At 40.0% G+C, this 141,981-nt stretch overlaps 8 protein-coding genes across 18 annotated transcripts; 3 read left to right on the top strand and 5 right to left on the bottom strand.

The window, feature by feature from the left end:
- Positions 1 to 1,149: 1,149 nt before the first annotated feature.
- LOC121180992 lies at positions 1,150 to 3,087 on the top strand. Its single transcript, XM_041036725.1, has 3 exons — positions 1,150 to 1,231; positions 1,784 to 1,849; positions 1,944 to 3,087. Exons 1-3 carry the CDS (start codon positions 1,174 to 1,176, stop codon positions 2,444 to 2,446), a joined length of 627 nt encoding a protein of 208 aa, XP_040892659.1. The 5' UTR covers positions 1,150 to 1,173; the 3' UTR covers positions 2,447 to 3,087.
- A 1,717-nt stretch (positions 3,088 to 4,804) lies between these two features.
- Positions 4,805 to 13,393, bottom strand: g3bp2a (G3BP stress granule assembly factor 2a). 3 transcript variants are annotated; one of them, XM_041035812.1, is made up of 13 exons: positions 13,221 to 13,393; positions 11,274 to 11,392; positions 11,114 to 11,195; positions 10,229 to 10,402; positions 9,867 to 9,957; positions 9,642 to 9,747; positions 9,335 to 9,515; positions 8,880 to 8,981; positions 7,940 to 8,042; positions 7,781 to 7,840; positions 7,505 to 7,636; positions 7,287 to 7,414; positions 4,805 to 6,731 (listed from the first exon to the last, which is right to left on the bottom strand). In XM_041035812.1, exons 2-13 carry the CDS (start codon positions 11,366 to 11,368, stop codon positions 6,450 to 6,452), a joined length of 1,536 nt encoding a protein of 511 aa, XP_040891746.1. In that variant the 5' UTR covers positions 11,369 to 11,392; positions 13,221 to 13,393; the 3' UTR covers positions 4,805 to 6,449. The 3 variants fall into 3 exon arrangements, with proteins under 3 accessions (XP_040891746.1, XP_040891749.1, XP_040891748.1); XM_041035815.1 differs by having other exon boundaries at positions 7,296 to 7,414; XM_041035814.1 differs by having other exon boundaries at positions 9,642 to 9,741.
- Positions 13,394 to 15,079: 1,686 nt separating this feature from the next.
- On the top strand, positions 15,080 to 22,797 carry pkd2 (polycystic kidney disease 2). 2 transcript variants are annotated; one of them, XM_041036941.1, is made up of 15 exons: positions 15,080 to 16,034; positions 16,518 to 16,631; positions 17,612 to 17,745; positions 18,159 to 18,409; positions 18,616 to 18,840; positions 18,951 to 19,179; positions 19,276 to 19,446; positions 19,557 to 19,738; positions 19,841 to 19,961; positions 20,060 to 20,158; positions 20,293 to 20,414; positions 20,545 to 20,662; positions 20,810 to 20,970; positions 21,432 to 21,579; positions 21,810 to 22,797. In XM_041036941.1, exons 1-15 carry the CDS (start codon positions 15,611 to 15,613, stop codon positions 22,017 to 22,019), a joined length of 2,709 nt encoding a protein of 902 aa, XP_040892875.1. In that variant the 5' UTR covers positions 15,080 to 15,610; the 3' UTR covers positions 22,020 to 22,797. The 2 variants fall into 2 exon arrangements, with proteins under 2 accessions (XP_040892875.1, XP_040892874.1); XM_041036940.1 differs by having other exon boundaries at positions 20,807 to 20,970.
- Positions 22,798 to 24,361: 1,564 nt separating this feature from the next.
- abcg2d (ATP-binding cassette, sub-family G (WHITE), member 2d) lies at positions 24,362 to 36,422 on the bottom strand. Its single transcript, XM_041035627.1, has 16 exons — positions 35,923 to 36,422; positions 33,848 to 34,079; positions 32,634 to 32,693; positions 32,421 to 32,535; positions 31,717 to 31,869; positions 31,409 to 31,566; positions 30,944 to 31,095; positions 30,603 to 30,704; positions 29,806 to 30,056; positions 28,063 to 28,145; positions 26,577 to 26,666; positions 26,213 to 26,334; positions 25,908 to 26,062; positions 25,663 to 25,752; positions 24,776 to 24,888; positions 24,362 to 24,569 (listed from the first exon to the last, which is right to left on the bottom strand). Exons 2-16 carry the CDS (start codon positions 34,057 to 34,059, stop codon positions 24,422 to 24,424), a joined length of 2,004 nt encoding a protein of 667 aa, XP_040891561.1. The 5' UTR covers positions 34,060 to 34,079; positions 35,923 to 36,422; the 3' UTR covers positions 24,362 to 24,421.
- Positions 36,423 to 36,569: 147 nt separating this feature from the next.
- ppm1kb (protein phosphatase, Mg2+/Mn2+ dependent 1Kb) lies at positions 36,570 to 45,526 on the bottom strand. Of its 3 annotated transcripts, none has more exons than XM_041035629.1 (7): positions 45,391 to 45,526; positions 43,765 to 44,265; positions 43,521 to 43,621; positions 40,989 to 41,154; positions 39,845 to 39,989; positions 39,382 to 39,516; positions 36,570 to 39,136 (listed from the first exon to the last, which is right to left on the bottom strand). In XM_041035629.1, the coding sequence occupies exons 2-7, from the start codon at positions 44,232 to 44,234 to the stop codon at positions 39,005 to 39,007; spliced, it is 1,149 nt and encodes a 382-aa protein (XP_040891563.1). In that variant the 5' UTR covers positions 44,235 to 44,265; positions 45,391 to 45,526; the 3' UTR covers positions 36,570 to 39,004. The 3 variants fall into 3 exon arrangements, with proteins under 3 accessions (XP_040891563.1, XP_040891565.1, XP_040891562.1); XM_041035631.1 differs by having other exon boundaries at positions 43,765 to 44,253; XM_041035628.1 differs by having other exon boundaries at positions 43,765 to 44,253; positions 45,454 to 45,520.
- Positions 45,527 to 46,827: 1,301 nt separating this feature from the next.
- Positions 46,828 to 69,573, top strand: herc3 (HECT and RLD domain containing E3 ubiquitin protein ligase 3). 3 transcript variants are annotated; one of them, XM_041036168.1, is made up of 25 exons: positions 46,828 to 46,881; positions 48,431 to 48,781; positions 49,643 to 49,802; positions 50,184 to 50,260; positions 51,301 to 51,522; positions 51,825 to 51,916; positions 52,329 to 52,459; positions 52,869 to 53,020; positions 53,723 to 53,796; positions 54,381 to 54,505; positions 54,705 to 54,764; positions 56,724 to 56,835; positions 57,644 to 57,833; positions 58,202 to 58,365; positions 58,554 to 58,667; positions 58,961 to 58,984; positions 59,079 to 59,177; positions 59,359 to 59,529; positions 59,625 to 59,768; positions 60,333 to 60,499; positions 61,767 to 61,833; positions 62,232 to 62,314; positions 63,971 to 64,154; positions 65,439 to 65,541; positions 67,487 to 69,573. In XM_041036168.1, exons 2-25 carry the CDS (start codon positions 48,559 to 48,561, stop codon positions 67,693 to 67,695), a joined length of 3,147 nt encoding a protein of 1,048 aa, XP_040892102.1. In that variant the 5' UTR covers positions 46,828 to 46,881; positions 48,431 to 48,558; the 3' UTR covers positions 67,696 to 69,573. The 3 variants fall into 3 exon arrangements, with proteins under 3 accessions (XP_040892102.1, XP_040892104.1, XP_040892103.1); XM_041036169.1 differs by lacking the exon at positions 46,828 to 46,881 and adding an exon at positions 47,176 to 47,210; XM_041036170.1 differs by lacking the exons at positions 63,971 to 64,154; positions 65,439 to 65,541; positions 67,487 to 69,573 and adding an exon at positions 63,580 to 63,958.
- An 851-nt stretch (positions 69,574 to 70,424) lies between these two features.
- On the bottom strand, positions 70,425 to 121,259 carry fam13a (family with sequence similarity 13 member A). 4 transcript variants are annotated; one of them, XM_041036164.1, is made up of 26 exons: positions 121,078 to 121,259; positions 116,679 to 116,874; positions 114,602 to 114,811; positions 110,497 to 110,674; positions 108,022 to 108,169; positions 105,957 to 106,022; positions 105,064 to 105,150; positions 101,165 to 101,412; positions 94,937 to 94,978; positions 89,921 to 89,962; positions 89,548 to 89,742; positions 88,191 to 88,398; positions 85,594 to 85,652; positions 85,186 to 85,228; positions 80,650 to 80,809; positions 78,222 to 78,287; positions 76,282 to 76,498; positions 76,058 to 76,199; positions 75,632 to 75,713; positions 75,343 to 75,548; positions 75,029 to 75,112; positions 74,468 to 74,563; positions 73,261 to 73,344; positions 72,163 to 72,359; positions 71,881 to 71,982; positions 70,425 to 71,758 (listed from the first exon to the last, which is right to left on the bottom strand). In XM_041036164.1, the coding sequence occupies exons 1-26, from the start codon at positions 121,102 to 121,104 to the stop codon at positions 71,635 to 71,637; spliced, it is 3,309 nt and encodes a 1,102-aa protein (XP_040892098.1). In that variant the 5' UTR covers positions 121,105 to 121,259; the 3' UTR covers positions 70,425 to 71,634. The 4 variants fall into 4 exon arrangements, with proteins under 4 accessions (XP_040892098.1, XP_040892101.1, XP_040892099.1 ...); XM_041036167.1 differs by lacking the exon at positions 78,222 to 78,287 and having other exon boundaries at positions 121,078 to 121,254; XM_041036165.1 differs by lacking the exon at positions 73,261 to 73,344 and having other exon boundaries at positions 121,078 to 121,252.
- A 903-nt stretch (positions 121,260 to 122,162) lies between these two features.
- zgc:154142 (uncharacterized protein LOC555481 homolog) lies at positions 122,163 to 141,072 on the bottom strand. The gene is made up of 25 exons (XM_041037371.1): positions 140,922 to 141,072; positions 138,364 to 138,494; positions 137,263 to 137,356; positions 136,605 to 136,745; positions 136,260 to 136,357; positions 134,710 to 134,836; positions 133,718 to 133,940; positions 132,805 to 133,016; positions 131,466 to 131,606; positions 130,240 to 130,485; positions 129,843 to 130,028; positions 128,466 to 128,575; positions 128,127 to 128,227; positions 127,279 to 127,556; positions 126,822 to 126,985; positions 126,531 to 126,714; positions 126,207 to 126,425; positions 125,360 to 125,503; positions 125,003 to 125,227; positions 124,667 to 124,849; positions 124,146 to 124,258; positions 123,941 to 124,035; positions 123,521 to 123,810; positions 122,904 to 123,064; positions 122,163 to 122,360 (listed from the first exon to the last, which is right to left on the bottom strand). The coding sequence occupies exons 1-25, from the start codon at positions 141,070 to 141,072 to the stop codon at positions 122,163 to 122,165; spliced, it is 4,215 nt and encodes a 1,404-aa protein (XP_040893305.1).
- Positions 141,073 to 141,981: the final 909 nt, after the last annotated feature.

Below are 141,981 nucleotides of genomic sequence, written 5' to 3'. Positions count from 1 at the left end.
TTTATGGTTCTATGAAATGATGACTGGTTGATTTCTGGGCTTCTATGCAAGATTTAGTGAAGCTGCCATTTGTAGCCTGTTGTGTGCAATGTACAGCATGAACTTGAAGGTGACCAGGTAACAAAGTGCACAGAAAGTGAAAGTAACAAGGAATCAGCGAGGGTCCCACACCTTATTTTTGCCCCAGGGCCCTTTACCGGGTCATTTCAGGCATGCTGTTTGGTCCGGAACAATTTACTGTAAAAAGTACAATATTTCCAAACGCAGAGTAGTAGAAGTATGAGAGACAGAATACAAACACTTGACTCAAGAACAAGAACGTCAAAACAGTACAAGTACTCGACTAAATGTATTTTAGTTACTTCCCACCTATGTAATACAGTACAGAAATAGAAAAACAATCAACAGAAGACAATAAGGAACTATTTCAGGTAAAGAAATCAGGTATTATATAAACCCACAGTCTCTAAAAGCACATTTGAATTTTTCATATTTTACTTATTAGTTTGGCTGTTCAGTTACATTTTCTGCAAGTTAAGCATTTCTTTTAAGGAAATTACTCTGGAGACCAATAACTAACAATTCTACCCTCACAATACAACTAACTAAGCTTTACAATAACTGCTGCAGAACTGTGTCTCTTATAAAATGAAATATTACCTTTTATTTACAAACATGAAGGTGAAAAAAAAGGATTTGACTGTAAAGTTTAAACTTCCTTAAGTTTACTAAAGCCCTCAAATTCCCTTTAACCCCATAAAGTACAGAGGACATGACCTTCAATCGCACTGACCCCCATCTGCCATGTGACTGCTCTCATGTCTGGGTTCACCATAGTCCCTCACTGTGCTCTTTATTATGTAGCCTGTACCCCTTCTTTTATCTGAACCAGTGCTGTACTTTATCTGCGCAAACCTTAGGAACAGTGTTTCTAAACCCCTGAAGAAAAATAGCACAAGCTGATGCATGTTCACTTAGTAATTAAAGTAATAAAGATTCTGTTGATAAAGTGATGTTGGAAATCGATGAAGCAATCCAGTGTGATCAAATAAATAATTATATACAGCAATTTCAATATGCTGATAAAGCACCTGAGTCATAACACGAAACAAACACCACCCCTTGTTTCAAAAAGCTTCACAGAGGATCTTGGGGAAACATCGCTTTTCAGCAATGGAGCCGATAGCAGCAGGACTGATTTTTCTTCTGTGCCAACAGATTCACAACACAGGTGAGGGAGTCATGTAGTTGTTCTGGGATTTGGTGGAGGGTTTAGAATAATCTAGGGGGAGTTTAAACTCTACATCATTGGATATTTTGATTCCGGTACTATTTAGACTAAATGTTTAGTTTTAAATTAAAAAATAAAGAAATAGAGAACTCCTTATTTCCCACCAGAATTTTATTCCCGAAGAAGGTGTGTGGAGAAGGATATAAATCAACATTTCAACCTTCCTACTGAAAATCTACAGAAAGCATAACTATGGCATTTACTGAATTAATGTCTTAAAAAGTCTAAATAAAGGGACATGCTTGTGGCGTGATGGTCTAAGATGTATGTGATCTGGCCAGGAACTCTTTGTTGCAGGTTCCGTTGCTCACACTCCATATTTCCAGTCTCTCTCTATTGTGAACTGTCAAATAAAGGCAAAATGCCAAAAATAATAACGATAATTAAACATTTACTATTGTAAAATCCTGGCTACAACCCTGCATTTAGCAAATATGAAATAAAAAGCCTGTTAAGTTACTTGACATAATAATAGTTGTTCTTCTCTTCTAGGAGCTCTTCCTGTTGGGGATAACCTTGCCAGCTATCCACAAGAAGCTTCAGGAAATGGCAAAGAAGGTATGACAAGAACTAGTTTCTCTGTCCCCCGGTTTATGATCCTCATAAGGCTGGTGAATGACGAAAATTCTTACGTTATTGTTTATATTCATAGAACCTTTTGAGGAAGAAGCTGTTGCTGCCAAGACAAGAAATGAAAACTCTCTGTGTCAGATTATTCCTGTCACAGATGATCCTTTGACGGAAATCACCACCACTCTGCCTCCAATCTCTGTCAGTAAACCAGCACAGGGAACACATCAGAAACCCCCCCCTCCTCTTCCACCTAATGTGTACTACCTCCCTGTTATACCCTATAACGTTCTCCCGCCTAATCCAGCCAGTGGAGGGTCTTATGTGTATGGACAAGGTGCTGATGGTGCCAGGCTCTCACAAGGAAGGGGTCAGGGTCTTCCACACTCACCTGTTGCAGCATCTGGCATTCTCCCAGTTCCTCAGTGGGTCTTAGATCTTCAGAGAGAAAAACAACCACCAGCGAGCCAGTTTCTTCAAAGCAGCATCAATCCAAAGGGAGATCGAAGACGTCCCCTCCTGGCTCAAAACCTTGATGTTACATCAAGTGAGACGTCGTCTGAAGAGGACAGTGACAGTGACTGAAGAGAGGCTGGAGGTGACTCAATCCTGTAAACATCCACTGGGGCAGATTATAAATGCGTAACTGTGTTTTAAACATTCACACAAATGCTTTCATTTGATAACGGTACATCTGATGTGTTCAATAAATTAAAAGTAAATACTTTTTAAGAGAATTGCAATTGCAATTCAATACCTTTCTTACGGTCACACCAGTCAAGGAACAATGACTGAAGTTATTTATATCACATTTTGTCATTACTTCACAGGAGTATCTAACAATTCATAATCCACTGATATGGCCTCGACATGGACAGATTGACTGATGCGTCAGAAATGGATGGATGGATTAACCAATTAAAAAATATTTAATTGAAGCTTTTAAGCACTTGCTAAAATTGACACCTGTCTAGTATGTGTGTAGGAGCTTTCTAGCTACTATGGTGAGGAACAGAAAGTGTTTGCCAAATGAAACTCCACTGTCATGTCTCCTGACAGCCCACAGCCACATACAAAAAATATTCACACACAACGTTAACGTCTACAAGAAAGAAAAGAAGTTTCAGACTTGTTAATACCTTCTAAAGCCTTTGTTTTTGTCGCAGGAACTGAATTAAATGCTTTTTTAAGACTTTCCAGGACCCGCAGATGTGCTCCGTTTCAACTTGAGGGTGTTTTTATAACTTCGTTATGAAAACATAAAGATGTAAGTCTTGCAAAATAAATATAAGGCTATAACCAAAACTTGTCTCGTCAAGTGCAAAATATTTGGGACAAAAACCAATGAGTTTGCTCTGCTTGCCGCTCAACATGCATCAACAGCTTTAGTGGTCAAATGTTGAGACTTCTGCAGTGAGACAGAAACCACAGTGGGGAGTATCTCGTTTACTCCATAAGCCCGGGGCAGATCTGATAATCTACCCGTGTTGTCTGTTTTTCAAAAGCTTGTCGACATGCATCTACAGTTATTTACAAGATGGAGTCACCTGTAAACAGGACAAACATATTAGTGGTGCTGATATCAGTAGTTTATTGTATGTTAAGTCCAACACATTCAAAATGGAAAGAAAAAAGAAAAAAAAACTAAAACAAAACAAAAAGATTCTCCACCTGCAACAGTTTTGTACTAGCAACAAGTAAAGGGTAAACACCGTAAAATTAAGATGGCAGCCAACTGTTTACCACACCTGCTAAAGCCAAGAAGGTACTTCTATTTCCATTCAAAAAAAGGACTGGAATGATTCACATTGAGGATCCACTGTACTGCATTTTCAACCACAGGAAAATAAATGTACAGCCACCCCACTTCTTTTTTTTTGAGGATCCTTTGAAGTTTGGAAAGGGGTGGATCGTTGAAAAATTCAGTGGAAAAAGAAGAACTATCCAATCGTAAATTCAATATGCTCAAACATTTTTACCACCGCCACGATGTAAAAGCACAACATTGGTCTGAAAGCATGATGGCTCTTCTTCACCACTCTCTTCATTGACCACTGCTGTAGAAATTATGATTGCAGCCAGGTGCCCATGTTAAGCAATTACCTGAAACATTTAGGGGATAGAAGCACCCATGAGAACTATCTGTTAAAAACACTCATAGGGCTGTAATTTTAACTCCGACACTGCGTCAGAGGCTGATGGTAACAAATTAAGAGTCTCTCTATTGAAAACTATTCTCACATCTGAAAGTATTTAATCACAACTACGAGGGAGAGCAGCCGAAAAATTAAATATGCCATGTCTGTACATCCACTCTTATTTTAACTGCGTGAGAGAGCAAACATTTTTTCATGCCGTTTCTTTTTCGTTGCAAGATGAGAAATTTGGAGAGAGAGGCTGTGTTCGAACTGACAGATTGTCCCAAAAATGTTGGAAATAGTGCAATACCACCAGACAAGGAAGACCTCATTAGTATATTTGTCCAGAAAATGCTACATCAAAATTTCACTTCCCATTTCAGTGCAAGATATCAACAAAAAGAAAAGATAACATCTCGTGTCATGTTTTCCTTTCCAGCTGAAACCAAAGGTCTTCCCTCCCTAAAGAGTGGTAAAAACAAAAACACGCTAGTGGACAAGAATGAGCCAGCTAGTAAGGCATTCAGATTAGACTTGCCTTGAATGGAAAAACAAATGAATAAAATAAGCACAATGAATAATCAGCATATGAAAGTACAAATGCATAAATGGCTAAAAAAGTGAGCACAATTATTTGCTTGTCTGTAGGCTGAAGCTGCGGCCAGCCCACCTACACAGGTCATTACAAAATTGTTGCTGAGAAAAGAACAGTCTGACAACTTGTGAGTCCAGGAATTAACCCGAGTGCTGCCATGAGTTGCAAAAACTATGGTCAGACTAAAAGAAAGGATCAACAGTGTGTGAATCACATTGTGAGACATTTACTCTTTCCAGAATGCAATCCTTAGTCCACTTAAATCATGGTTGTGTGGACCTATGACTTGTTAAACCAAGGACCAAGCATTTCACTGTCACCATCTTTTTAATGTACCCTTTTGTTTTGGGTGGGGGGGGTGGTAGGTGGGGTGGGGGGGGTGTAGTTCTTCAGACGCACCTCTTAACCATTTAACATCAAACAGAACTTGAGGCACCTATTGTCTCTACAAAACCCAGAACAGACACAATACAAAACAAATGTACAAAACTCACAGCAGATCATCTTAGGTAGTAAAACAGTATGGAAAAATGAAATATGCACCTGAAAAAAATCTTAAATCCTGTGAATACTGCAAGATTTTTTTTAAATCTGCTCCCAGTAGACAATAGTTCAAAATGAGCAGCTCCGCATTTTAGGAGGCAGTAAGCCCCGAACCGCTTTACGCTTTAGTAAGACTGGAAAAGGTGAAATAGAAGGCACCATCATGCTTTTATCAAGTCGAGAGAGAAATGAAAAAAAAAATATACACAAAAAACAAAACATACAGTAAACTATGATCTTTGCTTACATTACATTTACATTTATTCTGTTACTCCGCACTTAAGACAGGAAGGGAGGGAAGACGGACGGTGGTGTTGTCCGTCCCAGTTTCGCGGTCTAGCTGGCAGGGGAAAACATGAAGAAAAACAAACCTGGAATCCAAAGAAAAACAGAGCGAGCCGCCATCATTACCACCACTCCTATTGTCCAACTTTGTTTCTTGTTTATCCTTTGTCCCCCCACTCATTTGGTGAAAGTCCAGGATTTGGGTTTTTTTTTTTATTTATTTATTTATAAACGAGGAAAAATATAATGCAGATTTGCTTGTCATCTTGTCCATCCAGCAGTAATTGAAGCGTAGTTTTGGGTCAAAAGTGTGAAAAGTACATTGGTCACAGCAGACGGGCTGTGAGCGAGGCCTGCCCCGGTATGTCGTATCGCTTTGAGACAAAAGAGGTCTCTCCAGCTGCGTTCCGAGCATGGATGTCAATGTAACACGACAAAAGTACCCATTAGTGCATATTGATGAGTGCATTATGCAATTTTGAAGCAGTGGTCTCTCAAAAGGAAAAAAGTAAAAGGCAAGCTTTTCCCCTGGAACTGCACAAATTTTGCATCTGACTCTTTTCCAACAGTAACGGGCAGAAAACTACCATATAAAATGTGCAATACAGGGATTTCGTGAAGCAGCGCCCCAGTTAAGTCAAGGCATATAATCTCTTTTCCAAATGATGGGCTGTATTATCGTAGTTAAAAGTCTCATCAGTCCCTCCTAATGTGGCAGATTACTCCTGGTTGGTTTGCCTTTTTTCACGAATTTACAAATTAAAGTTTGTGAATTCTTGAGATACCCGAAAAGGATGCTCAGCTCACAACTAATAAGCAAAATTTTCTGTTTGCGTATTCTGTTTTGTCTATTTCACAAACAAATGGTTGACAGGCTGTGTCACATTCCAAAGCAAAGAGGGAACAAAAATAAAAAATAAACAAAAAACAAATATATACGTTTATACATGAAGATTTCTTTTCGTTAACGAGAACGGTTGAAGATGAAGAACACAGTACTACTTCCACACAGCAGGTGGTGCTCTCCTCAGCGGCGCTGGGTTGTGAAGCGACCCTCTCCCTGCCCGCCAGAGCCTCTTCCAGAGCCCATGCCAGGTTTGGGGGCCATGCCGCCTCGAGGTGGGGGTCCCCTCCCATCACGCTCACGCATCATTCCACTTCCCACGATGCCTCGTGAACCTCCGGGGCCCCGGTCGTTGCGCCTCATGTCCCGGCGTTCATCTCCACCACCACGGGTCTCTCGCTCACGCACCGCCCTGGTCTTCTTCTCCTCGACATTAAGTCGCACCTCGCCTCGAAACATGATGGGCTGCAAGGAGAAAAGCACGGTCACTACAGGAGAAACAAACGACAAAATATTTCCCTGCCTATTTCACAACCCATATCATTCACTGGTTTGCGCACACAGGTTTGTTCATCTGCCCCGGACGCTTCATAGCCATCACTCTGTGTCCAACTGGTCTGACCTGACCATCTCCGTCTCCCTGCCAGTGAAACATGCATCAGTTTGTTAATTCAGCTGGACCTCCTAGACTGTATTTCATTGTTTTGCAGGTTCCTGAAGCAACATGTCCATGTTACTTTTAGGTTTTGTAAAAAGTAAAATTAATGATGGTCTGAACACAGATTTAAGTACCTTGTTAAAAAGCTTGATTTGTTACGCACATGCCAACAGGAACACTACACTATGTATAAACAAGACTATGTATATATAAAAAGCAATAACTTTAGGCATCTTACATCCCACGGCGGCTAATTTAACTGAGCAGGGAAGTGAAGTTCAATGTCAAATTAACTGTATAAATGTGTGTCACCAAACCACCACCAAATGAATGAAAATGGGTAATGAAGTGTCAATACATGCCCCTTCTACCTTGGCCCCCAGGATTCTTTGCACAGGATCAGAGTCGTCAAAGACCACAAATCCAAAGTTGGGCAGCTTCCCACCAACGCCCTTGGTGTTAATCCGCAGCTCCACCACATTTCCATATGCTGCAACAAGAAAAGAAGATGTTTCATTCACCCTCAAAACACAGCAAGAAATGGAAAATGTGTTGACAAAGTGATTTTGGGGAAACGTACTCATGAAGAACTCTTTGAGCTCGCTCTCATCAATGTCATGTGGGAGGTTGCCAACAAAGAGCTGGTGGCTGTCTGGGTACCGGACAATTCGCCTGCTGTCCATGTCACCGGGTTCAGCGTCTCCCCTCCCACCTGCAGGTCAGAACAACAGGCAGAAAAACACGTCAGATCAGCTGACATGCATGATCTGTATTAAAAACCAAGAAAGTAAAATTCTTGGCATCAAGAAAGTTCTGACTGTCCTGTAATGTAATGTCCTTAAACGTTTATATTTACCTTTGTTAACAAAACTCAGGTGGGGTTTCCCTGTTTGCGACTCCGAAGATGCAACACCATCTAATGGTGACAGAGGCATGCAAACAGTAAGAATGACCAAATAAACAGCATCAAAAAAACAGATAAAGCCTAAATTTGTGGAAATAGTGTTGTCATTACCAGGTCTTGGACCCCGTGGAGTGAAAGCCGGTCTGTCGCGTGTGCGCTGGTCTCTGGGCCGAAGAGGTGCTGTCTGTGTCTCCGGCTTGGCTTCAACTCTGGGCTGTGTATGGGAAGATCAGATAAAGTCAGCACATCTGAGTAAAGTGTCTGTGCTAGTGTCTAACGCTCTGTACAGTGCTCATTTCCTTGGGCAGTTAAAACTGATAAAAACTTCTTTTGCCCCCTTGACTTACTTTGGTCTTTGTGGGAGCAACTTTATTTTGTTACCAAAAGCATCCAACTTCAGCTGTTTTCAGAGCAAATATGTTTCAAACAGTGAACAACATAACATGTAAAAACAGAACTTTTTACATGTAAAGAGAACATTATTTTTCCCCTGAACATGATTCAAACAAATCACAGCTAAAGGACGATGGCCTCTGCTTTGTATGGGGCCAACAGTCTGCTAATGCCCTGCCTCATCATTCTTGGGCTTCAGCGGCTCCCCATCCCCCCAAAAAGCCAGTCGCAAATGACTGCTGAACAATCACTCCGCTCATGAAACACACAATGAAAGGAAATATATGTTCTTGAAGAGATACAGCCTTTTTGAACACCAAACCGCCTTTTCAGAAAACCCATCTGTTACACGTGTAGATTTTATTTCCCTCATTTAAGGTTTTTGCAATATCAGAAAACAGCAAACAATAATTCTCCACACCTCAGCATATTAGAAGAACCATTGCACAGAGGTGGTCATCACTCACTTTTCATTGTTACTGATGCTGCTGCTAACCAGCATCTCATCTTTAATGCATGTATGAAAGAAACAGCTGAAAATGTGGCAGGCTCTTGCACAGTGACCCATTAGTAACGGCAGAACTGACAGTTCCTTTGTTCATTTTATTAGTGAATTTCAACTTCTTCACAAATTTTGTGTCCAGTGGTAGTTGGTTACCTGAGAGCTTGGCGCTTTAACAACATGGGGTGAGAGTCCAGAGGAGGTGACTGTGCCGGTAGGAGGCAGGTTTTTACTGGTCACCAGGGCCCAGGAGAAAGTCTGTGAGAGATGCAGTTATGCATCATTAAGACTGTAACAGTATCCTATTGACCACTATTCTAAAATATTAGCAGGTGTACCATTAGGGGAGTGCATCACAAAATGATGACAATCTAAAAAACTCCAGACCTCCTTTGTAAATTTTGTGTTTAATTGTCTTTTATTCAAGATTAGATAATTAAAAATCTTTTTATATGTAATATAGTCGGGTATCAAGACATAAATTTAAGGGTGGACATAATGGCTGTTCAGTCTAGAGAGACAGAGATTCAGTGAACTCAAACTACTATCACTTCTAATAATCTTACTCAGGTAAAAGAGATGTAAACCAGATAGAAACACATCTGTCTTACCTTGGGAGGCTCCTGGGTGTTTGGTGGGGACTCCACAGGAACTGGTGAAGGTGCTTTTTCCTCCATCTCTTCCAGAACCTTCTCATCTACTTCAGGTTTTATCTCCTCTACTTTGGGCTCTTGTTCAGGCTCTGGCTCTGGTTCTGGAGCTGGCTCCTCCATGGGCTCCTCCACTCCATTACTGCAGAGCACAAATCAGCATATTGTCACAATTTTCAGAGGCAAGACCCATCATGTTAGATTTACAAAACAGAAAGGCAAAAACATTTTAATATATTATCAAGTTTATGATAAACTTTTCACATACGTGACAGGGTGGGGTTCGTAATAGGTGGTGCTGTTGGGGCTTTCCTGAAGTGGCTCAGGGGAAGGCTGCCTCTCCTCTGGCTCCTCTTCAACTTCCTCCTCTGATTCTAAGCAAGAGAAAGTAGATAAACAAATTGACTTGACAAACTTATCTGCATGAACACACAAACAAAAAACTCAACAAAAAAAAACAAAATCTGTATCTTGGATTTTTTCAATATCATACCCTCATCAAGCTCAGCTTCTGAGTCTCCAAATACCTCGTCCTCATAACGGAAGATGTCATTGTGGACATAGAACTTGTTTGCCACCGAACCCTGGGAAGAAAAAAACATTTTTAGTACTCAAGTGTGTCCATTTAAAAAAATATCACAAGGTATCAATATAATCAATTTGGACAACTTTGAAATTTATTTTTTGCCACACTGGTACACTTAAAATTCTTCAATTCTTCGAAGTAATTTCATCATATCACCAACAACTCCCAATAAAACATTCTAAATAAATGGTCTGACTAAAATGGTAATCATTTGTTACCTAACTCCAGGTCAGTGCCTGTTAATGGTACAGAAAGGGAGAAGTACTCACCTCTGGAGCAAGCACAAAAGTTTGCATAAACTTCCTCATGGGCTGACCATTGTTGGACAGTTCTCCAAGCACTTGCACCACCACTCCATCACTCAGTGTGGCGTGGGCATCCACATGTCTGATCTTTGTGTGGCATTCACTAAACTGCAGGGACATGACCTTCTTGTGGATTTCCTAAAAGTGCAGAGACAAGTGCATAGCCAAATAAATAAATAGGAGGGACAGATTAGTCAAAACCTATAAACATCATCTTCTAATTTAAAATGGTATTTCCTGTTGTTTGGAGCCAAGTCTGTTTTTCTTGCAATTTGGTATCAATAGAGTATGACCACTATGGTTCAGTTCTCTGTTAATTGGATCGTTTGAGGGTGGAAAAAAAACAGCTTGAACTATTGTCTTGAAAAGCACACTTGTACTTTTCTTTCCTTGTTAGAATTAATATTGTAAATTGATCTCTTTGTTTTAGAATCAACCTGATCCCCTAAGATTTATTAACGAGGTTGAATCGCATAGCTGGCAGTAAGCAAACATTCGAGGTCAGCCAGTGTGCTCAGTTTCACATTCATGATTCAGTTCAACCTTAAAAAAAAACGAATGAATATTAAAACATTTTCTTATATGTGACAATTTTGGTCAAAAACCAATCAAGAGAAGTAATTTAATATGGAAATAGGCCAAAGAAAAAAAGAGCAGACGTTTTATATGATGTCACTGTGTCAAAATTGTTCCTCAAACACTGAGTTCTCCCTTAAATGCTGCCAATGATTTTTTTTCCATGCTGTATTCAGTTGTGTTAATCTAATATTTGTCTGGATGATCTAGCAGCAGGCACATACAACACTGTGTTTTGCAAGTGAATCTTCACTATTGGCTCATAGGACCTACCGCTTGCCCATACACTGCTTCCGCCAACTTCCCACTTGGGTCAAGTCCTCCATGAACATAGGAAGAGTTCCTCCCATAAAACCTAAAAGTATAACAATATGACAGTTATTGAACAACACTTAAATATTTGGTGTCTAAAACATCACATTTTGGAAATTACCTGTGCAGGAAATCTGGTGCCTTGTTTAAGAGTGTGTAATACTGCCTCACAAACTCCCGCCCTACAAGCAGGGGACTTGGCTTCTCCATCACCATTTCTTTGGTAAACAATATTAAGTGCTGAAATAGAAAACAAACAATTTAGTTATAATACTATCTAGAAATACAAGTTAATACATATGTATACATACACACCCAGCTGGCAGTTTATCAGGTACCAGTGAGTACAATTAAGAAGTCTGAAACTACAACAAACCCTGCCTTCATTAAGGTTTTACGTTTAGTTTCAATTATTGATTTAGGAGAGATGTTGATTAGCTTTATATTCATCTTGGTGGCGGTGCTTTGTGGTGCTGGTGAATTGCACTGCATTGTACTGAAAGGCAGTTTATTTGCCTGTAGTAATGCAATACAATTCAACTCAACAGAACCACAAGTCACAGCCTCCAAATGATCATACAGTAAAAGAAAACTGCTCTAAAACAACAAAAACTTAAAATTTTAGCTTTCATAAAAATTGTGTTTGTCGAGGGGTTGTTGTACTTGTTGTAAATTAAGCTTAGAGTCAGTCAGACCACTACATGAATTGATTGAGGTCAGGCTATTTTAAGGAAGCCCATTTTAATACTCATGAACGTTTACTGTGCTTCATGTAAAAATGACACATAATAAATGTGTCATTAAGTATAACAGGTGAGCTGAGTTAACAGAACAACGTTTCACTTTCTTTGTCTCATAAGGCCCATGGTTCATCTGACCCACATCAGTCCTATGGCAGAGGCAAGACAGCTGACTGTTTAGCTCGCTGGCTAACACACTAGCTCCCATCCAACTGCGCCATCACGTCCATCCAATGAGACAAAGAGAGAACCCGGTTACAGATAAAATTAAAAAAAGGGAAGCGACTGAGGCAGGCATTGAAATTAGTTATCGTGGAAAAGGAACTTTACCACAATTAAACCCCTACTCATAAAACTATACATCACATGGAACTGATACATTTGAGCATGGGTTTGTAGATAACTGGCCTACTTTACGGGGCCTTTCATGTCGATGCTAACAACAATTAGCAACCTCTCACATTTGTCGCATGTCCATTAGCGACGTGACCTGACAGATCCAAACCTGTTCTACAGATTTCAGTAATACGGTGAGCCTACACTGTCAGCCAGGTCAACGTAATACATGCTATAAAAACAAACGAAAGAACATTAATACTAATATGCCGGCCTCTTCACTCTTCGCACATTGCTAGGTCGCTCGCTAACATTAGCTGTAGCTAACTTGTGGCGTCGTCGTTTTTCCTTCTGCCGGTGGTCAATTTTACACTGCGTGGGAGCGATATAATTACAAATAAACACTTTGACGTTGTCGGTCAACAGCGAAAATGGACAAACGGACTAAATATTAGTTTACGTCAAAACAAACAACTTGCAAGCTGGTTACAAGCGGGGGAAATCATCAAGTCAACCTGACGTTAAGCCCTGTGATAGCCATTGTAGCGCACCAATAAACTATGTCCATTTTATGCTAAAGAGGCTCCACATTTGACAACATCAACTCCTTTTTGTAATCAGTTGTATGATTACCGTTAAAAACCTAAGACAACGTTTGGCTCACTCAAACTTTAAAATAAAACCACCCACAACTTACACGGACTGTCGAACCATTATCAATGAAACAAGTTCAATGCTATGCTAGCTCCAAGAAAACAAAGGAAGGCATATTTCAGGCATGTTTTTTTTTTCCTCAAACATTTTAACTACATAGCTAATATGGGGTATCTGTACAGTAGAGACACACATAGCTGGCAACTCTTGACAAGTTGCTGGTTGTCTATCGAGCAGTCACAGTATTAAATAGACAATGCAGCTAACATTAGCTGGTATGGTTAGCTTAGTTGTCAGTCGTCTCATAGCTGACTTAGCTTGGAGGATGGCTAACTTACCTTATGAAAGACCTATCTATGTAGACAGAATTATCTGAAATAAATAATTACGAGTAACCGACTGTAAACTGTGCTGAAATACAGAGTATCCCAGGTGAAGTGTTGTAATATTTCCCCCGTTCCACTCCCTGACAGTTTATGATCTCTGCTGTGCCAGAGATTGAAGATTTAAAGTGATAGGGTCAATTTATTGTTTTACCCCTGCAGTCTGGGGCAGGGAACCCCCATCACAACGACTCAGCCAATGGACTGTTTACACTGGGCAACATAACCCCGCCCCCAAGACTTCTTACTACACTGTAAAATGTAACATCTTAAAAATATGAGCGACGGCTGTCTTAAACAAAAAACACCTAACATCAGAGCTAGCATAAAAGCACTGATTTAAGTACCAACCATGATTTTACATCTCTGAAGTAAATCAAAACGAATTTCCATCATCGTTTTCTTAAAACTATAAAAAAGAAGAGTAACCGGGGTTTCAGTTCTTAAACAATGCATCCTGGGAACCCTGCTAATATTCTAGTGAGTGAATTTCCCATGGGGATGAATAAAGTCTATCTATCTACCTATCTATCAGAGGCTATAGGCCCTCACTCACTTTCATTATGAGGTCAGTGAATGTCAGTTATCTGGCAAATTGACTTGTAAACTATGCATTAAACGCTGTGTCAAAGAAAATTGTGTTTTGATTTTTAAAAAATGTAAAAACTGGGATGCATAATTCCAGTTCTAGTTGTCTTTGCTACTACATTGCTACAAGTGTACTGGCTCCTACAAATGTGGATGCTGAGCGCCACCAAGTGGTCAAGTCGGTTTTGTGTCTTTCACTTTGAGTAAAGCAGAGAACTCAGTTTGGTCACAGAAAAAGTATTTTAATATCTAATTGAATAAAAAGTTTTAAATTTGAGAACCATAACAGAAAAGTAACAAAATCATAGTCAGAGAGTTAAGTTGAGACCACAAAGAAAAACAAAATGACAACAAAGTCACAAAATTACCAAAAAGAGACCAAAAATGACCATAAAGAGATGCAAAATGAACAGAGTCGCAAAAAGACCAAAAGGTGATCCAAAACAACTGCAAAGAGCCCAAAAATTACCGTAAAGAGACGCAAAATAACCTCAGAGATGCAAAACAACTAAGAGACCAAAGCTTACCGCAGAGACAAAAAATGGCCTTAAAAAGCTGCAAAACGAACAGAAGGAGGTGAAAATGACCAGAGAGATGCAAAACAAGCACAGAAATGCAAAACGACAACAAAGAGAAAATCAATTAACACAAAGAGATACAAAAAGACTACTAAGTTAACAAAAATTACCTTAACGAGACACAAAACAACCTCAAGGAGACACAAAACGTCCCTTTCACTTTGTGGGTCCTATACAGGAAGGGTGGGGGGCCTTTTACCTGTCCATGTCTAAAACACTTTGAATAGCCTTGTTGGTAGCCTTGGTACTCCTCTCAGCTAGGCGCCTTGTTGCCCTAGCAACCGCTGACCCAAACATTTAGAGATTGTGTAACCCACTTCTGTATTAATCTAGATAGTTTAAAAAACATTTTTAAGTAAATGCAAAAACTAAAGGCCTATTGGTCGTCATAATGGGTTAAAAAGCTCTTAATGAAAGGGTTTATAGAAAACTTTTTAACTGAGTTCTGATTTTTTTTTTCGAATCAGCAAAAACAGTCCAATTTTTACAAGCTGCAAATTCAAAGCGTTTATTTATGAAGACGTTTGAAATGCTAAGCACATTTCTGTGAAGAAAAAATGCTTTCCACTGTGGTGTTTTCCATCTTTTACTGCGACGCCATGACTTCTAATGTAATCTGAGTCGGTCCCGAACAAATGAGGGTGAGAGTTTTTTCGGGGAACAGTTCAGGAACAAGATGGCTGTCCTGGGACAAGAAAACTATCTTTCGTCTTTTTAACGCGGTCGTTATCTCCAAGTAAGCAGTTGAACGTCGAACAACCTTAAACGCTTTAAAGGCATCGTTTTAGAGTAACGGAACTGTTTTTTTTAGACGCAAGTGAAGCTCGCTTGAAATTTTCTCAAGGAAAGTTTTTTTAACGGTTTGGTGGGGGTGAAAATTAAAGATTAACGTTGGCTGTAAAGAGCATGATATAGTGTTAATGAAATATCTCTATTGGGACTTTTACATACAGCGTAACATTTTTTTTTACTTAGGTTGTTTAGTTAGTTTTTTGACTAACTTTCCCAACTTGTCTGTTTTTGGTTTATATGCGTTCATTAGTTGAGTATCTCCGCAGCGAAAATGCTTGAAATGCTTCAGCCGTTATAAACAGTTACCAGATATTTTTGGAAAACATCTAACTTTTCCAGATGCCTCACACCAGATAAAAAAAAAAGAAAGCGAGAGATATCTGGACAATGAGTTCATCCCGAGTCAGACCTCAGCAGCTACCGCTGAGCCAGGCTGGCAGGTTGCCGCACAGACTCGACTCCAGCGAGGGGATAGAGATGGAGAACATCCAGCATCAAGACCTGGGTCTCGGAGGAGTCATAGGCACCCCGTCCCCTCCGTCGAGACAAGCATGGAGCCGGGATAACCCGGGATTTGAGCCCGAGGATGAGATTATGGAAGCCGATTGGCCTCCAGCGAGCCCCGGGAGGCGATCGGTGTCCACGGCCTCTAGCAGCAGCTGCAGCAGCGGCCTGGGCAGCTACACCGGTGGGGGCAGCAGCACCCACATCCCCCGAGGAGGACTCTACCCGACCCCGACCGTGGATGCTCAGCAGCAGGAAAGGCATGAGCATCCCAGCTGTATGAAACAGATACTCCAAAAAATCAGAAGTTAGTCACTCTCTTTATGTTTTGCAAATGCACTTTTATTGTCACGTTCAAGTCCTCCGAAAACAAGTTAATTTAATCTCTACAATCGCGATAGTATCCACATAAAATGAATTTAAGAGTTGCCAATCTGTAAAGTTTATCAACAAAGTCCTTTACTGCACAGTAAGCCTTTATCTAAAAAAAAAAAAAAATGAAGTGACAGTTCAAGTTAAATCAAATGACATTCAAGTTACAACAAAACAAAACAAAACAAAACAAAACAAAAAAACTAACTAAAACTCTCTAATAAATTGTTAATTGCAATGTCAATGTTGTCTTTGGTCTAATATTTACATATTTGGGAATCTCTAGTGTTGCCAGTGCACTTCTGCTCTTTATAGATCCAAAGCAGAACATATTTTACTCAAGAATTTGTGTAATTGAATCTCCCTGTATAAATGGTACATATACTAAAGTCCTCATGAATTGTTGTTTCCTTTGCAGTTTTGTGGGGCACAGAGCTGATGGAGGACAGTGACAGCAGTCGAGAAAGATACCTCAGGAACGTACTGAGGGAGATGCTTACATATATTGCCTTCCTTATCACTATTTGCATCTGTAAGTAAACACTCAAAAATTAAGCAAGATGACATGACTGTTGTGCACACAGTTTGGAAATTACTCATCTGTTTTAAGTATAGTTGTCAGCTTCACTGTTGTGGAATCAAATTCCCGTGCATTTTTTAAATCAAATTTGATATGTTTGCAACAATAATTCACATAGACTGTGAGTGCTATACTCAATTAAGGCCTGTGGTATTAACCTTCCTTAGATAGAGAGTGGTTAGACTGTCCATAGGACCATGTCCACAATACCTATGTCGTGTTTGGTGAAATATGCATAAAGAAATTGCTTGTGTCTGGGAAGTCAGTCCTGGATTGAAGTGTCAATAGATCCAAGTGACTCATAGAAAGATCTTTAAAATGTGGCAACAAATATGCTTGGGCACCTCTCCTGTTAAAGTCATTTTCCAGACTCTCAGGGCATTCTTAACAGTTTTGGCATCTGAACACCACATCTCCTATACTTGTCAAGGGGCTTAAATTCCAACAACAGCACATGTTTGAGGACCACATTTTCAATTGGTAAAAAGAATTGAAATGTTTGTGATGAAAAAAAAACTTACAGTAAAGTTTCTCTACTTTTTTTCTCCGATGCAATGCCAAACTGTGGTTTAGGGTGGGTCAGGAAATGATTTCCGGGCAGACTGGATTAAGGCATATTCTGCCAGGCAGAGCTTGACTAGTAAAAGCAGTTTCAAGAGCTACTCCCTGATGAATACTGTATGCAACACGAAATAATAAACTATAGTCTGGACTAAATTACATCCAATCTTATTTTGAGTGAGTGTGTGTCAAGTAGTAGCAAGGTCATGCTGGATGTAAACAACACATTTATGTACACACAAAACATTCACTTAGTGTTAAATCTCCTGTTTTAATCTGCATCTTGTGGTTGTTGTAACTGGTGCTAATGGGAATATTACATCCTATGTACTGTTACTAATGGTTATGTTATACTGTGATTTGTTCTGCAGTAACCTATGGAATGGTGAGTGCCAATATGTACTACTATACCAAAGTCATGTCTCAGCTTTTCCTGGACACACCGCTGTCTGCTGGGGACCCGTCTACTTTTAGGCACCTTTCAACAATGGAGGATTTCTGGAAGGTAAAATGAAACACTCACCAAACACACCAAAGTCCAAATACATAGCAAGCTCCACAGCCATCGCACAAACTGAAGATATATCAATACAGACAGCCATTAGCAAATCAAAATAGTAGAAATATTAATATTGAGAATAATCATAAATTGCAGTATCTATAACTCCAAAACACATTAGGAAAATTAGCATTTTGTATTAAATGAATAATCAACAAAAACTGTGATTTATTAGAAGCTAATCTATTCACAATAGACATTTGTTGCTTCATTAGAAATTAACCTAATTTGAAGAAAAGATTCAAAAGATCCAGACATTTTGGAGGAATCTCTTTCTCAGTGGTTAACAAAGACTAATTTAAAGTAAAAATAAACCCGGCCTCTTCTGTGCCAAAATCCTGACTGTCCTAAACTTGTAGTTCACAGAGGGGCCTTTCCTCAATGGCATGTACTGGGAAGTGTGGTACAACAACAAGAGTCTGCCAGAGAATCAAAGTCTCATCTACTATGAGAACCTCCTCCTCGGGGTGCCACGGCTCCGACAGGTCAAAGTCCGCAATGAATCCTGCTCCATCCACGAAGATCTGAGAGATGAAGTTCAGGACTGCTACAACATGTACACCCCAACCAATGAGGACACGACCCCCTTTGGCCCCAAGAATGGAACTGCGTAAGTCCATGCATTTAATTTGATAGTATTAGATTTAGAAAAAAGTACAAATTGATAAATGACTAGTGCAAACACAACACATTGTCTTACTTCTCAGTACAGTACAGTATTGGTTAAAAAGAAGACTAGAGCTTTATATGTATTGTTATATGTATTACACTAACAAATGTGTGCATCCTAATTTCTTTCCTCTTGGTGTCTGTCAGGTGGGTCTATACAACAGAGAATAAGATGAATGGCAGCAGTTATTGGGGTCAGGTATCTAAATATGGAGGTGGGGGATACTACCAAGATCTGTCTCGTACGAAAGAGGAGTCATCAGTCCAACTGCAGTTTCTCAAAGACCACCTATGGCTGGACAGAGGCACCCGAGCGGTCTTTATGGACTTCTCTGTCTACAATGGAAACATCAACCTCTTCTGTATTGCTAGGTGAGAATCGTCAGTCAGAACTTTGATTTATCTCCACATTATAACAGTGGCAGCTTGTAACTACCATGTTATGAATACTGATAGTTGAAATAATTTGATGTATGTGTCAGGTTGTTGGCAGAGTTCCCTGCTACTGGTGGGGTGGTAACCTCCTGGCAGTTCCAAACAGTGCGTCTGATGCGATATGTGTCCAGCTGGGACTACTTTGTGGGTGTGTGTGAGGTGGCATTCTGCCTTTTCACTCTGTACTACGTGGTGGAGGAGGTGCTAGAGATCCGCATCCACCGCCTGCATTACTTCAAGAGCCTGTGGAACTGTCTGGATGTTCTTATTCTGGTGGTTCGTATCAAGGTTATATACAGGATTATTAAAGTAATGCAATAGTCATTTTAATAGTCATTCACTGACTTTTTGCTCTTTCTGCCCTTTTTTCAGTTGAGCGTTGTTGCTATCATCATGAACATAACCAGAACAGCCATGGTGGGCAGTCTTCTCAAAGGCCTGTTGGAGAACCACACTGCTCACCCCAGCTTTGAGCCACTGGCCAACCTGCAGGTCCAGTTCAATAACGTGGCAGCAGTCATCGTCTTTTTTTCCTGGGTCAAGGTATGTCGCTTTCCCCTTCGGTTTATCATCACTCCAAAACTACCATTGTGTAATCATAAGAACCATAAGAACAACTGTAGACTGACTTAACATTTTGCACTTCCTCTCAGCTTTTTAAGTTCATAAACTTCAATAAGACCATGAGTCAGCTGTCCAGCACTATGTCGCGCTGTGCCAAGGACCTTGTGGGTTTTGCCATCATGTTCTTCATCATCTTCTTGGCGTATGCTCAGCTAGCCTACTTAGTGTTTGGAACCCAAGTCAACGATTTCAGCACTTTCCAAGCCAGCATGTAAGAACATTCAGCAGAGCATAGCCCACAAATGTATAAATTCTTCTGACAGTTGATGTTTCTAATGTTTCAAAATGTCCAAATGTTTTGCTGTTTCTGCAGTTTTACCCAGTTTCGTATCATTCTGGGAGACTTTGAGTTCACTGAGATCGAGGAGGCAAACCCAGTGCTTGGACCTATCTACTTCACCACCTTTGTCTTCTTTATTTTCTTCATTCTCATGGTGAGCAGGGGTCACCTTTTGTGTTGAAGTAATAAGTTTGCTTGTGTTATTAACATGGACTCCTGACTAATACGAGGGTTAATTTTCTTTCCATTTAGAATATGTTCCTGGCCATCATCAATGACACATACTCTGAGGTGAAGGCGGACATGTCCCAGCAGAGGTCTGAGATGGAGATGACCGACCTCATTAAGAAGGTATGGAACCACACCTCCATTAACCCTAATCCTTGTCTGTGCTGCCTAACACATGAAGTGCCAAGATCATGCCAGCTGACTTGTTTAATGAAATGCAATAATTTTTAGTGTTCCTCTAACCCTCTCTCTCTTAGGGTTGTAACAAAGCTTTGATGAAGTTGAGACTGAAGAAGACAGCAGTAGACGACATCTCTGACAGTTTGCGTCAGGCTGGGGGCAAACTGAACTTTGATGAACTCCGTCAGGATCTTAAAGGGTGACCAAAACATCAAATCCTGCTAAAAGCTATTAAATATCATGATATCTATGTAATGCTTGGTTTACTTTAATTTGTTGTTGTTTGATGCCACCTGTCCTGAGTGTGTTTTGATTCTTTCTTTGCTCAGAAAGGGACACACAGATGCAGAGATTCAGGCCATCTTTGCCAAGTATGATCACGATGGTGATCAGGAGCTGACAGAGCATGAACACCAGCAAATGAGAGACGACCTGGAGAAAGAGAGAGTGAGTGATGATGCCAACAGTTTGTCCCTTTGGTTTTGGCGATTGAATAAATATCAGAAACGCATATAAACACAGCACATCCTCTGGTTGAGTACACAGCCACAGTACCTGCAGATGCTCAGTGTGTTTCTGCTCGTATGCTAGGAGGACTTGGATCTGGAACGCAATTCGCTGACTAGACCCAGCAGCGGGCGGAGCTTCCCTCGTACCCAGGACGACTCGGAGGAGGACGATGACGAGGACAGCGGCCACAGCTCTCGTCGCCGTGGCAGCAGCTCGGGTGGTGTCTCCTATGAGGAGTTTCAAGTGTAGGGATCTTAAGTTTTTATTATGCTGTAAATTAAGTGCAGGTCAATTAGTGAATGAAAGTTGAACGACTAACTAGTACCTTCCTTTAGACTGACATGCACGGAGCAGGAAAATTTACATTTGAGCAATACAAACACGTTGGTACTTTCTGGTGGTCAAACTATGTAAGGGTAATATCATTTCTAAATTATATCAAACAACAGGTGCAGTTTCTTGTTGCTTATCAGCCAACGTATACATCCAGACCTATAAATCTGTAAGGTGTGAAAATCATCAGATAATATTGGCAGACATTGATTAATCAGTCAATATTTGAAGTTTCCCCTCAGTCAAAAACTTCGCTGCCCCTTTTTTCAGTTTTGAGGTTTTAAAAACAGTAATATGAACCATCATGACTGTAGTAGTATGATACATTTGGCATGTAATATAATAAGGGAACTGATGGCTTTCTGTTTCTAAGGCTGGTGAGACGTGTGGACCGGATGGAGCACTCTATTGGCAGCATAGTGTCCAAGATAGATGCTGTGATCGTGAAGCTGGAGGCCATGGAGAGAGCTAAACTTAAAAGGAGAGATGTGCTGGGCAGGCTGCTTGACGGAGTCATGGAGGTGAGACGCAGTGGATACACAATCAGTGCATGTTGCCCTACAGCCTAGCGTCTCACCGCACCATTGGCCCTATAATACACACCAAACACACCAAAAAAGAGCATCTTAAATCACTCATACAATTAAAATTAACAAACCATATACCTACAGTAAAAGGTTCACCACTGTGGCCATTGTGAGATGTGTGTATGTAAACATTGTGTATAACTTAAATTGTTTCTGACTGTCAGGATGAGCGTATGGGACGGGACACAGACGCCCACAGGGAGCAGATGGAGAGGCTGGTGAGAGAGGAACTTGAGCGGTGGGAGTCTGATGATATGGTCTCACAGGTCAGCCACCCACAGCCAGCCACTCCTCTCGGCCCCCGCCCTCGTCCATCTTCTTCCCTGTCCACCGATGGACTCGACACAAGCACAAATGGGAGCGGCCATGTGTGATGTCTTGGCCCGCTGAAGAATATTCCACTCTGGCAAGAACTCTCTATTGGAAATTTCCCTTCAGCGGTACAAGTAACTTTGTATGTGGGACAATTTTTGCTAAACAAAATAATTACTGAAGCTGTTTAAATTCCTTGACATATTACAGAGGAGGTGACAAAGTCAAACTTACCTCACCTCAGATACTTCAATGCACTGAAAGTGAGTGAAGTTCTCCTAAGAGACATCTAAAAGTACTCTTAAATCAGTCTAAAGCTACTATCAAGTATAACTTAAACAGAATGATGAAAGGAAACATAAAATGTCTGAAAGAAGTTGAAGAATAATGAAGGATTTACAGAACAGTATTATACACAGTATTGTATAATAATACAGCAGCTGCAAACATACTCAGTTACACTCAGAATGCACAGCTTATAATTTTAGTATTACAAGAGAAATATGCTCACCTGCTTTTGATCACCAATTTTCGCATTTCATCAAATACCAAAAAGGCATTTCTTTGAATGTTAATTTTGCTGATTATTTTTTCATCATTTTAACATACAGTAGGTACAAGTGTGGCACATTCTGTCATATTTACTCATTCTTCTGTACGTCAATTAAGTAGCTTCTTATCATTTTATGATAAATATTGTAACTTGAAACAAACTTCAATTTGGAGTGCATCTAGTGTTCATGGGAAACCCATGCATATATAATTTTTTTCCCTGTGCCTTTTTTTTACAATATATTTCTTTTTTAATCTGTTAAGCCAAATAAAGTGTTATTATTAAATTAAAAAGTTTGTTTTATGTTTTGTTCCATGAAGTTCCACTTCATATGTTTTTTTTTTTATTGTTTTGTTACGTTTGATTGGTTTGCCTCATTGAGAACAAAGTCCATCTAAAGTAGCAGTTTACTGAAAGTATTTCCTTCTGTTTATTTTGATGATATATAATTATAGATAGATGAAAAGCCTACTGAAATAATAAATGTTTAAAACAAACGTTAACATTTTTTTTATCGTAGGCATAAATTCACATTAGTGGACAATTAAAGTATTCAGTCATTCAGTCTTTATTTCATGGGTCTGTAATTTCCTAATTATTTTCTAGAAAAATTCCTAAAAAGAATTATGTAATCTGAAAATGCAGAGACTACAGACACAATTGTGTTGTGTTCATTACTGCATTGAGCTGTACTGAGTTTAAAATTTGCTGCTGAGCTACCTTTAAATCCAAGTAAATATTTATTCATCATTTATGTATTATTGTAAACATTATTCTTCATAGCCTATATGTTGACTGGTACACTTACCAGTTTAGCAATTAATCTTGTGATGCTACCAAATTACATGGATCTTGGAAAGTCCTTGGAAATTATTAGGGAATTTCAGACCAATAAAATAAACAATTTTTAGGTTACTGTAGGTCAATACCAAAACAATGTATTTAAAAAAAAAACACACAAGAAGACCAAGGTTACATGAAATGTCTATGGTTGTATCAGAATATACAAATGATACAGAAATGTATGAATAGACGTTTGCTTGGAACAATAGAAAAAGTTAACACATCTAGCTGATATAATTCTACAGGTATCTACAATTACAAATAATAACTTTTAAGGTGAAATAAAAGAAAGATTCTGTTCAGAATAATTTGGAAACTGTGCAAAAGCAGTATAAATCGACACGAGTGAGCTACACAAGTATTGAAACAGTCTGCATAGTCTGATTTTTTAAAATGACACGAGAATATTCATAAATAACCACAGAACACTGAAACACTATGAACCTTTCTGTCATTGTTGTATCCTCAGAACCTCTTCATTATATTGTTAATGTGATGTTGATGTTAAGACAATCCTCTGCTCATCTTTTTAATTAGGAAAATTAGGTGAACCTAAATAGCTGGAATGCAGCCTACATTTTCAACAGGTGAAACTTTCCAAAAGGTACAAGAGGAAGTCCGATTATCACAACCCGCCAAAAAGCATTTTTTTACCTGCCAAATTAAAAAGTAGTCGGGTGGAAAACCAGCCAATCTGGCAGAACTGGTGACTTTCCAGTGTCATGTTATCACCATGAGTTGAAGCGCTTGGCAGATGTTTAAACTGTCATTCAAGCATGTGACTCCCTTCAAAACCACAGTTGTTTTTTTTTTTTGGTGTGTATTTCCATTTCTGTTTGTGTATCAGTTAAACAAACAAGATACAACATTTTAATTACTGGCAGATCCATCCAGAGGTTCCAGTCATTGTGCTAAGCAATGACTGAAGCTAATCCTAGCTCCACAGTAATACACAGACATGAGAGATGAGAGTGGCATCTCATCTAACTCTATGCAAAAAGCATCCAAGCGTTTGACATAATTGTGAACACCTACAGGCCCGGGTCCTCAAAAACAAAAATGAAACTTTTAAGTGAACTTCTTGATGTAGCGGAGTTTCAGGTAGGCGATGATGAGAAATATGATCGACATAACAGTCAGAGCCACGTGGTTCTCCCACAGTCCCCAGGTGGTGTACTCTATTCCCAGGTAGTCCAGATACTGCTCTCCTGTGCATCTGAAATAAGGCAGGTCTCACTTGCAAATTACATATTATTATTTAAGATGAATTTTTGTAGTTCATAACGGTTTGTAAAGTCAGCTGGAATCATGCTTTTGATTGTAAAAATATCAACTTTTAACATGAGGCATGGTGGTAGATGCCTCAGGTGGTATAAACCAGTAACACGCAACCAGAGATGATACAGTATGAGGTCTACTCACGTCAGGCCAGCTGCACTCACACTGCAGTTGGTCATTATAGCTGACATGCTGATGTTTCGGATCACAGCCTCCTCACAGAATTTCAGGCCCACAAATTCATTGATCTTCAAGGCCTGGACAGAGACATTACAGTCAGTGAATGCTGAGCAGAACAAGGTAAAGACTGTATGCTGATCCATCAGTGGTGTTCAGTGAAGGAAGGAGACAGAAAATGACCTCAGAGAAGTAAAACCATCAAAAAGGGATGCAAAACAACAACAAAGAAACCAAAATGACCATGAAGAGATGCAAAACAAGCTCAGAGACGCAAAACGTCCACAAAACACAAAACAACTGCAAAGTGACAAATGAATGCAAAGATACACAACAACAAAATATGTTGCTGTTGGTCCAGGGATTTTATAAAGGATGGGTGGGGGGGCCTTTACCTGTCTGCGCTCAGGGACTCATTTTTCTCATAATCTGTCCATGTATTTGGGTTGTGTTTATTTTAACAGCTACAATAAAAGGTCTTCATCAGGTATACTTAGACCATGAAGAAAGAAGTGAACACAGTAACATGACTGATTGATCAGCTGGGTCTATTGGCCAATATAAGCTTATTGCAGATACATGGGTATCAGCATGCATGTGGGCCAATAAGTAACAAGGAGTACAGAAAGCACATAGATATGTCAATTATTGTAAATATTTTGGACAAATGATGTGTATTTGCAGATATAATTGCTGGTACGCCTCTGTTTATTCAGGTGACATGGTAGCTGCCTTAAATAAATCTTTTTGGTAACAGTGAGGATGCACCTTCCTCTGGAACTATAAATATATTATTCCCACTTTGAATTTTTCTGAAATTCTTCCTGTCACGCTGTCCTTAAATTTTGACTTACTGCGAGGCCATAGCGAGGAATACTGAAGTACTTCAGCCAAGCCAGCCAATCCATGATGCTGGGTAGGTTCACCAGGAGACCTGAGAAAATCTATATACACAATATAAACAATATCTTCAGCGAAGAGTTGGAACAGGCTGATAGATACAGAAGGTAAAAAAATTGATATTTAAAGGTTTCATTGTACTTGAAACCTTTTTATGTACATCCCTTTGTTTTCTACTGTACATTGTTATGTCTCTCACCATCATGAAGACAAAGGTAATGGTCATGAAGATGCTGGCGAGAGCCACGACGCTCTGGTCAGCTGAGATGGCCATGGTCATGGCTGTGGCTGTGTAGGCCACCAGAGTCACCGTCAGCGTGAAGACGAAAAAGGCTGCTACTGTGGATTTGAGCCCTGACAGAAGCGCATGCACACACACACGATTATTAGAGACTAAATACAGAGCGGATACTTGCATTTAAATTCAGTATTTGATCTAGTACTTAAAGATTTAAACTTTAAGTATCCCACAAATCAATGAATTTATAGATCTGTCAGTCTTACCGATCATAAAATAGACAATACAGCTGAAGATAACAGAAGTGATGGTGCGTAGAGTGATGTCGGACAGGATCTTAGAGATGAAGTAGACAGACACTCTATAGTATCCACTGATGTACTCATGCCTGTTGAGAGAGAATACAAACAGAAATCAAATACCGCCTCTGCAGGGCTCAGACCTGATCCATGTTGAATTGTGCACACATCGTAGTTTGAAAAGTTGTCTACAACTTCATGTCTTCATAGATATTTTGTATGCTCTCTAATTGCATATGATCTCCTCTTTTGTCTCTCGACAAAGAGATTTTTAACTCCATGAGCCTTTACCTGATTGAATTGTAAATGAAGTGAATGATGAATTACATACACAAAAAGCTTCCTCTCAATGATGAAGAGCTCAGCTGCTGACACAGTGCTGAAACACTGGTTGGTAGTGATGAAGAAGAGAGCACCCATCCTGTAAGAAACCACAAAAGAAAATCTGAGCATTAAGTCTCTCACACAACATAATTTTATATTTTATTGCAAAATTTTTATTTCATAAGCCCCACACACAGTACAGTTGGTCCAGTAACAAATATTGGCTCCAGGTGTTTATAAAGAAAGAGAGGACACGCATCTATAAAGCTAAAACAAAGCCAACACTCTGCAGGAATACAGAGCAAATCACAATAAATGGGAACAAAAAAGTGCTTTTACTAATTTGATTTGAGGGTCATAGGGTGTTGTATGCTGTGAAGATTGTAAAGCCAATTACACATCTCAATGTGTATCTTAGATTACACAGTAAGAACTAGCTAAAAGGGCTTTAATATAATGTTTACACCCTTTTCCCCAAATTTCAGTTTAGTTTCATGTACAGTATCCTACAGGTAGCCAGTATTTATTTAAAGCAACTTGTACTTATCATCTTACTTTTCTTATCATCTGACAAATAGGTGATCCTGCAGGGAGAGGTAGCAGGAATAAAGTAACTGTACAGATTATGGTACTAAATGTGGTGTGGTCCATGTTTAACTACATAGACTTCAAAGTTAACTGACTCCATTGTGGCCCTAATGAAAAGGGGCGGGGGGGGTGAATAACCTGGAGACTTTTAAGCTACATACATTGCTGTCTGCCATACTGCCTATGCATTGACCATGAATTTAATGACATTAGGTCCTTATATTCCAATGAACCATGCACACAAAGAAAAGAGAGAGACCACTGAGATTTCTGATGTGCCTCACTGGGTTTGTGAGTACCAGGTTGTGCCCAATAAAATATGGTAAGAGGATTAGCTATGCAAGAATTACTCTACTTTTCACACTTCTTCATCAAAATCAGTCACTGACTTGAAAACCCGAACATTTATCGGGAAACATGTTGCATTAATCAGTGTGCCCACATAATATTCTATGACAGAAATTACGTAAATTAAAATATGTATTTATAGTATAAAACTATTATGTTTTTGTGGTTCATCTTTCTGGCCATCCCTGACCACACAGAAAAAACAGTTTTGACTAAAATTGTTTTTAAACATTGAAGGTCTTTACCCAAGAGGAAAAAGGGAAGTCTTCATGATTAATATTATAATAAGTTTAGTTCCTCTAATGCATCTTTTATAAACCTTCGTCAGGCTTTTGAAACCTGTTGTTGTTGCTACCTGACAGACAAATCGTAGGCTGTGTCTGGAAATGACTGCAAAAGCCTCACAAAATTGTAATTTACTCAGAAATGCAGTTTTATTGTTAATAATTATGTAACATATCATGGATACAATATTAGGATGGGTCCCCAGCTGGCAGCTGACAAAAATTCTAAGGTTTTTAGGACATTTGCAGCATGTATTTCAGCAATTGTCTCACCTGTTCTGGATGCCACTCTGATCATCTTTGACTCCGAAGAAAATGGCTCCTACGATGAGGGCAAGGAAAATGTTGACTCCCAGCTGCACAGACAAAAACACAAGACATTTAGACAAAAGAAGCAATGATGAAAATCGACACAGTCCTGTTTGTAACATTAGCATGCATTAGCCTGCGCACGGTCAAAACCCAAACAGTGATAAGAACAAATGTATCTCAAACATATCTGTGTCACAATAAAGTTGTTCTTAATACTGATCTTAAGTGTTGCTGGTGTTTTGACACTCTATGTCTGCTTTCTCTGTTCCACTGCAAGAAGGTGAAGTTGTGTCAGAAACCCCCATTTTAGTTACGCCTATTTGCTTGTTAATGCCGGACATTCAACTCTGAGACTATTTGGAAGAAAAAAAGTCAAGTGGTGGTGAGTGTGAAGGAATAAACGGAGCCATCAGTGCAGTAATTTAGCTATACAGTTCTGCTGAATGTGAACTGTTATGAATTCTTTTTGAAGAATGAAATAAAACTTAAAAAAGCAATATCCTCACTGACAGAGAAGCCAATGTTTTTGGGATCAGGGGTCAAGTGGACACCCTTCTCCTCCTCCAGACGGACCTATCCGAGACAACAACCAGACCTGCTGGTGGGGGAAGATGACAGAAAAGAGTGAGGAAAGTGAAAGCGACACAAGTTTTAATCCTAACAATTTACAGATTATGACAGGACTAAGCGGTTCCCAGGGTGAAGGGATAAGCTAATAAGGTTGAGCCTTTTTCACCTCATTCCCCTCAACCCCTCATGTGAAAGCGGGGCAGTGAATGGATAGGTCATGACGCAATCATGTGATGAGTCCCCGGAGCAGGGCCAAGGGGTTTAGGCCAGATATGATATCAGTTCAGATCCTGGCCCAAAGAGGCAAGACTTGGGTCACAACAGTCACCAAAGCCGATTATGGCGCCCACGCCACCTAGAGCCCCTCTTGTAGGATTATTTTGACTTATTTAGGGCCAATTAGCTGTTAATAATTCTTAAAGTGAGGAGACTTCTGACGGCATTTTGCCGCCATGGTGTGACTAATGAGAGCATTAAGTCCTCACCCCTCCAAACTGCTGTCTATGCATCCTGTTCATGATGATAACAGCACTGACACTGGTTTTCTTTTCACTCTTTGGAGTGTTTGAGCAAATTAAAGGTGATAGCGGTTCAAAATCATGTGGATCTACTCCAAGGAAAGGCAGCTGAAATTTGTGCATTGGTAATGATCCTGGCTTAAGGTTTTTTTTAATTAAGCATATTGACCCAATTGATCAAAGAATGGTGAAAACCAAACTTAGTCAAGACCCTGAGCAGAAAAGGCCTCTCAAGACCATCAAAAGCCTTCTCAGCCTTTAAAAGTAACAGCCTAGCTTAGCTGGTGGGTGGATTTTTTTTTTTCAAACTTTGGCAAAGCCAGCCCGCCTGTTTCCCCCTATTTCTATTCTTTATGCTAATCTAACATAACCTGGTGCTTGTTTCAACTACATATTTACTGTACACATGTGAGAGTGGTTTTGGTCTTCTCATCTATTTCTAGAATACGCTCCTGCTTTCTTATCCAGCACATGTGCTATTTTCATCCTAATACACTTGACTTGGACTTGACCCAGAAGACTTAAAAAGAGCTCTGTACTCTGAAGCCACAAAAGGTGAAAAATGCAAGGTGGAACTGAGTCGTAGGGACTGTAACAAAAACTTGTGAATCTTTACCTGAGCAACAGACGTTTGTGGATTTAACATGAGGTTCTGGAAGGTTCTTTTTAGTACCCAACGTAGCTGGTGGAAGAAGGAGCTGTTGTAGGTGATGGTGTGGGATTTCGGATTTGAGATACACTCCTTATCCTGGGCAATGCGGTTCAGCTCAGCTCGGGTGTCGCTGGAGTAGCTGCAGTTCCTGTACTCCTCTACCAGGCGTTCCTCAATGCTCTGTTTGGAGATGCTAAGCTCCTCAAAGTCCAAATCTGGCCACACACACACACACACACACACACACACACACACACACACACACACACACACACACACACACACACACACACACACACACACACACACACACACACACACACACACACACACACACACACACACACAAAGACAATGATTTAAATAATGGAAATATTCGATATTACAAAAGATGCCAATGACCACAGAAAGCAATAGACTGAAGACTTTCAGGTGTGAACCTAAAATAAATGCCAAGAAATGTTATTTTGGCTCAAAGTTTTTTTTGTGGTGCAGAAAGCTGTTTCTTAATTTTCAATTCTTTTGCATGACCTGGTTTGATCAGTGCTTTGAATATAATACTCTACCCAGCCAATGATCCAAAACCCCAAAATATTCAGCCTGAAATGACATTAAACTGAAAAAAGATCTTGACTAATTAACCAATCGTTTCTTAGCACTAGCTTGCATAAGATAATATCCCTTGGAAACAAATACACCATATTATGAAGTTAGAATACATTATGAAATCTTTATCATAGTAATCATGGCTTGGTTTGTACCTTCAGAGCCGTGCACTTTGGTCATGGTTGAGGCAGTGAAGTCTCCATTAATAACATCCAGGAAGAAGTCAGCTGGGTTGTTGTGGGGCTCACAGGTATAGCCTGAAACACACATCACAAAGATCCCTGTTTAATATGAATACATGCCCAGTGTTATATGGATACTGACAATGTTTTTTTGTTTTTTTTTTATCTGCTCTACCCATATACCCGTATAAGAATATAGCAGTTGCACCATCATCTACACTCATTTCCTACTGAAATTCAAAATTTTAAATGAGGATGAGCATAAAGATAAATGAGTGTCTTGTAGTAATAATAAGTTTCATCAGAGTAGTCACCGATGTTGGCAAAATAGTCCAAAGCATTTGGAGCTGGTCCGTGGTACACCATTTTACCACTAACCAGCAAGGTAAGAGTGTCAAACAGTCTGTAGATGGAGTAGCGAGGTTGGTGGATGGACATAATTATGGTTCTTCCGTGACTGGCCATTCTGAAAACAGATATATTAAAAATCATACATAAACATATAACAAGTAAATATGACTAAGCAGGACATTCTGCGTTTCCATTAGTAGTTTAAAATCTGTTGAATCTAATATTTTCTGAGGAGAGACAACTTTCAACTGCAGCAATCATGAAATGTAATGAGAACTGCAAATGTAAAAGGCAAAAACAAGTGAATTGTGGTTGCTGGTTTATAAGTAGCTTTGAGGCATGGACATAGCTGAACCTCTCAATATAACCTGTCTTGCAATCAGAGAAACAACAAAGAATTGACAGACTTCTCGTCAGTTTTTCATTACCTTTTCAGCAACAGCAAGACAGAGTTGGCAGTGCTGGCATCCAGTCCTGTGGTTGGTTCATCTAGGAAGAGAACTGAAGGATCAATAATCAGCTCCATTCCGATGTTTGTCCTCTTCCTCTCTCCTCCTGATATTCCCCGGGTCATCTGTGTGCCCACCTGTGGAAAACACAAGAGCAACACAACAGGGATCAATCAGTCTGTCCTGACTGTCCTGACTTTCACCTGACGTCTTGAAGCTTGACTCAGACCACAGGGTAAGAGGTTGGATGAATAATTGAGGCATGTTGGAAATGTGTGTACATTAACCTTGGAGTCAGCCACTTTGGTAAGACCCAGTTCTTTGATGAGGTGATTGACTCGAGCCTCCTTCTCACTCTGTGGCACAGAGCTGGGCAGCCGCAGAGCTGCAGAAAAACGCAGATTCTCCCTCACAGTCAGGGTGCCCATGACCACATCTTCCTAGGAAGGAGACAAGACCTCAAGGTCAAAAGTTACAGACACAGAAGATCAGTTCTTTTGTGGATTTCTGTTGTCCTGGTCTACATTGCCACAGACCTGTAAAGCAGAGACCCACTGACCTAATAGTGTGCAGGAACAAGTAAACTAAACCCTGTATTTAAAGCTGTTTAACTTAATATTTTTATATTAACAAGAGATCAAATGACTATGTGTAATTTGAAATGGAGTCACTCATAGGGATGACTTCACACAGAATTATCAGCAAACCTGCAGTTTTCCACAACTTTACAGGGCTTTGTAGTATCTACGCTACCTGCCCAACACCAAACAGCAGACATAGTTAGAGACTAGGTTATGAAAGCAGTGGAGCATTTAGCAGCTAAAGATCCAGATATTTTCCTCAGGAGTCGGTGGAGATCAAACCAAAGAGTGGATATCAGACTTACATTTATCAGTTGGGCACAAAGAAGCTAATGTTGCTCCATGTTCGCTGGAGTGGCTGGAAAATCAGATAGTGCAAGTTTAAGTAAGTGAGAATAATTCAAACGCACCTGAACCACATAGCCAGAGAGGCACTTGAAGTTTGGAGGCTGTGGTGCTCCGTCAATGAGTACTTCTCCTGAGAGACCTGAAGGATCCTTCCTTGCAGCCAGAATATCCAAGAATCTTTGAAAAACAAAATAACACAATATTTAATGTATCTACAATAAATACAGACTATTTTGAACATTTTTTTTTCTCTTGGAGATCAGTGCTGTACTCACGAAGATTTTCCACTTCCAGTAGGTCCAAGAATAGCGTTCAGGCCAGGTCTCATAATCCCACTGCAAGACAATAACACTCAACTGTATGTAACCAGTTTAACATGGATAAATTATTTTAAAGGCAAATATTGGGGCATATTCTAATACCCTGCATTCATTCCTAAAGGTGTATAATCAAATACTTTCACTTCACCGTATTTTACAAACACAAATATGAATAGTGTGAAAAGTGGATTAATGTGGTTCTGTGGACATGTGATGCGTTTTAGAGGGACTTAATTTTTCTCCCTTATCCAACATGAAATGATCTTTGTGAGAGGATTTTTGCAGTTGTTACAGATAAATATACAAATATCTAGAAAGCTGAAAAAAAAATCTATACTGTGTAAAACCATTGTAAAGAATTCAGGAGCAAAGCCCATGACTTCAGAACAGTTACACAAAAGCACCACAAAGAGTCAGCAATATAAAATGGAATTAAAGGACTGAATAAAAGCCTGGCAGTGGATCACGTGACGGTGTTTAATTCGTTTCTCTGGCAGACTGCTCTTTAGTGCATCAGAGAGATTATATGCAAGAAACCATGCTTAATATCATATAATTAACTCAGAGGCGGGAAAAGGCCCAAAAACTTGTGTGAAATTATTCATTCTTCCATGGGAAATGTCAGGTGTATTTAATACCATCAGAGAGAAACCAATGTAAGAGTCTATTCACTATTGTCCTACTTTAGATAAGGTTACAGTGATCCATAGTGAACTGACATGAAGAACCACTGCTTTTTTAATGTAACATGGTCTCCCCAAAGTAAGAGACTCAAAAAAAGCTCTTGCGATAAATTTTATAAATATTGAGTCAAAAATAAATAATTATGCAATTATGCAATTTGTTTCTGGAAGTAAACAAACCAAAAATCACCAGATTCATAAAATATTTTGTCTTGTTGTCTGAGGTAAGTTCAAACAAATTAGCAACAATCTGACAATTAATAATCCTAAATAATTAAAAATTTTTTTACTGAACTCTTTGAGGAAATGAATAGAGAAAACGACTGACCAAAGTGTCACAGTTCAAATACCTTTGGATTACAGACATAGTGAGTGAGCGGCGAATGATAAGAAAACAAAAAAAGACAAGTTCATAAAGAGAAAGGTACAACTTTGCAAAAAGAAAGACAGACAAACAGATACAGGTTTACAAGTTTTACGACTGACTTGAGGTCCACCAGTATTTCTCTGGGACTGGTTTTCCTTTTGCAGAAGAAGCCGCTCTTCAGCTGCACTTTGTACTGGATATTGTGGAAGCTCACAGTAGATCCACGCGGCTGCTTGTTCTGGTCCGTCGCTGTGACGACCTTATATCTGGCCGTCCCGTTGGTGCCAATTTCTTCTATCATTGCGATGTTGATGTGATTGACTCTTTCCATTGTCCTCTGCAGCAAGCACCCTGTCAAATGACAGTGATCTGATAGAAATCAGTCTTTTTACACATTTGTTTCATCGAGATATGATGTTTTAGAAAAAAGACTACGTCCACTAAAATCACTGAATATTTATACACTTCTCTGAAATAAAACATCAGCCTTATCGGAAATGAAGCAAAGGTGCTCTTTTTATGTGTGTGACAGTGATAGAAGAAGAAGTAATAAAACAATTTAAAAATGTCTGTTACAAGTAAGTCCTGCTTTCAAAATCCTACCAAAGAAGTAGAAGTAGAAAAGTATCATCAAATAAAGCTGGTGGTCGAGGTGGAGCTAGTTTTAACACATAGGTAGTTCGGTCCTTTGGTTCCCAACCTGAGACTCTCCAAAGGGTCTCAAGATAAATGGGGAGTTGTAAGATGATTAATTGGAAATGAATGATGAAAAGACAAGGTTCTACCATGCATTTTTATTTTACTTTTCCTTAATCTTTTTTTTTTCTTTTGTGAAATACTGCATAGAGTGAACTCTGTGTTGACCGCAGATTATTTAAATGAAACCATGTGAATTGTTTAGTGGGTAAATGTCTCTTTTTGGTGAAACTGCTAACAACTCCTAGACATATGAAACTTAACAAGGGGTTCCAACTAAATACAAAACGTTTTGGCCATGATACAAGCCAGAAAGAAAGGAAACCACTGGTTTAATCCTTAATAATGTGTTGTATTTTATCATCTTATCATTTGTTTTTTTTTCTTTTTCTTTAATGTAAAAATATTCATTTGAAACATAACTCATTAGTACAACTATTGTCTAAATGTAGTGGACTAAAAAGTATAATATACAATCTAAAATGCAGAGGATAAGAGGTATAATGTATAGAGGGAATTTAAACTAAATGGATTTACCCAAGTAAAGCAAAAGTACCTCAAAATTGTATTTACGTACAATACTTGGCTACCAAAATTAAAACTGATTAAAAGATGTGATATATTGATCAGGCTGGATTACACCTCACCTAAAAAAAAAAAAAAAAAAAAAAAAAATCTCACACAGCTGGTTATGTCTTAAATTTCATTTGGAGATTAATGCAACAACACACTCAGCTTCAGTGAATTGTGGTTTTTGGGTTTGAGTCTCTTAAATGTATGCCTGTATAATATTCCTGAAGCTGACACAGACAAATATTAATTATTGAAAAACACTGTGAGTTAAAATCCAGATGGAAAATCATGCAATTTATTTTGTTTAAATAAAGATATCATTCAACAGCTCCAAATGCACTAAAAACTCTTTGGGGAAGGACAAATCTGTTAAAAAAAAACAAAAACATTTTCATGCAACCTACATGATTCTCATCAGGGTCTCATAGCTACAACTGAGGGCATTGAGGTCCTGCATTTGGTATGTCGGGGGATGTGGGGATGTGTGTGTTACCATATGTAATTTTTAGCTTCGGTGCACAGATGAGTACATTTTTAATTCTAGGGCCTTGCAGCCATTATATCGCTTTCTCTAAAAAAGGAACTTTAGGAACCTTGAAATTGTGGAAATAAACCGAATAGGTGGCTGTTTTTCTTAACCAGACAAAGATCTTACCCATATTTAAAAAAAAAAATCCTGGGGACAGTGCAGTTCTCACATTAGTTAATTTTCAGTACAATAAGAAACGGTTACAATTTTTGGTAAATCAAGTGCACCATCTTCAGTTAGACAGGCAAACACTACACAAGCTTGTGATCTCTTGCAGAACTGAAATTAAACTATAATTCACATGTTGCCGAAATCCTCTGAAAATGGTCACCAGCACCACCACCACCACCAAAAAGTTACTACAAAGCACTAAAAGGTCTTGTTGCCGTGACTTACCGAGCTGTGAGACTGTGAGAAGGCTGCTGGTACGGAGTCCTGCTGCAGCCTTCAGGAGCTGCTGCTGCTGCAGACTGACGAGGCAGAGAGAGACTGGGCAGCCTGGTTAACATCAGCTCATGACAGCAGGGACAGGTGCCTCACAATTAACAGGGATCCCAAGAAATGTCCACATGGTTTTAACCCTTTATTTACCACTTGAGTAGATGTGAACGATGTCAGTGGAGACCCTCTGTTTCTTTTAACCTAAACCTCAACATGAAACAAAAATGTAGTTAAAGGATAAATTAAAAAAAAAAAACAGATGCAGAATGTAATGGAGTATAAGCAAGTTTCAGAAGTCTGCTAAGATATGTTTGCAAAAACTTATACAAAGAGCACTGACAAGTTCTTTTTTTCAACTGAAAAATGTCCCCACACTCAGTAGACATCTTGGATCCTTATCAATAAATACATCCATGGCTTTCAGAGACAACTATAAAACATTTCATGAGGACATGTACATCAAATTAACTGACTACCTAAAATGCACAACATTTTAGACATTTTGATTTCATGACTTACAATAACTGTTCTATAGTAAAATGTCTGAATGGCTATTCCCACAAAAACATTACTACAAATATTAGAGTTCAACAAAGACATCATTTTTGACGTGTATTTTTTTTTAATTTAAGTTTCACAAGCCATTTAGATCAAAAATACAGTACTAAGTGTTGTTGAAACAGTCACATTTAGGTCCCAGATACAGGTCTACAGTTACAATTATATGATTATATTTGAAAGGCAGTGAAACAAAAAAAAACAGCAAATACTGATCACCCTGTGAAAGATTGCTTTAACAGATGAGGAGGCCTGTAAGGAGGACGTGTTAGACATAAAGACAAAGTCCTTATAATAAATCAAGGTTTCATTAATTATGTGAATGGGGGAGGAGGAGTGAGGGAGTATTTACAAAACATTTATAAATGGTGTTTGAGGAAAAACTGATAGCAACACAATATCTGCAAATCTCATAGACAGAACAAGTATTCTGATAAGTCTGAATGGTTGCATTCATCTAGCTTTAACAACCACAAAACAAAACAGTGAACAAAAACTGTACAGTGGATCTAATGTTTTAAGTCTGCCTTGCATTGTTGAAATGTATACAGTCACATTAGATCAGCCAAGACAACTTACACAGCTTAATCACGCCAATACCCTACAGGGTTTGATTGTATTTTTTTAGTCATGGAGGGCATTTAAGCAAACATTCACATTGTCATACATGGCTCTAAGTTGTTCTTTAGTCTTGCATTAAGTGTGCTTTGCTCTTTGTGAGTGACATAAATGGTATAAATGATGAATTACTGATTGTAACCGAGTTACAATTAAAATAATGCAGCTTACCACAATACAATCACCAAAGCAAAGGTTCTGTGCGTGTCAAATATTCTGGTATGAGAGATTTAGCCAAGATATTCATTAAATCTAACAGAGAACTATCAGTTTTCCAGATATACATAAATAGAATTATATACAAAACATACACTGTACATTCCTGTACCCTGAACACTTCATATTGCCCCAACAAGACCTGTTTCAAATCAGTACAGATATTAACAGTTATACAAGCTTGAGCAATGTGTAAATTGCAAGAAACGCAAATATCTTATTTTTACAAATGTCAGACTGCAGTATTAAGCAACTGCATTCACACAGCCCACTAGTTCACCAGCCCACTAAACATTCAGGGTTCTGTTCATTTCTCCCAAGTCATCACAATTGTGCAAATGGGCATCTATGATTTTCAATGGTGCTTTAGTAAGTATTATTAGACAACAGTCTAGAAACGTGTTTGTGGGGAAGTATGGAGAGAAGTTCAGAAGAGTAATAGTTCTTTTAAAATTACCAGGACCGACGATTTTCAAAGCTGTAAATATTTCTATATAGTCTCATGGTTTGACCCACAAGATGGAAATAAGCTCCAGAATCGTCATTAAGACCTACTCACAGACTTATTTTGCTCATGATGATTAAATTCCAGTTGCTTCAGAAGACAGGAGATTTCATGTTATGTACATTTTGTATTCTCATACAAGGGTTCGATGAATTCCAATTAACTGAAAAAATGAATGCACTTCAATAAGTGTATATTCCCTCTCTCTTCTATTCATATACTCCTACCCTAACATGGAGAAATGGTCCAGAAGTAAAGACAGCAGACTTACAACAACTGGTAAAATCCAAATGCACTACTGTCTTGAAAATACAACTTATCAAAGTTTAAGGATAACTCAGAGATTTTTGAACTGGTGTCTTATTTTCCCACATTTTTGGGTGCAAATGATTTTTAGGGACAAATGTCTTTGCAGTTAGGCCACTACTGAGCAAGACCAGTATACTGTCAACGGCTAACAGCAGCTGCAAATGTAATCAAATGCCGCATTTGTCTGCGTGAAAGTACGCCCACTGAAAGTGCTTGTTTTTGCCACTGATCAGTTCAAATTATTATTGTGTCTGAAATCATTATGAGCAGGATTCCTACAGAAATATATTTTGTTGTTTAACAACTGCAAAGATTTTTTTTTGTCCTTTTCAATCACTTGCACCCAAAAACATGGGAATATAAGGCCCAGGGTGAAAAATTCTTTGAGTTACCCTTTAAGTTAATGTTAAAAATAAAAAATAAAAAAGTGCAAACTTGGGTATTACTAAATAGATAAAAACGTATCTGAATAGCAAACAGGAATACTAATCTTAAAATCTTAGCTCATGTAGGACAGGCTACATATTTGCTAAGTGAACACCCGTCTGCCATTCAAACACTTCTCAGCGTTTAGCACCTATAAGGTCATTGGCTTGCTAGTAGATAAAACCTTGTATAAAGAGGATGTTTTTAATTTAGTGCACATCATGAACTGACCACCTCTTATTTCACAGAGGCTAATAAGTACTACTCTAAATACAATGTTGTATCCCTTACATATTATTGTCTGGGCAAACCACACTCTTTATAATATTTTCCACAAGGGCACTGATTGTATTGCACACATTAATTAGGTCCACAGACCACAGCTTTTCATCCAACGCCTGATGACTACGCCCAGCGACCACTCGACACAAAACTTCTGCTGAAGGAGAAACTTGGGTCCGAACTCTTGTGCCTTCCCCAAGCACCAAAGGGCACCACAATAATTGTGCTGTTGTCCTCTGAGCCATACTGAAGAGCCTGAGAGAGAAGAAAACCATAGTATGCCAAAAACATTGACATTTTTGGAAGGATGTTGATTTGTCTAACAGAATACCTAAGCTTTCATTTTAATAAATATCTGCCCCAACTCAAAAATGTTCATCAATAAACAACCTGCTGATCTGAGATATAAACCCACAGCCATTTAATCACAATCGTGTCCTTCACTTCATGCATGATATCCTGAGTACGCTTTCACTATCGACAAATTAAAAGCCAAGTACCTGGTCAGATATTCTTTGAGCTGCCTCTTTGGGGTCATGGCACTGGTTGATGACATTGCAGATCTCCTGGCTATTCATAATGAAGTTAATGCCGTCTGTGGTCAGCGCCAGGAACGCGTCGTGTACATGGTGCAACTGAGGGAAGAAATTTTAACAGCATTTCTAACATTTCAAAAGCACGGTTAGTATTACAGATGAGGCTAAAAAAAATGTACTGGCTCATATCCAAAAATTGGAGGATGAAGGCCAGAGTGTTTGCTGAAACCATTCCAGGCCTGTGTTGCCATTATGCTTTTGTGCATACATTATTAACATTATGCTGCATTTGTCACTGTACCACCTCTTGCATGCTAGCACAAACTATTTAGGTTATAATACTTGCATGTATTAGCTTAAAACACCCTAAAGCAAGTGTGAAATATTTATCCAATGCTGTGACAAACTTCCCTTTTTGTAAACCTACCGATACTCTCTTGGTCTCGGGCTCAGATATGACCCCCATGTTCTTCAGGTCAAAGTCTCCAATGCTGCGTGTCATTGCCAACCTGCCATTGACGTTTGGCTGTCCCAGACTATTCCAGGTAATAAAACCCCCACTCCTCTTAATCCTTCAGGCCGGTGGAGAGAGAGAGAGAGAGAGAGAGAGAGAGAGAGAGAGAGAGAGAGAGAGAGAGAGAGAGAGAGAGAGAGAGAGAGAGAGAGAGAGAGAGAGAGAGAGAGAGAGAGAGAGAGAGAGAGAGAGAGGAACACAATGAATGACTACAATAATAATTACAATATTGTTAACCACAGTAACAATATCTTTCTCAGGCCAGTTACTGCTTACTTTACATTATTAGGTCATTACATGTTCATAAAAACTTTCCTCATACAATACACTCATTTAGACAATTAAAACACAATAAAACTTAAATACTCCCAATGTGATCCTCTTAATGGACATTTCAGAAATAACTAGTAAATGGAAATATTCATTCAACTCACTACTTCAATCCATATTTCCCCCTTATCATTCACAACCCCCCTGCAATGGCTCTATGCCTGTCTCTAGGATCGCTGTCTGACAGAATTTATCTGGCTCATTCCCCTCAGCAGTGGCCACAGCAACCAAGGTTATAGTGGGGGCACTCAGAAAATAAGACAGAGTGACCGGCTGAGGGAGTAAATAGTCATAACAAACAGCCTGTGTCTCATGTCTTATGGTTAGTTAGATAAGGTCTCTCTTAGTGGGACAGAGGTAATTGGGGTAGACAATCTGAGCTAGTGTTTAGGATTAGGTACAAAAAAATATTCATATGGATCTGATGTAGTCCCATGAAGAATAACCTTATTTGGACAAGTAGTCAACATGAAGTAATTATGGGATTAAATGTTGTCACAAGGAAGGACAGCTTCACAACTGGGAGGCATTACACAGTGTCAACCTGCATTGCTCATCTCTCTTCTCTGTGAAGCATCGAGCACCAATAAATAATTCTGCTAAAAACATCTTGGTCTCCTCATACTTCTTCCAGCAGCTCACAAGATCTCCATCACAATCTGTGATTTCCTGCTGATGTACTTTGTCTTAACTCTCAAACATGTTGATACCGACAGCATGTATATACCTCTCTTTCTCGTCCTTCCTCTCAGGAGTGTGGTCGACAGTGAGTTTAAGGGCCTTGCCCTTGTGGCACAGCATGGCGCGACTGTCACCCACACTGCCCACCACCAACTCAATGCTGTCCCTCAGCAGGGCCACGGTGGCAGTGGTTCCTGCATTGATCCCCGGCACTACAGAGACATAAAAGGAAACATCAGTGGTGGAACGAGCCATGAAGGTTCACACAAAAAGTCACTGTTCACATTGTTCACAGCAACCATATGGTGCATCTCACACTCTCACATCCACACACTGAAACATGAAGACATGGGTGGGAAGTCACATAGTGAACTTATAGCGAACTAGAGATTGCACAGTAAACAATAGAGGAGGCAGTCACACATGCAAGTCAAAATGTTTCAGCACAGAATTTAGCTCCAGAGCAAACTTTCCAGCAAAGTTAAGTCTAAAGCTGGACCTAAAAATCATAAATGTTAACAGCTGACACAACACTTATCAGTGTCCAGTACTGGGGTTGAGTTTCAAAAAAACACAGCAAATCACCTAAAAAAGTGATGCTTTCTTTTTCTTCTGTATTGCATGAATTTATCTAGTCACAAAATGTGAAAAAATTCATCACTAATCATCATCACATTTAATTATATTGCACTAGGTAATGGTAATTTGTGAAAATATTTATTAATGCAGGCGAACAGTAAAAAGTTATTACCACACTGAACTCAGCAATATGCTTGCAGCCAGTTTTATGCGTGGCTGTTTGAGCAGTGTATTTACTCTCAATGGCTACTTTATTAACTACACATTTTATATCTAATACAATAGCTCTTCCATAAATTTTACCCCTTTACAAAGATTATAATTTTCAGTTTGTGTTGACATTGTTGTAGATGTGTAAATTAAATTATATGTTTATTATTAAACTCATAGTTAAAGGTGGTGTTGTACTGCACTACATTTTACTGAGAGGTATTTCTCCCTGTTTACATACACATAGAGAGCAGAATATTATAAACACCTCTTATGTAATGCTGCCGGTACAACACATCACTAACCATGACCTCAAAGGAAAAACCATATACAGCAATTGAATTAACATCTCTTTGACAGTCAACAAAACTGAACATTAAAGGCATCATAGAAGTAGAATTTATGGCAGAACAGTTGTATTGGATTGCATTAGATTGCACAGTGTACAACTACACACAAACAATGAAAGGTGATTGATCTTTCTCTCTCAAAAAAAATTTAATCTGATATCTTACTGGAGACTTTCAGCTACATGTTTTAAAGTCTAACCTGCATATTAAACATGCTGCATCTCATGGACTAGGTCTGTCACTGACAACAAACATCTCATACAACTTTTCAAACGGAAGCACTGTCTCACAAGAAGCTTTGCATACACTTGGTGAGAGAAGACAAGGAAGGAAGAGAGAGTAAGAGTGAGAGTGAAAGAGAGAGAGAGACAGAGAGAAGTGAGAGAAAGATAAGGAACCTTCCAGTAGTCCAGGATTTAGGACCCGCTGGACTCTCCTTCAATATCTAGCCTCTCGCCATCCACATTGGTGCCAAGGGCCTCCAGCTCTTAGCTGGGTCAGCAGCTGCCGTAGATAACATGCACACACACACACAGGCATATTGGGACATTTCACACAGCGTGGCCGATGTAGGGCCACATAACAGGTATACTAGCTTTTATATCAACAGATAACTTTAATAAGACATAATGCTGTTTGAGAAAAAAAAATCAACCTAACTAGGCTTTATATGACACGGGCAAACATGTAGACCATGTGATTTACGAAGAGAAATGTTTTGCCTTAATTTGTTGGAGGGATACTCAAATTAGCTCTAATATTCCTTTCAATGCCTGTGCTAAACAATATACTTTATAGACTGATAAAATATCAACAGATGGGTGACAATTAAAGGAAAAAACAACATTAAGTGTCTCTGTAAGGTGTTTAACTAGCTTTTACGATTTAATGGTATAGACTCTACAAGTCTCTGGACCTTGGCCAAAAGATATAGACACCATTCTTTCAAAGGATATTCCCTAATTTGGGGTTTCTGATGGTGGTTGGAGTGTTGTTTCACACATCAAAATCTCCCACAGGTGTTTAACTGGGTTGAGATCTGGTGACTATAAAGCCCATAGAATGTGATTCATCTCATTTTCATGACCTCTCCCTCCCTGAAAGTATTTTCATTATGTTTATTTACACATGGACTCAGGTTTTTCCTTTAATTTGTCGCCTTTCTGTATATATAAATGTGTTACGGGAAGCAGTCAAGCACTAGTATTTGCTCTACTTGTAGCTGGTTTATTGTTTATCAGTTATTAAGTAACTTTCGGTTAAATGACAGACCTCAAACCAAAAGTGCTCGGGTCATGTAAGTTGGGAATCCAAGGCTTGAAAGCCTAAGTAGGATAAGTAAGTTAGGTTTTGAAGAGATAAGAAAAAAGTGTCATTACACATATATACAAAGGTGTATACACAGTATGTCTATGTACATGTAACATGAAAGAACCTACCATTTGGAGAGAAGTGTAAGTGCTTTGCAAGAGCTTTGTCTACTTCATGGAAGGCCTTTGTTAAAACTACCTCCAGATTGGACTCCTCTGCCACAATGTCCCTGAAATGACAACAAAATGACTATGCTGATCAGAGTATCAGCTAAAAAGGTATGGCCGTTTGTTCTAACATTTTCAGATTCCACTTGTTATTAAATTATCTAATTTTTCTGGGACAATGACTGGTATAATATGATTTCCTTACTTGATGAATTTCTCCATGTATTTTTCACAAAAGTCAGCTGCTTCCGGTCCGCCATGCCCATCAAAAACAGCAAAGTAGAGGATGTTGTCTGTCATTTGGGAGACCTGGAAGCGGTCTTCATTCTCCTTGCGTTGACCAATGAGAGAGGCACATCCCACCTTAGATAAGCTGACTTTGGGAATGGGCTTGCCATAGCGAATGCTGGGGGGCAGCAGGATGGGCTCATCAATACGATTGTCCCAGATGCCAAATGAATCCCAAGTGGTGGGCCGGCCACTGCTGTCTGCGTCAAAGCGTGTGTTGCTGTGTCGCTGCTCTGAAGGGCTGTAAAGCTGTCTCCGAAAGACTGTGAATTGGAGGTGGCTGCCCTGCTGCAATGGGAGTGGGACTAGGGCTGTCTGAAAAAGACCATTGCGACCCACAAAAGGACCACTGCACCTTGCCAGGCGCGCAAGACAGGCTGTTGACATCACCCTGACAGCACGAACACTGAAGAAGCACCTGATGCAGAGGAAGAGGAATGTCCCAACATGGAAGAAAAATCATTCAGTTAAACTGGAAGCTGAATTCTAACCAACATAACAAAAATCTTTTTTTTTCTTATGCAGAAGAGATCATCAGTACCACAATGTCTAAAATGTTGCAGCTGTTACCGCATCCCTGAGTTATTTGTTGAAATACTCTCTTCAAACTAATCATTACGCAAATGCTTAGGATTCTCCTTATGTCAAAGCAGGCGGCAACAGGTTAAGATGATGCAATTCTTTTACTTTTGCATGAAGTGCTTAAAACAGCCACTAAGTCATGAAGGGAATGGAGATGCCAAAAAATTAATGCTCAATGCTTCATGATAAGTCTTGAGTAGAGCAGAAACAGTTAAATGATGAAAAGAAAATTAGTCAGTAAACAGTTTGGTAATCATTTAAATGTTACAGTCATTTATCAAGCAAAAAAATTGCCATATATTCACTCCTTCCAGCCTCTCTGATATTAAGATTTGACATTCATCTTTGTCACATAATAACAAACGGATTACCTTTGGGTATTAAACTGTTGGTCTACAACAGGCAAGCATCTGAATACATCTCCTTTGGCCTTTGGAAATTGCGATAAACATTTCCACTATTTTCTTAAAACATCACATTTTCAGAGAATCGGGAAACATCAATAACACACCTACATATTCCTGCATACAATCGATATACGATCTCTTCTAACAAACAAGATTAAGAGTGTAGCAATAGCGTTACTTCAAGATGATTATGAGTAACGGCAAACTCAAAGTTTATGTTACATGTATGACGCAACTCTCGACAGTCATGTTAGCTGCTGGCGCTGACACAAGTATCTCGAAAAATCACACATCGGCCGTGCCCGCGTTTCTGTTATTGCATTTTACTTATCCTAAATAACGTATTGTTGTTGCAGTTATAAAAACTGTATTAATGTTCCACTTTCGTTTCGTTGCGGCGGCATTAGCATTTACTAGCTAGCTACGCAGCGATAGCTATCTTTAGCTGATTAGTTAGCTTGGTGGCTAGCAATAGCTAGATGTTCGCGGGTTTGACCAACATTACCGAGATTACCGCTTGGCGCTTACAATAATGTGTTGACTAAAAAACATACCTTGAATATTGTAGGTGTATTTGTGTGTTTTAATCCTCTGCTAGGTTCTTGAAAATAACTCGCCAATAAGTGAATGAAAACCACCGCCTTCTTCTCTCAGTGTTAGCCTTCTTCTTGTCTCAGTGTTAGATCCTCAATGTTATCAAACAAGGCCTGTGATGTGACCGCACCAATCAGCGTGCAAGGAGCGTCTACGCCTTCTTTGACGCCCCACGTACCGCACAGTTGACTAGTCGATGAAATTATTACTGACAGCTCTTTGCACCAATCATTAATCGGAAACCTTGTCATGTCGCAGCCAATCAGAGAAACACTTGATGTTGACGTAGACTGTAGCCATCGGTGGTGGAAGCACTCAGGTCTTTTACCACACTAATTCTGGCTTTTCAAATGTGAATATTTGCTAGTTTCTCGATTTTCTATGACTGTACAGTCAACATGTCTGTGTTTTTGAGTGTTGATCAAACAACAAAAGCAATGTGAATCTGTTTACTTGGGCTTCAGGGAATGATAATGGGCCGTTTCACTATTTTCTGACATTTTATACACTGAGAAAAAGCTGACTATTAACTTGTGGGCTGGTATTGTAGAGGGACCCTGTGTCAAAATCTAGTTTGAAGATCTTAGCTGTTTTAATTTGCATTTACCTCATTTGTTGTAAGATGTAAGATGTTGAGTTTAATATCATAAGAACTGAAACAAACATACTAATATTCAAGTTTGACAAACTGGTGCCAGTGAATTAAACTATTAAGGACGTTATTTTTTTCAGTCAATCAACTTAATTAATTGATTTCAACTCTACAGTACAACTCTACATGGCTAGCCCAGTCCCAGAGCTCTCCCCATGAACAGTCAGCTGCTGTCTTCCAGACTGTCCCAGAAACAAGAAGGACTCTGGACCAGCCTCAGCGAGCTGCGGCTTTCCAGGTGCCCCACTTAAGCCTAACCCACAGAAATAATCCTATGATGATTACACTGGGAAACTGATTTTGGAGCACACCGCTGGCTAGTCTAGGAGCCCTCACAGCTTCAACCAGGCTCTGCCCCTGTGCTAAGTGACTGTCTGCCTATTCTAAAATGGGCTAAACATGTAAAAAAGTGATTAACACAAATAAATTAATAAACAGTTAATGGGGTTAATTTAGGACTTGTCTATCAGCATTTCCAGGTGACCAGGAGGTGTGCTTTATATGGAATCTCAAATGGTGAGTACAGAGCTAGTTCCAGTGGTACAAATTACAAAAACATTTTTTAATTAATCAAACTGTGTAGACCCAAATGGAATACATTTAGGACCCCTGAGGGTCGGGGATCTCCATGTGTAAGACCTTCACACGGATCTGTCAACAGCACAGATCAGATAAAAACGGACCAATCACATTCCTCCTGCCTGTAACATTCAATGACGTAGGCAGCGGTGGTACTTCCGCGTTTGTTTTCTGAGCTGAACCTAAACCAGACGCCCAATTTCAGGATGCATCTGTCCAGGTAAACACACCCCCTTTTAATTTGTAACAAGTGAGATATATTATAACACCATCTACTTACAATGTAGACATCCGTTAAGAAGCGGATTCCGGTGATTTTTTTAATTTAGCCTCAAGACTGATAGTCAGCGTTCCCGTAGCTTGCTAAGCTTAGTTAGCTATTAACTGTTGTGGCTTGTGAGGGTCGTTCAGCCGCCTGTCGTGGTTCCGTTACTTAACTGTTTCGTCAGATATTGTCAGTGGATATTTTTTGGTTTGAACTGAGTTTGTCTTGTCTCACCACACAACGAAACCCAGGCCGCTCCGATTCACTTTGTACCCAGCAGCACGGTAACGTAACGTCAAATACACGTCGTTACAGATGAAAACAACTGGACCATTTATACTTCACACACAAATTGAGCTACTCTAATTCTGATTTGAATGTCGGTACCACTTTGCTATAATAAATCATTTTATTATGCTTTTTAGATCAGATATAATCCATCAATAATAACAACTTCAGGTTTACCAATCTGCCTCCAGGATGGCACTTGTAGGGAGACCCTTCCCAAAGCTGGGTTTCCAACCAAAGTGCGGAGGAAAAACCCAGGGTGTGTTCGATATAATGTGGGTTTACATTAGATAATTGAATTAATTGCAGATTTGTTCAAAATTTGCACCACCCCAAGTACGGTATCAACACAATGGGTTCTCTATCCTCCTCGTGGTTCTGGCCTTGTAGAGAGACTCTTTGTCAAAATCTAGTTTTAACACCTTTGTTTTAGTTTATATTTGTTGCTCATTTGTGTTTTATCAATTTACTGACATTTTTTAGGTGTGTCAAGTAATTAACACACAGAAAACCTTGGACAGGGTTGTATTTTTGTTGTCTGACCGTTATTTCTTTTTTTCTCACAAAGTACTGACTTACAGTACTTAAACAGTTAATCGATTATTTAAAAGCATTACAGCTTATGTGCAATGTTATGGCGGTCTAATAAGAGGTATGACAGAGTCATTTGTGTTTTATCAGTATTTACTAAGTATGTGCTTACTGTGGTCTTACAGTTAATTTTCAGTATTTTCTTCCACCCTATCAGTACACACCCAAGGTTGGCATAAAAACAAAAAGTTGAGGGTCAGATGTCTGAACTAGTGGTTATCCTCGGTATGAATTTATCTGATAATCCTGGTTCTGGTCTCCTACACTTGGTTCCATGCTGCTTTCACCTCTTTTTGTCTTTCTGTTTCATTTTGTAAATTCTCTCTCTGTTTACTACCCTTGGCTAACTCAGTTAGTAACATGCATGTATTGCAAGTGGATTGACATTAAGGCGGGACTGCTTGAACCTGCTTAAGCTGGGATTACACTGACAGGGTTTATTTAAACACACTGCCTGTTCCTCTGTTATAGCACTTACATCATTCTCACACACAGCCACACATCTAAATTTATCCTTACTTCATTCTTAAATACATCATCAGGGTTCATACATGGGGCACAATGATCAGTATGTGTTCCTTATGAAGAAAAATGACATAATTACTCTGTTTTTTCTTATTTCCAGGGTTGGAATTTACATGAAGAGGAGAAAGCGGGGCTGCTCTCAAGCCTGAACGTTACTGTCTTCCTCCATCTGGCCACCACTCTCTCTGCCTCTTCAGATTGGTGCTTATCCCCTCTCCCCTCGCCAACATGCTCTGTTGGGGGAATGGAAAGGACGGACAGTTGGGTATTGGTGTGGAGAGGAACCCTGTGTTTGAGCCAAGGAGCTGTCATGTTTTCAGTAGCAGGGGACTGAAAGACATTGCCTGTGGAGGGCAACATTCACTGTTCCTGTTGCATGATGGTAGTGTGTACACTTGTGGCTCTAACAGTTGTGGACAGCTGGGCCATGACAAACCAGGGAATTCCCCAGGTAAGCTTTCAGCATGAACACCAGATTAACTGACTCTTGGTTAATCATTAAAGAAGTGCCACACCACCATTTGGCACTTCTTTCAGTAGGTGTGTGTGTGAGAATGTGGGTGAACATAAGATTCTTTTTAATGGCTGCTGTTTTTGCTGATTATGGCTTTATTTCTGCACCTTTTTTATTCAAATCTCAATCTTTCTAATTGATTAAAAAGACATAATAAACATAACCCCATCTTAGTGTAAAACTGAAGGAGCGTTCCAAATGTGCAGTGAAATGTCTTTTGCAGGTCTTGGCAAGTCCAGGTGCTGTTATGTTTTACAGCTATACTATACTATACTAAGCAAAAATGTGGCAATATCTAGCTGTATGTATTTTATTTAGCTGTATTATAAGCAACATGAAATGAATTTGATAGAAAATATATTGTATTCCTGTATTGTGGATTTAAATTGGTGGATTTTTTTTTTGTGTATTTTAGTATACACACATTTGTGTTTTCTGTTGGGAACATCAGATTGTGTAACTAACCATATAACCATTTCTAGGAGATTTGGAACACCCTCATAGATTGTGAAGTGATTGCAGACAGTGGTAGGTCTGTGTTGGTATCATGTGGGTGGAAGTTTGTGTTGTGTGTTACTTTGTATAGGTATGTGGGTGAAGCTCTAACAACACTGGATAAATGTAAGAATCTCTGGACAAATAAATACCTAAAAATCTTGGTTGCAGGTTGTGCAGGAGAGAAAGTACCTCGATGATACCCCCACACATTGTATAATGACTTGGTGTGAACAGTTTGATCTATTTTCTTCCTTGCCTTACTTCTGCAAAAGTCTCACAATATCTCCCTCCTGTCCACAGAGCTAGTAGGAGCTCTGGATACGCAGAAGATAACAGTGGTGTCGAGCGGTCGGGGCCATTCTATGGCGGTGAATGAGCAGGGTCAAGTTTTCGCTTGGGGAGCTGGTGAAGGGGGTCAGCTCGGCCTGGGGACTGCAGAAGTGGCTGTTCGAATCCCAAGGTGACTGTGTAGGGCACCATAGGAGAGCTGAAGATTTTTTCTTTAGACAGGAGAAAAACTGCAAGAAAAGGAGTTTTGAAAAGGTGGGGATATGAGCAATGTATATAAGTAGGGGGTTGTCAATCAACCAAAACAGAAAACAGACAGCTGCACAAAAATAATGACCCAACTCACTTACCCCCTGAATTTGACCCTTGTTTCCATGGTAGCATTCATTGATACCTCTTAACAACTGATAAAAAAATAGGAAACTAGAGACCATGTTTTTTTTGTGTATTTTTTTTAAGTCTTGAAATGTTATTTTAATTAATCATGTTGCAACAACAATAATCAAGTTGAATTTTTGACTCAATAAACAATTGTTTTTCCTGTTTTGCCTAGATTGGTCAAAAGACTTTGTGACCATCGCATCTCCCAAGTAATGTGTGGAAATCAGCACTGCATTGCACTTTCTAGAGGTGTGAAAAACACAATCTCTTCATAACACTAACACTGTTCAGAGCTAGAATCTTGTATCCGCGCACCCATTCATCGATTATCTATAACGCTTATCCTCTTAAAGGTCACTGGGGTGGAGCCAGTCTCAGCCAACTTGGGGTGAGAGGCAAGGTACACCCTGAACAGGTTGCCAGTCTATTACAGGGTGACACAGAGACACAAACAACCATTCACACTGACAGATTTGACTGAGGCAGATTTACACCTATGGACAATTTAGAGTCACCAGTTAACCTAAAATGCATGTCTTTGGACTGTGGGAGGAAGGTGAAGTACCCAGAGGGAACCTATGCTAGCATAGGAAGAAAATGGAAACTCACAGCTGGAAAATAATGAACCCAGAACCGTCTTGCTTCTTGCTGTGAAGCGACAGTGCTAACTACTGCACTACACTGCCACCCTATATCCATACACCTGACATTCAAGAGAAGAAGAAATTATACTTTACATTTTTTTTAAAGTTTTTTTTTTTTTAATTTATCTGGGAATATGGACACTGAAATAATATGACAGAAATTAAACATTTGACGTTATATAGTTAACCTGGGAGACAACCATTCAAGATTCAAGAGTCTTTATTGTCATTATGCGAACATAACGAAATTTTGCAACCATTGTCTTTGTACTAATTATTTGTTGGTATCTTGCCTTTACTTGACAGTGATACAGACAACAAATGTAGGAAGAACGTTTAATTTTGTCATAAGATTAAAGTGGTTATTTTTTTGGTCTAACCCTTGTGCTGGTTAAAGTTTAGGTATAGAATTGTCAATGTTTATTTTTAGACTGGAGATTGTTAGCTTTTAAAGATCCAGTTCTACCAAGGTTATGGTAGAAAATTGGACTGTACTTCTGTCTCTGCCCATAGCTGAGGTGAGAGAGGAGGCTCATAAACCCAGATAGCACCACATTCCCAAACAGATGTATATTAGCCTGTACTTTGTGGCAGTTATTGGTGTAGCTGGATAGTTAACAATTCTATGTGTCTTTTCCTTCTTAGATGGCCAGTTGTTCACGTGGGGCCAGAACACCAGTGGTCAGCTTGGCCTGGGAAAAGGAGAGCCCAGCAAGCTGTTCCCTCATCCTCTGAAGTCTCTGGCAGGAATTCCTTTGGCACAGATAACTGCCGGGGGAGACCACAGCTTTGCTCTCTCCTTGTCAGGAGCTGTATTTGGGTGGGGCAAAAACAGAGCGGGGCAACTGGGTCTCAATGATAAACAAGGTAATAAGTTGGACAAGGTGATTGGTTTCTAAATTACACAATGTTTTATTGTGTATTACACACAGGGTTACAAATGGAGGGAACTGTACAGAAACAAGTAAAGTAAACCCTCTTTGGTCTTTTTTTCTTATTATCTTACTTGGCAAAAGCTTCCCACTGAAGAGTAAACTTACTGTTTGATTGCCACTAAGGTGTTAGATTCAAATGCAGAAGTTCTTACTCATTATTTCAGTAAATTCGTCAATCTAGTAGAAATGTAGAACAGTGTGACCTTGCTTGCTTGTTTATGTTCCCATCCCCAGATCGTGCGGTCCCTTGCCACATCAAATTTTTGAGATCTCAAAAAGTTGTTTACATCAGCTGTGGAGATGAACATACAGCAGCCCTCACAAAGGTATGGACATTGAGAAACCCTTACCATTGCATTTCAGCTAAAAGCCCCACATACTCAAAACATATTTTAATATGTTTATCAAAAACGTTAAATAGTCCAGTTTGGTTAGTTGCTGCATGTTCAGGAGTCAGATAATTGGTAGAACAGATCAGTTCTTGCTGTATAATGATTCAGTACTTGTATGTAAATACATCAATCAAGATGACCTTCATTACACAGATAAAATATAAATCTTTTTCCAGCCAGGCTGTCTAACCCTAACTAATCTTAATCCACTACCTAACATGGTGGCTTTAAGTGTAGGCTTTTAGAAAAAAAAAAACAATATTGTAGTCTTACTAACAAAGCTTTGCTCAGAATTTCTGTCTCAGTCAGTAACAAAAAATTTAATACTGTATTGTGTGTCTGGCAGGATGGTGGTTTGTTTACATTTGGAGATGGTTCATGGGGTCAGCTGGGTCACGGCTCCACCAATAATGAACTTTTACCCAGACGAGTGCTGGAGCTCATGGGTACGGAAGTGTCTCAGATCACCTGTGGCAGGTACTGTGTGTTCTAAACCCACACTTTTTTTTTAACCAGTTATTTTGATGCACCTCTACAGTCTGATGCAACATAATGCAATAACCCAACAGTAAATTCTCTCTTATTCAGTCTAACTTTGCTGACTGTTTTAGAGAGCTACCTATGGTCATTTTTGAAGATGTAGTAATTCAAGATTTGTTGGACTGGTGTTGTATTGGACTGCAATGACACAGATTCGTTTTGCTACATGAGGGGGGAAGAATATTAGAAACACTCCTCAGCAAACTGAACTCTCAAAGTTAGAATTTATTTCAGGTTGATTTGTATTGCGTTACAGTTGATTGCACTGGCGTAGCTAATCAGTCGGCAACTCTTAATATAGACCTGTGTGATTTAAATTGTGTTTCTAAAATTTTCTTTTTCTCAGGCACCACACTTTGGCGTTTGTGCCTTCCTCTGGTTTGGTGTATGCGTTTGGTTGTAACAGCCATGGCCAGCTCGGCACAGGAATACTCGGGGATGCTAGAAGCCCAATTCCTGTAAAGACCAGTTTGCTGACTGGACATTTCCATAGATCAGGTAAGCAGATGGCCAGCTGTTTAGTCTGTATATGATGATGATTTAAATGGCTTTTTAAAAATGCCCTGGCTATTGTCAAGTTGGTCTGGTATGTTCACTGGTTTCAGTTGGTGAATCAGTTGGTTCTGCACACAAGAATACAAGAAATTATAAATGTGTTTTTTGTCATTTAATATTCATTAGATGGATTTTTTAAATATTAGCCCAGAAGGTGAAAAATTCATTGTGACTTTTTAAGCTCTCAGTAAAGCTCTCAAGTACTTTACTGTCGCTGTGGCAGTTCTCATGTGGTTGGTTTATAAATAACGATGTGCAGACTGTTGTCTGCGCAAAATAACCTGTAATGAAAGCCAGGAGGATAGATACTACATAAAGGAAACAGTCCTTATATCCACAGCAGTATGCTGTATTGGAATTATCAAAATTCATCACATGATGTGAAAATGTTTGCTGATAATACGATGTGGCGGGTTTGGGTCTGAGGAAACCTATTTTTATAGGTTGGAAGCTGACTATAAAAACACCTCTATAATTTTCATCAAAAGAAAACTTTCTAAAGATTTTTAATTTTTTGTTTTTATTTTTTGATGCATCCACAATTTATTAACCTTTGTGACCGTGTATCAACAATATACTTCTCAATGTGACTGTTATTCATTGTTATGAAATGTTGGCATGTTCTATCTTTCCTTTCTTCCTTAGAGTCAAAACAATACATAGTGACCAAAATCATCTGTGGAGGAGACCATAGTTTCATATTGTACTCTAATGAACAGGTATGTGAGTTCATAATCCCTGTTCTTCAGCTTCTTGTCTGATTTATTATATTTGCCTCAGTTGATCTCAGTTGATTTGTAGTCTCCATTTTTGGCCAGCTCTCCTTTTAGTCCTGCTATTACACCTTCCTGCTTTTCACTCCTCTCCGTTTTTGTGGTTCTCCAGTCACAGAGCTGACAGTATAGTTGTCAAAATGCCACATCACACCAAAAAAATCTGCCAATGTAAACGTTAGTAAATAGTTAAGATTGTTCTTATCAGTTTCTGTGTTTCACCACAGGGTGGCATTCAAGTCAAAGTTTTTACCAGTTCTGGTACAAGAACTGTACTGTAGACGATGCAAATATCAGCCAACAATATCCAACAAATTGCCAGGAATCTGCACAGATAAAGACATAAGACACACTCTGCCTCAGTAGCAAAATATTTAGACATCAGGCGCAGCCTATTTATTTTAACTTCATGGAGGAAAGAGACACAACCCAGACTGTCTCTGTACTGAACTGTGCCACACACAGCGGATGTGCCACTGCAAACAATCTTCCAGTGCTGTTACATTGTCTGTTTATCTTCCTCTCTGCAGAGCTCAGTCCCCTCAGAGGACTTCAGAGTGATTAATATCAGTAAAAGCCTCTCCCCAATCAATTATGAAAGGCTAAATTCATGGAGGTTAAAACTGATGTACAACACAGATTCTAGTGTCACAAAGTAAGTCAAGAATAAGAAATTATTATCTGAAATGTATTATATTGTCCTTTTTTTTCTAAAGTTGTAGAGGTTTAGTGTTTCTAGAAGTTTTTTTTTTTTTTTACTTGGCTATATTTTCACATGTAAGAATGAATTTGTGGTTTTGTGGTTGTTGATCTGTTAACACATTTTGTGCCCTGTTTTTTTTTTTTTTGCTCAGCGACATTATAGTCCAACTCTCCTCTGCGGCTTGTTGGAATGCCAGCTTCCTGGACCAAAGGTAAGGTAATTTTGCCAGGCTTTGTCTCACATGTATTAATGCAAAGGTTAAAAATGAGAATAAGAAGAAAATGGGCATTTATAGCATCAAATGGTCAAAAGATAAAGCAAAAAAAAAAAAAAAATACTGTAAGTAAGAATTGAACAAATGAAGAGGTGATATCGTGCCAAACAGCCCAATGGTGATTATGCAGGATTTAATCATGGTAATTACAATGAATCTCATGTACATAGCTGATGGCACATTAATTCAGGACAGCAGCTGAAAATGGGTGAAAAAACTAGCTGACGTGGATGACAAATGCTGATTAAAATGAGTATTGTTACTATCACATTAAGACTACTTTGCGGCCTTTACTGGTTGCAGAATGTGTTATCAAACTTAAATAGACAACTGCATAGCAAACATAGAAATATAATTTTGGAAATGTCTACGTGTACCCTGTGTACCTCCACCATGTGTTCTGCCAAAAATAGCACAACATGTAAAGGATCTTTGAACTTGGTCCATGCAGGTTACAGACAGTACAAACTTACAGGTATGCACACCCAAATAAAATAGAAAATGAATACATATTATGTAAGTTAAGCCCCACATGGCTGAATGCACAGACTCACATGTAAGCAAGACACCTGGGAAACTGATTCACAAGAGTCACTCACAGGGTCCACTTTCTTTGCTTGTCATATACTCTCACTAATGGTATGTCATCTTATCCGACAAAACATGCTGGTCCTCAGGGGTGGGAACGCTGCTGTTTGTTTGCTCACTGAGATCTGTAAGACTGTAAGAGCTCTCTGACCATCTGTGTGTAGGTGTGATGGCTTTTTAGTGCAAACTCATCAGCAGATACTTATCGTGCCCTGAGAATAAGCTGTGCGGACACTGGACCTCCGGAGACAACAAAAAGTACTTAACAATTGAAACTCACGGGGAAGTAGGAGTTATTTTAACTATTATAAAATTAGCCCCACCTTTACCAGCTGCAACATTGAAGTGATGTGTACATTGACATGCATCAATAATTTTAATGTGATTTTGCTACTTAAGTAAAAGATCTGAATACTTAATGTACCACTGCAGACAGGAGAAAGAGGGAGGGCAGGAGCAGTGGGTTGGATTGATTTGACTTCTGGTTAGCCTCTTTAAGGGGGTATACACCCACACACATAAAAACAAGTGCTTGGTCTTATTCCATGAAATCTTTTAATTAGGCTGTATCCGTCTTCATCACATGTAGGACAAATCAGTGTATAATGATATTAACTTGAAATTCAAGGTACTTGATTTGTATATCACTGTGAGGGTAACAGTTTTGGGATTTGCTTTTTGCGTTTATAGCACAAACATGCACAGTGAGTGTCAGTCTTTTTCACTGTACTAGTATTACATTTGGGTCCCAGACTTGCTCCTGTGGTTCTTTAAGATCACAGACTTCTCAAAGTGAAGTGGGTCATCGTTCAAACTCACAGTCCGCGGGGATGTATCGTAAAGACCGTACTATCTGCATCAGTGTTTTTTGTTTGGAAAACAGTCTCCGCAAGATTGGATCTCGTGTGTTTGTGTTATGACTAAATAAAACCTGTGCTGTAAGAATGTAAAGGCTTACACTGTAAACAGTCGCTGTCCCTCAAACTCAGGGTTTTGTGGAGGTGATTCTGTGTGTGCTTGTCAGCCAGTGCTCACTGGGCTGAGGAGGAGATCTGCTTAGGGATTGACTTAAATACCTTCAGGCTGTGTGTACACCTAACCATTGCTCATGTTGTGTTGAGAATTAGCACATCTACCATTGTGACCTGCCACATGACGTGTTGGAACAGACTGGTGTTTAATCCAAAGCAACATCAAGGCTTTACCACACAGTCCCTGAATCTGAGCTCTGACCTATTTTTATCCTGTTAGTGATCACTGTGGTATCGTAGATGGTCCAGATAATCATGTGTTTGTTTGCTTTCTCAGTGATGATACCCACTTCAAAACCAACCCAAAGATCCCAGGCATTGATCTCAACTCTGTCAGACTGCTATTTGAGACTCTCAGCAAACCAGCCTTCTCTGGACTTCTGGAGCAGGTACTGGTTAATAGTGTAAATATATATAAATAAACATAAATTCATGTGCAAGGTAATACATTTTTATTTTTTATCTTCCAAATCCAGTTTCAACATTCAGGACTGGTTTATGTCTCTGATTTTGAGAAATTTTTATATTTTATGGCCCACAGGTTTACTGTTTAGGTTCACTCTCATCAACTGCCAAATTCATAGTAGTTTTGGAAACTATTTGTGTCCATGAATAACAAAGAAGGTGTTCTTTGATTTGATCCTCTGAGCCAAAATGTCCAAAAACCTAAAAAAAAAAAAAACTTGATTCAGATCTGATGTTGAGAGACAACTCAAATTAGCTTCCTGTGTGGATTTTTGTCACCTTAATGAAGCATTTAATGACAGAGCATTGGGATGTTACACAGCATTGGCTATCCATCTCATGTGTGAATATTGTGCTTTTTTTGAAAGTACATCAAGTTCTGCCACAGATCCATGGCACAAAACGCAGGCCTGAGTTATACCCGCTAACATTAGCTCAGTAATGTTAGGTTTGGGATTCGTGTATCTCAACCCAACATGAATTATATTCTGTTTGTAAACCAAGGCCATGTTCCAAACCACTAAAAGCCTCTCTCAAAATTTAGTGACTGATATTTTACTCTTCCAAGTTGTTTTGGATTTGGAAAAAAAACCTCAAATTTCTCTGGTCTACTTGTAACTTTTAAACATATCATAGTACAGTGCATTTGAAATACTATTCTCTGTATACCAACTAATATTGTTTTTTGGAGTATAATTAAAAGAAGAAATATGTATCCAACCCTGTCTTTAGGCCACCAAGAGTTTTGAGAGTCTGCTGATCCCTCAGCTGCCGCACTCTCCTCCTGATGTCGAGGCCATGAGGATCTACCTCATCTTGTCAGAGTATCCGGCCCTGCAGGACTCCAAGAACTACATCCGCCTCACTATCCCCCTGGCAATGGCCATCCTCCGGCTAGACACCAACCCCAGCAAAGTATTGGGTATCATGTGTGCATGCACACACTAGAACAGTTTTTACATCTGTCAAACCACTTGAAATCACCTCTGGTAGCTAATAACCCAGATCATCATGTCATGTAACACCACACCACATGACTCTTAAGTTGACATATACATGAGAATCCTCATCCTTAGCATTCTAACTAATAATGTTCACGTTATGCCAGAACAGCAACATATTTACACCCAGAATATACAACATTGTTATTTTAAGTGTTTCAAAATGCTGACAGATCAATGAATAAACCCAGCTACCATAAAACTGGTTATGGTAAAATGTTATATTATGTTTCATTGGTTGAGATGTTTGCGAAATAATTTAATTAAACCTTCCTTTCTAACCCTGCAGACAACTGGTGGTGTTTTGTGGACTGCAGTGTGTTCACCAGAATGGTTGACATGTACAAGAGCATCGTCGTGTTTATGCTGACGGGAGGAAAGACGCTGCTCGTACCGATGTTCTACGAGAACTATTTTCTTGCTACGCTGAGGCTGCTGGAAAAACTCCACAAGGTATCCACAAAGGTCACCTACTGCCCCTGTAAACAAGCCAACTCTGCATTGTTCCTCCATACAATCTGAAGAGGAAATGTGTTTGACTTGGTCAAACGGTTCTTGGTAGCTGCTGAAGTAATCTGTACTCTACTGCATATTGTGACGTTTCCTGGGAGTTGAGGCAGGCGTTTGTTTCATGTTCCCAGGTAAACTTAAAGGCCCACCATGTGGAGTACAACCGCTTTTATATCCCTGACATCACCAGCCTGGTGGACATCCAGGAAGACTACCTCAAATGGTTTCTGAATAAAGCTGAGACTGTGAGTTCTGAAATTCTCTGACAATGTTACACTTCCGTGTTACTTGACATCTGCTGATTCTGCTCACAGCACTTCATCTGGGATACTGCTGCACAGCTCTTAACTCATGTCATTCTCAGTGTCTGCAGAGACAGTGAGGAATTTTTTTTTTCGTAACTGCTTGGTTGGTGTTCACAGACAAGCCTCTATAACTTCTTGGTCGTTTGAGTAAATTATTACCTTTTATATTATTGCTCTTGACCTTTTTCTCTCTTTTAAACCAGGTCAAATAACATTCTCTTTTTGTTTTCTAGAAAATGGGATCATCCCCTTCGCAGGTACTGGAATTTAAGATTGATCATAAACATCCAAAGTTACATATTAGATTTGTTTCAATTATTGGTGTAATAAGAATATTTATTTTCCCTGCAGAGTGACTTTCCCTCAGTGAACCTATGTGCCTACCCGTTCATACTGAACGCCCAAGCCAAGACAACAATGCTGCAAACAGATGCTGAGCTGCAAATGCAGGTACCTGCCTGTAATATGAAAGTAGTTTTGTTTGTGGGTTCACACAGTAAAGATGAAAAGGGGTCTGAAGTAATTTATATATATATTATTGAGAATTTTGTTGCTTTCTCAGTTGATGTTTTTTTTTTTTTTTTTATATTTGTCTATTTCTGTCCCACCTCTGCCTGCAACTCTTACCAAGATGGCAGTAAGCGGTGCAAACCTACACAATGTATTCATGCTGCTCACACTGGAACCCCACCTTGCCAGGAATCCTTACCTGGTGCTCCATGTGCGCAGGAGCCATTTAGTAAGTGACACTCTGCGTGAGCTCACCATGTATTCTGACGTGGACCTCAAGAAACCACTCAAGGTAAGCTTTTGAAGATCACAGTAGTTTTGTAATTTTGATAAGAGAAAGCCTCTGTACTTTCTGTGATCTTCTCGTCTTCTTCTTTGTCCCTCCAGGTGATCTTTGATGGAGAGGAGGCCGTGGACGCCGGTGGAGTAACTAAAGAGTTCTTCCTGCTTCTGTTAAAGGAGCTGATGAATCCCGTTTATGGGATGTTCACTCATTACAAAGAGTCCAACCTGCTGTGGTTCTCAGACAAAGTGAGTTACTTTGCAAAAATAAACTTACTTCCTGATTGAATTTGCTGCTAGTAGTGGAAAGTAACAGATTCAACAGATTAAACAGCTATACTTAAATACACCAGGGAAATTTTTCAAATGATGGCTTTACCATCTGTTGCTTGCAAGGCAGATTTGCGGCAGTATTTCTGTAATTCACATGACCTTTTTTTTGAGTGTTGGGTTGGAAGCTTTTTAACATGCTTTTGTTCTCTTTTTTTAAATACTTGATAGCAGTAAGCTTATAATGGATCTCCAGAATGTGTGCTTTTTGTTTATTACTCGACCTGCAGCTGTGTTTTCCAGGAAGAGCTGCAGTTTCTGGCATCCCATGTACTGAAACTGTGTGTCAGTGGGCACACTGTGGTTTACAAAACACTCACCTCTATAAGGGTACTTTGAGAACTTCTAGAATCCTTAGACATTGTACTAATAATGAAACCTGAACAGCTCAGACCTTGTTTTGTTAGATGTTAGATGGGAACAGCTGCAACGGTGCAAGAAAGGCAGCAGTCATAATAATGATTTTCCTTTCTGTGTCTCCAGTGTTTTGTAGAGCAGAACTGGTTTCACCTGATCGGGATCATCTGCGGTCTGGCCATCTACAACTCCACAGTGGTGGACCTCCACTTTCCCCTGGCTCTCTACAAGAAGCTGCTTGATGTATCACCAATGCTGGAGGACTTCAAAGAGCTCTCCCCCACTGAGGCCAGGTAACTGTGGTGTCAGAGGTCACTTTGCAAGGCAGAACTCTACTCTGGATTGAAATGGATGGTAGCTTTTTTTTCTTTTGGTCTTTTAGACATTGCACCTGCTGCAGTTTATTTTGCTTATGTCCACATTAAGTAGCTGATCTAGCGGACCAAAAGTGATAATTTGTAATCAGTTAGTTTTGTTTGTTTAAAAGAGTCTCTTGGTACCTGTTAGTCCACAAATATAACTAAATGGTAAAATGGTAAAGCAACAGTCTTAAATCCTGTTGTGCTCAAACACACGGAAAAAATGCTCATCATGTTTGTCATCAGGGTGCAACAGTGTGTCACTCCCTTACATAACCAGTGTTTTTTTTTTCTTAAGTAGCAGTGAAATTGCCTGCCACTGGGATATGCCTCTTTATTGAATTTGCAGGAGGAAGGGTCAGTGTTTCCTCAGTGCCTAATTGTCTCCAGTTGACTATTGATTTTGAGATTAGTCCTCTGAAAGTGCTGTGATGGTAACAGAGACAACACAACCTCGAAGGACAGAATCTCAAAAAATATTATGTTTATTTTGTCTGTCTTAAAAGTTGGAACAGTTCGAGTTTAACAGACTAAAGTCAGCACATTGGCCACCTCACACTGACAGGAAAGAAATCTTTATATATTTATACTGTCTTTTCAGTATTTTCAAATACTGCAAATTGATCTCAGGCCAGTAGTTAGGGTTCAGTTGTAAGACTAATAATACTCCATCCTCTTCGACTAATTAGTGTTTCCTTTGCCAGCCCATTTGTCCTCTTTCCATGTTTCCTGTGTTTTGGTATTAAATATCCACTGTGTTCTTTGCGGAAATACTAACAAAACACTCCCTGAGTCATTTCCTGTTTTTAATATGTTACCACTAAATCTCTAATCTAAGAGGCAGATTTGGTTTTCCCTATATATATTTGAACCCTGGTTTTCATTTCATTTCAAGTCAAACAGGGCAGATTTAAACCTTCGACGGCAGGTGAATGCAATAAACTGTCTGATTGGGCACAGAGTTGCAGATATTGCTTAAATGCAAACAGTATTGCTACAGCTGTCAACAAAGCTCTTAGCGCTGCATGTGTTAGCAATGAAGGAGCTATTTCTCATGTGTGTGTTTCTGGCCTTCACCTTGCATTTGTTTGATTGATAGCTTGTGTTTTTCCCCATGTTTGTTCCCCACTGTCACGTTCATGTGTTATTTATGAGTGTTGGGTCTTTCTCGACATTAATTCCTTTCAGTTATTCTCTACAGGAGTCTACAACAACTTCTAGACTATGAAGGAGGTGATGTAGAGGAGACATTTCTTCTCAACTTTGCTGTGAGCATAACTTATCATTTATCAATTTATCAAATATTGCTCAACAAGAGAAAAATGTCTTATATATTGAGGACTATTTTCAGCCATGGATTAATAGCCTACACATGTAGTTCACTTGTGAGTGTTTACTGTAGCAGGACAGTGTGTGTGGCAGGGGTGGATGATACCATGAATTTTGGTTTTGATCTGGTACCAAGAAATATCAAGGCCAGAATCACTGATACTGGTGGTTTTGGTCTTTTCATGGGATTTGGTGACAACAACAAAAATATATAATGTCACCAGGCTTATCCTTTAACTGGAAACTGTTGTTTTATAATCTCTCCACCCAACAACTTCTGACACATCAAAACCTACAGAACTTTGATCTAAGACTATGTACTGTGTTTAAATCTCAGATCACCAGGGAGAACTACGGGATGACAGAAGTCAAGGAGCTGATCCCTGGAGGAGAGAACATTAGTGTGGACAAAAACAACAGGTGAGGCAGCTCGACTAATCAAACGTGCACAGCTCGTGATTTAAGCCAACATTTCAACTGATTGGATTTTTGGAGGACTAAATTCATCAACTCTTACTTTGCTTGATATCCCATTTGAAATGATCATGCTTTAGGGATATTTGTAATGCTCCACACTCTGTTCTCTGAATGATAAACGGATGACTGTGAGGTTTTAATTTTTTTTTTTTTTTTGAGATTATCATGTGCCCATACAGCTGGCAGCTGGTGTCCCATTGTCCTAGTTGAAGGTCATGTTTTGTGTTAAAAAGATTTTGGCATTTGAAGCGTCACACTGTGTTTTATTCTCCACCGTTGCCTCCCTGTTTCTTAAGCTCGTCCTTGTGCCAGTGGCATTGATTACAGTTTTATGTGTGGAGGAGTTTGGGGACGGGTGGTGTCAACATGTCTGGCTGCTGGTGCTGAACAGATGGCGAGAGTGGCGGTGACCCAAGTTGTTCCTGTAAAATCCCTTCAGCGCTCAGATAAAAAACTATAACAGAAATAATAGAGAAATCTATGCTGCTGTGGCACAAAACATCATAACATGGAGAGGTGTTGATTTAGAATGAAGTTTCTTGCCTTTCCTTTTTTTTCTGTGTCAGACTCTTTGCATTTGTAGGGCTTTGTAAACTCTCTGGGTGTGAGCTACAGTGGGATCCAAATGTCTGAGACCTCTTTCCAAGAATAGTGGTGTCAGACTTTTGGACCTCACCGTATATTGTTGGTCTGTTTTTGTGAGCTTAATGGCGTGGTCAGAGACAGCACTTGTATTTATGCTGGTCTGTTATCAAAGGCAGAAGAGCATGTTTTCTGTTTTCTGTTCCCCGCAGCTCAGTTTACATCTTTAAACCCAGTGGAACAATATTTTTAGAGCATCATGTTTCCTTATTTTGATGGTTTTCTTGTTGAAACAGGATGTTGTGGCAGGAACTAAAACCAAGTAAGAAACTCAAGGCAAGATGAACAGAATTTTACCAAATGAAAACCATAAGGCACTAGATAGACCACTATAAATTAAAGGAAAAAAAGGAAAATCAGTCAATCAATCGATCAACCGATAATTCTCAATCCAAATGCCCAACATTTACAAAGATCTTTAGAAAGATGATGAATGATGTTTTCTGTGTCAGATGAACACATCTTTCCTCAAAACTTTGTGATTTTTATTAGAATTTAAAATAAACTTCTACGGGTTTAAGCCTTGTTTACCTACAGTGCATGTATTTGTATTGATGGACTCACAGGTGGATCCAGCAGAGCTGAAGAGATTATCGATTTAATCTACCTAAGCAACTTCGGGAGTGAAACCTCACTGAGACATAAACAAGTCAGAGCAGGCTGAAAGCAGAGGTTGTTGATGAACTGTGGTGAGCTTGAAAACAAAAAAAAAAACCATATTAAATGGCTTTAAACCACAGCTGATGAAGTTAGTCATAACACACACTGACAAATACACACACACACATACACACAGATACAGACACAATGATGGAGGAAGTGTTTACAGTCACACCTTGAAGTCTGAATAAATTCTTTCCTTATAAGCTGATTTTTGAGGATGCAGCTGCTGCACTGAACAAATTAATGATCTGAATGTTTACTTAACGTGTGTGTGTCTGTGTGCGTGCGTTTCAGGAAGGAATTTGTGGAGGCCTACCTGCGCTACGTGTTCTCAGACTCAGTGAGCGAGCAGTACTCGGCCTTCTCCTCAGGTTTCCTGAAGGTGTGTGGAGGGGAGATCCTGGCGCTGTTCCAGCCGTCTGAGCTGATGGCAATGGTGGTCGGCAACAACAACTACAACTGGGAGGAGATGGAGAAGGCCAGTATGATGGTTAAAAGTCTGTACATGTTGTGTTTCTGATTTTCTACAAACTCTTTGCTCTGCACACTAAGCAGATGAATCATTTCCTGCTCATGGTCAGATCTGTCTCCTTTAGCTGTTTTTTTTTTATTTTAATTTATTTGAACACATGTAAATCCCATTGTTGAACTGAAACAACTGGAAATATAAATACTCAATTCCCAGTGACGCGACTGTGTGCAACTTGATAGTTGTGGATGTGATGATGACCATGTTTCATTGGACAGAGCTGGAAATCTGACTTCATTGGTATCTGGTTAGTCACAGTCCTCACAATACAACAGGCGAAACAGGGAATAGCACAGCACTACAACGCAGTGGTGAACAGAAACACATGACTCATACCACTCACACAGTGGTGCTTTGAGCTGAATGCTAGCATCAGCAGTTAAAATGTTTGTGAGGCTCACGGGAGTGTATTTGGTTAGAAACCAAAGTAGTGGACAAACTAATATTTGGATGTGATGATGGAGCTAGATGAAAAGTCAGGGGATCAAAGTTTTTGCCCTCTGGAGTACCCTCTGGAGACCATGAATGTGTTTACCAAATGTCACAGGAAATCATCCAAAAACTGTCAGTATATTTCAATAAAAACCACAAAATATCAACCTCATGGTGGCGCCAGAGGGAAAAAGTCCAATGACGACCAAAGACTTCAGAATATGTTGTTAGGGAGCCATTAATGTTTGGAGCCAGTTCATGTGGAGTGAAAGCTTTGACCTGGGGGATCATGGATGTCTGTACAAGATTTCAGAGCTAAAAATATGAAGGGAATAAACAAGAATCGGAAAACACTTAAGTTCAGAAGGATAGTGGAACACTATAACAACCAATATAAACATGTCTGCACATTTGTACCAAGGTAGATGTTAAAAAGGCATCTGAAAATGACATATCCAGCATATTAAATAGTTGAATAGAGCTTGGATTTGTTGGCACTTAGTTTCACATATTTTACTTGTGATATTAGCTCTTGTGTCCAGACTTCTCTGTTGTGCAGATTGCAAAATCAGTGGGAAAACCAAAGACGGATTGTTATATAAGATGTCGCAGAAATCAAGGCAGACATGAGAGATTTGTCTGAACTTTTTATGCCGTGGGTGGAGAAAACACACAGATTGAGGAATTTGTTTTACTGATTAATGATGTGTTAATGTTTCTGCCGGAGAGGAACTGGTTTATTGATCATAGAACAAGGAAAAAGCTTTTAATCAATGTATCTTTTTCTCTTTGTTTCTGCAGAATGCCATTTACAAAGGCGAATACACAGCAACTCATCCTACAGTCAGATTGTTCTGGGAGGTTTTCCACGAGTTCCCTCTGGAAAAGAAGAAGCAGTTCTTATGTAAGCATTTAATTGCCTCACTGCTCGATCTGCATGACAGTTTAATTTTCATGCTCTCAGCACTGGACATCTTATAAGTACTATAATAATGCTCAGGTTGTTCCTGCATGAGAATACACTGTAAAGGCAGCAGTGTTACCTTAAATCTCCACACACATGCAAGATTTGGGAACTTAACCAAACCAATCCTTCTGAATCAGCAGCATTCCTAAATTTTCAGCTCGTAGTTTCCATAAAGGAAGGGAGGAACCAGATCATTTGAATGAGATCTGCTCATAGACCGTATAAAATATGGACGTAGCACCCGATACGTCACCCATTGGTTTCGGGGAGTCGGTTTTGTGACCAAACCATGGGCATTTGAGCTGCGCCATCTTGGATTTTAGTGGGAGTGTACTTTCCGTATTTGGCGGAGTGGCGGTTACTCTACGGGCCAGCCGGGGTCAGCCGGCCGAGAACCCGCCAACCCGCCCGCTTAGCTTGGAGCAACCGAGCTAGTCTAAGGCTAATCAGCTAATCAGCTAGGCTAACAAGCTAAGCGACAGCTACACCTAGCTACATCCACCACACGACAGTCCCTGAGTCCGACCCGAGTAGCTCGAACCGTGCGACCGCGACACACAGCGAGCGCTCGTACCTGAAGGTAAGTTTCTTACAAATTATAACGCCACAGCACTTGAAATAATAATTAATCTTTTATTGAGGTCGGACTACATAAGAAATAAAGCAAAAAAAAATCAAAAAACGTTAACGTTACAATACAACTCTTTGGAATTACTATGTAGAATGATGTTAAGATTTTTTTTCGAGGACTTTAATATTTGTTACACAAAGTGGTGGATGACTGTTTCAGATAGGGTTTAGGTAGAGCTGCAGGGTTTGGTGGACTTGTGGGGGGAAATTTATTTCTAGCCTATTATTTAACTGTGAAACAGTCATTATTATTTTAAATTAATGAAATACATGTTAAAAAAATAAGAAAAAATAATATATTAAAATGTTTAATATTTAATATTTAACATTTACCGGCTTTCGCAGCTGCCTCCATCCACTATCCCAGGGGTGGGCAAACTGTTCCACAAAGGGCCGGTGTGGCTGCAGGTTTTTGTTCCAACCAATGAAGAGCACACAGTTTGACGAATCAACTATCTGAAGACTGAGATCAGTTGATCAAATGAGTGAAGTCTGGTGTGCTGCTGCTTGGTTGGAACAAAAAACCTGCAGCCACACCGGCCCTTTGTGGAACAGTTTGCCCACCTCTGCACTATCCGCTTACAGTTACTGCAGCACAAACAACAGCAGCCGCTCACTGACGGAGCTGCTCTGTCCATGCAATGTCGGAGAATGCGACGAAATAAAATTGTAGCCTAGTATTCGCGCAATAAACGGACTCTGAGAGCACGGAACACACCGCAACAGCTTTCCTAACATTAGCTGCTCCGGTCCTCTATCTGTGTCCGCAGCGACACAGTTATAAGTCATAAGCCAGCGGCAAAATATGCTAACACATGCTAATTAGTGCAAACATCCAGGTAAAATAGAGAGAAATTTACTAACCGAAAAAACTGCAACACAGACTCCTACGACGGTCGGTTAGTACAGTCTACACTACAACAAGCCATATTATTAAAAAAACCTATCCGAACATTGGCAAACAAACACGGACACTGCTGCCCTTGTCAAACGCTGGAGGTAGCCGGAGGCCTCTGGATGTAGCCGCCTAGCCCAGCCGATGCTTTAGCAAAGAGCTAATTGCCAGTGTCTGTCTACGGAGCTGTCACTAAACGTAACCAACGTAACTCTAAAACGGTTGCGGTACAAACCCTCCCACCCCTACAGAAAAACACTGGCCTTATCCTTTAAATATCTGTGGGGGTAGAAACTTGTTCACTTGTTTTGTTTGAGTAGTTGACTTGAACTTCGTCTTCTGGATCTGGTTCTGCAGTGTTCCTGACCGGCAGCGACCGCATCCCCATCCATGGCATGGAGAGCCTGCGTATCATCATCCAGTCCACCACAGCTGAGGAGCACTATCTGCCCGTGGCCCACACCTGCTACAACCTGCTGGACATGCCCCGCTACCAGACCAAAGAGATCCTGCGCCGCCGTCTCACTCAGGCTGTGGAGCAGTATGAAGGCTTCAGCCTGGTCTGAGGAGGGGAGGAGATCCGCAGCAGTTTTAATGAACTTTATCAGCAATACATGTCACACATGTCAGTGTCAAAAGAGTGTAAGGAGGGACTTTGGGACCCGGGAAGGTCACTCTCTTTTACTTATGCTCACAAGATTGTTAAGCATCTTGAATCTGAAAGGTCTATCGATGTAAATGCAAAGTATTATTGCTTTTATTGCTTTAGGCAAAGTTTCTCAACCTTTCAGGGCCATTTGGAGGAAATGATATATGAACATGTTTAAAATATATAATAGTCTTAAAAAAACGGATGTATGCCCTGAAAATCACATGACCGCCATGGATCATAAGAAATAAGACCTAAAATCAAAGGCCAGAGAAGGTTGAGAAACTCTGGCTTTGGTTTGTCTGTGTAGGTTAATTTTTGTCTTCTCTCTTTTTTTTTTTTTTTTTTTTTTTTTTGCAAAGCTGTGTATTTTATATTCAACTCATTAAATTCTATTTTTCACCTTTAAAGAATTATGTTACTACCTTGAGACAATACAGTATATCTGCTTTTTGTTACTTTTAATTTATTAAATAGAGTGGTTATTTTTTAAAAAAATGAATATGTATATATGTGTGTGTAAATAGCACTTTGAATATAATATTTACCCCTGACTTTGGGAGCTGTGCTCAACAAGCTGATCCTTTTAAATCTGGACATCATCACCATGTCCTCTCTGCCTGATTTAAAAAAGAAAAAAAGGACAAATGAAAAGTACTTGGCAGGCAGAGAGGTGCAGGATGAAACATGGTGAATATTATTTGCAATCCCTTGTTTCTTTTTAGCTGTGGATCACAGAGCAGCTGACTTTGTCTTGAACCTGCATTCAACAGTGTTGCCTTCTACAGCAAAACCTACGATATGGACATGAGAAACGCTGACTTTTTAAAGTTTATTTTTAGTGGATGTTGTCTGTGTGCATGTTGTTGAGTGAAAGCAAAACCTGATTGTAATCGAAAAGTTTGACATTTTGGGAAATTTGCTTCTTAGCTTGGTGGTGGAGCGTTAGATGAGAAGATAGATGCCCCTCTCCTTTCTGATGATGGTGTCAGTCTTCTCCTCTGCCTCTGCACCAGAAAGCAAATAAGTTAGTTTCCCAAAATGTGCTTTAAAACAAAATATATAAACATTAAAACTAATAATTGTAATTAGCTGTTTCCAAGTTGCAGATAATTAAATTGTAACATTTGTGGCAGGACAACCCAATGAGTGCACAGTTACCAGTGTGGGCAGATAATCTGTTAAATATATTAGATATATAGTCAGCTGACAAACTGTATCTGTCATATTTGATGTTCTAAATCTTGCCCTGAAACTGTATTTATTCCTACAGTCAAACCTTTTAATCCAAAACAATGTTAAATTAGGTCGTGCAAGTGTGTGAAATGGTCTTGCATATATATATTTTATTTCATACATGACAGTGGCATCAAAGTGACTTCAGACAGAAAAAAATGACTTGATGTGTCCTGACTAACAGGTCACACTGACTCATCCATTTAGCAATAACAACCTGAAGCAGCCCAGTAATGTAGTGATAACTCTGGGTCTTTCCTCTAAAGGTCTTAACTACTGAACTCTTCTGAGATGTTTCTTAGAACAGTTCATCTTATTGCTTATCTCTATACTGCATGTACACACATGTTCAGTCAATATTTGTCTGATTAAAGCTGATTTCTCCTGCAGAGTTTAATCCTATGCAACTGTTCGTGCAGCCCTGGACTTTTTTGCACCTTTTAATGTGCTACAGAAAATGTCAATTTTGCATATTTGTTCTTCAAAATCTACACAAAGCTCTCTGTTCCAGCCAACTTTTTAAATAAAACAATACAGCGTAAAAACATATTACCTGCATTTTTCATGATTGCATTAATGGGTTTGACTGATACTGAAAGTTCAACTTTTGTTCATGCCACATGAGATTCTTTAGCAGATAAAAGTTTCCAGTTTCCAGACCTACTAGTGATACTTTTTTTTTTTTGGAGCTGATACCTAGAATGCAAAACAGTGCAGAGGATGCATGAGTACAGCTGCATGTGCATCTGCACATATCACTGAGAAACCCTGGACCTTTTCTAAATTATTTGCAGTTCAACAAAACCTGCTGACGTTGAAGGGTGCAAACACTTTTTTGCACAACCACACTGTTGGACATTGTCCATTTATGCAGATTGCAGATCTGTTGCGCAACATTATCATTGCTTCATGTGTTTTCTGCAAGAACATTAGTTTTATTTTGCTGATTTGTTAACTCTGGTTGCATTATAATGACAAACATCATCCCATCGTATCTTGACTGCCTGACGCTCTTCAGGGCTCTGAAATGTTTTAAAAAGCAACAGTGTTTTCCCAATGTGTGCAGGTTTGGGCTCAGTTTCTGCTTTAACAGTTCAATTTCAAGCTCATTATTTTAATTTCTGTTTAATCTTTTTATGAATATCATTATTTTTAGTGACCTGACTTTCCCTGAACATGCAGAACTTTATGTCCCCTCATGGTTTTGAACATTTTGCTGATTCTCACCTTGGACTCTGCGATGGCCATTTTGACTATTTTTCTGACATTTTATGGACTAAATTATAAATCAGTTAATCAAGGAAATACTTTCCAGATTAATCAATGATGAAAGTGATTGTTAGCTGCAGCCCTAAAACAGTATTCCCACCAACTGATTCACACAAAGGAAACACGCACAGCTCAAAAACATTCAGTAAAAATATGATTTCATTCATAATATATACAAAATACAAATACAATTTATGTACTAAAATGTACACACTCAAAATTCATTAAGCCTTGTCAGTGTTTACATTCAGTAAAAAACGAAATTCACACTGATAATCATCCATTTTGGAGAAAGAAAGGAAAAAAGTACTCGCTTACAGAAATGTAAACATACACGGTGATCCATATTTACAAAAGGACGAGAAACACAGACCGCTGGAAAAACTGGGGCTTTTAGCGACCATTTCTGTCCTCTGCAGTCGTCTCACAAATGGCCTTGTCAGTTCTGATCAGTGTGAGCACAAACATACCAGTGATTTCAAGAAGAGAAATAGCTTATTTGACATGAAGTGAATGGGGTGGTGGGGGAGGGGATAACGTCAACGTTTAAAACATACAGTCAGGTGCTTAGGTAAGTACCAGTGATCACAAAAAATAAACAGTTTTCTCGAATATAATGAACATTTGAGTCATTTTGGTTCGGAGTTTGTACTCTGAGTCTTTGGATTGTATTAAAATTAGAAACCACTTCTTTTAGTGAGCAAAAACTCCAACTTAACTTCTAGAGAAGTGACATAAGATTATTTCAGACATTATATATTTGATGGTCAGAACTGAAACAGAGAAAGCTATTGGTTTAGTGAATACTGCTCAGCTGATTGAAGTTATACAAATAGTAACGTCTCCCTTACAAAAATACACATAAATCTTGATCACAAAATCCTTCTTCTTAAAAATAGCAGTAATTTTATATCTATTAGTTATTTTTTAAGACTTCTACAGTAAAGCATGAGAAAAATAACTTTTCTGTTCTGCTCTGATAAAAACATTCAAAAGAATAGAAATAAATTATTAGCAGTACAAGTGTGATTCGGGTTATTTGTGTGCATCTTGCTCAAGTCTCGAGAAACGTCCTCTTGTGAAGGTGAGGTTTTGTTGGAAATTAACTTCTCAGGTGAAGCAGGTGACTTTGTGTCGCTGTGAATCAGTCGTGGGTCGGCGGCTCTCTGTGGGCGTCAGAGGAAAACGCTGCTGTGCTCGACAGAACGGACTCACAGGCTGTTCCCCGAGCCAGAAACATGAGCAGCACAGATGGCGAAAATCAGATCTTTTCTCCTGCTGGGTGAGATGTGTTTTAACTGTATCTCCGGAAACTAAGCAACAGTCCTTTTAGAGTCTTTTATTTTTTTTCTCAGATGAACTTAGTCGAGTCTCTTTTGCTGATGAGGACTTCCAGCAGCCGCAGTTTGGCTTTAATGTGCTTGTATTCGTTGTACTCCACTGCCAGTGGGGAGCGGTCCTCCTTCTGCACATTTCTATGGGAACAAGACGTGGGCGGAAGACAAACATTAAGAAACGGAGAAGGCTCAGCTGTGGAAAAGCTATTATTCATTATGGTGCCTCTGTTATATAATCTGAACAAATTCTTTTCTTTTACCTTCCGTTTTGTCTAAAGAACTGGTCCTCAAACTCTTTCAGGTTTTTGCGGATTCTCTTCTTCTCCTCTCTAGTCTCCTGGAGTTGCTCCACGAGCTCCTGCCTGCGAGAGAAAGTAAAAATATTTAAATATCTTGCATTAAAATATTTAATATAAAATATAATATTTATATAGAAGTGTAATGGAGCAGCAATATTTGCATCTGAAATGTAATGAGGTAGAAGCATAAAGTGGAATTAAATTAAATGTACTTGTTTGTCTTCTCTCTTTTCAGTAACTTACATGGTGGCGGAGTGAAGGTTGGATAGCCTCATGTCTGTCGTGTTCTTAGATGGAGAGAGTTCGTCCACTGGTGAAATGAAGCCGTCCACTTCCTCGTCCATGTGATCCAGGAAGCCCAGCATGCTGAGGTCGGGCCTGACGGTCACGGTGAACTGAGTCTTTGAGTCTCCGTCGTCCTCTGAGCCGTCCTCTTCCTCCTGCGGGGGCATAAAGAGGTCAAAAGGAGGCCGAGGCTTAAAAACATCACATCGTGCAGTGAGTGGTGTTACTGATATAAACCCGAGGCTGTCGGCCGGGCCCCCGGGCTCAAACACTGCAGTGAGTGAGGGTCGTGCAGTGTTAGTCGTCAGTGGTTACAAATCATCACGGTACAGCAGCAAAATGCACTTCAATGGTCCTCGTTTGTGATTCACGTCTATACTCATTAGTATGGATTTACTGAGCACAGTCGACTAGAAGGCACATACCCCACAGAGAACCGGCTTTATGGAGTCTAAGAGTCCTGAACCAGCTATAAACAATCTTCATTAATAATGAGCAAAACACATTGAGAGCAAGGATTTAGTTCTACTGCAATTTGAATCCAGTTTGTCTTAAAACACATTTAAAGGATCACTCTGGTTCACTGCAACTTGGGTTTTACTTCTGTAGCTTTGACCATCATTTCTACTGGACTCACGAAAGTAATTACTGAACTGTAAAACTGTATGATGTTTTTTTTGTCAGTCTCACACATTTAACATCCCGGATCTCAGTGATTAACAAGAGGAATGATGACCAAAACCCTCAAAACAGGACTCAAGGTGATCACCCCTTATAACAGAGCATTAACAGTTTCTATGTATTTGCATCAAAATCACAGAATGATTCACACATCACGTCCAGGCAGCTACTGATTCAACATGTCTACAGGTGCTTGTCTACTGATGCTGGTGGCAGGAAACAGGCAACTGCCCAATCAACAGGCAGCAATCAGGTTCATTAGAGGGGTAAATGGTAGTAAATAAGAGGGAGGTGGGGTTGGAGGGTAGTACGTTGGGGGCAAGGAAGGGGAGCTGGCAACTGATTACGGAAGCAGCAGCAGCAGCAGCTCTTCACCTTGATATCATCGAAGAAGAGTGCGGTTTCGCCCTCGATAATGGGCTGAAGGAGGGGACCTCTGCGCTTGCTGGAGGGAGAGCCCTGTGGTGACGGTTAAGAAGGAGGAGTTAACCACTCTGAGACGCTCACTCTGGTATTTGCAACGAGAAAACGCCACACTTCCTTCCAGTTTTCACCGACTTCCATGCCTGAACTTTTATCAGAGCTGAAGCTAAGCAGAGTTTTCCGTCTTTACTTTCTATTCTTCCTTTTGTCCACCACCACATTGTTTTTCTACAGGAGGTTTAAATGATAATAATATTGAAAATTTAACTTGACTCTAATCCGTCTCTTAACCTCTTAACAAGCAGCAGCTTGAAAATGGATTGAAGTTGAGATGACAACCACTTGACCACTTTGCTTATTTTATAGCAGGAGTGTGTACAAAACAGTAACAGTAAACAGTAAAATTAAAAAAAAAAAACCATAAAAATAATTAAAAAAAAAAAAAAAGCTGAAAAACACTGTACTACAATGTCATTTGGCCTCTCAAGGATAATAAAAATGCTCCACCATAACTACTATTGTACAGAATAATCTATGGCAGTGGTCCTAATTTGCATGACGGGGATTAGACGTAGTGCATTTTATAATGTGTATATACTGTTGGTGCATAATGCAGATCATACCTTACATAATAAAAATGGTTATTAAATAGTTAAGTACATAAATAATAGGGAGCATTTATCCTACTCTTATTATTATTATTATTATAGTATTATTTCATGGAACAAACAAATATTCAATGAAAACAATATTCAGAGCAGCATTAATAATACTGCAGTTTTGTTTCTGTTTATCTTCTATTCAGACTACGTAGACAGACAGGAGAGATAACCACTTTTACAGTTTCTGACCCTCTCCTGCACTCATCTGTTCACTTCCCGTGAACTCAGTGTGCCACCTATGAGCTCCTTTACGACCGGAGGTTCCACTAAAGCAGCTAAAGCTGGACTTAGAGCTTGGTGAGATGGATAACACGTCTGTGGCACGACTGCCACCAGTTCCCACAGTAGGCGTTTAAAGCCAACACGAGCTGGGATTACGCGTGCAGACGTTTGAACAGTGTGATGGTGATTTGCTGCTCACTTGGCAACGAGCGGCAGAGCACAAACACGCAGCTGTGGAGGGAAGAAAAAAAGGGAGGTTAAGATGTGACACTTACAATGACAGGGATGGTGGAGGCTCTGCACAGGATCTGCTTGACCAGGCGATACCTATCGTACAAGGGTTTCATGATTTGCCTCTCGCTTTTGGTGACCTATAAGAGCAAAAAAGAGAAACAAAGACACCTTGTTAGCACAGTATTACTTTCTTTCTGTCATCCTCTGTATCCCTGCAGACTAACTAGCTGCAGCACTAACATAAAACAAAATGACAGCTAACCCAGATTGGCCGACAACAATTCTGCAGCCGTGCCTCAGAGCATGAAGGTCATTAACCACAAAACACCGGGGCACACAGCGTGAAGAGGCACGGGGGTGACAGAAAGGTCAACTGCACTTCCTGACATACAGCAATACTAGTTGGGATTAGACGACACAATTATTGCAATTGGATGTGGTCTGACATCAAACAAAGAGCATGTCAATTCAGCTCTGTTCTGGGTCACAATCACGCTGTAAACAAGATTTTCTCTCTTTGTGCCAACAGTGCTGGCAGGAGATCAGACATATGGAGTGTGCTGTATGCGTCTGGGTGGAAGCGGAGGTGGAGGGTGACTTACTGGTCGGCCATGTATGCTCTCATAGTAGAGGAGAGTTTTCTGCAGGGCGACTTTCTCTGCCGCGATCTGCTCCCGTGTCATATCCTGTCAGCAGGGGGATAGGAAGTGAGTCAGCATGTTTTAGAAATGACCTGAGTTCATTATCTGTTGCATGCCCACACACACACACGCGCACACATTTCAGCGGCATAATAAATTCAAACCCAGCCGCCTCCTTTGAAAAGTATGCTGTTTTATCTTCCACGCAACATCCATTTGCTAGAAACGTTTTATTAATTCATCCCTGTCAGTGTGTGACAGGGACATGGTTTTACCTTGATGTCCTCGGGGCGGTTCACCTCCTCCCTCTTCTCCTGCAGCTTCTTTAAAATCGTTTCCAGGGTGCTCTCCACCGACGGCTTTGGCACTTTCTCCTGCTGAGGTTTCTTCTCCAGCTGAGAGCCGAAGCTTTTGGGCAGTGTGTTGCTGCGCTGACGGGTCAGAGGCGGCAGATCCTCTTCAGACTTCATCAGCTTGTGTTCTGGTGAGGAAGAGAACTACATATGAGCTTCAGTGATTTTAACTTAAATCATCTTGTTACAGTGATTAATTTTTATGTCCTACCTTTAAGCTCTTTACGAAGCTTGGCCAGTTCATTTACCCATCTCAGCACTTCTGGGTTTGCAGCTTTATCACTGTGGGAGGGCTGGATGGAAAAAAAAAACAATGAAACAAATGAAAATTGATTCACCTTTCAAAATAAGGCAACAGCATTGAGGATTGCTGCTCACATGAACATAACTGTAAATCTTTACTGAAGCTCTGTGTGGGATCATCAACCCTTTTATAAGGCAAGTGGCCTTGCAAAGAAACAAGGGCACAGCTTTATTCTCTATTTTCAATTCATTTTAATGACTGATCAGAGTCTCCTCAGGCAGTGAATAACCTTGTTTATGGCTTGTAAAAATGTCTTTCGGTTCAGATTTTGTGTGGCAAGGCGTCATTTTGTTGTCTCTGCTTGTGATAAATGAACAAGTTGTTACGACTTACCCTGTATTTTCGCTCCTCTTCAAACCTCTCCTCAAATCTGTGGATCTTTTTCTTCAGGACATGAATCCTCTTTGTTAGCTGAGCCGACGTCAGCTCCTCTTTCTCATCGTCACAGGAGCCGAGAGATGAACTCCGTCTGCGACTGGAGAGATAAATGATGTGGTTAACATCAGTGACATCTCCTTCCTATAGCCTCTACGAACAAAACAACGTCAAGTGACTACCTGACAAACGAGTGTGCGTTTGGCGGTGAGGGAGGCACTTCAGTGTCGTCCAGGTACTGCTGGCACTGTCCATAGGCGTAAAAGCGAGGGGACAGCATGGGGTCGCTGTCTTCCTCCAGCAGCTGGCGGATCAGTCGACCCCCGGCGTGAGGGGACAGTCGAGCCTCCTCGCGGTCCATGCTCTCTCTCTGCAGTGAGGAGTACGCTGGGACTGGTTCTGAGTAATGCACAAACATAAACACTTTGTGTTAAAATGTGACACTTTGCTTGCTCTGCTGTCAAACAGAAGATGCACACACACACAAAAGACAAAGCAAACAAAGAACAAGTTAGTCAGGGAATCTTGTTTGCAGATGTGGTGTATGCTGGCCAACAGCCACATTGCTGGCCTTGGTACAGTAACAGCAAATTCATAATTTTCCCCGAGAGCTCTGTAGCTACAGAAGGAATGGATACAACACAGTCTCCAGAGATGAAGCGCAACAGTATTTTATGAACTTTAAATCCAGTATCAAAGCTATTTCAAAACACTTTCAAATGTTTACCAAATCTATTTGGGATTAAAAGTTTAAACCAAAGCCAACCGTATACTTTCCTGTTTTACTCTATTTTTGGGGGGAATTTTGTAAAATCTAAGAGCAAGCAACATAGCAGACGGGTGAAAATGTTTGAGGAAAGTCAAACAGTATGCTTGTTTTCCAAGGGTCGGCACAGATTCTCTTCGTATAGACATCTCAGATCCTCTCTGGTATTTTCAAAATCACTGGATATGATGAAGCTACTCTCTCTAAAACTGTTCTGGGGAAAAATAAAAAACTTCCTCTGGGTCTCGACAGTCACAGATGTTCTGAAATTGTGGGTAAGACACGCCCACCCTCGCTCTCTCTGTTCATCCCCTGGTTACAGTCTCCACCCTGGCAATAATTATGTCTGGTGAAAATAGTCATGCAGATACCCCTGACAATCCCTGGGCTATTAATAAAGCCTGGCTCACAGTGGGATAATGTCAGGGCGTGACCCCTAGTGAGAGGTACGGTGATGAGTTTGTGTTTTAGTTTCCACTCTGCATGGTGAGAGATAAACCACGTTGCTGTGTCTGTCCAAGCACGTGTGCATGAGAGAAAGACTAGAAAGAGGAAATTTGGATTGGGAAAGTTCAGTTATAATAAGGAGGGAAAAGTCTATAGAAATTGCCAATACGTGAAACCCAGCACGAGAAATAATGTAGATTTCATGGAAAAGGAGAGGCCTGTAATATCAGGTGTCAGTAGACTCTAGAAATACTGAGGAGTCGCTGCACAGGGAGAAGAGACGGAGGGAGCGAAAACAAGCTCTGAAGGAAACCAACCGTCAGTGTAAACATTCACGGTGTCAGAAAGCACCCGTGAAAATATGCACACCCAGTCGAAAACTGCACATGCATATTTTTCTTAGCTGGGTTGAGCCGGAGTGTACGAGAAGCGACTTAGCTCAAATTCCAGCTTCAGAGTCCCGGGGGTCCTCCTGTACTTTTAAGGTACGTGCAGTTTATCAAGTAGTGAGTCCCTGGCATGTTAGAGCTCGCTCACAGCGGCAGGTGAAACTCTCAATCACACTGAATGTCTTCCTTTGAGCTCCATTATCTAGCTCAGAGTGCAGTGCAGTGTAGCTGGACAGTGAGGCTCCATGGCATGTGAAATTAATCCTTTAAATCAACTGCTCGCTGATAGCTCAGGATTAACTAGACTAATGAAACAAAAAACATGCCAGTTTGCCTTTTCTCTAAAGGTTGTTGTGTGTGTGACTCTCAGCCGCAATGTTCCAGATCATTCAAGCATGTTGCCATGCAGAGGAAAAGGTCATTCAGACAGCCTTTCCTTTCTTTCTTTCTTTCTTTCTCTCTGACATGTTATTTGCAGCAATGCCAGTCAGTGCTGAGAGCGATGTAACATTAGACTTACCATCACAACAACTTGTATGGAAAATGCTTTTGAAATCAAGGAAAGGGGTGTTAATGAACTGAGAATCTGGAGGAACAAAAGAAGAAAAAGAGGAGAAGGAGAAGAACAAGATGAAGGAATGAAAAAGAAACACAGGGCAAGCATGCATCCGTCCTACAGCAGTAAATGTGGCATCTTAAAATAACACACGTCTCTCTAGTTAACTCATGAGACATATGGGCTTCAGATCTGTTTCTCTTCCTGTTCAAATGCCCATTAATGTCTTTCCAACACATCGCTGGCAGAAAGGCAAGGACAGAGCAGCAGCAAATATCAGGTCACCATGACAGGCGCTGGCACAGAGTGTACTGGGACAAAGGTCTCGCACCGCTGCCTAATGCCCTCAACCACCCGCATACCCATTTGTACAGTCTAACACGTACAGCTGTACAGTTTCCACACATCACCCAACATACTTACAACAATTGTACCGCTTTTATTAACTGCTGATTCGGCTTCGCTCATTTTGCCAGAACATAAATCCCTCTTTGGCTCTCCTCACCGATATATAAACGTGCCAGCTTTACAGGAAAAAAAAAAACTAACTCGTTCAACTTTGCACAATACATTTACACAATTGCAGTTCGTGCTATGGCAAGCCCTGTTCACCGTCATGCTTGAAAGGCACCTAGAGGAGATACTGTACGTCTGAGCGGCCTGTCACAGCCAATGATGCAGGCTCCCTGTGGTGTCCTCATTGCCATGAACTCAGTTATGTATTCAGGACAGAATGTACAGCAGGGAGGTCTAAGAAAAGGCAAAAAGCCAAGAAAAGAATAAGAGCCACCTGGATTATAGATTTCCTGAACAAACAGATAATCTCCTTCATATCCTCCCTCAGTGAAAATTACATTTTAATTACACGCACACACAATCGGCCACACCATGCCTTTCTGTAGACTAAAGCAACAGTTTGTTAGTTCAGATGCAATATTTCAGTACTTGACATGACTTCTTCCATGCAGCAAACGCTGCACAGCAAAAAAAAACAAAAAAACAACAACCTCTCACAGACCAGGCTGCTTTTCATGTATCATATTCGGCCACTAGAGAGCTCCAAAAAGCATATAATCGCCTGTGAATGCTTCAAATACGAGGCTGCTGAAGTTGAGAGATTTAATGCATGGAACAATTTTGCTCTGACTGCCACATCAAACACAAAACAGTGATAGTGGCGAGAGTGAAGATCAGAGTTTGCAGCGGAAACATGTCAACACACGCTGCAGCATGCCCTTTAACTGTATTTGACTGTAGCAATAGACCTGTTGGTTATCATTCCAGTACAGTTCAGCAAAATGCTTGGCTTTCACTGCTCAGTACAGAAACCACCACCCACCTCCGCTGTGTCGCAATGTCCTGACAGAACAATCACAGTGTTGGTGCATGGCGATTGTGCATGATTTCCTTTCTGCACAACCGCCAACACTGCTTAAACAAACACATTAATAACAAACTCAAAAGACGTCTGACAGCAAAACGGAGATGGAATATCCGTATGAATAATGAAAAGCTCATGGCTATTTCTGCAACCTCTGCATTAGTAATGACACTTGATAAGCCAGCATCAATAAATTAGACAGGCATACTTCATTAGTTGCATTTAAATTTGATCTGGTGCAGAGCTGCTATGAAATGCACATGCACAGAAATCACCACCACTATTCCTGGAGTGACAGAACAAACACGAGCTGCTCGGAAAATTCAACCCCACTTTTTAAATGGAGCACAAAATTCCAGCCAGGCCCAATAACCTCGCCAAATGCAAGCCAAGTTTCTACAGCCGCTTGACTGGCACACTGTTACCACCATTCGACCTCCCCTTTAATAACTGATTTTGACTGGGAATTACAGCAGCAGCTGAGTCTGGAAACAATTTACTCAAAAAAAAACACTGTTTACTCTTTAAATGAAACCTCAAGAGGAGCTCTAAACTGAGCTACACCTTCATATTCTCTCTTGTGAGTTGAGTAAAAGACTCAAGGGTCCCATGTGGTCTCCAACAACACAAACTGTCTGCAGTGCTGCCTTATCTTGCCAACCCAGAAAACAAGCACGTCTCCAGTGAGTGTTTCTCCTCCAGATAAAGGTGGCTAGAGAACTTAAGAGGATCTTTTACAATTAAATCCTGCAGGAGAGACAGAAGGAGCTGCATCAGGAGGAGGAGGAGGAGGAGGAGGAGCAGAGGCAGCAGAAGGTGTGCAGCTGCTACCCAGACACCCATGTGCAGAGCTGGGTGGAGGACAGTGTGTGGGTTGTCTGGGCATGTGTGTTCATATAAAAAGGGTGTGTGCTCCAGATAGCATTATACCTATGTAGAAATGAAGTGTTGCATGTAAAAGCAAACAAACTGTAAGCAGGAAAACAACATTAAGATGGCCTCCAGTCTCACCTCCCCAGTTGTTGTCCTCGGTCAGTGCTGTCAGGTCCAGCCGGGGAACATCCTCGCAGCTCGTCTTCTCGCAGTCCGGGTCAGAGCCTCGCACCTCCCCGCCGCTGACCCTTCCCGTGTCACAAGTGACGGGCGACTCCTGGATCTTCATCCTTAACGTCTGCACAACCATGAGAGAAAAGAAACAAGCTCTCAACAACGATGACCAGCCTGTGAACACACTCTTTAAGTTGAGCCGCACACTCCCTCGGACTGGCCCTGCCCTGACAGAGGGGGCTGGTCCCTGCTCGCGATTGGCTGCCTTGTCTGGCCAAAACATCCGCCCATCTGTCTCTGGCTGTGTGGGAGAGAGCAGGAGTGGGTTGGGCCCGCCTCCTCTTTCACCCGCTGGAATCCCTCGATCTCACCCCTCCTTCTTCTCTCTTATTTTCTCTCTCTCTTTTCTCTACAGTAGCCCTCCTTTCTTTCTCTCTTTCCCTGACATGCATATACTCCCCACCCCACAGTGCCGCCCTGGACTTGTTTGTTCCACAGCAGAAAGAACAGAAGGGGAGGGGTGAAGGGGTGTTAGAGAGGGAAGGAGGGAGGGAGGTGAGGACAACAAAAAAAAAAAAAAAAAGGAGACAGATTGTGAGCTAGTACACGTAGGCTGACTGGGTGATTTTTTTCTCTCTCTATCTGTCCGTTTGCAGACAAACATTCAGCCCAGAGCAAGAATACTATATGCATACCTCCTCCTCCAGCACCTCATTACTCCTTTCCCTTCATTACTTCCTCCACCGGCTTCTCCTCTCTCTCCTTCTGTCTCGAACTTTTTTCTCAAACTCCACATTGCTTATCCACGATCAAAGCTGCGTTATCATATTATAGTATAAAGTAAATAATTTGGGGGAAACAACATACTCCGCTGATCATGCACTTAGAACGTGTCCACGGATCACTTAGCACTAAGCCCATGGGGTCCCGTTTCCTCTGTCTGGGCGTGGGACCAAGCTATTTTTAGGAAAAACAGATCAAGACACACTGCTATTAGACCTCATAAATGCCACAGACGGCTTACAGGAAGGCGTGCAGTTGAATCTGGTTACAGCAGCCCTTGATTTGTGTCTTTGTTAATGACACGAAGTTGGTGTTGTTGGCAGGTTTATGTAAATTAGTCTCAGGTGTGTGTGTGTGTGTGTGTGTGTTCTTGTGCTGAAGTGGAGGGCACAAAGCCAAAAACACGGACTTATCAAGTCTCCACAGCTGTTACATGGGAAATCACTCTGATGTGATGTGAATCACAGAGGACACAAAGCTGTATTAGTGCCCAGAGAGAACGTGCGGACTGTGACCGACTAATAGCTGAAATTTCCTCTAAGCAGCACTTACCGTCAGTGTTTTGAAGTCAAGACCCCCCTCCCCCACCCCCCACAACGAATGAGTACATACTGCACCAGATCACTCAATCAACAATCAAGACCTCCTTACCACAGATCCACACACACATATAATCCTTTTAACAACATTTACAGGAATGACATGTTGTTCCAGCCTTTGGTCCCAGTGTGCACACAAAACAAACACACAAACACACCCCAAAAAATATACACAAATATCAGAGCAAGTGTGAAAAGTAAAGTTTGTAAAAGCACTGATGCTATTCATCAGTGCTTGTGAAGTCAAGATGATAAGCATTCATCTTGTCTTCTCATGGCAGGAAAAAAAACAACAGGTGTTTACTAAAAATATGAATGAGGTCTCTGTTATGTTCAAGTGTCTCAGAAAGAAAGACAGTGAGGCAACATCCACGATACCAGGACACCGAAACTGAAGCTAATGAAATGAAATTCAGCCATCGACATTTCACAGTCGAGCTAGTAAGTGGGATTTTAAGGGATTTTTCTTTGAGAAACTACTGTTAATAAGGTGAAGTGTGAACTTTCACTCTTACAGTAAGTAGTAAAATAATGTGACTAGTCTTACTAGTTTTGTCCCAGTAAGCACCTTATTCAGCGTTAATCAAGAATAATTAATATTGTAAGTGTTTAGCGTGCAAATTCACAGATACTTAGAGACTAATCATTAACATAAAAGCATCACTTGATTTGAATATAAAGTTTTTGATTCGAGAAAAACTTCACAGCTGTTTGTTAATTAGGGCCTAGTTTTTGATTTGTTCTATACTCGCTTCCTGTTAACTACTGTACTCTGCTTTTTGTTCAGTGATGGTAATCATGCAGTTAAAGTATGGACTCATTAGGCTTTGAAACAGAAGAGTCTACTGTAATGTTTTGATTGGTTTATCCTAGTTCTTTTAACAGACTGATTAATACGATCATCACTGGCAGAATCATGATGAAAGGTTTCATAGAGAGTACATCAGTTCAAGATGCTCTGAAGAGAATCACAGTGGATTAACAGGAGTACAGATGTTTACAGCTCACCATGGACGTGCTGCGTTTGAATGTAATTCAAATGTACGTGCATGCACTCACTCACACACACAGGTCCACACACTGCACACTGTTCCCTGGAACATCAGCCGCTGTGTTCGCTCACTTGAGCCACGATTACATCATCATGAGAGGTCCAGCTGGTGCAAAGGAGGGGTGAGATAAAGCCAGTGTGTGTGTGTGTGTGGCGATGTAGGCATGCAGCATGCATTAGACAATGATTAAGCTGTGTTTGGGGAGGACTTACACATACAGTGTACAAACAAACACATGGAATTTAAGGGGCATTTTGCTGAGATGGCACACAGACAAGCTCATAACCTTGGACACACACACACACACACACACACACACAATATGGAGGATTTGGCCTGACATAAGCTTCCTGACTGATAGCTTTGTTTTCTTTTTGCCCTCTCACACCCTTTATGTGTGGTAGAGCTCTCCATACCTCTTGTTTCAAAACACATGTGCACGTAAAATACACATGCATGCACCTACACACACACACACACTTGTTTGGAAAGTAAATGATACAAGAAGGCTAACATTATTAACGCAGGCAAGTCATGTCAATGCAATGCCAGTTTCCACAGAAATTAAGACTTTTTTTTCTGCTGCAAAAAAAAATTCACTGTAACTGACATGTCAGTGTTGCAGTGATCTCCTAAGACAGCTGATTAAAAACACTGCAGTTCTCACTAACATGTTTCTTCTGTTGTAGGTACAATGTGTGCTGAAGGAGGAGTTGTGTGCGTTATCAGTATACAAGCACTCAAGCTACAGCAAGACGCATAGTGACATATCGATACACACACTACACAAACACACAAACACTGAACGTTTGTGTGTTTACCAATTAAGAAAAAGGTGTGAAGCGGAGTGAGCGTTTGCCATGAAATCCTTTTTTAACAACTCAGAACACATGTAGTGCTGCGAGTTGTGCTTATTTTCACTATCTCTTAATTTGTTGATTGTTTTTTGCATGTCACTAATTGATTGTTCAGTCTATAAAAGGTCAGAAAACAGTGAAAAATGTATCCATAGCATCAAAGGTGATGACTTATTTTGTTAGACCCAAACCCAAATATATGCAATTTGGGTAAAAACGTAAAAATTTGGGTAAAAAATGAAAGATAAAACAAAAGACAGAGTAAAAACAAACAATAAATGATTAATCAGTGACAGTTTTATGTTGTTCTGCTGATTGGTTAAGCAGTAAATAAAGACCTCACAATTTCTGCCAGATCACTAAGACACTACATTTAAACCAAACTGACAGCATGTATACACCAAGTAATACTGTGAGTATTAATATTTGAAAAATCAGCTCCCGGAGATGAGGTCATCATACAGACAGGGTCGGTTTATTAATTAATCTAACTAACTGCTGCTCAGAGGAAGACAAAGAAGGCCTGATGGTAAAAATCATGTCTGTGTGATGCTCATGTTGTAGCCCAAGCATTAATGACCAGCTGAGAGGCTGCTGCACCAGCATCCACTCAGAGCGGCGCCATGCCGGCTCCAGATGGCCGCTCAGTGGCACGGTGTGGTGGTGGCAGAGCTGCAGCCTGAGCTGCTACTCAAATCCATCTGGACTGCTTAGAAAAAGATTCACCATATTGGTTTCAGGGCTGCATGATTCTGTTCAGTGGAGCTGGTCCAGATTAAAAGAGGAGAAGAGCAGATGGAGAAGGCTGCTTGTTTCCTTCTGCTCACACTCACAGCAACACTTACTCCAAACTTACAAACCAAAAGTACGGAGTTTTTCACAATGTTTTGAAGAGTTGACTGAGGAACAACTGTATGTTTGTGTTACAATAGTAGTGGGAATATCCCTTTTCACAAGAAAGCTAGACTCTGCCTTTGTCAGAAGTGAAACTGCAGAGGAGTTTCTGTTCAGCAAAAGCAGTAATGTGGACAAAAAGCAATGGTTAGAGCTCTTCCAAATGCCAAGTGACTTTTCTTTTGCCACTGTTTGCTATTAAGTGTTAAATTTGGGTAATTCATATCTCTCACTACACTGTAATTGTACACTGTGTTGACATGGATGATAGACAGAGAGAGACTCATAGGAAAAGAACTACTAACTTGAACCTACCTCTGGAGGAGAAGGAAGGCCATCTTTTCTTGAAATGTCATTCCTGAAAAATGAGACAGTTGTACCACTTCAGTAAATAAGCTTTAACCACTTAAACCAGCTTCTGTCAAACCAAACACAAGACAGAGGTTTATCTCATGGTAGCCTCAGGAAACCCTGCACAGCACATATATCTTTGCTGCCTGCCTTTATTAGATAAAGTGAATATTACAAACATCACAGTATGCCGTACAGATCTCTTTAGATAACAGCACAGACAGATCAACACGCAGCTTATCAGTGTAAAACAAACATTTAGTTAACAGGTGCGACAGCTTGTGTGTTCATAGGAAAAGGTCAAAGTGGTGAGAAAAAAGTGATTTGCCACATGTAATGACATTTTACAACTTTAGATCTTGAAGAGCTTACCCTTTCTGAATTGCATCCATGTGGTTTGCTTCAGGTCTCTCACCAACACATTCCTTTACCTGGAAAAAGATATGCCAAAAGTTAATTATCCAAATATCTGATTTTAGATCTTTTTTTTTTTTAATCAAAATGGGAGAAGCTATATTGTGTTAGCAAATCAAAGGGGACACTGTAAATGCTCCTGAATCTTGTTAGATCATCATCTTTAAACTTTTCATGTGTATGCTGTTAGATGTTTTTTGGAGCTCTGCTGAATGTGTGCCAGAACATATAATCTTTATTTGTATGGCACCATTAAAAACAGAGGTTTCATCTATCTTCGAAATAAATGTACAAAGAATTTCACACATAAAAGCTGTCAAAAATGTCACAAGAAAAAAAAACAACTCTGATTCACATATTGAGTCATTCTGTGTTGGTTTACAATGAACAGCAGGAGGAATAACACTCAGGGCTCCTGATCATCCTCAGCGGCTCTTGACACAACAAGCTCCCAGTCACAGAGACGAATGTTCACGCTGACACAGGCACAGACCCCAGCTAACACCAAACCTCTGCTGTCAGACACCCAGCACATCACTCGCTCAGCCAATCAGCTATGCTGTGCCAGCTATCACATAAATACCATATGTGTGTCAAGGCATCGTGTGTCATTTGTACTGTTACATAAGGGCTTGGCATGGGGAGCAAAAAAAAAAAAACTTAACTAAAACTGCCTGCCAGCCTAAGATTCAGTTCCTTGAGTGTGAGAGTGTAAACTGACCAAATCTATTTCAATCAGTCGGTTGGTGGGACAGCACGCCATGTGGCTCATCTTTACATTAGCAGACATCATTTGGGAGCCAAGTGTGAATAATAATCCAGGTTGCTTACATGCAGATATTGTGGAAGAAGAGTCTGTAGAGACTGGATCATGTTACCACAGCTACATACTTCACACCATGTCCTCGTTGTGACTTTGAGATTGCTTTCACACACTCCTCATATAGAGCTCTCACTGTACCACAGCACTGTTGGGTATGACTCAATGAAACTAGCTTGGCAGGCGAGAGATAATCAACCAAGTATTTTATTATCTGGCTGTAATTGTACACCCAGAGGAAAACTATATGCATAAAATCTTGCACCGTATTGTGATTTTTTTTTTAGTCTTTAGTCTTTCTTTAAACAGTGTAATACTACAATACAACCATATCGGTCCAGAGTGTGATCAGGACAATACTTTTGTCAAAACATTACTTTGAGGAATACAACAAACTTTGCTTAACTTGAGAACTTTGCTTAAACGAAATAAGGAATAAATTGGAAAATTCATGATTTAAATCCTAAACTTTCTGATCAACAAGTACATCTTTAACTGATTTTACAGTTTTCTCATTATTTGGTGCTATGGACACATTTCAATCGGTAATTTTACATTGCAGTGCTGATATATCGGATGATACAGTCAATTTTCGAGACGCTCAACTGAGAAACTGTATAAGGATACAATAACCTGAAAGGACAGTCTGTTTTTTGTTTATCCAGTGACCAAAATACCTGCAAACTCAAGGTGCCTCTTCACACTGATGTAGAAACACACTAAATCCAATATTGCCATAACAAAGACCTGCACTTTGATTTGTAATGTTGTGCAATCCTCTGATACAGCCAGAGATATTAAAGAGGTACCTTACTGGAAACATCGTTGTGAAATGCCTGATGACCTCATGGTCTGTTTTGTAGTAAATAGTGTCACATTGTTGAACCCTATTAAAGAGCAACTTTAATATGTAAAGCCCGGACAATAAAACCTCTAAAGATTCAGAAAACAAGTAAATTAAATTACCAAAGCGACATTTTACATCACAGAAGTACTTTACTGTATCTGATTAATCGCCCGTCCACAGAATACAAATGCCGATCACCCTACAAAAACAGCGCTTGGAACATTGTGGTCTCAAGTACCCACATGACAACAGCTGAAAGGACAAGTTGCTCTCTGGTGGATCATCTTCTTCAGTGTATAAAAGCTGTAGCTAATTGCACACTCATGCACTGGCTCTTACATCTGCACTGCTTCTGGAAAAAGTGGTGAACAATTAGTATGGCATGCTGCATATTACAACCCACTGTACAATTAGGATAACAGGGAGCCATTAGGCAGCTGCACAGCTTCCCGTCATCTTCCAACTTGCCTCCATTTAGTGATTCTTGTTGCAATAGACTATTATTTGCAGGAAGCCAGAAATAAGGATGACAGGGGGTCCAGCTGAATGCTTTAACAATCCATCAGCATCACAGGTGCATTAGAGGAGAAGATCTGTAGTAGTGATGCTGTTTCCAGTGACATCCTTGGAAACTGTTATAAAATGTATTTTTGCTTTATGCACACTTCGGAATTCATTATAATCTAAAATAGTCCACATAGTGCTATCTGTTGACCTGCACCTAAGAAGGACATGTGCCAGTGAGAGGAAATACAAACTAAAACAACAGAGGGAGAAAGCAGGGAGAAAAACACACACAGAAACAGGGAAGAGTAGGAGAGAAACTGCCAAGATGGTGACAAATCACAAAAATAAAAGGAGATGGAGAGAAAAGGTGTTATGACTCACTGCGTGGGCGTCCTGGTTGTCCGTGAGATGCACCAGCGTAGGGCTGTGTTTTGACTTCCTGGGTTTGGGGGTTTGCTCAGTGTGACCGCTCTGGGCTCCCTGTGAGTCCACGCTGCTGCTGCCTGTGTCCTCCCCCACGCTGCCTGAACTGCTTCCACCGCTTGACGGTATGTTCTCCTTGTTGGTGTCTGCCCAGACGAACGCAGCTCTGTTGTCAGACGGAAAAGAAAAGGGTGAGGAAATGAGACATCTGCCTTCCACCTCACTCTCTCTGCTGCACACTTTCTGTCTGTCTTTATCAGCTTGACATTGGGTGAAATGCTTCAGGAGACTAAATGCCAAGGTCATCCCAACACCTCATTTACTTATACCTTCTCCAGCAACTAATGTGCTGTTTAGTTTTAGTGCTAATTCTATTTAGTGCCTATTTACTGTCCACGCTCTTATTGACATTTTCTGCTGTCTTTGGACTAATGCACTCCTCTAATCCATGTGCCACTGATCTCTCAGACTCCACCAGGTCTCCATCAACAAAGATTAGCTTCTTGCTGAGATGACTCCAGTTATTATGACTGCAGTTATTATGACAAGCTTACCATCCAGAGTGAAAGCTTACGAATGTTTACTGTCACCAAAACACCAACTGGAAGTAGGAGCATTGCACCGAGGTCAGACTTTATAAATGAATGGAATCTCATTGTGCTTTACTAGTAAAAAATATAGAGACCACGGTGCAAAAAATATTCATTATATCAAGGGCTGAGTTGTTAGAATGTTTTGTAGAATTAGTGAGAAAGATGTGCAGAAACAATAAAAATATTTCAATTTACTTCAAGAATTTTAAAGTGCCCATCCTCAGCTTCTTTTCAATTTGATGTCCTCTCGGCCTTACGTATGGTGAAAGTGAAATACTGTCCTTTTTTCCCCACACATTCTTCTGCCTTGCAAAAACCTGGCACTTTTACCCACAACGCAACTGTACCGCTGATTGTTTGGCTTGAGACTCGGGTATGTGTGGCTGTACCATCAAATATACATGTTTCCATTAAAAAGTAAAAGTATGAATTTTTTAGTGTCTATTTCTTGAAGTAAGAAAGAATAGGAATATTTCCTACACTATAATGAAGGTAAATAAAACTTTTATTTACACCAGAAAAAGTGAAATAATTAATTTTATACTAACATAATTCTTCACTTTTACTGTAGGAAAATAAGACCTTAATCACAGTTGAAAATATAACAATGAGATCAATATTATTGAGGTGTACTTCAGTGTTGTTACTCAAGACAAACTGCCACCAGTTTCATGCTGGTACCATCAAGTGCCAACATCATGACGAGACCAGACCCACTGCACCTGTTTCTTTCTCTGTGTCTGAGGCCCTCCTCCTGCTGCTCTCTCTGGTGTCGACGTCTCTGTCGTGCAGTTGGCGTCACCTTTGGAGATGGCGGACATAGGGTCGACTCACAGTCCCCTGAACTTTGATCCCTTAAAGGGTTTACATCAAAGACATGCTGCTCCACTGTTGAACGTATCGTCCTGTCCAGAAAACTGTAGGGAGTTGGGAATAAATTGAGATGTGGACAAGTATTTTACCACTTTAAGCTCCAGTAACAGTTTCATATGAGGTAGAATTCAGGAGTTTTTCTCTAAATAAAGCGTGTAAATTGATCAGTTACAAGACCAATACAACATTGCTTTTTAAATGACAGTATGAAAGCCCACTTACTTCACCACATCTGGTCTGCAGTGGACAGGGGAGAGGTGGTTACTGAAAGAAAAACGAGAGGGGAAAGTGATTTAATGCTACAGAAACAGGTGGTCACAACAGGTCACTGAGCAACGCTGAAAATCCCTCAGGCTCTGGTTCTGGCCCTAGGTGATCGAGGAATCTGGTGTGCATGAGTGAGTGTTAACTTCAGCTGCATTCAGAACATAAGTAGGTCCTCTGAGAACAAAGGGACTGGCTTCTATGACTACCAGTAAACTCTACTGTGGAGTATAGTTTAAAGTTGGTAGTTATGCTACCTTTGCAGGGATGTGTCTAAATCTATATCTAGATATCATTAGAGATCAAAGAATTTTTATTACTCATAGAATCACAGCGCAGCACCAAACAAGAAGCAAAATGTTAACTTGATTTGGTTTATTGCTCAGATGCAGCAGTGCTCGAAAACGTCACCTTGAAATCTTGGAAATTGTGACAGGCAGAAAGTCACTTCATCTGACACTTTACACACAGCATGATACATGGATTTAGTGCTGACACTATAAATCAATTATTTAATTAACCAACTGACAAAGAATTAACATTTTTGATAACTGATTAATCATTTAAGTACTGTTTGGTTTTTTGAGCAAAACACTTTAGCACTCTAAGTCTGACAAAACAAGTGATTTAAATACATAATCTTGAGTCTGGGAAACTGTGGTGGTCATTTCCCATGAAATAAGATGGTTATAGCTTTGTGCCAACAAAATAATAGTGAATAGTGAATAGTGAAATGCTGAAATTTTTACTATTGCTGTGAAAGGACAACTCAACATTTTTGACACAGAGCGTACAACAATTTTGCTGCAAAAGTCAACATTTTTACTCCTCAGGAAGTCCCTATAGCTTTCACCAAATGGTACACGTCATCCCTGCTTTTCCTGGAGTACAGCTACTTCAACGTGCACAGGGGTGACCTGAAAAAATCTTCCTAAACAGTGGTGTTGACAGTAATAGCAGAGCTTGGCGGAGGCCCCGTACGGAGCACTGATAAAGAGTTAGATAATAATGGAGTGATGGTGCACTGTCAAGGTGACTGTGGTGAACCTGCGTAAAATGGCACGGACAAGTATTGACATTATCAAAGCTGTAAGCAAGGATAGTGAATCAGATGAAAAGGGAACACGCCCTATTGTGTCATACCCCATTCATCATTTTGATGAGTCTAAACAATTCAAATCACAAACATGGAGCTGTAAATGTCCAGTGCTTTTTTTGTCTTTACCTGTGCTTACGACTTAAATAGCCTAGTTAGATATTTTTATCACGTGAAAATGAAAAAGATCCTGCACCTTCAGTTCACTTTCATTTCTTTAGAAAGTTGGAAAGTAAGACGGTCAGACAGACGAGTGAAAGTTATGTCAGCTGGGGCTCACAGGTGCACTGTAGGCAGCAGACTAAATTGATTGATTGTCTCTGGGCACAGCAGAAAAAATATTAGCCAGCTAGCTAAAATTAGACCTCGCACTGAATGCACGAGGTTAAAGCAACATAAAACGGTTTAATGGTCAACTAATGTTGACTTAACCTTAGACCTTAATGCCTGCAAATGTCACAGGCACGCATTCATCAAGTGCAGAGGCCACATTAAGGCCTGAAATATGCCAGAAGTTTCCAGATCTGTCTATGACCGAGCTACAGGTCGCTCTTGCTATAAAGGTGGTGAGCTGGTCAATTATACAGTATAACTGTAATATGTGCCAGAGGAAGATGGTTGTCATACCTTTGAGAGATTTTTATAGCACCCTGCTGAACAAACCAAGATTACTGCGCTCCACGTTTCAGGCTTAGCACTGATACATTGATAGTTTATGACGGAGGCTCTTCTGTGCTTGTGATTCCTCATCCCGAACTGTGGCCTTAGCATGGACTGTTGTGAGCAACTGAAAAGTGACTTTTAACACTCAGATTGTCTCGTTTTAGAAGTCAAGAGTTGTGAATGAATTCATCTAAATGCAAAAATTAGTGAAAATTTGGACGCAGAAATAACAGAATTTTAGAAAGTAGCTTTAAAAGTAAAAGTTATCAGAAAAGGACAAAAACTCCTCATATGGGGTAACTATCTTGGTCTGTAATGTTAAATCAGCTTTCTTAGATGTCTGCTTATGCCACATTTAGGCTATTGATGAAATCAACAGCTGAGCGTGGCTGTGTGTAAGTGCCAAGTGTAAAGCATTTGGTAATTAAATATCTTCTGGCTGCTTTCGTTGTCCCAAATAGTCTTCGGGTTGGCACAGTGTAGAAGAAGTAAGGCAATTTGGTAAATCAGCAAAGGAAGTGACATCACTGTCCAGAACAAAGTTTGTACCACTGACTCAATGTTAACTCAATATGCAACGCTGTGAAACCACTCTGGTATGAGACGGGATTGTTGCCTGGTGTGCAATGGTGACCGTCTGAGTCATGAACTACTGTCAAAAGAGACCAAAGGGCAAGAGGAATGAGTCAGCGCATCAGAAATGTGACATGAATATCACCATCAGAATATGCATGAGCCAAGCCCACAGTCCTGTCTTAAACACACACATACTAAAAATATAAAATTATAACACCGACCCAAAACCAATCCAGTGTTTGATTGGGAACAGATCAGCTGCTGATTTAGCAACACAATGATTGTACAATTTCATTACCCAGATGTAAAAATTTCATGTGAGCTATAAAGTCTAAGCTTGGTTGTGCACACAAAGACACAAAGACTGGAAAATGGAAAGGACACTAAGCCTGGCTGTGTTCAAAGATAACAAAATCCAAACTCTAATCTGAATCATTTTAACTTTTGACTTTGTCAGACAATCATCAAAAACATGATGAAGCATGAAGTCACTGCACCTGGAAATGGAAATGAGAACGGTATCAATCTTCTCATATAACTCTCGGCGAGAACACAAGCATATTTCCTGAAATTTTGAACAATTAATTTGAGAAATACAACAAATCTATCTGGTTTGCTTGAAAATACAGTTTCTGAATTTACCTGAATAACTACTGACAAGTCAGCAATCCCAGCTGTTTTTTCCATTTTGATGGTGTCTGCAGGATTTGCTGAACTGTAAAGTCTGGTCTATAATGATAAGACAGGTCTGACATTGTAATTGTGCTATTGTGATATTTTTGTCCTGCTGAGTGTGATTTTAAAAAGCCAGAGGTGCAAGTCTGTTTAAAATTGGCTCAGCATAATTGCTTTATTTGGAACCCATCAACTAAGAAAACCACTCTGCAAATAAAAGTAAGGACAAAATAATATGTTTCTGTAGTTGGTGTCTGTATATTTAAAGTCAAGTGGTCTTGGAGGCCTAAAAAGTGCAGAGGAAACGACTCCAAAGCTTACAAATGCTTATACCATTTAAATCTCCTGCACTGTGTACCCAGGGGCGTCCATTCAGGTAATCCAGTATTACACCATAGTCAGATATAAGCCAGGGCCTTCTTTGGTCAACACACACAGTAGAAAATTATGTTGATCTACAATCCATTTTGACTGGGCTGGGGTTAAGCTCCGATGTGGCAGCCTGAGATTCTTTGTATGTGAAGAGAGAAAGTCTATATGGTGTGTGTATGTGTGTATGTGTATGTGACAAAGTACAAGTAGGCCATTGAGTTAGTCAGTGGTGAACGTGAGCAAAAGAACTGAATGAGAGAGAGGCAAAGGAAGAAAGGAAAGGTTGATAGGAGTGGGTGTAAATCATTCAGTGATGTCAGAGATAAAATAGTTTCAGCAACACCACCACTAACTTGACAATAAACGTAAAGCTGAATTAACTCTTCTCAGATAGAAGAAGCTATTATAAGCCCTGTCAGGGTACAAATTCTGCCACAGAAGTCCCTAATAAAGTGCCCAGGGAGTGTACAAAATCATAAAGCATATATTAAGTTCCACTGATTTCTTTTTCTGTCAGCTCTGAGCGCCTGTAACTTTGTCACTCTGACAGCTATCCTGTAATGTTTCTGTTCTCTGTCTAGTCAGTTCCTTGGAGGGAAAAGCAATAAACACTTGATCATACAAACAGTTGCCCTGGAGCCATATCAGCTCTAAGGTCACATCAGCAAACAACCCTCCAGTCAAAATGTGTCAACTCTAAATGACTAACTGAGGAACCAGTCATTAACACTGACTGGACAAGCTGCTGTGGTTGGAAGGCTTTAACTCAACATACACAGAGCTCGAAATGGGAAACGATGATGGTAGGGTCACTGATGATTCACAGGTGATTATCCAGGAGGCGTGGCCCGGTAGAACTGAAATGTTATCACTTGCATGTTCAAAAATGTGTACATGTGTTGTCATTCTCTTCACTTGTATTGGGTTCATTTTCACTCACAAGACGGTATGTTCCCCTTTGCTGGTAATGACAAGGAAATATATTACTTTCAGTAATACTGGTTTGATGTCAGAAATGATTAGGGCTGCAACCAAGAATTATTTTCATTATCGATTAATCTGCCAGTTATTCATTTGTTTAATTAATTGATTCTTAGTGCATAAACCGTCAAAAACTGCTGGAAAAATGACAATAGCAACTTCCATGAGCCAAGGTGATGTCTTAAAATGCCTTGTTGCAATGCAAATTCTTTCACTTGAGAGGCTGTAACTGCACATATAACACACTGCCAATGCTTCACCATTTTTGCTTGAAACATGAATTATGAATTATAGATTATCAAAATAATTACAAATGGATTCTTTTTCTGGCTACTTCATTTTGAAACAGTGTCTTCACCCAGACGTGTCTTTTGCTAAGGTGGTGTGTCTGGAACACGTGCTAGAGCTGCCTCCACCACAATAACCAAACAGTGGTGAGCAAACTGTTGCATGTGCATGCTGCCCTGCTTTCCCTCTAACTGGTGGTTCCATTGTTTCCGATGATAATGCACTCAGGCAGCACACAGCCACTTCCCCCACACCTCCAGTACAAAACAATATACCCTCACTGCCAGTCTGCCAGTTTTCTAACACAGACACAAGAAGCCTACCTCATGTAGAAAGGAGATATTGGCCTCTCGTCTTCTTGAGAACTGAAATGTGAAAACAAACAGGCATAATTAATTAGCTTGCATGATGTGGCTATGAAGTACTATGGCATAAAAACATACCCCCTCACACACATATCCACCCACCCATCACTACATGCCACTGGGACTGAAAATAGGAGCATAAGGCTGGCTTTTGTCTACAGAATAATAGCCATGCAGTGCAACAGATCAGTGCCTTTGTGGAACTTGTCTCGGGTAATTATTATGAACCAACAGAGAAATGGCTGCTGCTCTAGAATATAGACTGGCCTCAGCCACTGGATGCATGCCAGTGACACATGATGAAATTATGCAACGATAAGAGGAACTCAGTGTTGGCCCTGAATGTTGGAGTTGCTTAACATTTTCATATCCTGGCACTTGCAGGCAGAAAATTTCATAATCACCCAGTCTTGTTTGTCTCACCAGAGCTCAATGCTGTATTATCTTTTCTAAAATCAAAGCAAGAAGAAAACACTGCAACCAGAACCGTTGATACATACATATGAGTCTGTTTGAGTTTATTTCGTGTTACGTGAGATGTTCTCATTAAAATGACTGACTGTGATAGCTGAACTTTATTAGCATTTCATTTTAAATGAATATGAAAGGGTGAAGGTTTAATTTGGATGTTTACCTGTGAGAACAGGACACTTGTTGGGACAACGTGAACTCTACCAGTGTTCTTAGTTTACAAATATGCAACAGAAAGGATCTGGACAAAAGTTCAGGTAAAAAAATGTTGACAAACAAAGGTACAGCAGATGTACACAAAGTCAGCTGCTCAACTGAGTAGCCATCATTCAGGAAAATGACAAGAAGCTTGGGCGTTTTGTTTGTCTTCAAAAACAGCTTCTCTAAATGACAAAATACAGGTATGGAGAACATGAATAGAGCTGAAAGTTTAGATGTTTAATGGACTATTCAATTGACAGAAGAATAATCTGCATCTATTCTGATACTTTGAGTGTTTTTTTTTTACTAAAATTTTTTTGTTCAATATTATGAAGAGGAAGACCATATCAAACTGGAATGAACCCACAATCCTGACTGATTGTGGGTTGTAAACATGTTGAGTCTCAGATGTTCTAAAACAGAGAAACAGTTGTTATTTAGTGAACGCTTGGTACTCCGGTGTGTTTTGGTACGTGACATGCTTTCATGTGGCTTACTGTAAGGGGTAGGCGTATCAAGAGGAGGGGAACTACTCTGGCCATTCAAGTAGCACCTCAACAAATTCAAAACAAAGGATTTAGGTTTCAAGTTAGACAGGAATTAAAATGGGTCAAAGTTCATTGAACTTCAAAAGTCTTCTCTAATGGCACAATGTAAAGGAAAAGGGAATGTGTTCTTCTAGCCATGTTTGAGGTGCAAGTATCATTTACTGCACATCGCTTGCATATTCTTTAGGAGTCTCAGTGGTGAATGTTTTTCCCCCATACCCATGTTCTTAACTGGTGTTACAAAGTCTGGCAGGCGTATTAAAATAATGTGTGCCGTCACAGCCGGCGTGAATTGCAAAAGCGGAAATCCTGCTTACCCACTACCTGACTGAGGGGATAACAAGAAGCTTTGTAGGGATACTTGGAAAAGGCCTGATCCCTCGGGGGCGAACGGAAAACTACCAATGACAAGTTGGTCAATCTGGATACGCTCCACTTTTTCAACATTTATAAAAATGTGTACACAAAGGTAGCCTGGCTTAGCGGATGCTGGTCACTTGAATAATCCTCCTGTTGGCACCATTATTTTTTGGCAGGGTCTTTTTCCTTCCGCCCTGCCCTGCCTTACCTTTTCCAAAATCCTTCTGTAACACGCAACAAAAACACTTGCTGTTTAGCTAGTAGCAGTTAGGGGATTGATGTGGAGAACAGCCTGGCTTAGTAAGACCACAACAATGGCAGATCCCAAATGCATCAACTCTACGGTGAAGTTCTTTTTGCATTTCGTTAATTAACAAAGGAGTCCCACAAGTGACTCTCACCAGTCTCCAGTCCATTCAGGACCCCCAAACCATCAGCTTTTAGAGGAGTGGTGGACATTCTTAGAATACCTCCGAGCACACTGTGTGGTGGTCAAGATCCAAAGTATTTGCTGGATAAGCCTGGCTAAGCTACGCTTGGTATACGCTCATTCCATCAGAAAAAGGTGTTAAAGCAACAGAGAACCATCATGCTTTAGGTTTTAAACTGAGGCATTGAAGACCTGCAGATGAACAGAACTATTTACAGACGAAAAACTGTTGGTCTTCAGTTCGTACATGTGTGTCAAGTCTCTTTCTTATGACCACTACCTTGGCAACACTTTATAGAAAGTAAAAGCAACATTACACAGGAAAATACCACACTTATATTTGATTAGCAGGAATACCAGTGTTTAGACACCTAATTTGGATCTGTAAATATGACACAGGAGTGTGTTTCACACCTGATGTCAACTCACCTAAATTAGTGCTACAGGAAAAAGGAAGAATCTTTAACCAAGACAGTAGCAGTGGCTAATGATTCAATATACTTGCTGAAACGAATGGCTGTTTGGTATATATGCTTAAAAAGTTAGCAATCATCAATATCATTGACGATTACATCTCTGATGATTGACCACTCGATTAATCAACAGTCACTGCAGTGCTGGCTGAAATACATACATGATTTTGACTGATGGCTTGGTAGCACCTGCAGCCATCCTTTCCCCTCACCTTCAAGCCAGGCATTTAACTTTCTATCAGGTCTGTCAATGAACTTGAACATCAAACTTAGTGTCAAGTTCAAAATCAATAGCACCTGACTTGGGTTTTTCATTCCTTGCCACTTGTCCAAGAGGCCTCAGCTGTCTTGACTGGTGGAGAGTCTCTGGCATTAGAAAACTGAAGAAGCCTCTTGAATGAATTGCTGTTATGGTCTAGAAAATCTGGTTTGATTTGGACATGACAGAAATGACTGAGAATCTTCACTGACACAATCTTAGTACAATTAAGTGTCACTCCTCTGTCTGAGATTTAGGGGGGGAAAAAAGGTGCTTCAGTAACAATACAAGTTCAGCAAAACCAGTCTCTTCCTGCAAGTAGGTTCCTGCTGTAAATATGTGCCGTCAGGCTTTCAGGTTGATGGATGAGACTTCCTGACAGGCGGCTGACAATACCGTTATACCCACAGGGAACCTGCACTCACACCACACTGCAATGTTCTTCACTCCCACCTATTTCCAATGTGCTTCTAAGAAACCCAATAGTTACATCACAAGATTCAGTGAACCATGGCAACTCCACACAAAAGCCAGCATGCATCCCCTACGTGCAACTACGCAATGCTAAGAGCAAAATATGTTCACATGACGCTGCTATGTTGGTTCATGTGGCCTGTGCGGTGAATGGGGCTGGTGTCATATTTCAGGTACAGGTGAGAGCACTGTGGCATACAAAATTACTGGATTCATTCATTTCTACAGATAAAGATATAAGACTCATTCTCTAATACAGTACAGAAGTCGGAACGTGGATACATAAGAAGATCTAAAAGTGGAACCACTAACAGGAAACCCTGAGAATGACAATCTTCAATTGTGCTAAACATGACCTCAGCAAACAGAGTGACTCAGGATAGAGGGAGTTCCTGGAATGAAGGGTGCAGGTGTCGAATCTGACACAAATGTCATCATATAAATAAAAAATAGACTCTATACTACCAACAAGGTGTAAGCACACTTCATAAATTCTTGACTTCATATTTCACACCCTATAAAAATAAAGATCATGAATGAAATGTTGAGTGAATGACTGTTTGTCTCTATGTGTCAGCACTGTCTACCAATGTCGGCTGCCCAATGTCGGCTGGGATAGCAGTATAGCTACCAATGATTGAGGTGTGGATGGGTGGATGAATGAAGCATTATAATAAATAAATAAATAAATAAATAAATAATAAAAAAACATTTAAAAGCCAATCCAAGCTGACATTGGGCAAGATGCAGGGAATAACAGATCCAGAATAACAAAACACCCCTGATTTTGTCATGTTTCACTCCATTGGGGCTCACTGTGTTGTGCTGCTGGGAGTGCTGCACTATGCTGACACAGATTTGACTGACACATACCTATGGAAAGTGAGAGCAAGCTGACAAGCAGACATGAGAACAGCTACAAATATGAACACACGGGTCTCCACTGATGGAAAATTATCATATATTTGCTGTGGATTTATGTGTTAAAATCACATTTTTCATAAAAACTTTTACTGTTTTTCACCATCGCCACATAAATGTCTTGTCAGTGTCTGATTTGTCCGACAGTACCAGTGAATATCAAAGCTTTCTTGCATTAAAGATGGTAAACTCATTTTATTCTTTTTGCCCTGCTGTAGGTGTCTATTAGTAAATACCAGTGAGTTCAGATTGCTGACGCACAGTACTGGAGTCCCCCGTCAAGCTGCCTGTAGATCAGTCACCCAATACGACCTGACAAGGAGAATTTCAGTGAATGTGTGTGTGGGGTGGGATTTACTGGTGCCCTGACATGGTGAGGAAAGCTCTTACCACCTTGGAAGTATTATATTTATCACTTCATGTAGACAGGAACATCTATTGGATTAAGAGGCAGTGGATGGTCTTGGTAATTTAACACACTTTAGGCCACACAAGCAATAATGTTTGTTCTTTAGGTGATAAAGAGCAAAGATGCTCAGTTTCTTAAACACAGAACTTAAAAAGTATTTGATATTTTTTTTGTAGAGTTTACGTAAACCTGTTACCCTGTGTAATAATACTAGAATTTGTTAGCATGATAAAGTAATTATTATTGCTCATAAACAAATAAAAAAAACTGTAAAAGTAATAGAAATTCTGTGATAAAAACTCATTCCATATATCCTGTGCTAATACATTACGTTTATTTTTATCGAATATGTACAAGCTAGAGCTCAGGGATTTGTAATTCAGTATTCAAGAATGTCTGAATGCAAACCACTGTGTATGTATCACACTGAACTTGTATGTAATGTGTTAATGGAGCTGGTGCTGACACGATTTTGCACCCTGATTAATGCCATACTAAAGGTCACAGGTGTATTGTACAAGCTGTAGTAAAAAACATAACAGCATCATCGCAAACAACATTTATTGCTTCGCTCCAGATTATACCTTATTATACCAATTTTTCCACTGAGAGAACTCCAACATACAGTCTATTGCCAGTGAAGTAGTGTCTATATTTATACATTAATAGTTTGTATTAATATTTTAATTTGTGGTTCCAAATAAATGGTATTTGGAGTTTGTGAAAAGAGGTTTTAAAACAGTACAGTAGCAGGATTTTTAGCCAAATGATACAGGTGTGATCACCATTAAGGTTCATGCTGGTCTAAGCCTCCCAGTAAAAGCAGCAAGAGCCCCAACAACAGGCACAGCTGTAGCCTGCCTATTCCAGGACTGAGGACACTCGACACCAAGTGGTTCCAGTTTCAGCTTCTTATAATAGGCTTGTTTGCATGTTAAAGGCACTTTGCCACAGGGCTTGAGCTTTAGATCCCTGATCGCTGTCAAACTCTTAAGATTCTTCACCCTTACCCTCGGCTGATAGCACTTCACCTACGCAAACAGTGGTCATAACCTATTTACTACTGCTAGAGACCCCCTACTACTTCAAACTGGAACTGGAACCACTGAAAGCGAGACGGTATCACAATATGAAAAAACGAATTGGTGAACATTTAATGTTAGGTGTGTGACTAATGAAGTTTTGTTTTGCATTATATGACCTTAGGTTTTATTTTAGAGCAGCCATAAAGGATCATGCTTGCAGATAAGATTGTGATCCTAAAAAAAATCATAAAACTGCAGGAGTTGCTAACTATATTTCATAGCCTAACAGAATTCCATTTTGGATTGCACATTTTATTTTTTGTTCAGGGTGGTAAGTTTAAATTATTTATACATCATGAATATTCATCTCAGACGATACTGCACATACTACTCCCGGAAAGCAACTCACAACATGCTGTCTAGAGATGTCACTCTGATGTATCTGCATGCTCGTCAACATTAATACAGCTCTGCTGCTGTTTTTAAAAACAAAATAGTTGCATAAATAAAATAATTTATGCAAAAATAATAATTGACATCCAAATGTTAAAACATTCAGTTAATCTTTCAAATTTTTCTGAGACACAGGTGAATGTGCTTTCATCACGCACTGACCTACTGAGGACCTCCATGCTGCAAGAGGGGCTGACATCAAGATGGTTGAGGTGCGAGGAAGTGTCTGGGGTGTGTTGGCAGGTCAGAGGTACGGGAGTCGTCTCCATCGCCTCTGGACTAGGGCTCCTCAGCTCAGAGGTCAGGGGCAAAACTATTGGTATGGAGAGAGGCCTCGCACGAGGTAACCAAGCAGAGCGACTGGGCTGAGGGACAACTTCAGGCATGCCGTCACTCTTCGCTTTCCTCACCTGTTTTATAGAGAGAGAGAGACAGAGAGAGACACCACCAACAGGTGAGTCTTGTGACAGGAAATATGAGACAGCACAGGAGGGAAATCATACTCTGCTAACATTTCTGCACAGTCAAGCTCATACAAACACACACACACACATACACGGAAAAGCACACTGGAGCTTTCACCCTTTGCTCAGGTCACTATAAAACATGCATTCGAGGATATTCTTCAGTGAGGCAGAGAGGAATTAAAGAACAAAAAAGAGAACACAAAAGAGGCAAGGGGAAAAAGAGGTTAGCTTATAAAACTGTAAGGTTAGACTGATGTTTGTCTTACCGTGCTGACCCTGAGTGGGTATAAACAACGTGAACCGCCGACTGTAGTGTAGGAGAAGAACCTTAACCTAATTACAGCCACATTTTGAAAAGTACCCTTCTGCATTCTTGCAGAGTTTCAGCCAAGGAAACCTGAGAGAAGTGTTAAAGAATGTGTCAAGAAGCTTTCTCTTAGTATATATGGAAAGCGCTCGTATGGTTGCCCATGTATAATGATGCCAAATAGCCAGCTGGCTGTGGTAAACAGGGTATGAAATGGGTCTGACGGCAGCAGCTTAAGTATTGATAACAGACAAAAACACCCAATGCAAAAAGAGGTTTGCCAATGTCTGTCTGTTGGTAGAATTAAAAGCCTTACTTTTTTCTTTGCACCAATTATCAGCAGAACATTTCCATTTGAGGTTTAACTTAATGGGTTGTTCTAAAATCTATGGATGCTGCCTCCATTAAGTCATTTAGTCACTGGTGCACTTAATGGGTGAATCTTTGGGAACATAATTAGCTCCACGAGCTTCTTTAGCTAAACCCAGTATGGATTTTGCCCCCCGGGGCTTTGTAATTGATTTGGCTAAATTTGTCATTCACAGAAAACCACAGAGGAGAAAAAAGGAGATTAAAAAAGGGGAAAAGAATGTGGACATTAGCTTTCTTTCAGGGGGTTGGGGCCTGTTTCATCATGATATGAGGAGATATCATGGAGACACCATGGACAAGCCCCCAATCCAGGTAGAAACAAATGTTTTAACATTGGACTTTAGCAGCATTGGTGAGATGGTTCTGTCATCTTTACTGGTCTGTGCTGTTAGGTTTTTCTGATTATGTGTTTTGTTTATGTCTTATTTTGCTTTATAAGGAAAATTAATTGAAACTTTAATATGGAAGAAAAAAGTAAGTAGATAGATAGAACTCCAGGTCAGTTTCAACCTGCCATGCTGCCTCCATTCCTGGGTCTCACTTTCAGCCCATGCATAAAAAAGAGCTCAAGCAGAGCTTAACAGACCAGATGGCAAAGAAGTCTGACAGATCGAAATGACTATGTGACCTGATTTCAAAAATCTAAAAAGACTGTGAGGTAAACCAAATAAAACATTCAGAAATTTTACTTTGGTGTACTTTCTTGCAAGTGATCTGCTACAATGAAAAGGCAGTTGCAGCTAGCCTTAAAACAACCTATACCTAACTGATCTCTATTCACTGACTGGTGACAGCTCTTTTCACAGTCTAGTTTTGTCCAGTTTTTCAGAGGCATGTGTGCAATGTGATCCATACCTGTTCTTCTTTGCGCAACCACCACAAACACTTTCACTAGACTCCTATAAATAGTTGTTGTTAATAGAAGCACTTTTGCTCAAAAGGAGAAAAGCCAATGTTTGCCTATTTTGAAAAAAGCATTAGAATTTCCCCACAGTGCTACCATAGCAACAGAAATGTCTCATTAACCATATTAATTCAACAACAAGGATTTTACTCTAATATCTGTGTGCTATTTAGGAGTCCAGGGCTCATGGATTGGAACATCTGTTTGTTTTCACAATATCACAACTTCCCCTTTGATCACACATTCATCCTTTTTAATAACAGGTGCATCATAAATCAAACAGATACAAAAGACACGTTTAGGGCTCCCTGGGCTGTCTGTGGGTGTGTTTGTTTGTTTGGGAGTGTTTCTCTTACAACTATACCTGACCTGAGGCAGACAAATACTGTACAAATTACAGACTTACGACACACCTCACAGTGCCAAAGCACCAGCCATGCTGTGTAGCTCTGGTAGTGATGTGTGAGAGGTGAGCAATCTAAAAATTACACTTTTAACTGTATTTGTCTTTAGCTGCAGCACTTATCAAGGCCACATTTGTGCTCGGTCTGGCCTTGAGAGTGAAATGTTTTTTTCTAGAAAAGGTTCAGCAGGAGTGTTTGGGAAATGTAGCTATAAAAGTTAATATTTATAGTGATGATGAATCACTTTGATAAATGATTAAGAAGGTCAAGCAATTTACTGCAAACACCATTTTCATTTTCATAGGAAGTGGGCGGTTTCTGTTGATCTCTTGGTGTCAGCTCAAGTTTATATGTTAAGTGTTTCAAAGGCTCCTAACAAGCTCCTGACAAGACTGTTGATCAGGTCATATCAACACCAGTTTACCGCTGATGGCAGTGTGTTGCTATAGCAACCTCTTCTGGTTCAGGTCTACGGCAATTGCTGCTTAAACAGCATCGTTACATCTGCTATGTGCAAATGCCCTTGTTGGAACATTCGCTGTAGATGCTCCTTTGGTTACAGCTGCTTCATGCTTTCTGACTTATAGTTCAGTAGAGTTTGGACTGTGTCCAGAATCACCTCCCTTTTACTATATTGTGCACTACCTTCACTGTCTGCCATTTGTGTGTACATTTATCCACTACACGGTGCCTTCAAAAACTCCAGTGTACATATCTACAAGTGCAGTGAGGGCAGAGGGGCTAATTTTAAGTAATTTCAGGTATTTAAAAAACATCTTAAGCTTTACATACCAGCTCTGTTAAAACCAAATGTTTTTTTTTTTTCACTGACTACTGTGGGAAGGAAGCATTCTTAATCAGCAGATGTTTTTACTCTCCTGAGATTATTTTGCTGTCAGTCAGCATTTCTTTTATCTCTACAGTGACACTGGTATTGATATGTACACCACATTTATGGCGTCAGATCTTTTTTCAAAACTGCATTTGAAACAGCCACAGAACCATCATTTCAGTCTTTGTTGGCAAACTGAAGCCAACCTCAGAGAAATTACTCATAAACAAATTAACATAAACACAGCAAATCTGCATTTATGTGACATCAAAGGTTCTGAGATTAAAACTTAACAAAGTGTAATTTATGTATGTATAAATGTGGCTCTCTTTCATGTCTTTTGATTTAAACAAAGGCATCCAGAGCACAATGTCTAAAACATGCACACAAACTAATTTCCAAGCTTTAAATCCACTCAAATCCACGGTCAAACAGTTTTTGCAGCAGGGCTCATCTGTAATAAGACCACAACAGAGTTGTTGGAGCATAACGTAGTCCATGTTTGTCTCTCACTGCAAATAAGCGTGTTGTTGTTTCCTGCAGCAGATTTCCTTTATCAAATCACATCATGTGACTGAGCAGCGAGGCCACAGGCATCAGAGGCTGTCTGAGAGATGACCTCAGGCTAATCAGCACCAAGGCAGTACGGCAGATAAGAAAGCAGGAAGTATTTATTGGAAAGGGTGAGAAATAGGCTGTAGTAGACCATTAGACTAGCCCCTTAAACGACAGCAATTAATCACACTGACAGTAACCAACTTTTAATTTTCTGTACCTTCTTCTTCCTTGGTCTTGCCTTCGGAGTGTTGGTGGAGGATTTGTTCACAAGCTCTGCATTTTCTGATATGTTTGCTTGTCCAACCTTGGAAAGTGCATAGAAAAGAAAATGAGAGTAAGAAAAAAGAAAATAAACTTTAAAAACACATTTAAATGTTTACTGCAGCATGAAGAATGTGATCAGTTATACAGCCATGACTATTTTAAACAACCAGGAAAATCTGAGTGAATAAAATAAAGTTGAGCTACAAGATGATACTAATCAACTTGCTGCATGTTGTCTTAAATTTTGACAAAATTTAACATGCTACAGTAGCTGCCATTTGGAAAATAAAATCAAATGTTTTATCTGCACCAACCACATATAAAAATAAAAATATAAACACTCCTGAAGTGCTCGAGATCTTTGCACTAGTTCTGAGTCAGACTAATCTGTGTGAAAGTAAACGCTAATTTGAACAGTGCTATTTTTAAATCTGTATCATGAGAACAAATGATAAGTTAAAAAGGTCATCATCTATTCACATTGAGTGACCTCAAATACCATTCCAAGCAGTATAGACAAGTCAGCTGACACTGATAACATCTTTAAAGCTCAAAGAAACCCACACAGACGCACACAGAAATGGCTTTGGTGTTGGAAAACAGCTTTTCCAAAACATGCCCATCTTATGTTAATCACGTCACACAGATCACATGGTTGGTGTTAAAAAGGGCTATGTAAGGGAGTTTGAAGGGTTCAAGCAAGTTTGACCTGGGAATGTCATGCAAAAACAACAACACTGCATTTCACAACAGACAAACTCAGACATAACAGATACACAGAAGAACATTAACATATAAACAAAGATGCACACATGCAGGCATGCTACTGAAAAGCAGAGCACGCACTTTCATCCTGGGAACTGGTGTCGGGGACTTCTTTACGTCTGTATCTGTCACGTGCACCTCCTGGGACTGGAAAGAGGACAAAGAAGATGGTCATTCTTTGTATTTGTAATCCATGTCTTACATACAGTAGAGTAAAGAAGGTAACAACAAATCATGTTTAACAGAGGCCAGGAGGCTTTGTTCTCTAGTTATTATTATTGTAACTATACCCTCAAATGTACCATAGTGATTAAATTTCTTTTTACAATCAGGGAGGTATTTTAGAGGGACTCCTGGGTATTTGTGTTCTACTTTTGCTTTTCTTCTGAGAGCCCTAACAACAGGGTTCAGTACAGATTTAAATAAGTTGACATCGTCAAACGCATACACTCACATAAACACTTTCATGTACACCTCCTGCTCGTCAGCACTTAGTGACTGAAGGTAAAGGCAACACCAGTGATCATATGTGCTGCGTTCAAAGGCATCAAGAGGAAGGCCAGGAGGTGAGGGGCCTCCTCAGGCTGTGTGTATGCGTGTGCATATGTGCTAGTGTTTTTGTGTATGTGTGCATGTTTGTGTGTAAGACGATCTTATCTGACTGAGGGGTTTCCCATGGGTCAGCGGGGTCTCATGTGGCAGTGCCCTTACAGGCATTCACAACACAGCACAGACATTTGCGACTAAAAATGTTATCACAAAAAAATATCAATACATCGTGAAAGTGTTTCCAGATTTAATTTTACATGCAACAAGCAATCTGGACCTTTGGATTTCATGTGCTCAGCTTGCATGTGATTGCCTGATTTCTAAAATGATTAACATCTTCAGCAGTCTTTCTTGCATCGTAAGCACCGTGTCACATGGGAACCAGACCCCTCATGTTTGATGACATTAAAAATGGCAGGAGAGGTACCCCATGAGAGATGAGAGGTCAAACACATGGGGAGCTAAATACCTTGATCACTGCCTGGTCACCCCACTGTGGCATCAGATGGCCTAAGTCACGTTTCACGCCAAAAACACAATCATCAATCAACAATCAAGGTGTTGTCTATAGACTGTGGTGAAGGATGTCTTTCCAATTGTAGAAATTCGGACAAGGTTTTGCCTTTCCACTTGTGAAATGATAGTTGAAAAGATACTCATACTGCAGCTGTTGCAGCAGTAAATATTCCTCTCATTTCACCTTCTTCTCTGGACTGGAACAAGTTTCAATTTATTGGATGTTGTGCTACCACTTTCTTATGGCATTTTGAAAATAAATAATTCTAAAGTCATGAAAGATGTTAAGTGTGTCATGCTAACTGAGATGGTCAGTGTGTCTCTGTTTGCACTGTCAGCTTCACTGTCAGAGATTCTAGGTCCTGTCTGTGGTGAGTCTGCTTGTTTTCCTTCTTTTCACGTAAGGTCTCTCTTGGTAAAACATGCAAGAGTTTGATATTTTTACACGGTCACAGCAACCATCAAGGACACTGAAGGCATGTCCTTGGTATTTTTTTCCGGGAATTAAAAATAACCAAAATATTTAAAATTTTGGTTTTAGTTTTCATTGTCTGGTCAAACATTTTCTGAGGAAGGGTGACTGAATTCCTATTTATTTCTAAAGCATGAAAAAAATGAAATTGTATTAGAATTAAATAATAATCTAAAGCAATCGACAAAATTCTTCATGTATTTTAATACAACTTTAACCAGAATCTAAGATCACACAACTGTAATGACTTTAAGATGGATGCGTTGTTGTGCTTGGTTCGTTTTTTGCAGCTATACTTTCCTCAGGTAACTGCCCAGAAAACCGGCAGACCAGACAAGTCAGTTGATCAATAAAGACATCAGCCATAGAGGCAGTAAATATAAGATCAATATGTGAATCAATTTTAGCTTGACATCATGTTAGCCTGTATTTATAAACCTTCACTCCTCCACATGGATGGGCAGAGGATGAGGTCATAGGGCAGAAAGTGCATGGGCACAACATGTGACTCACAGTTGGCTGTCTTTACCAGTTGCACTACACTGTATGAACCACTGGCGCAGATCTGTTCCATATAAATATTAGCACCTGGTCTTCCAATCAGTATACCTTGACAACGATGAGGGTTGACAGTTCTTCCGTGCAGCTTTCTTTTTCTTTGTCTGTCTCAAATATATTGCTGTAGTTCTGGATGAGCTTGACCATTATCTTGTTACAAATGTTTTGGTCCTTCATTGCTTCAAAACCTGGAGCCACGCTGGAAAAGAAGAAGAGAAGAGACAAGACGCAACAATAAAAAGCAAATGGATGAGGTTTCATCAGAGCAGAAATTCAGCTGAGAATGTGTTTTGCTCTGCTGCATTAAACAACTATGGTTCAACAGTGATTCTGATTTGAGAGTGATACAGAAATTGAAAGTTAGTCATCACTTGGTGATGAACCCGATTAATATAGCAGAATTCAGCTGCCCCCTTTAAGTATAATGTCTGATGCCACTGAGTTGTTACTGGCCAGCTGTGTGAGATGTACACTTGGTTGTGGGCATAAATGCAGGCCTAATTATATAACATCAACTGACACAGATACACAAGTATAGACTATGATGAAGAGAGCAGGCTGTACATGTGAAACTGTATCCAGAACAGTCTTTTTTTTTTCTATTCACTCCAGTGAGACTTGATATATTTTCTGTGCAGGGTTCCCAAGCTTGAACACCCTGGTTTATTTCTGGAAATGTCCACCAGTCACTAGTCTGGAGAACAGTGCAGCTGTATGTCGGGAAATGGAAGAGCATGAGCTGTAACATACTGTCCATCATAAAAAGACTAGTAAGAACAGAGATACTTATCTCAGCAGCTGCAGGGATGCACATGAAGCCAATGACTGCATCATTTATTTATGAACGTTGGAGTAATATTTGAAAACACATTAAGGGCAGACTGTTTTCCATGTCATATGACATTTACTTCAAAATTGTTCACTAGACTCAATTAGTGCTCTTAACCTATAGAATGTGACCTTTGATTAATATGATGTCAGACTTTGAAGACTAAAACATATGATTTCAGAGCTTATTGCAGATCAAAAGGTGCATCATCATCATCATCTTTTGTTCATTTTGTGAACCACAGAAGAAACCAGCATTCACTCGGTTCTTCCTAAAATAGTGGCAGAGCAGTTTAAACACAGGTATCTGAGAAAATATTAAGATCATAATGGAACACTTAGGATCAAGCTCTGGATTCAGGAATATCACTCGCAGACATTTTATACTGTGAAGCATTATGATTGTAGTTTCTCCAAATAAGCTGCAGCACCACCTGCTGGCCAAACGTTTTGGCAGAAACAAAGAACAGAGGGAATTTACAGCAGCCATGTGCTCAATATGTACTCTCACTTTTATGTAAATATTTTTGGATTCACTTGTATTTATTTGCCTGTTCTTGATTGATTAATGTACTTATATCTTTCCCCAATACTGGCACTTCAGTATCAAAAATCAGTTTCCAATTTGAAACAGACCTATTCTGTTTTAAGAATAGGTCAAAACTAGGTGAAGGGAGACACCCTGACTTGAGGTTCATTATCTTACTCAGTATCTACTGTGTGTTATAAGAGTGGAACCACTCTACCTGTCCTTCTGTTCTGGCGTATGAAACCAATGTTTAATTTCTGGCTCACGAAACAGAAATAGTGCAAAGATGATTGAATCCTTCAGCATCAGTTATCATGACTGTCTGCCAGCCTATTTTTTTCCAGACAAAGTCAAGCTGACTTACTGTGTTACTGTTATTTCAGGAATGCAACAAACATAATTTACAAAGGTCAAGATACCAAACTTGCCAAAACTGTCAGGAATGTCAATTATGTTCTTCAAGGATATGAAGACACTAAAGTAGGCCTGTATGAATAACTGAAAAATGTTATGAATACATTTAGTTTTGTCAGGTGGGCTCCTATGCCTCTGAGCATGAATCAATAAAACATATGCTGCAATCTCAAGCTTTGAGAATTCACAGCCAAAGACCACCTTTAAAGCTGCACTGTGGTGGCTGTGATTAATGTAACATGAAAGGTGTTGCTTGTAAACTCTAGAAATTCTCCTCAGTCCGATTTTTTGCCTCTTTCAGCTCGTCTTCAGCTTGTCTTGGTTTTCCAACCAACAACTGTACTGTTTTTGTTTATTCACCAGCTGCTGCAGGGAGCCGTTTTCAGTTCCCCCAGGTACACTTGTGCACAGAACCCTAGACTGTAATCCTAGATGGAAACGATGTTGAGATAAGAGCTCTATGGGGGCCAAACCATCTGTTGCAGGACTCCTTGTTCTTCTTGTCACTCAAAAATAGTTCTTTATGACTGTGGTTGCATATTTGTGGTCATTGTCGTGATGCAGAAAGAATTCAGAACCTATCCGATGCCTCCCTCCCTAATACTATTGTGTGATGGATAAGAATTGAAACATCTGAAGTGCCTAAAGCTTTTGCACAGTGTGTGGTATATGATAATAAGTAATGGTGACACTGGTCCACTGATGTTTATTTTGAATGCTCGACAACATGTATCCTCAAAATAGCTTAAACTCACTGGAAGACACTGGGTCCAAACACAGTGGCAAGGTTGAGGGCAGTCATGCGGTTCTCTTTGTGGTTGCACTCCACAAGGGTGAGGAAGTGGCAGAGGTAACGAAGGAGGCTGTGGTGGACATCTGGAAGCTGCTGGAGAAGGTCTCTAATATCTGACGAGGAGCCATCATCACTGCATTCTATAGACACACAACATATCAGAGCAGGTCAAAGCGTGGGATGGTGGTTACAGCTGTTTTGCATTCAGAAAAAAATTGATATTTAATACAGTTCAATAAAATAAAAGCTGATGCATGCTGTAGTGCTCCAACAAATGTGAACACCTTTGATTAGTGGTGAGGAACTGGATTTCCTTTGAAGCACAATATGCAAAACATAAATAGACTTTTAGTAAACAGTGTTCAAATCCTAAGTTTAGTAAATAGTTTCACGGCCAGTCTCCAGCAGGCAGTGATCGCTCCATCCACCTGCTCTCTGTGGTATATAATCTAAAGTTGTGGTGACTAGTAATACGTGAGCATTAGAGCAAAGAGCCTGAAAATATGTTGATGCTATTACTCAGGATACATAATTGGGTCAGAGTTGGATAAACGGATATGGCTACTGATCCTGAATGACTGAGTGACGCAAACGTTGCCAGTGTGTGTGCACGTATGCATGTGTGTACGTCTGTCTGAATATGTAGAGGGGGAGAGGGGAATAATGGCTTAAAGCACTCACAGCTGCTATTGTTGCCCATGTGTAAAGATCAGATTGTGTGCGTGTGTGTGCACAAGTGTGTAAAGTACATGGTTGCTTTGTTGGGGGGGCGCTTTCAAACCATTTATCAGACATTTATTAGACAAACCCTAAAACCACTTCACGCACATACAAAGAATATGTAGAGGCCACTTAAACAAATATGCTGCACATCAAAACACAAGTCAACATAAAGCCAGACAATCAGAGGACCAAATCACTGCACAGAATTACATATGCTGTGTGGACATACAGCGAGACAAAATATCCAGTCAGCGGCAGTTCTCTGGGTGAAAATACGTGGTTGATGCCAAAGATCGGAGGAGAATGGACAGAAAGGCAACAGTAACTCAATTAACTACTCGTTACAACCAAGGTCTGCAGCGGAGCATCCCTGAACGCACAACACGTTGTGTTGGGGGGTGGGGGGACTGGTTGTAGTTTTCAGCACTGAGGATCACTTCCGCGTTCAAAAAGCTGCAGTTCTCCATTGACCGCCATGTTAAAATAGCCAACTCTACAGCCTAAAAAATATTTACGGCCTGTAAGATAGTTTCCACCTCCGTGAACACTGTGGTACTTTTTTTGTACCAGAACCGTTTTAGTGTTATTTAGGCTTAAAATTCTTACATAAATTGGGGCGTGGTTACGTTTAGTGACAGCCCCTTAGACAGACACTGGCAGTTAGCTCTTCGCTAAAGCATCGGTTGGCTAGGCGGCTACATCCAGAGGCTTCCGGCTACCTCTAGCTGTTGACAGGGGCTGCAGTGTCGGTGTTTGTTTGCCAATGTTCGGATAAATTTTTGTGACGATATGGCTTGTTGTAGTGGACTGTACTAACCGACTGTCGTAGGAGTCTGTGTTGCAGTTTTTTCGGTAAGTAAATATCTCACTAATTTACCTGGATGTTTGCGCTAATTAGCATGTATTAGCATATTTTGCCGCTAGCTTATGACTTAATTGCCGATTTATGGTCGCTGCTGATACAGATTTACATTTTTCTACGACATTGTATGGACAGAGAAGCTCCGTCAGCGAGCGGCTGCTGTTGTTTGTGTGCTGCTGTAACTGTAAGTGAATAGTGGATGGAGGCTGCGGTGAAAGCCGGTAAATATTAAATATTGCTCTCAGCTAAGTGGCCGGGTTCTCGGCCGACTGACCCCGGCTGACCTGTAGAGTAACAAAAATGAAAAGTACACTCTCACTAAAATCCAAGATGGCGCAGCTCAAATGCCTATGGTTTGGTCACAAAACCGACTCCCCGAAACCAGTGGGTGAGGTCACGGGTGCTACGTCCATGTCTTGTACAGTCTATGGTCGAAATGAAGACGAGAAAACTGAGGCTACAGTTCACATGGGTTCACTGAAATCGGAATTTGGCGTGAACAACATGAAAGCATGGATTCATCCTGCCGTGTACCAACGGTTGAAGCTGCTACTGGTGGTGTAATGGTGTCGGGGATATTTCACTTTAGGCGCCTTAGTATCAACTGCGCATCGTTTAAACGCCACAGCCTACGTGAGTGTTGTTGCTGACCATGTCAATCCCTCTATGATCACAGATTACCCATGATCTGATGGCTGCTTCCAGCAGGATAACGCGCGATGCCTCAAAAGTTCAAATCATCTCAAACTGGCTGACACATGACAGTGAGTTCACTGTACTCAAGGCAAGAGGGAGTCCAGCCCGATACTAGCAAGGTGTACTTAATAAAGTGGCAGGTGAGTGTATATATATACACACACACACACACACACACAAAATTGTTTAAACTGAGAGAAACGATTGGACAGATTTGGAAATAAACTGGGAGAAATGGATGAACTGTGTTCGGACGTTTAATAGTGAACTTTCTCATACTAAACTGGTAAACTCAGCCTATGTTACTCTGTATATTTAGCTGCAAAAGCATGGATAATCGTATACTAAGTATTTGCAGCAGCTGTACAGAATGTAAAGTGGAAAATGCAGACAAAAAAATTGTGAGATATTAGAATGCACCTCAGGATTTGAACTGCCCATATGAGATTATTATTTTGCCTTGACAGCATAATTTCATCCACTACATGAAATTTGTTAATCAACATGGTTCTCCAAAAAAGTGTGGGGCAGTATGCCACCCATTAGCAAAAGACTGTTTAGGGCTGCAACTAGTGTTATTTTTGTTAATTTCATCTGTCCATTTTTTTTTATTAACTAGTTTATCATTAAGTATATAACTGTTTAAAAAAACTGACCTTCACAACTTCCCAGAACTCAGTGTGATGTCTATAATTGGCAAATTTTTAACTTGCAAGAATCCTCTTTTCAGTTTCAGTCACTTAAGATGATATTAAACTGCAGGAAGCAGAGATTCACATCACATTCGCAAGGGCATAAACAGACAGATATCTGTCCATCAAATTATAAATTAATGCATAGACGATATGACCTTAGTATAGCACTTTTACAGTTATTGTTTGAACCCTTGTGATATGAAGCTGGATAGCATACTTTTTTACTCATTTGATTCAGATCACAGAACAAATTTCCTTATGGGGACAAGTGAAGTATATCTTGACCTTGGCAGGTGCAAATATAGTTGCTCTATGAGTGTTTTCTCCCTGAACTGTTTGTGAGTGAGCATACTTCCAACACATTAAGCTGCAAATCTGCAAATCCATCCATTCATCATACACCTCAACTGTTTTTAATTTTGCTAAATACTGGCAAGGAGGCCCAAGCAATTTCAAAAGGACACTTTTTTTTTGTAGTTATGGCCAAGTGCTGCACCAAAGAGTGGTTTTCTAATGCAGCCTTTGGCTGAAGGCCCTGCAAAATAGGCTGATATTTTTGTGGTCTGTGAGGGCAAAACGAACACTGCAGCCAAAATATACTCTCCTCTCTCTTTAAACAGATTAAACCCTGTGATGGAGGAGAGCAGAGAGTGAGCTCAGACACTTCACCTGCCAAATGACTCACTTTACCTTTTATGACCTCCAAGAGTATTGACAGATGTATGAGGTCCATCACTCCTGTAATCACAGACTCTCTCTCTTACTTACACACACACACACACACTTAATTCAGCAGAAGCTTTGAGAGCCTGGTGCAGATGACTGCAGTGCTAATAGTCAATTTCATCACCTAAAGATAGCTTTGCTTATCATCCAATTGGAGTCATGACCCAGATATTCACTACACATGTGGGGGTATTAATATCACATTGTGGATTTGGGATGTTGTTCAGGATAGATATCACATAATGGTTGTAAAAATTTAAAACTGGTCTACTCAAATTGGTGGTATAATTTTAGAACCAAAAATAAGCAAGCAACAGTTAAAAAATAAGCACATCAGGTGGAAACAAACAGAAATCTTCTCTTACCTTGGTAATGATGTATCAGTGCTTGTTGGACTGTTGAGTCTACCAGACCCTCTGGTAGGTCTCTGAGATACTGTTTAAGCAAACTGGCCACTGTACATGTATCAGATTCAGAGAGAAAGTCCACTTCCTCGCCACCCTCCAGCCGCTGTTTCAGGGTCTCCACAGCCCGGACATTTCCATTTACTCTGAACAGACCCTCCTGGTGTAGGCCTGGAGGAAAGTCAGAGAAACACTATTTAGTTACAGTTAATGTGTGTGTGTGGGATTAAAAGCCAGATTGTTATTTTACAAGCAAACAACAAATGGCTGAACGGCTTGGGTACTAACCTTACTTCCTACTTACCTAAGGAATAGTGCCTGTGAAAACAGCTAACAGTTTGTACTGTGGATTATTAAGATCAACAGGGACAGATGTTACTTTGGATTTTTTTTAAAAAATCATTTTAAATCATGGCTGGATTAACCTTGTAGGGGGACCGTGGGCAAAATTTGTTACCGAGTTCCGACTGTCCATGGCACCCAGAAACTAACCAGAAAATGTGCTAGTTTCCTGATTTTCAATGATTGTAAACTCAATTTTGAACAAAGCAACTTAACTGTTTTAACTTTGGCTTCAGAATATAATGATGGGCATATTTCACCATTTTGTGCACTGAACAAACAAACGATTATTAACGAAAATAACTGTCAGATGTGTTGATGATGAAAATAATTGTTGGTTGCGAGTTCTTTAAGACCAGGGTCACCAGATGCAAGATGGAGGACCTGTCATTACTATTCTGCTTCTGCTTTAAATTAAACCATTAAATTATCTACATAATTAAATTATGTAGACAGAAAAAAAAGTACAGACAGAAAAGGGGGCCCTGGCCACATTGCCCAGTTGTTAATCCACTCTTGGATGACATTCACCTCTGTGGTTAAGCCATAAATCTCAAAGATGGAGGTCTCCAAACCCAAGCTCTGTGTGGACCAGACAGCTTTTTTTCCCCAGAAGGTCATTTCCCCTCTATGTTTATATGAAATTGTTGGTAGCTCTGACGATATGATTGCTATATGAATCTGCCCACTGAAGCACCAAAAGAGAGACAGTTAGTCTTATGGACATCTGTCATTCTTATTATAGTCTAGCACCACTGAGGATGGGATGAAGTCAGAAATAGTGCCACAGACTCTGTCATACAGAGAAGGTTCTGCAGTTTCAGTAGCCACGAGGAAGGAGTTCTACTTTCTTTTTCTGACATCTAGTGACCAAACAGAAGAACTACAGAAAATTATAAAGTAGGTCATGCCCGTGTGTTTCCATGTTTTAGCTTTTTACCAAAAAGTATTCCTCATATTTGTGTAAATCAAGTTAAAATGGACTCACATTCATACTAAATCACAGGCTTATTTTTTGTTTAAAATATGTTATTGTTACTTTTATTGTAATGCAGTTGATGTACAGGTCAAAAGTCTGCAAAGCAAAGACACACAACAATAACACAGTGTTCTTTTTGACAATGCAGACTTGGCGGTCACTGTAATGGATTACTCAGGGAATCTTTAGTTTCATTAGTTTACTAATAGAATTTCACACTATATAGAAAATTAATAGAAGAAATGGATGCCCGAAAGTGTGAAAAACAAAATTTCTAAAACAACTTGGTTTGCAAAATGTTTAGCTGTGATGTCAAATATATATGATTTGCAGTAAATGGGCTAAAACTTGAAAGGTAAGAAAAAAGAGATAAGGTCTTTTATTTGTGGCTTTCTAAGGAAATGTCTTATTTCACACAGTAACAGAGATACTGAATGTTTGTCATGGTGTCTTTAAATATTATGTAACTGAGATCAAAGCATATAATAACTCAGTAACCCACATAGGAATTTATCAGTTGAATTATGTTACTGTATAAATGTGGGATTTGATTGTGGATTCGGTTTGAAAAAGGCTAGATTTGTAACATACAATGTTGTTTGTACCTCCACAACCATCACTATTTCTTCAACTATATAATATATAATTACTTAAAAATCAAAACTACACTAATGAAAGAGAAGGTCAGAATGGGACACTAAATTTGTTTTTCCTCACCATGCTTGCGAAGATGCTCCACCATCCTCCGCACCACCAGAGGCACACCATTCTCCATCAGGCCCTTCTCTCGCAACTCAAATAGGGATGCTCCAAACAGCTTGGTGGGCTTGGCTGCCACTGTCCTGGGTCTCAGTATGGGTATCTGGACCATCTTCTTCATGTCTTCTTTAACTTGCACTGCTGTCTTGTTGTGCTGCAGGGAGAAGAGCAGAGAGCAGCAGTCAGCCACTGACACTATGGGCACAGAGGGCTGGAGCCAGCATCAGGTTAAGCACTGCTGAGACACCTGTCCTGGAGGAAGGAGGCTCACTCTGCTCCGTTGACTAAAAGGTGTGTGTTGCAGTCTATGTATAACCTCCCGCAGTCCCACTGTCATGCACTAAAAGGACAGTGTGTGCAGGGAGCTGGGAGGAAGAGAAAGGGGAGGGCTGGCCGTGCATGTGTTGCTACGACAAATATCAGGTTGCCATGCAGCACCTTTGATTAAAGGCATTGCCAGAGTGACACGCACACCTGCACAAATAGACATACGTAGGGACATGTAGACAAACACATATATGTTCAGGGGAGGTGATGGCCAGTTGTTACTAACAACTGAAATTAATTTAATGGATAGTAAGGAAAAAAATATTAGAGAGGAGTGTGTTCTGAGAGTTGGGAAGGATCATAAGTCCAAATGCCTACATTTGGACATGAAAGGCTGGAAGATAAAAAAGGTTTTACTTCTTTTAATCTTGTGAAATATGTGTGCGTGTGTGTGTGTGCTCCAGTGGTGGAAAAAGTACTCAGATTCTTCATTTAAGGAACGCAGCAACACTAACAATGTAAAAATACTTGCATTCAAAATCTTAAGTAAAAGTATGGAAGTATTAACAGCATATTTTACTTAAAGTAAAAGTACTTCTTATGCCAAAAAGGACACCTTTGAGTGTTATATCCTATTTAATTAGCATATTATTATTGAATAATGGTATTATTATTTATGCATTGTTGTGTAAACAGCAATTTTATTATGGCAGCTGGTTGAAGTGGAACAAATTTAATTACTGTATATGCTGTTGAGTAGTTTAATATAGATCCATGCATCATATTTTTTAAACTCATTCTGTTTTTTTGCATGTAAAAACTAGTTCTGCAACTAATGATTATTTCCAGTATTGATTAATCTGGTGGTCATTTTCTTGATTAATTGATTTTTCATTTTGTACATACAATAATGTGAAATGCGTGTTGTAATTACCCACAGCTCAAGGAGACATATTCTGGTGTCTTCTTTTGTCTGACTAACAGTCCAAAACCCAAAGATATTGGGTTTATATATATTCAGTTTTAATTATGGCTGTCAAATTATATGTATTAGGGTAAAAAGTAAAATATTTCCCTCCAAAATGTAATGTAGTTAAAATTTCAAGTGAAATACTGAAGTGAGATGAGTAAATGTTCTTCCAATGTGTTAATTCACCAGCTGTTAAGTACATCTCACTTGATACCTGGCAAACAGTGCCACATGTTGTCTCTGCCTCTACATGTAGATACACAGACCATACAAAACACTCTCATTGTCTTTCTAGGAGGGTAAACACTGAGTGTACACACACTCTTCCTACAGAAACATCATCCCCATTCAATGAGGCGACATTAGGGAGAATGTGTAAATTACTGGTTCGTTTGTCACATTTACCAACAGCATGACTCAGTTCTATCTGTGTTTAGTTTGTCCAAGGACCAGACGATAGATGACACACAAACCAGAGGTAGCATTCGGACACTGTGTGAGAAAGAAAATACTTCCTGCGCTTTAGAGCAAGTTTCTCTCTTGTAGCCTTAGCTACAACTGCACCATGTGACGTATTGTCGTTCCAGAGTTCACCACTTCAAATGAGGGAACTGACCCACACAGTGAAATGAGAGGCCCTGACTGTGATCTGGTCACAATGAGGTCCACAGTGACACAGTTGTGTTACTGTGTTAGGAAGGTAAAAGTGGGTGGTGAAGAAGAAGTGCCACTCAGTTTATTCCCTATGTGGCCAATTGTTTAGACAGAATTGGTACAAGCATGTGCCACAGTAAGATGAGCTAATTAAAAACCCACCTCACAGATGGTGCTAAGATGGCTAAGGAGACAAGATCTCTACCATGGCAGATGCTCTAATGCGACATGCATCCACACTCAAATGAGCAACTGAGAAGCTTTTACAGGCAAGGGGATATGTGTTAATGGTGCTCAGTCATCCACTCCTCTCTGACAGGTACATATAAATATGCCAGTTCCCAGTGAATGTGAAATGAATTAAGTACACTTGAATTGTGATTCCCACTGCTTTATGCTTTGATGGCTACCTGAGGAGCAACAATACTCAACGTTCTAAACAGCACTGACATACAGAATTTTAATGTGATAGACCGTCTAGGTCCTCAGGTATGCCGAGATGCTAGGTCAGTATAAATAAAAGGTTTGGATAGGTGTATCTATTTTTTAAGTATGTTTTTATGATGTAGAGTTGTAAACATGGCTTTAATGATGGTTGTGCAAAAATTTTTTAACAGTTTTTCGAAGTTAACTGCATTTCTCTTGACAGTATTTTCCTTTAGATTACCCGATCATATAGTTTTTTCTATACATTGATCATGCATAACAGTCTGTTGCTGATAATAATGTTAATAGGTCACAGCAGTTTAAGTAGCAGGGGGTGAACTTTTCATGGCTGCAAATTGGCTTCAAAAGTACTACTACTGCTGCAGGTGCTGCAAGTTAAGCTGGTCTGAGCTAGGTTTAACTGTTGTGATAGGCCTTACTGAGCAGATGTCTCCCAAATCTGTCTTTACTATCATGCCCCCCCGCCACACACACACACACACACACACTTTGCCTTGGTATTGAGCTCTACACAAAAACAGATGGTAGCACACAGGTTTTCTTCACCTGTATACCTGTATCATGTATGTTATGGTGAACACATGCAGACATGAACACAGTGCATTATGTAAGAAAAAGTTGATCATAAAGATGACAATAAACAGGTCAAGGATCCAGTGAACATCAACAACACAATAAAAAAATAGTGCTTGGGGTAAGATAGCAGACCAGAAGACTCCTAGAAAACCCTAAATGTAAATGATTCCTGGACGACTGGCACATTCAACATGGCAGATGGTGCAATCAAGGACTGCCTTGACTGCCAAGGATTTCTTTTTTCTTTGTTTGGTCACGTGAGAAGTTAATGCAACAACTTACACTCCGCAAGTAAATCTGAAAGGGCTAATTTGCAGACAATATACATAGCCTAATCTGCATCCACACTTGAGTAAACTGAGCTGCAGTGTTGGACACATGTAAAACTATAAGTGTTCACTGCCAAATTTTCAGGGGTTCCATGAAGTTGTTCTTTTCACATTCAAACAGCTGCCACACAGTTTAGAGCCTGTGTGAACCGAATCAGCCAAAAATAAAGGGAAACACACACTTGCAGTATCCATTTGCCTCTATTGTTTACCAGGACAGTCTGCTGTGATTAGCCTAATAATCCTCATCCCCTCTCCCCTCCCCCATTCTTAAAATGTTTTCACACCACACTTTCTGACACTGGGAAAGAAACCTATTGTTGAGGGACTATAGTGAGAGTCTGGAAGCTAATGACTTTTGAATGTCTGCTTTCTCCCCCTTGAGTAGTGTACTTGGTTAAGATGCTTTTTTTTTTTAAACATTTCAGATCAGTTTGAGTGGATATGTCTTTTTGAAGTGTCTTCAGCTTGTTCATGAAGGGTATAGCATGCCCAAGCATGTGCCCTCCTTTCCCAACCCCCCGACCCACCCTCCTCTCTTGCGTCTCTCCTTCTAGGGGTGGCCATTAAAAGCAACTGGTAGCAAAAGCACCACAGGCACCAGAAGCAACAGCTGTTCAGCTCAAAGAAAGTACTCCCAGAGACACAGGGTTTTAAAACTTCTACAAAAACTGGTGTGTTAAAGTGATTTAATGCTTTTACAGACACAGATTCCACTTCTGTGGAAAGTGACCTCATTGCTAGATCATTGCTTGGAAAAAATTACAGGTATGGACAGGAAATGTGTAGCTTACAGTGAGTTTTCGTCCCTGCTTTTTCTGTTGTACTTTTGTACAGATATTGGCTGCTTTCTCAGTTAGTATGTATTTGTTGAGAAAAGTTACTTTTATTTAAGGAGGGGAAGATAGTTATACTGCAGGGAGCTGAGATTTTTCTCTCCTTGACATTTTAAAAAGCCATTCTGTGACTACCAGAACATCCAATACCCACATATCACAAAAGACTGTGTAGACTGACACTGAATAACACAGTCCCGTTATGCATTCTTTAGCCCTTAATCACAGGTTGAATGGGAAGTATTTCAGCCAACTTAGGCTTTGTAGCTTCTACTCACACAGATGGTCAGAGCTCCTGCCCCCATTCTCCCACAGAAGAAACGCCTGCAGAGGCTGAGATGAGGGGAAAAAATTGCTGCTGTCTTCCCTCCTCCTCTTCTGCTCACTCTGTGCCAGAACACACTTCTGAATTCTTCCCAGTGGTGGGAATCCTTTTCACCCTAAAATATGCCATAGAAATAATCCAAAACACAACACAGATAATCCACGGCGGGAGAGAGTGTAAGGAAGTGCTGTCACTACCGGCAGACTATATGCTGTCCAACCCATGAGCACAGATTAGTGCTTGTCTCTTTCTCTTCCTCCCTCTTTATTCCCCTCTCTCCTCCTTTGCTGAAATCTGAGCCGAGCTCTCCCATTGGCCAAGTTGTGGGGTCATGTGATTAAGGGGTTAAAACTCAAAACTTTAAATCTGTGCCTGCAGGATTCATCTGCCTGCAAATGAGGAGGAAGAAAGGAGAGGGGGAACTTGTAAGGTCGGCTTGAAGAGAAACAAACTCATGCACTGTTTAAACTGTATCCATGCTACAGGAACACACTGACAAAGGAAATTCAATAACTATTTTTAAGATTGAAACATGGCTGCAGTGCTTACAATTGATTCATCACTTGGGCCAGTTTTCACATTGTATTTAATGTAATTTGAACAATGTCAAACTTCATTATTCGTAATTTATGTTAAGAGTTGTATAGAGAAATGTAAGTTTAATAGTTTCAAGCAGTTGTACATAAAACATTGTACATTTGCCAAATGCATCTCTTTAGCTTAAGAGAAAAAAAGGAGAATTGCTGATGACTTATTTTATTTCTTTAAAATGTTTGGTGCAATTTCTTCTAGTTGTATATCATAAAAATACAGGAAATATTTAATACAGTATTAAATAAAAGCTGTTCTGATGCTATTTCCTCACTGGGAGGCCAGAGAAGATGCCTTATTGCCTAACAGTGTCACTCAGCATAACGCTTCAAATGCATAAAGGTGAACCCTAAATAAAAAGGTACCATAACTTGGTCAGTAGAAGCATAGAAAATAACAGCAACTGGCAATAAGCACTGTCAAAATCTTTATTTGAAGACATCAGCTTTAGTTGGTTTTGCCATTTTCATATGTAAACTTCTTGATGTTGTTGTTGATCCAGTCACTGAAGGCAGAGACACGGGTGAATACAGATGGCTTCTTGTCTTTGATGCAGCCCTGTGGTCCGAAGCTAACGATACCGTGAACCTCCCAGGCTGTGCTGCTTCCAGCAGCCTCGCAGGCGAAAGGACCCCCAGAGTCACCCTGCAGCAGAGCAGGAGAAGGAAATCAGCAAAGATTTACTGTACAGGTAAGAAGATGCACTGGCAAACATTTGATGTTGACAGCAACTATAAATCATCCCTGTGCCCTACAATTTGTAAAGGTCAATATTTATCAAAAGCCTGACAGAGTTTTTTTGGAGTCAAATGTCAGTGTTGTGTTTTATACAGCTCCAATGAAAGCTTTCGGTGCTTTTCTGAAGTACTTTCCTAATTTTCTGGTCTTCCCATGTCCTTGCTTGCATGGTTGCTCATTACGGCAAACAAATAACATTCCTATGTTCTCTTGTCCAATTATGTCTGAAAACTGGACAGCCATTTGCAGTCAAGGCTGACTGATCACAAACAAAACGGTTAGCTGGATGTTGCATAATGGATAACCTAATCATCAGAGGCCAGCACATTTATATAATGTTTTAGAAAAGCATGAAGGGAATTTTAACAAACGAATACCATACTCTCCTACAAAATAATCCAATGTGTGAATTTCAACAGTTTGTAATCTTCACTGAATGAGTATTCTCACCTGGCAGGCTGACTTAAGCTCATCTGGGGACTCATACCCAGCACAGATCATGGAGGGCCTGAGGGTGTCCCACCAGTAAGCAGGTTTACTGCAGGTTTGGAAGTCAATAATAGGAAGGGCTGCCTGGTTTAGCTTCTCAGCCACTTTGGGGAACAGGTTACCTAAGGCAGAAGTGGAAAGGAAAAGTTTATGCTGTTGGAGAGGGAAAGCACATAAATGTTGACACATTTACTCCAATATAAACGTCCAGCTCTCCCCTATCTTTCCTGAATTACTGGGACAAACAGCACGACACACCTGCCTGAAAAGATTTCAGGGTTAAATTCACTGTACCAATAAACCTAAAGCTATCGCTACAGCTGGATGCAGAAATCAGGTCTGTTGTTCATTGGTAATTTTTTTTCACTTATCATAGAGTGAAAAAAAAAAAGTATAGAAGAAAAGACTGCAACGGATTTGGATTCACACATTTATAAAATAGCACCGCACGGACATGAGATTCAGTCTTGGGAGCACTGACGGCACTTATGTCTACAACTACAGTCACCTCTAGTTCCTAGAGTTGCATTACAGCTTCAGTTCCTTTGCTGGAAAATGAAATGTGTGATCACTTCTACCTTTCTCGTCTCCCCATCCGGTGACAAAGCAGGGCGTCCCAGCAGGCATCACAGCCCCAGGTTTGGGCAGACAGATGGGGCTGATCTCCCTCGTCATATTGACAGGCTCAGCCAAATGCACCAGGGCTATGTCGTTGGTGATGTCACTACGATCCTGCTCGTAGACGAACCCCTCGTGGCGGATGATACCATCCACCTTGTAGCACTCTTCTGCTGAGGGAACATCCATGGAGGAGTTCATGTGGTGCTTCCCTAGACACATGCGCCAGTAGGACGGTTTATTCAGTGGGCTAGAAAGATAGTTAAGGAGAAAATCAGTTTTACTTGTTTTACTTTTCCCTATGGCTATTGTGCAAGCTGTCGGTCAGGGAAATGTTTGAACTGGCATGTGCTGTAGGTCTTTCTGTAGCTATATCTTACACCATGAAACAGTGAGCAGCTGTTAGGATCCATTCTTTGTGTATCAAAGAGCCTCCACAACCGTGCATGTAAGGTATGGGAAACATCGGTGAAGCCTGGGGAAAGAGAAATACATTTTTTCGAATATAAGCTGTTCTCTATCACTCAGTCTCCACTCTACACTTTCAGTCTGTCAGGCACACAGAGATAAAAGAGTTGACAGTACCTGCATGGAAACCTGCCAGGGCCAGGAGTGTGGGATTGCCTCTTCTCCATTAACCACCCTTGGGGTTCCTGTATTTGGTTTCACTGCTGGGTTTCCACAGATTTCTGGCCAGCCTGGGAGGAGAACATGTACAATTCAGCTATCCATAAATAAGCCATAATCATTCTTGAGTTCGTCTAATCTTTATTTATACAAGTTGGCCCAATGAGAGAATATCACTCGCATTTCGCATGGTTGCCTTGTAGGCACATGATAATAAAAGCAGTGTAATATTTCCAATTGCAAATAAACACTAAATGAAAAACAAACATAAAAACATGCAAAACTGTCCTGTAACAGTTACGGGTAGGCCTATAGGTTTACACAGTGGTGGATTAAATTAAAACTTTAAACAGAGGATCCAGTTTTCAGATTCTGCTGCAATTTATTTCATACGAAGGGAGGAAAACAAAAAAAAGCTCCCATTTAGCTACATGAACCCATATGAGAGATACAAGGATGCTGTGCTGGGCTACACTTACTGATCGTTAAATTGTCCCATGGGTTAGGAGTTGGAGGAGGTAAAGTCGGGATAACACTAGCATCAGTGGTCCAGTAACCACGAAAACCCTGCTGTTGATTGGCTCCGTTACTAAGGAAGCGAATGACGACTGTGTTGCTAGGGATGGTGATGATGGGTGGAGGGGCAAAGCCACAGAATCGACCTGCATAACAGAGAAGAAGACATTTTTCTTCACTGCGTGGCAAACTGACAACATCTAAGACAATGATAGTGATAACCCTGACATGTACAGGAAATACTTATCAAAAAAAAAACACAAAAAGGACACAATAGAATTTTTAGTATAATAACCAACCTAGTGAGACCATGTTTTCTCCATTGAAGATCTCCACATAGTCCACACAGTTTCCTAACATGTTTACAGCTTGCAGCTCAAAGTGAGTGAAGGCTACATGGACACTTTCTGCCGAAGGAATGCTGATACGCCATGTGCACACAGACTGGGCTTGGTAGTCACTGGGCCAGTTAGGAGAGGTGATTTCACCCTGAGCACTGCTGAAGCTTCCTCCACAAGGAGCTGTGCATATGTGTGATTGTGTGTGTGTGTGTGTGTGTGTGTGTGTACAATAGGGAGGAGAGAAAGAAAAGAGAAGAGAACATTAGTTTTGCCCAGAGGCTATTCCCTCGGTGTCTTGTCAGGTATACTTTCCTCCTGTCTCACCCTCTGTAGGGTCCACTGCCCTCCAGGTGGCAGAGAAGCCTGTGTCCACCACCTTGTCATTAGAGGAGAAGATGATGTGAAGTGTGTTTCCATCACTCACCAGGTCTTTAGGGGGTACATGGCTGCAGTAGGTGCCTGAGGAAAGGTGAACATGAAGTAGTGTTAGACTTTTATGAGAACCTCTACCCTGAGCTTGTGTATCATGTTCTACCATTATCAACATTTAACACTTATTAACAAGTATTTTATTGCTTCTTTCTGTCCTATTTTTACATTATACATGCATGACATAGGGAATTATCTACCAGTATTTTGTTTGTACATGTTTACTCTGTAACAAACATCTTTTTGATCTAAATTTTATGTATGCTGAGATTGTGTTTGTAATATTGACTGGGGCTGCTTTTTGTATTTTTGATCAAATAGTTTACATTTTTAAGGTTTTTGCCCTGTCATTCTTGATATTGTAATTTATTTTATCACACCCTGACTTGAAAGATCAAGAAGAAACAATTCAGTTTTACTTGATCTTAAATATTGAGTTGAAGATGTTTCCTATTTTCACTCATTCATTTGATTAGTTTTCTAGTTTGTGCTCGTCAGTTTCTTAATGTATGGGCATGTTTTATAGACTACCCTCTGATTATGATTGCCCTGAGTTGAAATATCTATCCTAGTTGGTATAAATAGTAGTCAGGTGTGAGACTTTATTGTGAGATGTCATTCAACACAATAGACTGCAGTAACTAGTAACTCAAGTGTTTGTAAGTGATCGTGACAAAGATCCACTCGGAAAATTCTTTATCAGCTGAAGAGTAAAAAGAGAGCAGATACGGACCTAGACTTCCTGTTCTGTCTGTGAGCTTGACTTTGTCATTTATGCACATCTGACTCTCCTCCAGGGAGAAATTGTGGAAATGGAGGTGGACCACTTTGCCATCAGGCACCCGGATGTTCCACTGGCAGTGAGCTTTGTTGCTGTAGCTGCCAGGGTAGCCCATAGAGGACACGGTGCCACCTGTGCCAGTCAGGTCCTTTGGCCCTCCACAGCCAGATGCTACACAGGAAGAACAAAGGATGAAAACCAGTTAATAAAAATAAGACTTGCACCAAATTTAGTTTTTTAGCAAAGTGGGTCAGTTCAGACCAGCTGGATTCATACTGTGCTCATTGTAGATGTCTCTGCGGATGACATTTTTGATCCAGGGGAGGTAGGCAGAGGAGCGAGTGAACACGGAGGGCTTCTTGTTCATAATACATCCAATGGGGCCAAAACTGGTTATACCATGAACTTCCCAAGGGCTACCGGGGGCATCCTGGCACACCAGAGGACCACCCGAATCTCCCTATAAAGTAGTGTCATAAAATAACATTAAAAGTGCCATCAGCATTTTTTTTACCATCTGTCTAAAGTTAGATAATTTCTCCTGTAGCCTTGTAGTTCGTCTTTTACCTGACAGACAGATTTCAGCTCATCAGGCAGGGTATAACCACAGCAGATCATGGACGTCTTAACCTGGAACCACCAGTAATCCATTCTCTTGCAGGTGTCATATGGCACAACAGGCAAGGCGACCTGGTTAAGGGTCTCTGCAACCTTAGCATTAAGTGAATCACCTGATAAAGACACAGACAGATTGTTAAAAAACAAACTTTTCATACCCTGAGGAGCATAAACACAGGAGGTACTTTACACATTAAGTCCAGCAGAGGGCATGCAAACTATGCAATGAAAACATGATGAAATGTGAGTGTCTCCTGAGGTGGTTCATTGTTGTATTATTTAACTGAATAAAATATAGCTTGAAACTAACAGGTGAGACTAGAGTTATATATATATATATGAGTATAAACATACAAATGCGAACTTCATGTGCAGGCTGCTAATGAACGTGAAACTCAGACCTCACCGGTCTCATCTCCCCAGCCGGTGGCATAGCACATCTTGTCCTTAGGCAGGACTTCTTCCTCAGAGGGAAGGCAGGCGTAAGAAATCTCATCACTGGGTATCACCTCCCCATCCAGCCTGACCAGGGCAATGTCAAACTCCACTGTGGGCACTGTGGGATACTTGAAGCCCTCATGGCGATAGATACCAGACACATTAAAGCAGTGTTCACTTGGCTCTGTGTAGGTCAGGTTGTGTTTGCCAAGGCACATCCGCCAACGCTGCAGCTCATCAGCATAGCTGGATAGGGAATCAGCAGATGAATCAATGACTATACCTCACTGCTTAAAGTAAATTCACAATATGCAGACCACCTCAATATAAATGACAGGGGCCACTGCATCTACATAGTACAGAAGCTGACAGGATTATCTTTTTTCGTAGTCGCTTCCATTTTTACTACACACCAGACTTGAACTGCTCCACACCTCTATATGCATTATGTGTGGCAAAATTCCTTGCATACATCTGACTTAAAAACCATATTAACTGCACAGGCGCCACAGTGCACCAGCATCTCTCTACAGGGCACTGTAGACCATTAGCCAAGGCGTAGAGGCATCTCTAACAAGGCATCGTACTTGCACTGTAATGAGCCTGAGGTGAAAACACAGACAGCGATAACTGCCTCCTGAGATTAAGCAAATGAGCTTCCAGAGAGTCAGAGAAAACTTTGCAGAAAAAGGTGTTATTTTAAACTTTAACTACTGTACATAGATCTTTTTTTTTTAAATGAATGACTTCCTTTTGAACATTTCCTAACTTCATTTTACATGCACTTATGTGAAGATGGTGAAATAGAACATTTACTTTATGAAGCAGTGGGCTGCTGTAAGTACCCAGTTCTTATGGATAAGAGTACCACCACAGGTGTGGAAGAATGTGGGCTCTGGACGGCTGGCAGGCCAGACCTGAAACAAAGACACAGGGACAAGCAGAGAAGAAACGAAGTACTGATCATTATGTCAGTTTTTTGAAATTTAGATGTTGTCAGTTGATGAATTATGATTTATAGAAAGGATAACAATAACTGCAGGTTCATCCGTATTTGAACGTACCCATTTGAAATCACTGACAAACTGTACTCTAAATTCTGACTTACTTCAATCTTTATGTGAATTTTTAATATTTAAGAGTGGAGATTCTCACCTGCATGGACACTTGCCAGGGCCAGGAGTGTGGCTTGGCTGGCTCTCCGTTCACAATGCGTGACACAACAGCAGGAGGAATGACTGGTTTGCCACATGTACTGGGCCAGTCTAGGAAATGAGAGGAAACCTCTGTAAAATATCCTGTTGTCTGGTTGTCTGACCATGTATGAATTTGTTTGTGGTTAGTGTGTGTACAAAACAAAGCCTGAACATACAGTACGTATCTGCAGCTAACAGATAAGCTCTTGCTGAAGGAAAGTGGCTTTCAATCATTGGCTCTGCTGCTCCGATTTATATTTTTAAAATAAGCGCTGACACTGCTGGCTACAGTGAACTGTGTCCCTCTGTTTTTGGCTTTCACTGATCTATTTGTCTGCAGTAATGTATTCAGTGTATCTTCATGCAAACATAATACCAAGCTCCTGCTGCACACAAACAATGGGTCCTGCATTGGACTCATACTCCTTGACATTACAGTATGCATAAAGATATAAATTTCTGTTGGACATTCAAAGAGTTGACATCACATTGTCTCAGTCACTTTTACATCCCACATTTTCTTCCATCGTTTCTCTTTTTCCTTCCTTCACCCGACACATAGGACACTTTTGGTCAGAGCCAGAGGGTGGAAAAAAGCCCAGAGGCAGCAGAGTCCATCTATAAAACTCTATTTCAGCAATTGGCTTGGCAGGGGCTTGGGCCACCTGGGGCTCGTGGCAGGGTGAAGAATGGAAATCGGGTGACAGCCAGCAAGGAAGGAAAGTGAAGCACTAGGCCACTTCACATTGTGTTCTCAGCACACCAAATCACCTTGTTTTACTGCACATCTGTGCACAGCAAGAAGGACATGGGGGATGTGAGTGTGAAGAAGGGGTGAGGATGAGACGAAGCATGAATCACATAAATGTAGGGCAGGCCTCTGTGCAGCTTCCAAGGAGCCGTTTGAAACTAAATGTTGGTCACAGGACAGTACTGCTTTGCTAACCTGATGACAATGTATTATGGCTGGAGAGATGTGTAAATCAAGGAACCAAAAATATCAATAATATAAATGTAAAGCTACATCATGCTACTTGATGATGATGAAAAAATGTATATTTCACATTTAGCTCTAAAATACGTGTTTAAGTTTTTTTTTAATTTTGTTTGATATTTAGTTTATGAACCAGTCCTCATATGTTAATATGTAGGAAGCTGGAACCAGCAAAAAATAAAACAGAAAACTGCAGAAAACTATGGTCAACCGTTTTCACATTACGCATCATCAACTGATCCATTTATAATATGAAAAATACAGACTGGTGCAGATATAAAGTGACTTTTAACATTGAAGAGGGTGTTTGCAAACTATATCAAACTGACACAGATACCTCACCTATGGGGATGCCATCCCAGGGGTTGGGTAGAGCAGGTGGCTCAGTGGGAGCGGGCAGACTGGAGTTTGTGGTCCAGTACGCCCTGAACCCTTTGGCCTCAGTAAATAAGTCTGAATGGAAACGAATCACCAGCCTGGAGCCTTTGGACTGAATGGTGCTGGGCAGCTTAGTCCCACAAAAAGGACCTACAGTGGATTGAAAGAATAATTTGCCCATGATAAATCAAGTGATACAGGGGCTCTATAATTCTCTGTTACAGTAATCAGGACTTTAACAGTGTAAATACACAGTTGTATTCATTGAAGCCTAAAATGGATTAACTGAATTAGTTTTAATCGTTTGATTTTGATGTGATTGGCCGTTTTGGGATCAGCCAAATTCCACAAACCAGCGTACCGTGCTTTTGAATCAGTGCATTAGTCACACCGTTGATGTCGTAGACCATTACATTATCATAACATTTGGATGTTAGGAAGTCTTTGGCTTCTAGGTCAAAGTGGGTGAATGTCAGTGTGATTTTTTTCCCCAAAGGCAAAGCGATGTTCCACATGCACTCTGTGTTTGCCTTGTAGTTCATAGGCCAGTTCTGCGACTTGATAACCCCCGTTTCCTCTCTGGAAGAAATGCCACAGCCCAGGATTTCTGAAACAGGAAAAGGGAGTGATCCAGAAACTGCATGAGATGCTTGATCATAATTAGATAAGTGTAGACCAGCTACAGTATCTTCCTGTGATAAGAGAGGGTCTTGAGGAGTAAATGTACAATCTTACCATCACGAAATGTAAACATGGATTTATGCTGAAGAAGAAACTTAATCTGATAACTTTTGCTCCACTTACATATTTACTAGCTGTGGATAGGAGAAAAGTAATAAAACACTGAAGCATGTATGGGTGTTATTTTTAACATGGGCAAAGGTGGAAAGTAACTAATGTACATGTACTGAGATAAAGTTTTCAGATGTTTGTATCTTAAGTGAGTAATGTTTATTAATGTTTTTTTATGTATTATTTTTATTCATTAGATTTAAGAGTAATATATTATGATTTTGTACTCCACACCCGTATAATTGTTTGATAGCTATAATTTCTATGTACAGAATATTACTGAGCTTATAAATTATGAATGATTTGTTGATAATATTTGAAACATAGCTGCACCTGGACCAGCTACAGTGTTCCTCACATGAAAACGCATACAACATGCATTAAAACCTTCCCTATGATTAGTACTTGTAATTTTGATACACAAATACATGTATTCAATTTAAGTAAAATACAAGACTTTTACTGTAATACATTGCTGAATTGCTACTTTTACTAAGTATAGCACACCTTACACCACCACACAAGGGGCTCGAGTCTTTCTGTGGTCTGATAGTCATGATAAAGCAAACGATAAAGGAGTTTTATCTTGCTTTTTATGCTTCACATTGTACCCTGACCTGTTCTTTGACAGAGTTCACACTGCTTATGCAACTATTTTGCTGCTTTTATAAATATGTGACAGAAGAGCAAGATGTTTTATGATCTTAATGAGGTGCTGAGCTGCTTCAGCAACGTGTGCCTCAGGTGTGAGTGTGTTCCTGTGTGAGTGAGGCTGTGTGTGTCAGTCCTCAGTACCTGTGATATCCTCAGGATACACTGCCTCCCATTTGGCAGAGAATCCTCGGTCTGTGAGGCGACTGTCGGACTGGAAGGTGACAAATATTGTGTCACTGGCACTGACCATCACTGGGGGAAGGATGTATCCACAGTGTATGCCTGAAAATGAGGGGCAGGATGGAGGGAGAGGAAGAGAGTTGAGCAGGGGATGAAGGGATGGTTCAAAGGATGCAGCTAAACGGGAAATATACACTACTGGGTGTTCATAGTTGTGTGCATTACTGTGAGACTGGGCGTGTCTTGTGGGGTCAGTGCTTGATGGATGAGGATAAAGAAATCAGTACAATTTAATGCATCATTCTGCAAATGCAGATCATCGAATGAGGCTGTTTCAATTAGTGTCTAGAACAATGCTGTCTCATTTTTCTGTATTTATATTAACATTAATAGTCCCCATTTCATTGGTTTCCATGTCTTGTATTATGAGACTCTGTGTTGCATGTTTTAATGGTACCTGGTTGTGCTGGGTGTCAGCTTACTTATCCCTGTGTTCTCCCACATACACCACTGTTTGACAAAGTAAGCCTGTAGCGATGAAACCACTGTTTTGCTATGAGTCCATTTTATTGCTCATGAATTTAGGTTTTCATTCGTAAAAGGAAGATTGTGTTACTTCTGCTTTCAAAAATCACATCTTTGATAATCTCTGATCTTGGAAGCTGATGATTTTTCAGGCTTTTCATTTCTCTCTGTATCTTACAAACAAAGTCTTACAAACTCATACCCCATCTACTAACAGGACGCACCACCAAAACACTCTCACCACCTGTCTGTGTGTGTTTCACACAGAGGGTGTGCTTGCACCTCAGCGCTTCAGTCCTTGAGAACTCAGCAGTAGATGAAGCTGTATCAGCCGCACTGCAGCCACTGAAGTGAATAATAAGGAGAGGTAATTTATAGTTTGCTGGGCTCTTTGCAAAGAAGATCCTAATCAACAGTTTTACAGCAGGGGAGGGATGGTGAGCTTTGCTGTAGTGTTTAAAAGCCAAAGTCCTCATATTTAATGAGGGCTTGTTTGCTTCTTGCATTTCTAAATGCAAGAGGAAGGGTAGTTTATAACCTCTACTCTGTACTGGCTGCTATTCTGACCCTGCAAAGACAGACATGGGTGATAAAGCAGAAAAAGCAACAATATTCTAAAATTATCTGAGACACATTTGAGGGTCAAACAGCAAGTTCAAGACACACAAAAAAGCAAAATGTCAGACTTCTGAAACTTTAATGAACAAATCTGACTAAAATTTATATAATAACAACAACCCAAAATAAATTAGTAAAAGATTAGGTTATGGCTCACCTAGAGTGCTGTAATCATCTGAGATGGTCAGTTTGTCCTCTTTGCATTGTCCAGTCTCTCCAGTAATGGCCATTTCAGTGATCTGCAGTTTAACCAAGAATCCTTTGGGCACAGATATCCTCCATTCACTGTTTAGATGAGCAGGATATGGATTTGGAAAACCCAAAGACTGAATCACTCCTTTGCGCCCATTGAGGATTACAGGACCACCACTTCCTGCCCAATAACAATAGAGGAATCAATGCTGAAAACAATATTTTTATCACATTCACACCTCATCATGCAAACTGTTCTTAGAAGAGGGGGAACTGGATCAGAAGCTATGTTTTCTGTGTGTGTAGATACAAAACTGCCCTATGTAATGTACATGTTCATTAGTGAACTGGTCTGTCTGCCAATAGCTTCAATATATTGATGAATAAACCTCTAGGGGGGATGTCCTCACTCCTACTCATTGAGCTACTTGCATTCATCCTTATTTGGTAGCTGTCACCTGATTAGAGCTGTGTGCATGGAAAACTGCACAAGGAGCCATTACAGTTACTTAGGGTTTGTTTCATGGCCAAGCTCTTGTTGGCTACTTGAGCCAAGACAATGTGAGATGTGTTACTGCACGTCAGGTTTAACTTTCAAGAGATCACTGATTTCAGTCTGGGACTCAAAAAAATGAAGGCAGCACTGACACTGATGCTGTTATTTGTTAGTGAACCAATCAAATATATCTGATGTATATTTAAATGGAAAAAAAAACAAAACAGACATTCAGGAAAGGGGAAGTTGAATCAAAAAGTCAACTGAGCCAAATTGTGAAATTGGATCATGCGTAAATATAGATCCCAGCTTACTGGTTTATTTTGAGTGTGCAAGAAGGAAAATTGAAAAAACAAAAACAAAACAGGTTTGGAGAGAATACTTGCCAGAAGTTGTAGGAGGCCGAGTGGTTTGTGTGGTAGGTCTGGGTGTGGTTGTGGTTGTGGGTTTTGTGGTGGTGGGAACAACAACAGGTGGAAGACTGTGCTTTGTGTAAGTAGCTTTGAATCCTTTTGAAGTCAAACTGCTGTCAGATTTGAAGCGGACCACCAATGTGTTGCTGCTGGACTCCACTGGCGTTGGCATTGTCCCCCCGCAGAATTTACCTATAATAGAAATAAAACTTTGTAAAACTTCAGTCAAGAAGACAATGTCTGCACACTCTGCGAATGCCTTCTAAGTCAAGCACAGTTTCCCACTTATTCTAAGCTCCACCAGTTCATTCCTGCCTTCATCCAATCACAAGTCAACACACTCACCTTCTGCGGTTCTGCTGCATCTCTTCTACTATTCTGTATTATTCCATTTTATTCTATAGTTTCAAAAACTAAATCTTAATTGGCATTAGTGTATCAATGAGACCACAATGAATATAACATTTACACATTTTAATTCAATGTTTATTGCTGATATAAATATATGAAACAGGAAACATAATTTGAATATTTTCCATTTTTTTGTTTGTTTTTTATGCCCCGCTCTTGCAAAACCAGACCTATGCCTTTGTTTTTACAGTTGACAGGCAGTAATACATGGGTAGATCATCCATGCTGCTTTGACAATTAAGTCTGTAGAGACAGATTTAAATTCATTAAGTTTAAAATAGACTCCAGAAGCTCTGTCCATTGTACAGCTTCTCAAACTTTTAATTGAGCTCATCTTTTATTCATGGGCCCACATAGTTGACATCGTTAATGTTGAACAAAGCCCACAGTCTCTGAATTCCAACACGTATCCCTTTGGTGTATAATCAGAAATCCAGCTTTGAAATAAACTGTGCTGATGACTGAAAATATTGTGGTATGTTTTAAAATCCCTGTTCATCATCATGCACAGCGGATGACGTTTATTTGTAATGTACAGGATCATGCTTACCCGTTAAAGAAGAGCCGGCCTTGTGGCCGTCATACACCTGAACAAAGTCTCCACAGACCTCAGGGATCAGGTCAAAGGAAGTGAATGTCAGTCGGACCCTCTCGCCTGGAGGCACTGTGATTTTCCACTGATCCAACAAACAAGAACCGTACAGACACATGCCAGTTAATTTTGCCAGCATAGTCAGATTTCAACTGATAATTTTCCTATTGAATCACAGCCATAAGGAAAGCAAATGGCTGCACCCATCATGGGTTTATAACAGATTATCCTTTAATCAATTCGCTGAAATCTTGTTGATGTGGCAAACCGCTCTCTGCAACACTCCTCATGTTTTCCTACTTCTATTCTCATGGTTGCAACATCAGGTGCAGTTTGACAAACAGTAACTCATAAATAATTTTATCACTGATTCTGCTTCTGTTCGGGCAGACGGTGACCTGTCAAGCTAATGCACAGGAAGGTAAAATCGTGATGACAGCCAAATAACACCATATGACTCCACATCCAAACCCAGCATGCAAACCCTGACATCAGAATTGACTCTGACTTAATTAGATGCATTAATCACAGATCAAGACCACAAACTCTGTCAAAGTGACTGTGTTGAAATCCATGGCTCATGGATTTACTTTGAGACAGTAATCTGAAATCTTTAGGTTTGTTTAGAACCACATGCTAATCAATACCAACACAGTGTGTACAACACTATAGTCGCTGTAATAAGGTAGTCAGGACAACTTCCTGGTATTGAGCTGTGGTAAATTTACTCAATTCACAATAGAGTTCTCTTGGAAAGAAAAAACAAAAACAGGAACCTCTTTAAGTTTTGAGCTTCTCTACACATATCATGTTTTGTGATCAGTAGATTTCACTGCCAAAGATTTAAGTGACAGCTTTAACATCAGTGTACTTTATTAAAGCTAACATCCAAATGTAAATTAAAAGGTAGCTTCAGAGCTACTCTGAAAACGCAACATTGCAGCCTGCAACCATTCTCAAACTGATTAACCGTCCTGGTAATACGAATAGTAACAACAGACAACAGTTAAATCAATGTAATGTTTTCACATGCTGTAAACAAATAAATTCAACTGACTTTCTGAAATCTATTATTTTTACTTTATGCCTATTTCATGATGCCAATTTACTATTGAAATGATCTAAATGGGCTTCATGTGATGCTAGAAATAAGTACAATAAGTGTACTGCTCCTTTTACTTTACCTGAATTTATCGTAATGTCATTTTGATCACATTACATCACTTCTGTGATTGGAAATTACATTAATTTGAGTTGGTGAGAACAAAACATAAAGTTGCTGCATGTAAAAACCAAAACAATGAGCTGACAGATTCTCAAACAGTCCACAAAGCTGAAGGGAACTGCAGAGTCGGGTAGAATAATGCAGAGTGCACACTGTATGGTGTACTATAACCTTACATTCTCAGACAAAATTCAGAGGTGCTTCCTGACATGTAAAAAAAACAGTGTAAGTAAATATTCCAATGCAGCGGCCACATTCAAGCTGTTGATAGGTGTGGGCCTACCTGGTATAATGCGCCATTCAGGTAGTTCTGCTCAGGGAAGCCAGGGGTCATCAGATCCCCCTGGTCACCTTGGAGAAAGCCACCGGCTCCAGCTATTTCTGGCAGCAGGAACAGAGGGCACTTCAGCTCCACAGACACCTCAAGGATAGCTGCAATATATCCCCTTTCCCTCCACTCCCACCCACCCCATTTTCATTTCCCTTCTCCTACCCCTCTCCTCATCCGCCACCTGTCTCTACAACATTTACTTTCTAGGTCAATCACATAGTGTAAGACAGACATCCAACATTATGTCAGATTTGAGGCAATTTTCTTGCTAAAATGGATTTCCAGTTATCAACTTACCAGGTGTGAGTTCTGGAGCCACAGCTTTGTAATGGGCCTTGAATCCTTGGTCTGTTTTTCTATCATTAGTGTCAAAGTAGACTGTCAGGCGGTTTGTCAGTGACACCACGGGCTTCGGTTTGGTGTAGCCACAGTATTTACCTACAAATACCATAGAAAGTACATACAAACACAGGGGCATTAAAATGAAAGTCAATCAAATGACTGAATCTCCAGGCCCACCACTGGTTAATTTGCCTCTAACTAACCGAGAGAAAATACCAAATGGGGGATAAGTGATGAAAATAATTCCAAACAAATTGAAAACCAGCACGTTTGTGAACTAAGTACTGCTTTAAACTCTGCAGTCTGGCTGGGGAACTAGTGTTGAAGTGTGTGTTACTGTAAGTAGAGCAGTGTGCAGTGGACCAGCAGGACTGTGTGACTCAGTAGCTGAGTCTGCCCATGGATGGATGGGCTGATTTGGGCATGACATCAAAGCTCAATCCCCTTAGCCTTGGGCGGGTGGATAGCTCTGCAGGCGGAGGGGGCTGGTGTATTTATGTTCATATTGCGTGCATATATGTGCTTATATATATTGTATGTGATCTATCTGTCTGTCTGTCTGTCTGTTTTCTTTTCTGTTCTTCAAAGGTTTGACTTAATGTAAGGTTTTCACCAATGATTCCCAGAGAGTCTCGTAGTGTGATGATGTCAGCTGTGCAGAGTTTGGTGTCCTCCAAAGCAAACTCCTCAAACCACAGATGGATTACCTGCAACAGAAACATGCAGAGGTGTTTCATCTTTCTGAGGGCTTAGTGTGAGATGTGAGTACTTGTATGCACTTGTGTGAGAGCATGCATCCGACTACATGCGTAGTGTGTATGTTTATGAGTTTTTATAGATAACAAAAGGAAGATAGAGACCCACAGAGACAAAGAGAAAAGCAGCCACTGCATCAGGCAGGAAGAAGAAAGAAGGATCACACAGTTTGTTTTCTCTTGTGGGCGTGGGGAGGAGAGCTGAGGAAAATGAAGGAGACAAGGCAGCCATCTGTCCATGACGCTGCCACTGTCTTCATCCCAGCTGTCCTCCACTGCTTGGCCTCACATAAGACAATTTCCCCAACAGTAACTTTACAAACTCTATTGATTAGACACCAGGCACAACACTGTGAATCACCCTGTCTCAAACAGAGACATGACTGAATAGTTTTGATCTGGACAGTCCAGTAAAAGAGATGTAAGATGATGTGTTCAATGTGATTTTCAGGAGGAAAAATATTTTTGATCATCTGCTTTTACAGTCTGACGGTAATACTCCATTGCCATCTCTTTGTTAAAAAGATGATGATGATGGGAGTGGTTGTGGTAATGATAATCGCTATTGCTGCCATTATATGTATAATTTCTGTTATTTTTGTTTCTTTTCTTTTTTGATGATGATTTATTTGGCATTTTGTGAATGAAAGGTGCTTTAGAAATAAAGTTTAGTATTATTAATATTCCAGAATGGCATTGCACACAGGGCTTGTTTCATATACATGGATGAAGATATAACTTAACAAGTAGCATATTAGGTTGGTCTACCACATAAGTAAATGTTGTTTGGGGTTATTTCTCCTTGAGTAAAATTTAAATCTAGTCAGTCAGTTCTATAAATATTATTTCTGATATTACATGAAGGGTGAAAGACAGTTTAAAGAGGGGGCTGTAACTCTACACACTGTTAGAGTTCACTGGTTGAGGTTTGGAAGAGCAGTGATGATGATCCATGTCACCTTGTCAGGGTCCACAGTGATATCCCAGGTGCAGCTCTTGCCATTGTCATAGCTGCTGGGGTAGTTGTAGCTGGTGAAGGTGCCTGAATCTCCTGACAGCTCTTGAGGACCACCGCACCCTGAGTCCGGCCCTGGAAATGCATGACAAAGGAAGACACGTGTTACACGTGATCTTTTTAGGAATCATAGCAACGTAAACCCCATTTCATCCTGAGATGAACTGATGAGACTGAAATGGTGGACCACCTAGCATTGCCGTCCATAGAGCCATGCTGCTAAAGACATCATTGTAATATTAATTCATTATTGTGCAAACAACAGACAGCAGGCTAAGAGAGGAAATGTTTACCATGAAATTCAAGTGATTAAAAAAGACCTTATTGTTTCTGCAGTGAATATCAAAATCAATTGCAATGCCTTGGAAACAGCATTGATTATACAGAGTGTCATCATCCACAATAGCTGCAAGTTTTCCCTTGTGGCTGGAGCAGCTTCTGTTCAGGAGTCTGGGGCGCAGCTGTGCTTAACAACAAAAAACTGGCATATATTTTGTCATCTAGGCAGAACATTACTTTCATAATCATATTGTTGTTCTGTTATGTAAAAACAAGGCATCTCGTTTTTGGGGCAGTGATCCTTTTAATGCATCTCATAATGATAGACAGCTTTTTTCATTTGTTGTTGAAGTGATAAACATCCAACACTGATACAGTGTATGAATAAATTATATGGAACAAGTGAGAGCAGCGTGCAGGTTCTAACTCCTCATAGCCTGTCCTATCTGCCAGCACTCATGTCACAAAGACTGTGATTCAGGTGCTCAGAGGACTCTGACGAGCTGTAATGCTAAAAGCAAATTGGTTCAGCTGATATTAATTTCTCCAATTTACTCCTCTCATGCAAGCACAAATAAATTTCCCACTTTGATTTCCAAAGACAAAACAAGGCAGCAGAAATTTGTCTTCTCTCATAAGCCAATCTCTGACATTTCACGCTGAAGAATTAATTCTTTCCTGCATAAAGCTGGAATAAATAACAGGTTCCTAAATAAAAAATGAAATTGGAAAGAGATGAAGGAGAAGTGGAGGAGGGGAGTACTACTTGCTGTATGGTATTACAACAAACATTACTGCTGATGACACATACATTGTTACAATAAAATTGCTGAGACAGTACAGGGGTCAGGTGTTGAAATGACTAATAAAGTACTGCTTGCTTCTGGTTATATTATCTGCTCAATGTTTTAATTTTCCCGTGATGTCTCTTTTTTGTCCAAGACATTTAAATGTTTAGTTTTTTTCTTCCAGGTAGCTACAAAAATGCTAAAACCATGTCCTTTAAACCACAGCAAATCTTTTTTAACCTGTTCCGTTTCCTTTGTTGATTTTATTTGAAAAAGAACACGGAAAATTTCAAATCCAAGAACTTAAATTTGACATAAAGAAGGTAAAACTATAAGACTTTCAGTGCTTTTATTTATTTAGTTAGTTAGTTAGTTAGTTAGTTAGTTAGTTAGTTAGTTATTTATTTTGACAAATTAAATGAAATAAAAGTTTCTTGTCAGTATTTGTAACAGTGATGTCTGTTTACTGCTTACTCAATTGATAAGAACTCCACACTTTGGTGCATGTTTTCACACTTTGCTCTATGGCACCACCAAGATCTGATAACTTTGTGTTGACTCTATGTTTAAATCACTGGCAGGTGGACAAATACCTGTGTCGTAACTGAGGATTATGTGGTGAAATTTGAATGATGTAACTTGGTACTACTATAATTATAGGTATATGTAGCCTTGAGATTAGCCTGTGCACAGCATGTCAGCTGAACATGCAAAAATGTGAAATTTGTACAGGCAAGCATGAAATTTGTCACAGATGAGGGATAAAGTTTCCAAAAACAAATGAATAATGGATTCACTTGGGTTTCACAAGTCCCGGATTGCACTGGTCTTTTCAGGAAATTATAGATAAATTGCAGTAAATCTGACCCATAAAATAAAAAAATCTGGAGAGGGTTTGTGTTTTTTTGTTTTAATAATCTCTATGCAGATCCTCATTTGCCTTCCAGTAAAATGATAATAAATCACCTTCTGCACCCAATTTCATTGACAGTGAAAAACCATTGACTGACATTTGTCATTGATCAAAATAGACTCCAGGTTCAATTTGACTGCATGTTTTTCAGAGCTGCTCAGTCACTGATGTAGTGGCCTCAGAAAGCTCTCAGTTCCGATTTTCTATCGACATTCCTCCTGTGACATGCTTACCATTAAAGTATTCTATACAATGTAGTGTATACAGGGAACTGTGTAAGGATTTTCTTTTGACCGTATCACCGTCATGTGAAAGGATTAACATCCCAGGATCATAGAAGGATTATTGCTCCGCTGATATTGGTTGATTTTTATCTTCTCTAAGAGGAAAAGTAAGCAAAGTAACAGAAGAGATATCAGACTAGCATCAGTACAATATTTCGGTGTGTTTTAACCTCTGTACCAGAGATACATGTTAGTATTAAAATAGAACATGATGCATTTTCTAAGTAGGCACACTCACCTTCTGCATGAGTGGAGGAGTCAGCTTTGTCTGTGAAGTAGATGACCACAAGGCCGATGCAGACTCCGGTCATGGCCACAAAGAGAAATATCAGACACTTTTCCAGGGTGCTCAAACCCCTGGACCGACGACGGCCCTTCTCCACATCCATTTCTCTCACAGCGGAGGAGATGCACCAGACTGTGCCTCTTACAACGATTCACAAAGCTTATTACCAACACATGGGGGGCCAGTGTATGTCTGAACTTTGACAGCACAGATGAACCTTGAACTAACTCAGATGTGGTATTACAGCACGAAAGACTGGGTGAGATGGATGTGACTGCACCATAAATCATAGTATCATTGCAACAAGTTAATGAGTATTGATGCTTCTGGTGTTCCAATCAAAGGGTCATTACGATATCTTTCAAGTTAACTGACTGATATAGAAGTTACCCCCCTTGCCCCCAACCTGTGACACAGAACAGCTTGTTTTACCTGTGGCATTTAAGTTTCTGCTGTTTGTTGTTTATTTCTTGATGCTTGCACTGGTACAAGCATCAAGAAATAAGATAATTTCAGGGTTATAAGGGTTGACTCTATTATAAGACATGGTGTATAATGATGACAAAAATAACAAAAAAGCAGAGCAGACATTCAGTCCACAATAAAATGAAAATATGTCACATGGGGAAATTTTTGCCTGTACTCATCTGTCTTCCAAACTACACATGACACGTCCCCATTGTAAAACACACCTGTTGGTGTAATTCAGAGTAAGGACCTTATGAGATAACTAAAGCAAACACTAAATTATGTGATAAAAAACTATCTTAAGCTCTTTTTAACACAATGGTAGTTTTGCTTTTACTCGCTCACTACAACAGAGCAAAACAAGCATTTTCTCAGCTGCAAGCAGCATATTCATTATCTTATATAATATCTTAGATAACTGCTTTGTTCATAGCCATTTCATATGCAATACTCAGCAAGAAATTTATTGATAACAGATTTAAATCAGTGAAAGGCCTTGACCAGAGATGACCAGAGCCAGAGCAAACATTAAGTACAATGGGTC

The sequence above is a fragment of the Toxotes jaculatrix genome, chromosome 4 (genome assembly GCF_017976425.1).
Source record: "Toxotes jaculatrix isolate fToxJac2 chromosome 4, fToxJac2.pri, whole genome shotgun sequence".
NCBI lineage: Eukaryota > Metazoa > Chordata > Actinopteri > Toxotidae > Toxotes > Toxotes jaculatrix.
This window is presented reverse-complemented; position numbering and strand designations above follow the sequence as displayed.

Bases quoted from the DNA above. Each gene is read 5' to 3' on its own strand.
- LOC121180992 (XM_041036725.1), top strand. From the start codon at position 1,174: ATGGAGCCGATAGCAGCAGGACTGATTTTTCTTCTGTGCCAACAGATT. The intron at 1,232-1,783 runs GTGAGGGAGTCA...CTTCTCTTCTAG, and splicing joins CCAACAGATTCACAACACAG to GAGCTCTTCCTGTTGGGGAT. The intron at 1,850-1,943 runs GTATGACAAGAA...TTATATTCATAG, and splicing joins TTCAGGAAATGGCAAAGAAG to AACCTTTTGAGGAAGAAGCT.
- g3bp2a (XM_041035812.1), bottom strand. From the start codon at position 11,368: ATGGTGATGGAGAAGCCAAGTCCCCTGCTTGTAGGGCGGGAGTTTGTG. The intron at 9,516-9,641 runs GTATGTGAAAAG...TGTGCTCTGCAG, and splicing joins TACGAACCCCACCCTGTCAC to TAATGGAGTGGAGGAGCCCA. The intron at 7,415-7,504 runs GTACGTTTCCCC...TTCTTGTTGCAG, and splicing joins GCTCAAAGAGTTCTTCATGA to CATATGGAAATGTGGTGGAG.
- pkd2 (XM_041036940.1), top strand. From the start codon at position 15,611: ATGAGTTCATCCCGAGTCAGACCTCAGCAGCTACCGCTGAGCCAGGCT. The intron at 16,632-17,611 runs GTAAGTAAACAC...TTTGTTCTGCAG, and splicing joins CCTTATCACTATTTGCATCT to TAACCTATGGAATGGTGAGT. The intron at 19,447-19,556 runs GTATGTCGCTTT...ACTTCCTCTCAG, and splicing joins TCTTTTTTTCCTGGGTCAAG to CTTTTTAAGTTCATAAACTT.
- abcg2d (XM_041035627.1), bottom strand. From the start codon at position 34,059: ATGGAAAGAGTCAATCACATCAACATCGCAATGATAGAAGAAATTGGC. The intron at 32,536-32,633 runs GTGAGTACAGCA...TGTTTTTCAAAG, and splicing joins ACTGGAAGTGGAAAATCTTC to ATTCTTGGATATTCTGGCTG. The intron at 31,870-32,420 runs GTGCGTTTGAAT...TCTCCTTCCTAG, and splicing joins TCTCTGGCTATGTGGTTCAG to GAAGATGTGGTCATGGGCAC.
- ppm1kb (XM_041035629.1), bottom strand. From the start codon at position 44,234: ATGTCAACAGCCTGTCTTGCGCGCCTGGCAAGGTGCAGTGGTCCTTTT. The intron at 41,155-43,520 runs GTAGGTTCTTTC...ATGTCTCTGTAG, and splicing joins CTTACACTTCTCTCCAAATG to TGCCGGGGATCAATGCAGGA. The intron at 39,517-39,844 runs GTAGGTTTACAA...TTCTTCCCTCAG, and splicing joins CCGAGACCAAGAGAGTATCG to TTGCACCATGTACACGACGC.
- herc3 (XM_041036168.1), top strand. From the start codon at position 48,559: ATGCTCTGTTGGGGGAATGGAAAGGACGGACAGTTGGGTATTGGTGTG. The intron at 50,261-51,300 runs GTGTGAAAAACA...TTTCCTTCTTAG, and splicing joins CTGCATTGCACTTTCTAGAG to ATGGCCAGTTGTTCACGTGG. The intron at 57,834-58,201 runs GTATCATGTGTG...CTAACCCTGCAG, and splicing joins CAACCCCAGCAAAGTATTGG to ACAACTGGTGGTGTTTTGTG.
- fam13a (XM_041036164.1), bottom strand. From the start codon at position 121,104: ATGGGGGCAGGAGCTCTGACCATCTGT. The intron at 108,170-110,496 runs GTGAGTTTAAGC...CTTCTTTTCCAG, and splicing joins TTTGGACCCAGTGTCTTCCA to CGTGGCTCCAGGTTTTGAAG. The intron at 88,399-89,547 runs GTGCAGTGGGTC...GTCTGACAACAG, and splicing joins AGACACAGAGAAAGAAACAG to AGCTGCGTTCGTCTGGGCAG.
- zgc:154142 (XM_041037371.1), bottom strand. From the start codon at position 141,072: ATGGATGTGGAGAAGGGCCGTCGTCGGTCCAGGGGTTTGAGCACCCTG. The intron at 138,495-140,921 runs GTGAGTGTGCCT...ATGCATTTCCAG, and splicing joins CTCCTCCACTCATGCAGAAG to GGCCGGACTCAGGGTGCGGT. The intron at 128,576-129,842 runs GTGAGGTATCTG...CTCATTTCCTAG, and splicing joins CTGGGATGGCATCCCCATAG to ACTGGCCCAGTACATGTGGC.